This window comes from Equus quagga, chromosome 1 (genome assembly GCF_021613505.1).
Source record: "Equus quagga isolate Etosha38 chromosome 1, UCLA_HA_Equagga_1.0, whole genome shotgun sequence".
Taxonomy (NCBI): domain Eukaryota; kingdom Metazoa; phylum Chordata; class Mammalia; order Perissodactyla; family Equidae; genus Equus; species Equus quagga.
Window position 1 is genome coordinate 89,457,755 of NC_060267.1, and position 112,053 is coordinate 89,569,807.

General features: G+C 49.1%; 2 protein-coding genes across 10 annotated transcripts; one reads left to right on the forward strand and one right to left on the reverse strand.

Moving 5' to 3' along the window:
• The first annotated feature begins 7,672 nt into the window (after nt 1-7,672).
• On the forward strand, nt 7,673-72,474 carry SPTAN1 (spectrin alpha, non-erythrocytic 1). 9 transcript variants are annotated; one of them, XM_046653737.1, is made up of 59 exons: nt 7,705-7,814; nt 10,493-10,543; nt 18,922-19,161; nt 20,768-20,893; nt 24,709-24,849; nt 25,236-25,382; nt 26,691-26,824; nt 26,990-27,134; nt 27,213-27,367; nt 27,950-28,085; nt 29,336-29,437; nt 30,562-30,699; nt 31,263-31,373; nt 32,011-32,088; nt 32,228-32,383; nt 32,609-32,813; nt 33,353-33,534; nt 33,905-34,148; nt 34,341-34,463; nt 34,911-35,128; nt 36,154-36,246; nt 36,815-36,949; nt 38,057-38,205; nt 39,325-39,384; nt 40,783-40,981; nt 42,537-42,641; nt 43,081-43,104; nt 43,658-43,693; nt 45,604-45,651; nt 46,439-46,530; nt 46,850-46,994; nt 47,094-47,275; nt 49,798-49,897; nt 50,063-50,260; nt 50,358-50,504; nt 51,229-51,332; nt 51,439-51,601; nt 51,988-52,002; nt 54,211-54,342; nt 54,599-54,736; nt 55,955-56,059; nt 58,581-58,789; nt 59,920-60,040; nt 60,247-60,368; nt 60,951-61,083; nt 63,047-63,145; nt 64,525-64,684; nt 65,301-65,377; nt 65,995-66,204; nt 66,582-66,878; nt 67,323-67,435; nt 67,872-67,889; nt 69,000-69,062; nt 70,292-70,346; nt 70,803-70,999; nt 71,174-71,227; nt 71,314-71,460; nt 71,544-71,691; nt 71,997-72,474. In XM_046653737.1, the coding sequence occupies exons 2-59, from the start codon at nt 10,511-10,513 to the stop codon at nt 72,120-72,122; spliced, it is 7,533 nt and encodes a 2,510-aa protein (XP_046509693.1). In that variant the 5' UTR covers nt 7,705-7,814; nt 10,493-10,510; the 3' UTR covers nt 72,123-72,474. The 9 variants fall into 9 exon arrangements, with proteins under 9 accessions (XP_046509702.1, XP_046509755.1, XP_046509693.1 ...); XM_046653746.1 differs by lacking the exon at nt 10,493-10,543 and having other exon boundaries at nt 7,673-7,814; XM_046653763.1 differs by lacking the exon at nt 69,000-69,062 and having other exon boundaries at nt 7,706-7,814.
• DYNC2I2 (dynein 2 intermediate chain 2) lies at nt 72,472-89,118 on the reverse strand. The gene is made up of 9 exons (XM_046653819.1): nt 88,933-89,118; nt 80,688-80,933; nt 75,952-76,061; nt 75,261-75,418; nt 74,611-74,720; nt 73,987-74,154; nt 73,516-73,748; nt 73,090-73,247; nt 72,472-72,835 (listed from the first exon to the last, which is right to left on the reverse strand). The coding sequence occupies exons 1-9, from the start codon at nt 89,116-89,118 to the stop codon at nt 72,597-72,599; spliced, it is 1,608 nt and encodes a 535-aa protein (XP_046509775.1). The 3' UTR covers nt 72,472-72,596.
• Between the last annotated feature and the right edge of the window lie 22,935 nt (nt 89,119-112,053).

The following is a 112,053-nucleotide window of genomic DNA, read 5'->3' on the forward strand; positions in this document are numbered from 1 at the left end:
TCGCTAGATCAGTAGTGTCCAAATTGTGCTCTGTAGCAGTGTCTTAGGGCAGAGCTTCCCAGCTGGTGTGTCGGGGCACACTGATCCCTTAGCCTATGGGGCCTGCGGTGGGCCGATCCCCGGGCCAGTTGCCATGTGCACTTTCTCTCTACCTGTGCTTTACAGATGGCATCATTTTCTAAGTATCATGATGGGGAACAGGTTGGGAAGCACTGACCTCGGGCTGTCGAGTGGATGGGGCTCAGCCCTACCGTCAGTCAGCATATGGAGGCTTTGGGCAATTTCAAAAAGGCATTCCTTCCTTCAAGATCCACTGCCATCTCCTGGAAATTGTCCTATTAATAACTGAAAGTCTATGACAGTAGGAGGTGAATGGCACCTACTAGAGTTGCACAGCTCACGTCTTGCCTCCATTGGGGCCCCAATGGAACTCTGGGATCCTCTCTGCCACAGCCTTTTTGCTTTATGTGCTATGTATATTGGGGTTCCATGTAAGATTATATATGGAAAAGTTCCTCTGCCGAAAGTGAAATGTGAAAAATCACTGGACATGATGATCTCTAAGGTCTCTTCCACTTCGAATTTGTGCCACACCATAGAAAATTCCTCTTACAATATTTGAACATTCTTTCGCTAGACGTGTTTAACAGTCTTGCCCACGTCATTCGATGCTTGGTATTCCTAATGGGCTCTTGATGGTAAACAAAGAAAGGAGAGCACTGAGGAGGCCAGGTTTTTGATACTCACTGATAGTGTCACCTTCAGAGATCATGATTGCTCGCCGATAGATGCCACTCCTGGTGGGTGGTGGCATCATATTCCTTAGCTTAGAATGCTAATGACCGCATAGAGTTTTTTTTTTTTTTTTTTTTTTAAAGATTTATTATTTCCTTTTTCTCCCCAACACCCCCCGGTACATAGTTGTATATTCTTCGTTGTGGATTCTTCTAGTTGTGGCATGTGGGACGCTGCCTCAGCGTGGTTTGATGAGCAGTGCCATGTCCACGCCCAGGATTCGAACCAACGAAACACTGGGCCGCCTGCAGCGGAGCGTGCGAACTTAACCACTCGGCCACGGGGCCAGCCCCAACCGCATAGAGTTTTTAAATGCAAGTACTCACTTGCCTGCTTGCTTCCTTTCAAGCTTGACCTCATTTCTCAGGCTGAGTCCCATATTTTTGTCATATCATTGTCCTACATCATTTTAGAGCAAATTTGATGAGGAATTGAAAATTCCAATAGAAGAGAAACCTCACACATCCCTTGGATAGAAGAATGGAGTTGTTCTGGGCATTTCCCACCCAGGCACTGGGAGCTTCCCCTTCTCAAGCTTCCTATGATGTCAGCAGTGATGTAATTAGGTTTGGATGTCATCTATCTTCATGCCAGGACAACCAAAAGAGCCACAGAGCTTCCTACAGGGGCTCTATCAGACCTGGTCATTCACTTCCCTTTTCTCTGTCCTACCTAATGAATTCCTGATGCTAGATTTCCTGGGACCTGCAGAAAGCCGACAAGAGCTGGGGTCTTCCACTTACGTGATGAATTTACAAAAACACCCATTATAAAGGAATTTATCCTCCAAGTTTACAGCCAGGCTTCATTTGCTTTAAATAACAGTTCATATAGATGGCATTCAGAAATATTTTTCTTTTAGCTTCTTCAGGATGTTTACACTAAATATAGTACACGATCCTGGATTGGAACCTGGGCCAAGAAAAAAAAGATCTGTTTGTGTGTTTGTCTTATAAAGGACACTGGGACAACTGGCAAAACTTGAATAAAGTCTATATGCTAGATAATAGTGTTATGTCAACACTAATTTCCTGACTTTGATTATTATACTGTGGTTATAAAAATAATGTCCTTGTTTTTTTTTTTTTTTGAGGAAGATTAGCCCTGAGCTAACTACTGCCAGTCCTCCTCTTTTTTTGCTGAGGAAGACTGGCTCTGAGCTAACATCAGTGCCCATTGTCCTCTACTTTTTTATACGTGGGATGCCTACCACAGCATGGTGTGCCAAGCGGTGCCATGTCCACACCTGGGATCCAAACTGGCGAACCCCGGGCCACCGAGAAGCGGAACATGCGCACTTAACCGCTGAGCCACCAGGCCAGCCCCAATGTCCTTGTTCTTAAGAAATGCATGTGAAGTATTTGGGGGTTGGTAGGCATAATGCCTGCAACTTATTCTCAAATGGTTCAGGGGGGACATATATCTACACACATACGTGTTTGTGTGTGTGTACTTACGTAAGTATATACATAGAATAATAAAACAAATGTCAAATGTTAACAAATTGGAGAATCTGGGTATTGGGCATAGGGGATTTCATTCTATTAGACATACTTTTCTGTAAATTTGAAATTATTTCAAAATTAAAGATAATCCTCACCCCTCCCCAAATAAACAAAAAAACCTGTACTTGCAGTTCTGATAAGGTGACAAAATCAAGCTACAGAACCTACAACCCTGAAAACAAGACCACAGTGATGGTTACCAGGAAGCCATCAAGCTGTAGCAAGGATGGAAAGTTGACTCTAAGCAGGTTTTGCAAAATGCTTCCTACTTAAAGTGAAATAGGTGACTTGGAATAATTTTCATTCAATGGAGAATGTGATTTATGTACTTGCAGTACTTGATGGTTTGAGCTAAAAGTTATGGGAGCTCAGAAGATAGATCTGTTGCATTTCGGGCAGCTTTTCCCAGAGGATCCTACAAAAGAGTTTGGCAGTCAAAGAGGTTTGGGAAATACTCTGTCAAAAGTAAACTAGGTGAAGAAATAGGTGAAATTTGAATGGCAGAATGTTGGTAATTGTTGAAGATGGTGATGGGCATATGGAGGTTCATTGTGCTATTCTGTTTACTAGGTTTATCTTTGAAACCTTCCATTATAAATGTCTAGATTCTAAAGAAAAGAAAAAGGACTTTTATCTTGGACTTTTTAATGCCTTAACTGTGCTGCTTTGGATTGTTAACCTTCAAGAGTTTGCAGTGTTTCCCAAACTGACGATGGAACTCCTGTTTCCAGAGCTTCTCTTGGGCCTAATATTTCTGGGAATACACTTTCTTTTTTTCTTTTTTGGCTGAGGAAGATTCGCTTGAGCTAACATCCATTACCGATCCTTCTCTTCTTTTTGCTTGAGGAGGATGAGCCCTGAACTACCATCTGTGCCAATCCTTCTCTATTTTTTTGTATGTGGGACATTGCCACAGCATGGCTGGTGAGTGGAGTAGGTCCACACCCAGGATCCAAACCCACAAACCTGGGCCGCCAAAGTGGAGTGCATGGAACTTTAACCACTCAGCCACGGGACTAGGCCCAAGAAGACACTTTTGCTTTACTTGGAGGTTAGGTGGTCAAGAAAGTATCTTGGAACATAGTATTTGATCCAGATACTTAAAACTATTCAGATATTTTTAAAAAGTCCAAAAATCCTTTTATTCTAGGTACTCACTGTGAACATCTCTTCATCTCTGTCATCTCTGTATATATATATATACACAGATATGCAAATACAGTTCTTAAGTAAATAGACTCAGTACCCGTGTTCTTCTGTAACCTGCTATTATTTAGTAATAGTTCAGATATTTTTCAAGTCAATGAGTATGACCTATATCACCAATATAGTCTGCTGATCTTATGAATCATAATTAACCATCTTTCAGTTGGTGACTAGTTACTTCTAATTTTTTACAATTATTAACGTTCTTAAATATATATCTTGTCCTACCTTCCTAGGGTAAATACCTTGATGTATTGTTGTATCAAGTGGCATGCAAATTTTATATTCTGATCCACATTGCCAACTTGCCCTTTCAGAACTCAAAATGGGTAAGATTTGTCAGGCAGAAATGAGGGTGGATGTTGGGAAAGAAGGACATTCTACTTGGAGGGAAAAGGTGTGAGCAAAAGCATGAAGTTGGAAAAATAAATAACCTGTTTCACTGGTTGGCTAAGCTCAGGTCTGGAGGAAAGCAGTGGGAAACGATCCTGTGGAAAGGTAAGTTGGAACAAGTTTGGGAAGGCTCCGGAATCTATTTAAATAGCTTGGACACTTTGGTAGGCAAGGGGAAGCTACTAGATTTTTGAGAAGGTTTGACACGGTTTGTGAAACATTCTAACTGTGTGTTCAAGGTGAACAGGCGGTGTAGAGACTGACATGGCCTAACGGCAGTCCCACAAGAGTACAGATGGGAGCTAAGTGAGCTGCATTGGGAAGATGTTCGAGGCGGGGAGGAGCTCGCCTCTCTGCTGTCACCTGCAGTCCTTTTAAGAAGGCCAGCCTGGGGCCAGCCCCATGGCTGAGTGGCTGAGTTCGTGCGCTCCGCTTCAATGGCCCAGAGTTTGGATCCTGGGCTCGGACATGGCACTGCTCATTAGGCCATGTTGAGGCAGCATCCCACATGCCACAACTGGAAGGACCCACAACTGAGATATACAACTATGTACTGGGGGGATTTGGGGAGAAAAAAAAAAAAGGAGAAGAAGATTGGCAACAGTTGTTAGCTCAGGTGCCAATCTTTAAAAAAAAAAATTAAAAAAAGGCCAGCCTGTCACAGCCATGCTCCCAGCAACTGTCAGCCTCTTCTCTAATGTGGTCTCTGATTTCAGAAGCAGTCACTGTGTTTTGCTTTATTTTTTAATTGTGGCAAACTATACACAACACAAAACTTACTATGTTAGCCATTTTTAAGTGTACAGTTCTGTGGCATTAAGTACACTCACATTGTTATATAACCATCACTACCACCCACCTCCAGAACTTTTTCATCTTGCGCAACTGAGGTTCTGTACCCATTAAACACTAACTCCCCGCTCCTCCTCCCCCCAGCCCCTGGCAACCCCTGCTCCACTCTGTCTCTATGAATTTGATGATTCTGGGGACCTCATGGAAACGGAATCTTACAATATTTGTCCTTTTGTGTCTGGCTTATTTCACTTAGCATAATGTCTTCAAGGTTCTTCCGGTCACAGTTTTGAAGATCTGTGCTGTTCCTTGCCAGCTCTGACACTGCAAAATGTCATCTGGGAAGAAGTACACTCCACTTCCGGCACGACTTCCCAATCAGCAACCTTCTTGGGAGGAAAAATAGCGGAATGCTTGGTGCTTGCTTGCTAACTGCCGTGTGTGTGTGTGCGTGTGTGTGTGTGTGTGTGTGTGTGTGTGTGTGTAGACTCTCCCAGGGAGAGTAGGCAAGTGACTTTCCATGCCCGGAACATGTGAAAACATCATTACAATTGGTGCATTTCCCAATGTTGACGTGTTGAACAACTTGAAAACGTAGTGGCACGACCTAGATGCCTAAGCTTAGGGCGCATATCAAACCTTCAGAGAACTGCTGGAACTAGAAAAGGAGCTCCCCCTGCTTTTCAGGAGGCCAGGAGCGAGGGGACTGAGAACCTGGAGTTGATTGGTTCCAGAGCTGCTATACTGTCCTGCACTTCCTTGTTTTTTTCCTGAATGAGTTTCTCTCAGACAACAAAGAGGGCCATTATCTGCTTTGTCATCTTCCTCTCCCCACACCTACCCGAGTGTTAGGCGTGGTGAAACTGGTGCGAGGTGAGGTAGGCAAGGAGAATGCATGAAAAATGGCTTTTTAAATGCCTCCAGTGCCAAATGCAGAATGGGGTGCGTGAGTGAGGGGGAGGTGGAAGGGCTGGAGATACTGCTTTTTGGCCATGTCTCAGATCAGACAAAGGATCAGCGAACAAGATTTCGGCGTCTGTCTCAGTATAGAAGCTCTCTCTAAGGTCAAATCTGTTTTGCATCTGGTAAAAGCAGCAAAACCCCCATTTCCCTATGAGGCCAGAGTGATTTAAAAGAAAAACCCTCCCTTTTTATAGCTCCTGCCCACGGCCTTGAGAGCCGTTCTTTGTTGGAGCAAGTCTTAGAAATTCTGGAGAGCTGTGATTGTGTTAGCCATTTTGTACCCAGAGCTGAATATTTGATTAAACATTTTGCTGCTCCCCGCTGGAGAAGAGGCTGTCGCCACTATCAGCTGTTCCCAGAAATGTATACCCCAGGGAGGAATTACCGGGGCTGTTTTCTCTACAGAGAAGATTGAAGGAAATGCCTCTTGGCTCCTGCGTTTTTCCTCCAGATTCTCTAAAGCTGCTTCTGGGGTGTGGCCACTTGTTTTCTTTTCTCTCCGCTCTGATGGAGCGAGGGAACAGGGGAATTTTTCCTCACTATCATGGCTACAACCAAGGTCGTTTAGAAACCAGATTGTAGATGCCAGGCAGGGAGAAAGAAGCCAACCTGGAGAGGACCAGGAAGCTCAGGGCTGGGCCTGGGCCCAAGCTTTGGTGCAGCGCCCAGTGCCTTTATATTTATTTAAAGAGGAGGGCTGCCTGGTAACTGGGAGGCTGAGGCCTTCCTGAGCTGCAGAGCTGCTGGTCTGCCTGACTGCACAGGAATGATCTGGGTGTTACTCCCAGTGACTGCCGCCCAGCTGTCACTGGTGTGGGGGTGGGGAAAGGGCTTCCTAACCGAGAGCTTCTGGTTATAGAGTTGAGAGCCAGGCCCTTAAACTGCTAAGACGGTAAAGAACAGAAATTCCAGAAACCCCTTATTTTTCTTTTGTCCACACCCCAGCATCCACCATCACAATGTCTCCCTTTCCTGTGGGAAGGCGGTATGGCAAACTGTTACAGAGGTTCTGACTGCTCGGATTCGAATCCTAGCTTTTCCTCTTGTTTGGTGCCTGACCCAGGGCAAGAGACCTAGCTTCCAAGTTAGGGTGCTCATTTGCAAAACGGGGAAAATAATACCTACCTCATAAAATTATTGCAAAGATTAAAAAAAAAGTAACACATTAAATGCTTAGCATTGTGCTGGTACATAAGGAAAGTTCAGTAAACTGTGGCAGGAAGAACCTTAATATCCTGTTTATAAAATAGGACTGATGCATCCTATTCCACGAGCGACCTGTGAGAAAGCTTTTGCTGTAAGAATATAAGAAATTATTAACTCTCCAAACTCCAGAATGACAAACTCCAAATTAGTCGGCTTTATTTTTTAGAATCGGATTTGGCCTTTTCTTACCACCTCCTCAATCTTGGAGCCCAAAATCATCCTCGGTCTCTTGACCTCAGCCCCGACCAGGATTTGGGTCGGCGGCCTCAGCCTTCTCCTGGGGAAAGGGGGCACCAGAGAAGCACACGGGTGACCTCACCCTTTGGGACTGGGCGTTTTTCCGGCCGGGGTGCGCAGCATCCCAGGGCAGACTGCAGCGATGGCCCCCGCCCCGCCCTTCGCTGCAGTCCTGGAAAGGCTCCCAGGGACGGAGGGGCGGGGTGCAGAGGAGTCTCTGCAGGGCGGGGAGGGGCAGGATTGGAGGATCCAAGCTGCGGGGAGGGCGGGGCGGCTGGAGCATCTCGGCCCGCCTGGGCGGAGGCGACGACTCCTCTGCACCATCAACCCCCACCCCTGGCGCGCGCCCTCTTTCCCCATCCTCCCGCGGCACTCCCGGGGCTCGGCTCTTCCCCCGCATCGCCGCTTCGGCTCCTTCCGGTAGCGCTCGGCCCTTTCCGCTGGACGATCGGGAGGCGAGCCGGCGGGAGCTCCGCCCCCTGTGCTCCTCCGGCGCTCGCCCCCGCCCCTCGCGCCGCGCCGAGGCGCTCTCCCCGCGCTCGCGCCCGCCCGTCGCCGGAACGCGCGTGGCCGCCTATAAAAGAGGCGGGGCGCGCGCGTCGCCGCCACTACCCGCTGCGGAGCGAACGGCGAGGAGCGGAGGCCGCGGAGGCGCGTCGGTCCCTCAGCAGCGACCCCCGGCCCGACGCACCCACGGCTCTCACTCTCCAGGAGCCGGTGAGAGGGGGAGCGGGGGAGCTCGGTGCGGGAGCGGGGCACCGGGACTGCCGACCCCCGGGCGGGGAGCCGGGCGGCCCCCGGGGTGGGGCGGGGCCGGCGCGTGGACAGGTGAGCCGGGCGGGCCTCGCCGCTCCCTCGGACGGGCGGGAGCCGGGCGAGCCGGCCGCGACCGGCTTGTGGCGCGTGGGCTGCAGGGGACCTGGGCGCCGGCGGCTGGAATGTCATTGACGGGGCGGAGGGGGGGGCGAGGCCGCCGGGTTCCTCCCCGCCCCTTCCCCCAGCCCGGCCGCGGCCCCGCCCGGCCCCATCCGGCTGCGGCAGGTGGGGCGGGGGCTCCCTGGTGGGGATGGTCACCGTGCCCCTCCCTGCAGAGCGCTCCCCCCACCGCCCCCGTCCCTTCCCTTGTGGGGAGGACTTCTGCAGCTCCTTTTCCCAAATCCCAAATCCCCCAAGCAGTGCCGGCCCGACCCTTGGAGGAGGAAGAGCCAAGATCAGAGTAAAGGGCTCTGTGACCTTAATTTCATCCTGTATGGCGAGTCTCTGTCTTCTCTCTTAGACGCAGAAAGGTCCGAGACTGGCCATCACCTCCTTTTCTTTCCTTGTAATAAACGTCTCTTTCCTACCCAGTTGTGATTTGCTTGTAAATAATAGGTAGATGCGGTGCTTGCTTCGTATGAGACCCAAATCAAATAACTTCATAGCTTAGGATTCTTTTTTTTTTTTTTTAACCCTCCTGAGACCGGGTCTTCCGAGTCGAGGACAGTATATTTGTCAAAAATTCTACAGCCATTCCGGTGTTGAATGATAGAGCAGCCTTTTGTTTGAAAGCCGCCCCTGCGAATTTGATTAGATGCTTCCCAAAGAAAATTGCCGTTAAAAGTCTCTGATGTACTGGAATAAAATATCTTAAATAAGGGGCTTGTTAAGATTAATAGTTGAGTATATTTTAAATTAAAAGCCTGAATAGCTCAGGAAGCTGGGTTGAGATGCTGTTGGAATTGCTGCAGCCCCTTGTCAAATCTCTTTTATATAATAGATCCTAAAATATGTAGGCTCTTTGTTCTGTCTTCATCATGGTATCTTAGAAAAGCTTAACCATCATGGCTGTTCGGGAAGAATAGAAGAGAGACCATACGAAGTATTTTCGTAATGTGTGGAGAAATTGCGTCGTCATGGCAATTGGACTTGAGTAAATCAGAATGTATCAAAGATGGAAGGGTGGGGGTGTCTTGCAGCCAGGAAACAGAAAATCTTCAGAATAGCAGTGGGAACACACTGCTGTACGAAGCCGTTGAGCCAAGATTCCAGCTCCTTAAACTAGTCATTTATTTTCCCTTTGGTTGCAGCTGATGTCTTAGATTTTGAAAGGTCAAATTGAAGTCAAAGTTTAAAAAATATGCTGCAGGGAAAAAAATGTGCTGCAGAAGGGCCTCTCTCCAGGAAATGAACAATAAGCCTTTTTTAGTAACTGGGCCAATAATTACTCAAAGGGACCCTCAAAGTGTGTTAGCTGTTATCCGGGGACCTAGATGGAGAGCCGAGACTTGAAAGGAGGATTTGCTCTGTCCTGGACAGGTGTGAAGCCGTTCTTAATGTAAACCATCAGCCTGATGACATTCTCTGATACGCTTTTGGTCTCGGCAGTGTGGTTTGTAGTAATCTAATAATTGGAGAAATCCGATATGTCGCAGGCTCTAATAGGAGTCTGTCAAGCAATCTGATGAACAGGTTCAGCTGGGGAGAGTTGTTTTTTAAGTATATCTTTTGGTTCCTTGGGTTAGAATTTTCTCTGCTTTTCCTTACCTGCCTTCATTCCAAAGGGAGGGGCCCACTGCAGCTCCTGAGAAGTGGAAGTCGGAATAGTCCACAGTCCTGGCATTGCTGAACCTGCACTAAGGACAGTGTGGGCACCAGGCTGGCCTCGTAATCAATCCTCCGTGGGCTATGCGAGGACTCCACTAGTTATGCAGGCGGGTCTGCTACAGCTTCGGTCAGAGGAGGTAGAAGAATGCGACGCCCTGGTGGCAAATGCTGACTCAAGGCACTCAGAGGAGGGACGCAGGGCTGATCCCTGGGTGGGGGGGACTGGAGCAGCTGTGCTGGTTACCTCCCTTCCACCTTTTTTGCATACTCCTCTTGTACCGGTTTTGAACAGGAAATAGTATTTTGTAAAGGAAGTGTACCAGTAAACTAGGCCCAAGTCAGATCTTTGTAGCTTGAGTTGGTTCTTGTTTCTTATAATTTCACGAAATCATGCTGTTTTATTACTGAATGGAACGGAGTTTAGGAACCGTCTAGTCCTGGGAGTCTCAATTAATTTATCAGAATGAGGGGCAGTAGGGGACATGTTCAGTATTAAAAAGTATATTCAGTATTATTACTTTATTTGAAAAGTCAGGAAACTGAGACCCAAAAAGGAGCATGACTTGGCCAAAGCCACACACCTAGAGAGAGAAGCGCTGCTAAGACTGGAGAACCTTGGTTCTCTTTCCGCACGTTAAGCCCCTGCTGGGCCTTAGAAGCTCTGTAGAGTAAGCCAGGCACCAGGGAGACATCTGAAATTTGATTTGCACCTGTGTTCATGTGTTTTTAAAGGTCTGTTTCCTTCATTGTGAAATTGTTCTGTTCAGTTCGCCCTCAGAAGCTTGTTATCTTGCTCTCCCCTCCCTCTGTAGACTCCACATTCCTCCGTCATGCTGTCATCGTTTCGTAAGCGCAGAGTCCAGGTATCTGACCGGCATGCAGGAAATGTGTTGCCTTTTCGGGTTTGCCTGGCTTGCAGTGAAGACACATTTGGGTCAGAGAGTTTGAATGACCCAAAGAGAGGGGGAAGAAACCCTGCCTGCATGATCTTTCTGTTAAGCAAATTGCTTAGGGTTTGGGTTTTGTTGTTTTTTTGGTGTTATATGAATAGAAGTCTTAGTAAATTTATTCTAAAATTTCCAAAGCCGCCTCTTCTTTTACTTTCCTCTCTTTAAGGCATGACTATTAATTTTTTTATCACCCTACTGGCGTTTGCATGTAGTGTTTGCTGATTTTTTTTATTGATGGTTACTTGGTTCTTAAGAACCAAGGGACTAAACTGGTTGTCTTACATATTTGGGAAAAATAACCTGAAAACATGTAATAAAAGTAGTATTTTTAAATTTGACAAATATTTTAAACTTGGGTTTGTTTCCTGTTCCCATTGACTTATTTTTTTCTGCCACATTCCTTGTAATGAAGTGGCGCTTGCATTTTCTTGATGAAAAAAAAGCTCACTATATATCTGTTTTGTGTACAGTTTTTGCGTGTTTGCTAAATTCGACCTTTTTCAAAAAGAAAAATGCTTAAAATTTGTGTATGATAGCCCATAAGGAGAAATAGAAACTTTGCAAATTTCTAGTGATTATGGGTGATAAATCCAAGGCAAGCCCTTTTATAAATCAGACTGGTTAATTATTTAAATGAGGTTTATAAAAATGGGCCACATGATAACCTTTTCCTGTTTTGAATCTCAGACACAATATTCTGCTCTTAATACCTCTCATCTGAATTTTACAGGTTAAAAGGTAAGTAGCAGCAAGATAGTATTTGGGAAGCGTTCAGAAGTAAGTGTCCTCAGCGTCGCTCTGCGTGTCTGGATTTTGATGCAATGCAGTATGAGTCTGTTGCTTTCTTCAAGCCGAGGCCCCGCTCACCTCTGCAGAATCGTGCTGACGAGTTGAAATGAATTGATCAGTTTGAAGGCTGACATGCAGATCCACAATCCTGATTGGAATGTGGTTTAAGCAAAAATATTTGTTGTTTTTATTCATGGTTAAAACTCTTAACTTATGTATTATTTACCTCTCTGCTTACCATCAGACCTGCCACTAAAATCTGCAGCTAAGCTGGTTTTGAGTTAATTTGTTGGATCTAAGGATCAATTGGTATGGGTGCTAACCAATTTTTTGGTGGTTTGTCCTCAGGGGAAGCCCTTCCACATCCATGGAGGTAGTTCTCTTGCTTTGTACATGTAAAACTTGGTAATAGGTCAGCTTTCTAAGCCGTGGAGAAAACAGCATTGTTGGTTCACCTTTGGGCTCTGACTAAGCAACAAAAACAACATTGCTGAATGATTTCTCTGACCTTCTGCTTTGGGCAATGTTTGTGAATTTTTCCATAGAGCCTAATGATCTCTTCATCCTGTTAGTCCCTAAAACCCCTTTCCTTGAGAATCAATCTATGCTGTGAAATCAGAATTCATTTGGTAGTTCTCCAGGTGCCTCTTACATCCAGCAGAGTCAGCTTGCTGAAAGGACGGCAGTCCCACTGCTTCATTTTAAATAGCGACTCCTTTCATCTTCACTACCATTTTCTTCTCTCCTGGGGCTCCATAGAGAAACTGTGCTTGCTGAATGCTTCTGCTCTCCAGGATCTCTGCAAGGTCTCCTAAACTACTCACTGCAGGAGCCAAGTTTGCAGAGTCTAAAGCATTTGACCTTTGGTTTGAAAATGTTTGTATCTGCAGTCTTTTCTGTTGCTTGACACAGTGTTGTTCCCACCCACTGCCTGTCCTCACCCACCAAGGACAGATATATCCCCTTGCACAATGGGGCATATAGTGTCTGTAGATTAGGTTAAGGCATTTAAAAATTCCTTAAATACCAAGAACTGCCTCAAACAGCTGTCTCGGCATTCATCAAGAAGACAAAGATATGAATTAATGTCCAACCTCTTTGTAGGAGTCCATTTTCGTTTGATAATATATACAAGTTTGTGTTGAATACGAGCACTCGTTGGATATATTATATCTTTGGATTAAACTGGAACTTTCTAACCAAGATACATGTCTTTAGACCCCCTTTTTCTTCCCAGAGATCTGACAGCATTGTAAGAACGCTGACAAGTTCTTCTAATTTATTACAATAGAGGACATAGTTGTAATTCCTGTTTTATCCCCTGAGATCAGTTCACGTTACTTGCTGAATGATGCAGCTTATATTTTGACTGCTGCATTGCAGCATCTCTAAACAGCCTGCATCTTCAGTCTTCTCTCATAATATTTGAAAAAATACAGCCTTTTCCTTCAGTTACCTTAAACAGGAGTGTCCTTAAACTACAGTCGTGCAACACATAATGACGTTTTGGTCCATGATGGACTGCATATACAATGGGTGGTCCCATAAGATTGGTACCGTATACCCTAGGTGTGTAGTGGGGTATACCATCTAGGTTTGTATGATGTTCACACAATGACACAATCACCTGACAGTGCATTTCTCAGAATGTAACCCCGTCATTAAGCGAAGCATGACTACAGGGGATACGTTTAGCACTTACTTTCCCCTCCTTCATCCTCCAAATACATAGACTGGATTGGCAAAATCAGGGTTGATTGGCTGCCTTGAGATAAGCAGATTGCATGCCCAGGAAGTCAGCTTCTTTGCGGTTTTTAGGCAGTTAGTGGAATAGATAGATAGGCTGGTAAGGTCGGAGATTGTTTTTTTAATGGCACATGTCCCAGATTCTTCCTTTCTAGCTCTCAAAAGGCGTTAATCCCATTAAGGCTGGGAACAGCCCGGAACATTCTCTGTGGAGTCCGCTTTTTCAGTGAGCTGCATATTTCCGAGCAGGGGCGGGGTTCTTGCGGCCTGCAGTCTCAGTCGCAGTGGGAATGTGGCGCCTACACACAGGCAGAATCCAAGGAATTCCATTGACTCACATAGTTCTGGGTGAGAGGTTGTAGCACCTTTGGGTGGCAGTAGTTCTTGATGATATGAGACTTCTTCGTGTGTTTAATACAGTCTATGGAAATGAACGTTTAGAAGCAAAGAGTCACTGGGACTTACACAGATAAACTGGAGACGGCTCCCTATCAGGTTAAGGGGGTGGGGGGAACTCCTACTAACCTAGAACCTTAGGCTCCTGTAATCCCACAAATGAAAATTCTGAATGCAGACAGCAGTGGGAGAGCACTGATGACTTTCAGATGTCCAGCTCCCCAGAGACAGCCAGTTGTGGCTTGGCAGAGCTCCCACCTACTGACGTCAGCTGATCTACTGCAGGAAAGAAAAGTCCATTATTGCCTGACCAAAGCACTTGGTATAGAATTGACTCGTTCTACTTCACTGGGGTGACAAAGAGAGCCTTTTAGGTTGGTTAATTTCAGCAGGGCCTCGCTGAACTGTCTCCCTGGATTGGTAGGGGCAAATCAGCATGCTGGATCCGAGCAGGGGGACTTGCTCAGGTGGAACCTTTGCAGTATTAGATTGAGGATTCTTTTTCTCATCATAAAGGGCTGCTCCCCAATGTGATTGCTTAGAAATTTCCATAGCAGCTAGAGGATTTTAGAAATGCAGTGAATCCAGTGGTGTGAGGAGGCAGGACAAACGCCACACATGTTAATCTGAAGCATTGGACCTCTTTTTTTTTTTTTTTTTTAAGATTTTATTTTTCCTTTTTCTCCCAAAGGCCCCCCGGTACATAGTATTTTTTAGTTGTGGGTCCTTCTAGTTGTGGCATGTGGGATGCCACCTCAGCATGGCCTGCTGAGCAGTGCCATGTCCGTGCCCAGGATCCGAACCAGCAAAACCCTGTGCCACCAAAGCAGAGCACATGTACTTAACCACTCAGCCATGGGGCCGGCCCCTGCCTTAGACCTCTTTCAGGAGCTCCTGGGCAGTGAGGTTACTGTTTCATACATACCTATACTTTCCTTGGAAAATTTCTGTACAAGAAAATTTTGTAAGCAAGCAAATTAGACACATAATTCTCTGCTATTTTTCCATCTTAACTGTTTCCCAAGGGATGAGAACAAAGGAACTATATAGTTATTTTTTAAAGGATTTGTAATGTTATTTAGTTTTTCTACAACTTTTTTTTTTTTGAGGAAGAGTAGCCCTGAGCTAACATCCGTGCCCATCTTCCTCTATTTTATATGTGGGATGCCTACCCCAGCATGGCTTGCCAAGTAGTGCTATGTCCACACCCGGCATCCGAACCAGCAAACCCCGGGCCGCCGAAGTAGAGCATGCAAACTTAACCCCTGCGCCACCGGCCCAGCCACACATATAAATTATTCTTAACCCTAATTGTTTACTAACTTAAGACTCAATCTTAAAAAACCGAAATTTTAATTTTTTTAATGATTAATATATCCTCCTCTCCCTTTTTTCCCTTCTCCTCCAAAGTGGAGATGGAAAAGATAAGAGGTAGCGAAAGGAATTAAATAAGCAAACAGCCATTAGTACAGAGCAGGTCAGCTCCAGTCCTGTTCAGAATCACTGGTTCCAGCATGCTAGTCTGGGAACCAGGCATCCTGGGTCACTCTAGGCTCCACGACTTGCTTAGTAGATGACCTTGTCTCTTGCCTACTTAATTGTGAAGGGACAGCAGTTTCTCTATGTCCAGATTCAGAATGAAGTTGACTCTAATATGTGTCGAGTTCTGTGATCAGAGAATAAGAGTTAAAGGTCTTTTTTATAGTTCCTTAGGAACTCTAAATTCCCCAAAGAACTTATCAAAATGGCAGGGAGAAAACAAAAAATTATATGTGATGGTGCTCTAAGAGGTCCGTGGAGGGAGTGAGGACTCAGGACTGCAGAGAGGACGAGGGAGGTGCTTTAGCCTTTGAGGGGTTTGCGTGGCGTTAAATGGTAGAGGACTGGAGCAGAGAACTTTGCTGTCAAAGGGAACTTTGCTTAGCAGGGAAATGGACCTGCTCAGGGGCCGAGACTCGGGGCTGGTGCAGGAGTTTGCTGCGAGACACGCCTGGAGCAGACAGTGCCGGTGAAGGAGTGAAGTCACGCTTACGTTCTGGTAAATGTGGCTGGTGATGGCAGTGGTCCTCGTCCAGGCCCTCGTCAGGAGTCAGCCTTCTCCAGAAGAGGCTGGTAGACGCAGGGCGGCAGTGTAAACCAGAGCTGCGTTGTTGTGATTAAGTGCTGTTACAGGAGCTCTGCCCTGAACAGATGTGTAGTTTTTCAAGGTTACCCTCAGTTTTTGGTTTTAAGGACTCTTGAAGCCCGTTTTAAGAGTAGGAAATATTTTTTTCAGACACAGGTATCTACTAATGATACAAAACTGCCTTCTTGAGCTTTGTTTCCTCGAGGTCCCGCCCTACCAAAGTGAAAAGAGCAGCTCATTTCTCAGAATATGCTGCCGTGTGGTCAGTCCAGGATTAGTAATGCAGACTGGTTTGCTAGGTTGACACCTCGTCATGGCTTCAGTCAGCACGTTCTTTGTTTGCTATTCTTGTCTTGAATCTAGCTTTTACCTGGATCGAATTCCAGCTTGACAATGTGGAAAATGAAACTTGGGTCGATAGATTATCCCGCTCTCTCCCCACCCTTTACACATGGATGCAGGGCTGCGGCATCACAGCTGCAGCCCTCAGCACGGGCCTGCTCCTTCCTTCAGCCAGCACTTCCTAATGGCCTGAGTGCCGGAAATCGGGGCTGCAGAGCTCAGCTGGCTCACCTAGTATGTGCCAGTGCTCTGTGCTTCTGCAGGGGAGTGTGAGCGAACCTGAGCAGGAGGCGCGGAAACAGCTCTGGGACAGCTTAGTGAAGAGGCAAGGTCCTGCAGCGTGCTCACTTCAGCTGGGTGTTGAGATAGAAACAGGAGTTGTCTGGGCAGAGAGGAGATAGCACATTCTAGGCAAAGCAAGCATGTGCATATCGCTTGGAGTTTTTAAAGAGAATCTTGTGTATTGTGAAGAAAGAGTATTTCTATATGCTAAGAGGGTAGGGGGCACAGGCGAGAGATGATACCGGTCAGGTGAGCTGGGCCAGGTCAGGGAAGGTCTGGCTAAAGAGGTGGATTCTTGCCTCTCTCAGAGGGGAGCCATGAGAAATTTTAAAGCACAGGAGTGACATGGCAAAGAATAAGTTTCTCTTTATAATAAAATAGATAAATAAATCAGACTTTGTGGAAAACAATAATACAACAAAATAACTGGTTAATATGTGGAGAATAATTTAGAAAGGATGGTGATAGGGCTGAAATCGTCATGTTCTGTTCCCTAGGAAGATAGTCTCACAGAAGGGTAGGCCTCAGAGAGGATCAGGTGCAGACAATGCTCTCCCGCCTCCTCTTGGCGCTGCTTTAATCCCTGAAGAGCTGGGAACTTGGACCTGCCCAGGGCTCACCTCACAGCTGGATGGGGTGGGGGGCAGTCTCGCCGACTTCCATGCCCAGTCCTGTGAGCAGCTAACGGGAAGGGCTCACAAATGTTTGCTGGATAACACAATTTTTAAACCTTGTATAAATTATGGAAGAAGAGCTGGAAGAGACCACAAAGCTTATCTGGCCTGCTTCTTTACCAAATCTCAGAATCTTCTCTGTAGAATGTAATTTTAAAGTTGGAAGGGTCTTGAGACCATCTTATCTTCACCTGCCATTCTTAGTCACTCTGGGAAATTGAGGTACAGAGCAGGAAGGTGGCTCATGCAAGGTCACAGGTTACTGACATTTCGAAGCTCTCTGTCATTAATCTGCCTGTTTCCTTCTTTGGTCCTTCATTGGTTAGATCATAGAATGTGTTGTTCCTAAGAGCAGGTAGCATATTCTGAGTTTCTCCCATAAATAGGTCAAGGTTTCTTTTTTGACATTAAAATTTAGTGAAATTGCCTAGAAATCTGAGGGTTTAAAGTTGGGACAGATTGAGTGCTGTGGGGAAAGTACCACCTGCCCGGTCAGCCTGCATCTGTGGTTGACTTGAAATTGTTGCTGTGCTTACGCGGTCTCCTTGCTCTCCAGAATAACAGGTAGGAGTAAAGCAGGAGAAATCTTTCCCCACACCTCTTTTTTTTTTTTTTTTTTTTTTTAACGATACACTGTAATTTTGTTTTAGTTGTGTGCCTTCAGATGAAACTAAGCCTGTTCATTGCCCAGGCTCTCTGGTACCCTGAAGACTTGTAGGATTGACTTTTTGGAGTAACTGAGAAATCAGCTCTTTGACTAAGTAAATTCTCTTGGTTATATCAACCAAGACTCAGTTCCTTTACAATTTTTCCCTTTTCTTCATTGAATAACAGGCTGAGATCTGGGAAGAGAGAAAAGCTGAATTAAGTAAGAATGAATTCTTTTAAATCTCCACACAGTGGAATGCACAGACCAGATGAAAGGACTTATTTTTTTTTAAAGATTGGCACCGGAGCTAACAACTGTTGCCAATCTTTTTTTTTCCTACTTTTTTTCTTCCCAAATCCCCCCAGTACATAGTTGTATATTTTAGTTGTGGGTCCTTCTAGTTGTGGCATGTGGGATGCCGCCTCAGCGTGGCCTGACGAGCAGTGCCATGTCTGTGCCCAGGATCCGAACCGGTGAAACCCTGGGCCACTGAAGCAGAGCGCACGAACCTAACCACTAGGCCACGGGGCCGGCCCCTGAAAGGACTTTTTTTTTTTTTTTTTTTTATTAATGTTATGATAGATTACAACCTTGTGAGATTTCAGTTGTACATTATTGTTAGTCATGTTGTGGGTACACCACTTCCCCCTTTGTGCCCTCCCCCCCCGAAAGGACTTTTGAATAGATTTCTCAGTAACTCTTTGAGTACCAAAGTTGGCATTCCTTTGAATTCTCAAAGCTCTTGTAGAGTTGATAGTATAAACCATCCCATTTGAATTTTTTGCTTGGTGTCATTGCCGTGGTTAGACATCGTCTGAGGAACCCATGTAGGCGGTTGTTGCGGGGTAGTGGATAGCCTTTTTTTTTTTTTTGTGAGGAAGATTAGCCCTGAGCTAACATCTGCTGCCAATCCTCCTCTTTTTGCTGAGGAAGCCTGGCCCTGAGCTCACATCCGTGCCCATCTTCCTCCCGTTTATATGTGGGATGCCTGCCACAGCATGGCCTTCTGAGCAGTGCCATGTCCGCACCCGGGATCCAAACCGGCGAACCCCGGGCCACCGAAGCGGAACGTGAGCGCTTAACTGCACCACCGCCCGGCCCCTATAGCCATTTCTTACAAAGGAATAGGATCTAGGCTTCATTGTTGGATTCTGAGAAGGGGCTACCATCTCAGTTCATTTGTCCGCCAGGGCTATCTGCTAATTTTTGCTTTCCTTCAGAGATGCTAATTCCATTATATCTATTTTGATGTCTCGTGGTGCTTATCCCATACATTCTGTCTTTTCAGAAAATGGACCCCAGTGGGGTCAAGGTGCTGGAAACAGCAGAGGACATCCAGGAGAGGCGGCAGCAGGTCCTAGACAGATACCACCGCTTCAAGGAGCTCTCAACCCTCAGGCGCCAGAAGCTTGAAGATTCCTATCGATTCCAGTTTTTCCAAAGAGATGCTGAGGAGCTGGAGAAATGGATTCAGGAGAAACTTCAGATTGCGTCTGATGAGAATTATAAAGACCCAACCAACTTGCAGGTGCGTCTGATCACCCTGAGATTCCTGCCAAACTTCAAGAACTCAAATGTGTGGGTTTTTTTTTAAAGATCGGCCCTGAGCTAACATCTGTTGCCAATCTTTTTTTTTTTTCCTTCTTTTCCCCAAAGCTCCCCAGTATGTAGTTATAGGTCCTTCTGACTCTGCTATTTGGGACGCCGCCTCAGCATGGCTTGATGAGTGGTGCTAGGTCCGTGCCCAGGATCCAAACTGGCCGAAACCCTTGGCTGCCCAAGTGGAGTGTGCAAACTCAACCACTCGGCCACAGGGTCAGCCCCAAGAGCTCAGATATTTTTGCCCAAAAATTATACAAAGAAAGTCATTTAATTGTGACCTAGAGAGATTGGGCAGCAAGAAGAATGTAGATCAGACATAAGAAAGGACTCACTATTCTGAAAAGCCCTTAGTGTGTGTATTGTGTATGAGTGAGGGTGCATGGAATCTTGCCGGTTTTAATTTATTTTTTCTGAATGCTTTAAGGCTGATGGTTCTCAAACTACTGTCTTGTAACCATTGATGATCCTTCAACATTTTTCAGAAAAGTTCTGGGTTGATTTCTTTCTTTCTTTCTTTCTTGCTGAGGAAGATCGGCCCTGAGCTAACATCTGTTGCCAATCTTTCTCTTATTTTGTATGTGAGCTGCCACCACAGCATGGCCACTGACACACGAGTGGTGTAGGTCTGCACCTGGGAACTAAACCCTGGCCACCTAAGCAAACTGCCAAACTTAACCACTAGGCCACTGCGGCTGGCCCTGTGTTGATTTCTTGAAATACATATTTTTGAGAAAGGCATGCTAACAAGGTTGTTGCTGGTGAAAATTTATAGTCAGGGGTCTCTTTAAGCAACTCATTGATAAGTCTTATCAAAAGCAAAACCTTTAAAAATCATTGAATTGTACACGTAAGTTAATTTTATGGGTGTTTTTAATTTATTCCTCAATAAAGCTATTTTTAAAAAAGATAAAGCTTTTCATCTCATTGATTTTGGTGAAAGACTTTTTTAGCAAGTGGAGCAGTATTTGGGCCCCTGGTTCTTTGAGTACACCGAAGTTGTCCAAGAGAAAATGGTGAATGCTGGTTTAGGTACACTCCCTGCCTGGCAGGCCCCTTCCCAGCTCTGTACTTGATTAAAAAGAGGTGTTGAGAAATGGAATGTATCAAATCAATCAAAGAATGTGGCTTCTAAAGCAAGCTGGAAAAAATGTCATATCATGAGTGAATGTGGGTGGATTATTCAAGGGCAAACAGTACATGCTAAGAAAACTGTCAGTATGGTTATATATTTCTAGAAGGTATTAGATGTCCACATAAAGGCTAATTTCCTGATAGACAATAAAATTAGGATATTTTGTAACATCTTGCTATCTGCAAGATTGGCCCTCAATGGCTGAGTTTCAGAGGACCAGTACAGATGCTGTCAGAGTCATTGAGTAATTGAGCAGGTAGGGGGATGGGTGGGATGCTGAGTGATGTGTCCTTAATGAGAGGGAGTGGGGTTCAGGAGGGGAGGAATAATGGGGGTGAGGAGACAGAATGCTGAGTGCTGTGTGATTGCATCTGTGGCTCATTTCATGGTCCACCGACAGGGCAAGCTTCAGAAGCATCAGGCCTTTGAAGCTGAAGTGCAGGCCAACTCAGGAGCCATTGTGAAGCTGGATGAGACTGGAAACCTGATGATCTCCGAAGGGCATTTCGCATCTGAAACCATAAGGGTGAGTGAGTCGGGCCTGGTATGGATGGCCTTCATCTCTGTGGTTGGCAGAGGAATGTGGATTAATGCTTAGAGGTAAATTTGGGTTCCTAAAAAGATAGACTTTCCTGGCTTTGTAAAAGAATTTGTCAAGTCTCCTAAAGGAGTTAGGCAAGTGCTGCCTTTGTAATATGATGATTCAATATGAATACAAACAAGTGTTTGTATACTCAGGAAATTAATGTTTATGGAATAAATTAAAATGTGATTATACTTTATGGAAGCTTGCATAAATTAAACTCTTAACATTTGCAGATAATAATTAGATGGGAGAGCATATGCGTGAAATTGGTGAATTTGGGTACTAGGACACAAAGGTAAATAGGATTAATCACGGACACTATAAAAGTAAGTTCTCTGTTGGAAAGCTTGCTCTCTGGATCTTGATGCTTTGCCCCAGGAGGGCTTTACTGAGGTCTAGTCAGCAAGCCAGTTGAAGGACCAGCTGTAAGGAGTGACTTGTGGCACCACTGGTCAGTGAGCATGGTGACGTGACTGACTTGGGAGCAGGAGTCCTCCGTCTGGTCTGGCTTGTTGTGGTGCTGCTTCATTGGAGTTGGGGCAATAATTGTTTTTTCTCTGATTTGTTTCATGTTTCCGATACCAAGGTATTCTGGGAAACAAACCTCTTTAGGATGAAGTATATACGTCTAGTTTCTCATAACTGGATGCTCTTATCTATCTTTGTATTTTGTTTTTTGTCATCCAAAGTCACATTCCATTGAAGGACCAGATGAAAGCTACGTTTTTTTTTTTCCTCCTCTTCTTCTCCTCAAAGGGCCCCAGTTCATAGTTGTACATTCTAGTTGTAGGAAAAGCTACATTCTTAAGCTCCAGCTAGACATGTTTCATCCTCTCCTGTTCCCTGATACCCACTGTGGAGGTTTCATTCCCTTAGGATCTGGTCTAGTGGTTTTCAACGTAAATGCTTGTCTCTTGCTCCAATATATTCTGTGGTCTCATATTGAAGACTTGCAGTTAACCCTAAGCTTATTATTAATAATTAACTATCCCTAGTAATGATTGTAAATAGGAAATAAGAGTAAGTTCTAAATGCTGCATGACCATTTGGGTAAATATATGTCTGTGCAATTACGTACAAATATTTATCTGGCCGTTTCCTCCCTGTTTTGGATACAGTCTTACAGTAAATGAAATCAGCGTGCCTTATTACTCCTTGGTAGAAGTGGTTTCCCCTGAGTGACTGGGGCTGCTCGGCGGTAGTGTAACCAGGTTACAGATGGAGAACATGAGAGCTAGATCAAGTGTTGGGCTTTGGTGGTTAATCTGGGGGAGGGGAGACCCAAAGCTCAATTCATTCGAGTCTGTTGGTAAGTGGCCCTCTTCCCTGTTTAGAGATCTTATTACAGCAACATCTAAAAGTACTATTAGCTACTATTTGTTGAGTAGCTATTAGTAGTTATTTGTTTGTAAACACTTTGCTGAGAATTTTGCATATGTTATCTCTCATCTTCACAATAAGCTTATAAGGTAGCCATTATCCCCATCGTATAGAAGTATGGAAACTAAAGCTCAGAGAGGTTTGAGCAACTTGCCCAAATTCACACAGCTAATAGGTGACAGAACTGGAATTTTGATCCACTCCTTTCTTTCTCTAGTCACAATTCTTTACTTTAATTTTCCAACCTGCATTTCATTCCTATCGGCTTTCCTTCTTTCTTCCCCCAACTGCTTCTCTGTGAGCTCCTGCGGCTTGCTCCTGCGCCTGTTGAGAAATCCACCTGAGTCAGAACCAGGATTTCTTCTCCACCCGGTCAGCTTTGAGTGTATTTCTTAAGTGCACTTGCCTCCCTGCCCACTCACACTCTCAAACAATAGTGTGCTTGTGAAACTGGACTCTTCTCTAACCTGCAGTATTTACAAGATCAGAGACAGCAGGAGAGGAAAGGCTGTTCCGATACTGGAACAGGCCTGGCTCTCGTTCTTTACTTGAAGGTGTGCGGATGGGATTTGAGAGAGACTGACAGTTGACTTGAGGGTGAGGTTTTCCTTTAGCCTTCTGTAGGCCCATTTTTAATTTGAGCAAAGGGCTCTCACTTAATCTTTACTTTCCTGCTCAGGGGTCCCATGGTGATCCTGGCTTAGTAATTTCTCTGGCCCTGTAACTCGGTAACTCAGCTTGGCAGGCAGCATTAACATAGAGGATGGTGGGTGGAATGTGAAGACTATGTGTCCTGGATAACCTGTCTGTCACTGGTTTAGACTTTCACACCGTACCGGACTGCGTGGCGCCCGATAGTCACCGCCACCCACATTGGGTCCCACATCCGAGTAGGTGGAATATTGACTTGCTGTTGGTTGCCTTTCCCTCTTGCCTTGGAATGCCTTTCACTTCCTTCTCAGCGGTGATTCCAGTTTCAGCCGTCAGTGGTGGAAGTGATTGGAGTGGTGGAAGTGAATTGTGTGAGCCTTCTCCTTTCACATGAAACATCCATACTTGTTTCTAAGAGCATCCACCCCTGTTGACTGTCCCGTGGTTAGCTGGGAGTGGCATCTCAACCATGGGTGGATCTCGGACTTCTCTTTTGTCAGTGTTTAAATCTCTGTGTTTATTTTACTTCTGTCAGTGTTACACAGAAACTCCCAGTATCTTGGGTAGGCACAACCAACGCATTGAGACTGGATTAGAATACCAGAATGCATCAGCTAAGCTTGAATTGATGATCATTTTCCCCCAGTTGTTGACAAGTCCTTACTAGGACTGTGCTATGAGAACCCAAAGATCCTGGGAGGTGAATATGTTTGGGCCTGTGGCTGCCGCTTGGGTGAGATGTTTTGTACCACAAACTTTATCTTTTCACAGAAGCTCTGAAACTGTTTCTGCCAAGAATCCATTTTGATAGCCAATTGTTTTAGGACCTCATCATTTCTACTTTTATACTAAAGTTTTCCTATTTACTTGTGCCTCATAATTATTTCTTTACATTTATGATGTCTGTAGGACCTCTTGTTTTGTTTTTTCCCCTTTACACGAATTCCGAATACACCCTTCAGTAATTTTTCCTGAGGTTCCACGTTAATTATTCATCTTTCCTTCCTCAGTAGTCTTCTGACCTAGCAATCCCACTTTAATAATTTAATAAGTAATAATAAGCAATAATGTTATCTAAATACTTGCAAATAATATATCAATGATAATTGATAATAATAATTCTTACCGTGAAGTAAACTAGAACGAGTCTGTGAAAGGTCACTTCTTTTGTACCTTAAGATCTCCCAAACCACGATGAAGTGTATGCTTTTTCCTATTCTCAAATTTAGGATTTCCTCTCAGTTTAGGAATTATCTTTTAAAAAGACTTGTTCAGAGCTCCATGAGGTTTCTGACTTGTGGGAATTCTGTGGAAAAGCCAGATCCTATAGCAATGGTTGTAATCTGGAGGGTTGAGAGAGAGTTATATGTGTGTGTGTGTGTGTGTGTGTGTGTGTGTGTGTGTGTGTATAGGTGTATATTTTATATATATATATATATATATATATATATATATTTTTTTTTGGTGAGGAAGATTGGCCCTGAGCTAACATTTGTTGCCAATCTTCCTCTGGTTTTTTTATTTCCCAAAGACCCAGTACATAGTTAGTATATCCTAGTTGTAGGTCATTCTAGTTCTTTGTGGGACGCCCCTTCAGCATGGCTTGATAAGCGGTGCTAGGTCTGTGCCCAGGATCCAAACCAGCTGGGCTGCCGAAGCGGAGCACACGAACTTAACTACTACACCGCTGGGCCGGCCCCTATATATATTTTATTAATCTCCAGACTCGTTTGATGGAGCTGCACCGCCAATGGGAATTACTTCTGGAGAAGATGCGGGAGAAAGGAGTCAAACTGCTGCAGGCCCAGAAGCTGGTGCAGTATTTACGAGAATGTGAGGATGTGATGGACTGGATCAATGACAAGGTATGTTCTGAGAAGGAAGGTTTGCTAAGTAAGCCTTAAGAGAAAGCAAGAGCAGAGACCCCTCCTTGGTCTGCAGCCGAGAGCCAGGGTTGGCAGCCATGCAGCCAGTTTAAGAAAAAGGCGTGGTGGTGGGATTGCTGTATCTCCAGCTTCTCTCTGGATGTGTTCTCTGCTGTAGCTCTGAAACCTGCAGTCTCTGAGACCAAAATGCTGTGAGCGCAACCTCTCAAATAGCAGAGGAACTAAAATTGCGAACCCCCAGAAAACTGCATCCACTAAAGCTAACGTGGCCCCATCCCAGCATGCCCATTTCATGCTAAGTTTCTGGAAGCCGTTGTTACCCAGTGTTGGTTGGTGACTCTCGCTCTGCTGTGGTCCCTGAATAGGAAGCAATTGTGACTTCTGAGGAGCTGGGCCAGGACCTGGAGCATGTGGAGGTTTTACAGAAGAAATTTGAAGAGTTCCAAACAGATATGGCCGCCCATGAAGAAAGAGTTAATGAAGTGAACCAGTTTGCTGCCAAACTCATTCAGGTAAATAGCAGAGGGCCATGTGCTTCTCACAACATCATTCTATTAACTTTCTAGTGTTTTCAGAAGAAAATTTTGGTGTTCACTTCCCTAATTTCTGAGTGACCAAGTTTTGGTAAGCGTTTCTGAGGGTTTTGTTTAGATCTAAGTAGGATTTCAATACTGATTAGCCCTAAATTAGAAAATGCCTTCTAACTTGTGGCATGGGAGGAAGGGCAGAGTTCATTTGATCTGCTTCCTCCACCCACTTTCGGGTAGGGCTTGGTGAGCCTTTTATTGGGCTGTGAAAGCTGGGAGTCGAGGTTCTCAGAATAGGGTGTGGCGGTGGATACTTCCTGGGATTGGCAGACGTCTGCCAATGCCTACCTGCTCTTCCCCGGGCTCTCATGGGGAACCTTGTAATGAGTGGGCTCTCCACTGGTAACTCTGGAGCCGTAGGAGGGGAGTGGTGCAACCCTTCCCCATGGCCTTTATGTATGGTCGCATAAGCTGCTGCTGTATTCTCACCTTCCCCACAAGGGTCAAAGTGCTCCAAAGACGTCAAGTAGTAGGAACTAGAGAGTTTTGGCTTTTAGGGAAATTTGATTTGGGGGGGTACCAATTTTAAATTTATGGATCTGCTTTAGGGCTTGAACTTATTCCCTTTCTTACCAGTCATGAAGGGAAAGAAGAGCCACATTCCTTAGAAATACCTCACCCTTTCACAGTGACAGAAGTGCTCCTCATCAATCTGGGCCATCCCAAGGTTGTGCTGAGAAGAGCAGTCAGGCCAAGGCCAAGGTCTCACAAATGGACCTCAGAACCCTGAAGTGTTTCACCTTATTACTTTACGTGTTATTCTTATTAAAACAAAATAGTGAGGAAGGATACTTTTAAAGAAATATCTCCAGCCTGAAGTCAGGAACAAACCCTGAAAACTATGTGTTTGGGCAGCACTGCTTAACAACCTCATGAACGTTTGAAATGCCACACTTTTGATCGGTTGAGACAGAGATGGGTGCATTGATGAAGCTACCACAAAGTTGCAGCTGAAGTGTTTGTTAACATAAAGGTTTTTGGTACTGATGCACATAAGCGCTTTATAGATGGACCACACTACTCCAAGGGATAGATAATGGCTCTCTCGTCTTTACATGAGAAAACAGAAGCTCTTTTTGAATGAGCTTCACTTCGTTCCACACAGAAAACCAGTGTTTCTGTAGAATGATGAAGGTTTGCTAAAGCAGATACTTGAAGGAGCCAACCTCAGGTGACTAGTTGGAGGAGCCAGAGGTTATGGACCAAGTCCAGTGCCTTCTACTCTTTGTTTAGGAGCAGCACCCTGAGGAGGAACTGATCAAGACTAAGCAGGACGAAGTAAACGCAGCCTGGCAGCGGCTCAAGGGCCTGGCTCTTCAGAGACAGGGGAAGCTCTTTGGGGCAGCTGAAGTTCAGCGCTTTAACAGGTGCCAAGCCAGCTTCTGGGAGTGGGCATCTGCTTGGAGGGGCTTGGTAAAAGTGTATGGCATGTGCTAATAAAATGCTGGGGCTCACTGGGTCTTGGCCCAGCGTGGCGTTCCAAGTTCCAGACGGTTGTTGTATCTAGATTAATTGGTGCCTTTATCCTATAGGGATGTGGATGAGACTATCAGCTGGATTAAGGAAAAGGAGCAGTTAATGGCCTCTGATGATTTTGGCCGAGACCTGGCAAGTGTTCAGGCTCTGCTTCGGAAGCACGAGGGTTTGGAGAGAGACCTTGCTGCGTTAGAGGACAAGGTGGGGTTTGAAAACAGCTGATCCTATAAATAAATTACCAAGGGCCAGGAGAGCAGTTCTGACAGAGTGTGCTTCTAGGTCAAAGCCCTGTGTGCCGAGGCTGACCGCCTGCAGCAGTCCCACCCTCTGAGCGCCACTCAGATTCAAGTGAAGCGAGAGGAACTGATCACAAACTGGGAGCAGATCCGCACTCTGGCAGCGGAGAGACATGCGCGTCTCAATGACTCGTACAGGTAGAGAGAATCTTCCAGTACTCCTCGGACTTCTCTGGGAAAAGAGAGGAAGGCAGAGTTATGGGTCAGTTCTATAGACTGAGAAAGCTTCTGTATACCCTGCCAGGTTCTTCTGCTAAGAAAATGGAGGTGACTTTCTTGTACCTGTATTATATGTGTTTGGAGACTGGCAACTTGACAGTGCGTTGTGTGTTCACAAACATGGTACTTAAAACTGTGTAAATATCTTTCTTCTGTCCTATATCACTGTGTTGTGACCAATAGAAATGGAAATATCTCCTTAGCAGTCTGAGCATGAAAAGAAAGAATGCTTCTTACTAACCAGGGGTTAACCTTGGGAATGACAAGGAAATTGACAATAAGGGAGAAGACTGGGGAATTACAGTGATGGACAGAACCTAAGTTTAAAGGATTGATTTCAGCCTTCTCTTACTTTCCTTTACAGTCTGGGTTGAAAGAATCCCATATTCCCCAGGACTGGAGTTTGTATGATTTGTTAGACTTTGAGGACATAGAATTTGGAGCTTTAGGGAGGTATTTTCCATCCTGGAAAGATCTGCTGGCTTATCTTTGGTTTCCTAGACTTCAACGCTTCCTTGCTGACTTCCGTGACCTCACCAGCTGGGTGACTGAGATGAAAGCCCTCATCAATGCAGATGAACTTGCCAACGACGTGGCCGGGGCTGAAGCCCTGCTCGATAGGCATCAGGAGCACAAGGTAACGTCTCCAAGATCTTCCAGAAGTGAAGACATTCACTTAAAATGCATCCGTGTATCACTGTCCAGATAAGCGATAGCGTGTCACTACCGCTTATAGTTGGAGCAGGTGAAACTTTATTCACAGGCTGCTCTCACCATAAGGGTTGTTGTTGGCTGTGCCTTTGGGGACTCACTCTGCCTGCTTGTAATAGATGGAGAAGTGGGTTAAATGTCAGGAGATCAACTGTGGTCCATAATAGTGAAGAACCAAGCTGTGGCAAGGTGGAGGTGCTACTAGTTTGCACGTCAGTCCTGTGGCATCTTAAATAATGTCTTTGTTTAAATGCTGAATTTCAGAGTTGGTTTGGGTAAATCTAAATTTCTTATTCTCATAGTTCCCCAAAGTATATTCTATGGCTAACCAGTTACACAAGATCTTAATAAGCTGTACCTTAAAAAGAAAGAGGGTTTTCTATGGCTGACTAATTTTGGAAAACACTCTTAAATGGAATTTTTAAAATAATTATTACTATTAAGCCTTCTGATAGGTTTTAATGTGCTAGATATAAAATCATACAGAAGTCACATATGTCCCTCTATACTAGCAGTAGTTAAAAATACTAGTTATAAACACATCAGAAAATATGAGATGTTTGGGAATTAATCTAACAAAAGTGTAAGACACTTGTGGAGAAAGCTATAAAACTTTGTTGAAAGACTGAAAAATGAAAACTAAGTGAAATGTCTTGTCTTGTGCATGGATGGAATGATCTTTTGTAAAGGTATAAAAATTCTCGAGATATATACGTTCATTGCAGTTCCAATCAAAAGCGCAGCAGGTCTTTGTTTTTGGAATGAGATAGGCTAATTCTAAAATTGAAAAACAGCCGAGACAATTTTGAAGAACAAGGTGGGGCCAAGGGAGAACCTCACCCTACCAGGTGCTATAAAATCATAGTAAAACCATCTCATCCAAGAAAGACAAATAGACCAACGGAACAGAAAACAGCAAGCTCAGACCCTGTGAATGTGTGGAACTTGACAGAGTTTGGCGGAGGTGGCATGAAAAGCCAATTGGAAAAAGTCTTTTTAATAAGTGATGTTCTCGTTTGATGATCTTCACTGATACCAAGAAACCTGATCTTGTCTTTTGTTCGGATCTTCATATTAGATGTGATATTTTTGATGTGTAATGATTATTTGAAATTCAGCAACTTAGTTTTCTTTTACAAAATGCTGGGCATTGAGTGTGCCTTTTTTCCCCTGTAGGGTGAAATTGATGCTCATGAAGATAGCTTTAAATCTGCAGATGAATCTGGACAGGCCCTGCTTGCTGCTGGCCATTACGCCTCGGATGAAGTGAAGGAGAAGGTAAAAAGAGAAAAGGTTCTTTTACTAAAAGTCTCTGAAAGCTCGTATTCTTCCTCATCCTTAAATAGCCAGACGGCGCGTTCACCATGGGGTCTGAGAAAACTTAGAGATTCCACCTGGAAGTTACCGAGCAGCTTCTTCAGAGGTTTAAAAAGCAGATGTGTGTACAGTCTGGTGATTGAACAGGGAGAGAAGGTTCCACTTATTTGGGGCATATATGACACATTTCCTACTTAAAGGTGACTTTACAGGGAGTTGAGTCCTGCGTTAGTATTTGGAGCCAAGAGGAAAGAATCTTTGAGTGTAAATATGCCTGAAGAACATTAGATAATGATGTATATTTTAATATATAGGTCAAGGGAAGACATTTCAAAGACACATTTGTTATCATTAACTTTGGAGCCAAAAAATTATTTCTAAGGCATTCGTGAATTTATTTGACATATTTTCTGGAGTACCCACTCAGTTGACATTGCTCAACCGAGAGTCCCTACTCCATTTATACTGCCTCGCTTTTAGATAGAGGCCCTTTTTCTTCTTCCTAGGAGTTTACTTAGCATTTTGACTAAAATCATTTGTGATAATGTGGCAATAATATAATTCTAGGGGCTGGCCTGGTGGCGCGGTGGTTAAGTTCACGTTCCGTTTTCACTGTCCAGGGTTTGCCGGTTTGGATCCTGGCTGCAGAACTACACTGCTTCTCAAGCCATGCTGTAGCAGGTGTCCCACATATAAAGTAGAGGAAGACGGGCATGGATGTTAGCTCAGGGCCAGTCTTCAGTAAAAAGAGGAGGATTGGTGGCAGATGTTAGCTCAGGGCTGATCTTCCTCAAAAGAAAATAAATAAATAAATAATAATAGTATAATTCTAGACTAATTAGGACAGGGCCATCTCTCTTAGATGTAGCCTAAGCATAGAAGCTGCTCAGGATTTGAGTGATTTCTTGTGACTTGGCTTGTGTGCTGACACACACAAGTGAATGTTATTCTTTCCCTTTTGAAAATCGAAAAAAGGCCCAAAGATTAGTGTGAGGATTAGAAATTCCAGGGCAGCCTTTATGTCTGGCTGGAGGGCATTGCGACTGACATGTCTTCCCTGCCTTTCTGTTTCCTTCTCCTCCAAGCTGACCATTCTTTCTGAGGAGAGAGCTGCCCTGCTGGAGCTGTGGGAGCTGCGCAGGCAGCAGTACGAGCAGTGCATGGACCTGCAGCTTTTCTACCGTGACACCGAGCAGGTGGACAACTGGATGAGCAAGCAAGAGGTAATGTGTGAGCGGAAACCTTGCCAGCCCAGTGAGCAGAGTCTTTGTTTCTGTTTCGTCTGCTTCGCAGATAGTTTGCTTAGTATGTATAGGAAATCCTTACCATTTCAGTTCTGAATCAGTGAGGAGGGGTTGCTGAGCCAGCCTCCGTCGGCTCTGCCAGCATTTCTCCCCTCTCCTGAGATTGCCAGGCTCTCAGAAAAGGCCCCAGTTTTTCAGATGAGTGTAATGTTGTAAATTGTTTTTTATTAAAACAGAATTTTATTAAAAGAGAATTTTTTTCCTTAGAACCTAGCATTATGCATAATTTAAATCTAATAGAAGCAACATAAGCTATTTGAAAAAGTTTCAGTAGAATGTAGAATAAGAATTTCATGTTATTGCTGCATTAGTTTTAAGTGAATTTTAAAGGACTTTAGACTTTCCAGAAGAGATCTTAAAAGTTTAATAGCCAGAGTCTCTTTCCTTCTTTTTGTACTTTGGCCAAAATATCCCTTACTTTCCAGCCTAAAGAGGTGAAAGGAATAGGCCATTATTCTGAATGCTTTCTTTCCGTTTACAAGGCATTCCTGCTGAATGAAGACCTGGGGGACTCCTTGGATAGTGTGGAAGCACTTCTCAAGAAGCACGAGGACTTCGAGAAATCCCTCAGTGCCCAGGAAGAAAAGATTACAGTAAGATCTCTGCTTGTGCTCAGTGCCTTCCAGTGATCCTCAGAGACAGGCCAGAAGTCTCTTCTTTTTCTGAAAGGTTTCTGAACAGATTTGATGAAGGATCTGTGTGAAAGGCACTCCGGTGCATGCATAAAATCTCATGATACACCATCTTGCTGGAGACATAACACAACTCTTAGTGTGAAATCATTTTCTTGATGTAAACCTCCAAATTGAGATTTAGCTTTCTCTAAAAGTAGCTGAGAATTAATGTAAGAGGCATTTTTCCCATTGAAAATAGACCATAGAAGTAGGGAGGAGAAGGCTTTTAACCTGTATCTGACCCGACTCTCATATCAGATAATGTCTCCCGTCCTGAATGGAGCGAGCATTGTATTGTTATGTCTGACTAATAACATCAAGCAAAAACTCAAAAGTTGAGATAAGTGTTGTCATAGCAAACCTTAGTGGGAACACCTGGACTTGTGTCAAGGTTCAGTGAATACCTTGACCTGTGAATACCTTGACCTGTGTCAAGGTTTAGTGAATACCTTGACCTGTGTTAAGGTTTTGACCTGTTCAGCAGTTACTTTTCTCTGGAGGCCAGGCCATGGAACAGGATGCTTACCAGTGAAGAACTTTCCTTCTTCCTTCCTAGGCATTAGATGAATTTGCAACCAAGCTAATCCAGAACAACCACTATGCAATGGAAGATGTGGCTACTCGCCGAGATGCTGTAAGTCTCCAGGCTCTTTCTACACCTTCCTTTCTGTACGTGGATGTCCCTTCTAAGACAGATGTTGCAGTTCAGCCTCTTGAGCTGGAATCTCTTGAGGAGTAAGAACTGGAGATTCACATGGAGCCTTGTCTTTCAGCTTTTGAGCCGCCGCAATGCCCTTCATGAGAGAGCCATGTATCGCCGGGCCCAGCTGGCTGATTCCTTCCACTTGCAGCAGTTTTTCCGTGATTCCGATGAGCTCAAGAGTTGGGTCAACGAGAAGATGAAAACTGCCACAGATGAAGCTTACAAAGTAATGTACTGTTCGCGTTGCCATGTAGCACGTGGTTAGTAAGCTGAACACAGCTCTCAGAAATAAATTGTAGCTAAGGAAAGAAATAGGAGTTCCAGAAACCTCACTATTTAATGTAAACATACCGTTATTATACATCCCCATAAAGATAGGTGTGAAGGTAATGTGAGGTAACTTGACATCCTCAGGTTCAAGATAGAACCACCTTCTTTCTTTCATTGGCAGGACCCATCCAACCTGCAAGGAAAAGTACAGAAGCATCAGGCTTTTGAGGCTGAGCTCTCAGCCAACCAGAGCCGCATTGATGCCCTGGAGAAAGCTGGGCAGAAGCTGATTGACGTCAACCACTATGCCAAGGATGAAGTAGCAGCTCGTATGAACGAGGTCATCAGTTTGTGGAAGAAACTGCTAGAGGCCACTGAACTGAAAGGTAAGAGAGAATATTTCCCTGGATGGTGATAGGGATGTTTGGGGAATGAAATAGTCCTTCCGGTTAAGTGTTTTAGGGATATAGACCCCCCAAGCAAGGTGGGGTGCATGACCTTGCGTTTGGGCTCCTTTCCTGTGAAGGAGTTCCTTGCCTTGAGTTCTACATGCTTTGCTAATCTGGTAAATGTGGTTGCGCAGGCCGGTGGGTGGGGGAGCCTGAGTGAGAAGACAATGATTGGGACAGGTGGCCCTGACTGAGTTGGGCCTCATCTCTAGAAATCAAAGTTCAGCTGTAAGCCAAGGGCATTTAGTCATTCTCAAGTGCCCTTATCTCATGGGGGTTAGAATACTTACCTTCTACTTCAGCATCCAGAAGGGAGGGCAGAGGTGGTGGTTTGTGTTCTTTACCTTTGTGATAGAGGTGAAGCAGTAACTACAGTCCTGAGCGGTGGTCCTTCACTGAGATCCCATTGTTTATGAGCAGTATTGGCAGAAGGCTGATGTTAACACGTAGAAAATCAACCTTGCCTCTTTGGCTAGGAATCAAGCTTCGCGAGGCTAACCAGCAGCAGCAGTTTAATCGCAACGTTGAGGACATTGAACTGTGGCTGTATGAAGTGGAAGGTCACCTGGCTTCAGATGATTATGGCAAAGACCTTACCAACGTCCAGAACCTGCAGAAGAAGCATGCCCTGCTCGAGGCAGATGTGGCTGCTCACCAGGTGGAGTGTGAAGTGGGCGCTGTTGTGGGGCCAATGAATCCAGGAAGGGTACGAGGGAAGGATGGCGAGTAATTTCACCACCAAACTAGTTTTAGAAGGAATGGGATGTGTTGATTTTCTTAGGTAAGCTTATATGTTCCATATGCTTCTGCTCAAATTAAACTGTCTTCCCTCAGAGCTTTCTGGGAGCCCAAAAGGAGGGAAAGAAATGGCAGAAAGAGTACTCTCAGGAGTGGGAAAAGAAACGTGTCAGTTTTTCTTCATATATGATCAGAGCACACCTGAAGTAATAAAATCAGCCTATAAATGTCAAGAACGTAGTTGCCCAACACCAGTCCAAACTTTCAAGACTGTCCTTTCCCATTGCCAGGATCGAATTGATGGCATCACAATTCAGGCCCGCCAGTTCCAAGATGCTGGCCATTTTGATGCTGAAAACATCAAGAAGAAGCAGGAAGCCCTTGTGGCTCGCTATGAGGCTCTCAAGGAACCCATGATTGCCCGGAAGCAGAAGCTGGCTGATTCTCTGCGTTTGCAGCAGCTCTTCCGTGATGTTGAGGATGAGGAGACGTGGATTCGAGAGAAAGAACCCATTGCTGCGTCCACCAACAGAGGTCAGTCTGCCTCCATCAGATAGGAATCAAGTTGAGAAAGGACTCTGCCCTTATAACATAAAAGGGACACTTGTCAGAATGAGCAAGGTCAAATTTAAATAAACTGGATCCATGGTGGAAGCTAAGAGGGATGGTTAGTGCTGACTTTTCTCTTGAAGGCTTAGATGACTAAGGAGTGGTTTCTGCTTTCAGGCAAAGATTTGATTGGAGTTCAGAATCTGCTAAAGAAACACCAAGCCCTACAAGCAGAAATTGCTGGACATGAACCCCGCATCAAAGCAGTCACCCAGAAGGGGCATGCCATGGTGGAGGAGGGTGAGCAGTTGTCGTCCGTGAAAGTGACTTTGCTGTTGCTCATTGTATCTCCCTCCTATGATTGAGTGTATGGACTTGAGGCAGACTGGGCTGTGGGGTTGAATACCATCCCCATTCTCTCCTAACTGACCTTGGCTAGACCTGAGCCTGGCCCGTGTGAGTCTCAGTGACCGAGAACTATGGGATGCCATTAGTTTTATTATTTCCTTATGATAGCATCACTAATGCTGACTGGGGATATCTGCTTTTTAGAATCTAAATAGAGATCGTTGTTTGAGGAGGCAAAAATCGAACAGATCTTTTAAACAGTTGGAACCTGAGCCTCTCGTAAAACTTGGAATTATGAAGGGGTCTAGCTCACCAAAATGTAGTGACCAAAGGGTCCCCTTTTTTGTCCTTCTGCAACATGTCAACATACTTTTCACTATCCTCCCTTCCGCCTTCCAGGCCATTTTGCTGCAGAGGACGTGAAGGCCAAGCTCAATGAACTGAACCAGAAGTGGGAGTCGCTGAAGTCCAAGGCGTCGCAGCGGCGGCAGGACCTCGAGGACTCGCTGCAGGCCCAGCAGTACTTTGCCGACGCCAACGAAGCCGAGTCCTGGATGCGGGAGAAGGAGCCCATCGTGGGCAGCACCGACTACGGGAAGGACGAGGACTCCGCTGAGGTGACCCAAGCTTGGGGAGTGGTGCGCTTACTAGGGTTGCCAGTTAGGAAAATGACTGTGGAAGGTGCAGCATCATGACTTTCAAGGTGTTTTAGAATCTATTTTTTACTTTCTAATGCTTTTTTTCTCCCTTTTCTTAAAGATTGGCCATGAGGTAACATCTCTTGCCAATCTGTGTTTTTTGTCCCCAAAGCCCCCCGGTACGTAGTTGTATATTCTAGCTGTAGGTCCTTCTAGTTGTGGCGTGTGGGACGCCGCCTCAGCATGGCCTAATGAGCCGTACCATGTCCGTGCCCAGGTTCCAACCCAGTGAAACCCTGGGCCGGCGAAGCGGAGCGTGCAAACTTCACCGCTCGGCCCGGGGCGGCCCCTTGCTGTTCTTGTTTTGTCTTTCCATCATAGGCATGTGTACATACTTAAGAGAAACACATATTTTTGCTGGTTTTCTGTTTTTTCACTGAAACTCTGCAATTTTATTTGTAAAGGTCTAGGTGTAGTTCCTGTACCTACCTCTTTTCTTGCCAGTCTTGACAAAAACCAGAATGAGCTGAATTTTGTCATGGACTGAATATGATTCTCCCAAAGATGGGAGAACAGAAAGCTTTGAAAATGGTAGTACTTGAAAATGATGAAGTGCTAAATGTAGACAGAGAAGTGAATATCCTCAGGGACGGCAGTGTATATATATATATGGCCAGCTTTGATTTATTGGTGATATTTTTCTTAAGATAGGTGGTAGATTCACAGATGTGTGTGATACTGTTCCTTATGTCTCTCTTTATTTCAAATATTGCTTAGTTAAGTACGTAAAGTCAGGGTGAAAAGATAATACTATAAGTCACAATTAATATTTCCTCCAAATTCAACATTTATTAAAAAGAGTGTGTGGAAGTGTAGAGCAGGAGGTGACCAGATTGTCACGTAACTAGATGAGGCTTGAGAAAGGCATATGGCACGTTGGTGAGGCAGTGGGGCCGGGCAGCTCTGGCTTCTGGCACGGGGTCACTGTGTGATTTTGGTTTTAGGCTCTACTGAAGAAACACGAGGCTCTGATGTCGGATCTCAGCGCCTATGGCAGCAGCATTCAGGCCCTGCGAGAGCAAGCTCAGTCGTGTCGGGTAAGCGTGGCTCTAGTTTCAGCAGTTATGAGTGATTTAGGGGGAGGCAGGGAAAGTCGAAGGACCCAGACACTGCCAGCAGGTGTTGTGGTCACAGGAGACATTCTTGTGACTTTAGCAGGTCTTACTGCACAAAGGTTTAGAGACAGTTTAAAACAAGTTTTTGTGTCTTTTTTTTAAAGATTTTTTTAATTTTTCCTTTTTCTCCCTAAAGCCCCCCAGTATGTATATATATTTTAGTTGTGGGTCCTTCTAGTTGTGGTATGTGGGACACCGCCTCAGCGTGGCCTGATGAGCGGTGCCATGTCCGCGCCCAGGATTCGAACGAGTGAAACCCTGGGCCGCCAAAGCAGAGTGCGCGAACCCAACCCCTTCGGCTACGGGGCCAGCACCTAAAACAAGTTTTTTTAAAGATACGAAACAGCATTCTTGAATTAGATTTTATTGGTAGCCACAGAGAAGATTTGGTAAATTTGATATTTGCTACAACTGTTGAAGTCTGCAGTTTGCTTAGATGGAAACCCATGGACATCCTTTCACTGTGTTTGCCCTTCCCTTGGATTTTTAGCAACAAGTGGCCCCCATGGACGATGAGACTGGGAAGGAGCTGGTCTTGGCTCTCTATGACTATCAGGAGAAGAGTCCTCGAGAGGTCACCATGAAAAAAGGAGATATTCTCACCTTACTCAACAGCACCAACAAGGCAAGGCATAAAGTAGTTGCGTGTTTGTTTCCATCAGCACCACCGGTTTCACTCACTTGGGTGTCTTTGGGTAGTTGTGTCTCTCAGAAATGAGGCTGGTGTAGAATTTGAAGAGACATTAGTTTCCTAGTCAATCTCCCACTTAATATAGGTCTATCCTATATTGGATATGATCAAGAAGGTAATCAGTCTATCTTCTTGAATATCTGCAAGTAGTGTGGTGCCTCACATTCTCAAGGGTAGCTTTTTTCCACTAATGAACACCTCGAAGTGGAATTCTTTCTCTTTTGCACCAGAGTCTGCCTCTCTGTAACTTTGACTGGTTGGTTCTTAGTGTATACTCTACAGTCTGCATTGTAGCAGACAGTTGAAGACAGCTGTGACATTACCCCACGGGCTCTGTCTCCTGAAAGTTAAATGCTGCCCAGTTCACCAGTCTTTCTTCCTGAACTTTCTGGTTTGACAGTGGCCTTGAAGTGAGATGCATGATACCCTGCATATTATCTGACCAATGCCCAAGGATGTTATCTCCCGTCTTGGTTAAGGCTGGAGAAAGGTCCTCAGCTTTTAAGAACCTCCTTGTTTCCACACCCCCACTTTACCCTAGTCATGAGAGTTTGAGGAAACCTGGGATTTACGTCTTTCTGTTGACTCTAATTTAAACCTAAACAAACCCTCCGGTCTGACTCTGGTTCACTCAAAGCAGCATTGTCCAATGGAATTTTCTGTGATGCCGGCAAGTTTGTATGTGTGTGCTGGCCGTACAGTAGCTAGCAGCCACGTGTGATTCTTAGGCACTTGAAACGTGACGAGTGCAACTGAGTTTTAAATTTAATTCTAATTTGTTTGAGTTTAAGTAGGCACATGGACTAGCGGCTGCAGTACTGGACAGCATAGTTCTTGACTATCTAAGCAAAGAGGAAGTGTCCTTCATGGTGGGTGTCATTCCTACTTCACTTGTGACCCTCTCCATGCTTGGCTGGTCATGAACGGACTGAAATTTCAGTCCTTCTGCAAGGTGACTTTGACGCTGTTAGACGTACCTCCTTGGTTTCTCCCTATCTCAGGGAAAGAATATGCTTTCAATTCTCTCCCTTTTTTTCCTAGGACTGGTGGAAAGTGGAAGTGAATGACCGTCAGGGTTTTGTGCCAGCCGCATACGTGAAGAAATTGGACCCTGCCCAGTCAGCCTCCCGGGAGAACCTCCTGGAGGAACAAGGCAGCATCGCCCTGCGGCAGGAGCAGATTGACAACCAGTAAGCACGATGCGGCCGATCACAGAGGTCTGGGCACCATGCAGGACTCAGTCTGCTCACACGTGGGCCAAGGGTTGGGCAGTGTCCTGAGGTTTCTGGAGCACATGTTCTTCAAGCGCCGTCGTCAGGACTCAAGGCCATATTCTTGGCTGCTTTCCCCAAGTCACTTTTAACCCACAAAACTCTGTTTGAACCTAATATCCCTGACTGATACCTTATTTTGCTTCGTTTTTTCCCTCACATTTGTGAATTTCTTTTCCTAACCAGCGTTTTTCTAATTATTCCCACCTTAACCTTCGTCCTCTGTTCGGGAGATGTTTTCTGAAATTGCATTTTTGGAAGTTCACACCCTTACAGCTCTGCCCCTTTTGAAAGGCTGTTGAGACAGCTTCTCTCTCTGCCATGGCTTTGTGTTCTGAGAATGGGGGGGGTTGGTTGTTTTTTTTATTGGCTCCTTCTCTTTCCTATAGCTACGCCCCCACATTGACCTATGGCCCTCCTTTAGAGCATATCCTACTCTGCTAATGAAATTAGCAGCTTTGGACACTTGGGAAATGCAAACGGTGCCTTCTCACTGGAGAATTGTAGAACTTTTCTGACCTTGGTGATCCCTGAAAAGATCAGTTATTTACAAATAACTTATGGACAAATCTACTTTATGGTATTTACAAATACTTGCGACTTTTTCTGCTGCTGTTGAGACAAGAATGAGAGGTTTTGGCCAGGTCATAAATATGAGAGCAAAAGAGCGGACTGGCTGTCTGAGTAAAGCTGTGTCTTAGCTCTCAGTGAAGCTTTTTCTAAGAGCGCTCATTCTGTTCCCTGGCCTGGTTCTGTGAAGTTACCAGTGTTTTCAGCAAAGGAAAACTTACTGCCTTAAGCATCGCACTCTCATCAGGGAGACGAAAATGAACTAACCCTCCGTTTAATTTTCCTGCTCTCTCTCCACTGTGATTTCCTTCATGGCCTGGCCTCCTTCCAAGAGCTTTTGAATGACTCTTTAATTTTCCCCACTTTAAGCATCCACCGTCATGGCACCAGTCAAAGCTGCTGCTTTTCATTCCCGTGGATTAATCCCACTAATTTGTGCATGCTTTTGCTGTGCCCCCTTCTGTGCAGGACACGCATAACTAAGGAGGCCGGCAGTGTATCTCTGCGTATGAAACAGGTGGAAGAACTGTGAGTAGGCTGAGAGCCTTGCTGCGCACCCGTGTCCATGGCTGTGCCTGTCCATTCTCCCCCTGCCGCTTCTCTCGAAGGCACTTGTCCATCCTGAAAGAGGAGGTGGTGGCAGGGACTGCCTTCCATGCAGCAGCTTTTGCTCCCAGGGAAGAGGTTTTGGTGAAGCCATGTCAGTTGACAGCCACTCATCTTGTGGGTGCTTCCACGTGCAGCTGTGTGTTCAGAGTGGGGTTGCTTTCCCCGTTGGCTTTTGTGGCGGACCAGCCACTATTGGCAGCAAACCTGAAGGCTGACTCTGTAGTGTTCTTTAGAGGGAAGGAAATTAAATGCCCCTCTTTAAAGTGCTTTGGTTCTTGGGAACTTGTTCCTCTCTTATTTCACTTTGGGAAGCTTAGATTTGATGGTGATTCTAGGGTGTTTTTTTTTTTCCAACTTTTGACACTTTTTTTTGTTTGTCATTTTCATGTCTGAAGATAGTAGGAGTTTAGCCTTTTGTATATTAGTTACCAAGGGTTAGAATATTCTTTGATTCTTGTTAAGAAATCTTCAGGGGTCGGCCCAGTGGCGCAGCAGCTAAGTGCACACATTCTGCTTCAGCCGCCCGGGGTTCTCCGGTTTTGATCTCGGGTGTGAACATGGCACCACTTGGCACGCCCTGCTGTGGTGGCATCCCACATATAATGTAGAGGAAGATGGGCACAGATGTTAGCTCAGGGCCAGTCTTCCTCAGCAAAAAGAGGAGGATTGGCAGCAGATGTTAGCTCAGGGCTAATCTTCCTCAAAAAAAGAAATCTTCAGCTAACGAAATAGTACAGATACTCTGTACTCTACATGTTTTCCCTTCTGCAGTTGCCAAAACGTTCTGAGAAATAAATATGTTATTTTAGGAACAGTAGAAAATTCCTCCTGTTGTGGAAATGCGGACATCCTATATGAGGCTGTTTTAAAGCTCAGCATATCTTCACTCCCCACTTGGGGGCTGCTCGGAGAATTATAAGAGAGGAGAAAAAGCCCTCTGTATACATTATGCCAGCAACTTCATCTCATCTCCCAGCTGTAGTCGCATGAGCCCTGTGTTATTGTGCTGAACGCTTGGTTTCGGTCATTTGTGGTTGTGATGTTATAAAAGCAAAATTGGCCCAGGGATGAGGGTGCCTGGCTGTTCTGGCTCCCCAGTGGTCAACAGTGCAGTCCATGCTCATCCCTGAGGCTGGAGTGTGGGTATTTGGCGTCTTCATCCTTGCTCTGAGACTTTCTCACGAGGCATCGTCATTACAAACTCATGACCTTGGATCCACATGTTGGAGACACCTGGTGGTTTGCCTTTCCATTAGCCTCTGTGGGAAGCTAACTGCCCGCCTTGCTCCCTCTTGTCACCCCCTTGAATCACGTCAGATACCGTTCTCTGCTGGAGCTGGGTGAGAAGCGCAAAGGCATGCTGGAGAAGAGCTGTAAGAAGTTTATGCTGTTCCGTGAGGCGAACGAACTGCAGCAGTGGATCAATGAGAAGGAAGCTGCTCTGACGAGTGAGGAGGTTGGCGCAGACCTGGAGCAGGTTGAAGTGCTACAGAAGAAGTTCGATGACTTCCAGAAGGTAGGAGAAGTCTTGCTCCGAGCTGCAAAATTGTTCAAAGCCTTGGTTCTCTTGATGTTTTTCCAGATTACTAGAACGAAAATTACATGGATTATATTCCACCATCTGTGAGCATTTTTTTTTTTGAGGAAGATTAGGCCTGAGCTAACATCTGCCGCCAATCTTCCTCTTTTTGCTGAGGAAGACTGGCCCTGAGCTAACATCCTTGCCCATATTTTTTAATATATGTGGGACGCCTGCCACACATGGCTTAACAAGTGGTCCGTAGGTCCGCACCCGGGATCTGAACTGGCGAACCCTGGGCCACCAAAGCAGAACATGCGGACTTAACCATTGCACCACTGGGCTGGTCCCCTGTGAGCTATTTCTAAATGAGTTTAATCGAAATTTTTCTTGGACCGATTTAGTTTCAAGGAAATACACGCAGTTTTCTCTATCTGTTGTTTTAAGATAGTTTTTAACCTCAAATATAAAAATAGGTAAAAGTTTGTTCTTCATTGGGGTAAAATTCACATAACATACAGTTAACCATTTTAAAGTGCACAGTTGAGAAGCATCTAGTACATTCACGGTGTTGTTCAACCATCATCTTTATCTCATTATAAAACATCTTTAGGGGCCGCCCTGGTGGTGCAGTGGTTAAGTTCGCACATTCCGCTTCTCCGTGGCCTGGGGTTTGCCGATTTGGATCCTGGGTGCAGACGTGGCACTGCTTGGCAAAAGCCATGCTGTGGTAGGCGTCCCACGTATAAAGTAGAGGAAGATGGGCACGGATGTTACCTCAGGGCCAGTCTTCCTCAGCAAAAAGAGGAGGATTGGCAGTAGTTAGCTCAGGGCTAATCTTCCTCAAAAAAAAAACATAATAAAAAAACATTTTTATCACTTGAAAAGGAGACCACATATCCACTGAGCAGTCAGTCCCCACACTCTCCCTCCCCAGCCCCTGGCAACCACTAATCTGCTTTTTGTCTCTGGGTTTATGTATTCTGGACATTTCGTACAAATAGAACCATATCATGTGACCTTTTGTGATAACTGCTTTAAGTGAGCGTGTTTTCAAGGTTTGTCCTTGTTGTAGCATGTAACCATTACTTTCTATGGCTGAATGATACTCCATTGTATCCATATACCCCATTTTGTTTATCCATTTCTCAGTTTAAAAGTATTCTTACAACCACTTAAAATGGGTGAGGGGCTTTTTCTCTCACAGTGGCTGGCTTTGAAATTTAATCACATTTTAAAAACATTATGTCTTCTCTCCCAAAGAAAAGTTAAAAAAATAAATTTCCGTTCAAACAGAATAATGGTTCACTAAGTATAGTTAATTAAGTAAATTTGAGACGGAATGTTTCTAGTACCCGATCATTTTTTTACTTGATAGTGACAGTCAGGATTTCCTGATTCAGGTCACTGTCAAGGAATAGAAAAACCAATTCCTAGGCTCCCTGTTGAACAGAAATGTATAGATTCAAACCGTAGTTTATGAGTGTCTGTTGACTCCCTCCTCCTTTGAATTGCTCTTGTGGGTTTCAGTTGTTATCCTTTTGCTTTAAAGGATCTGAAGGCCAATGAGTCACGGCTGAAGGACATTAACAAGGTGGCTGAAGCCCTGGAGTCTGAAGGTCTGATGGCGGAGGAGGTGCAGGCGGTGCAGCAGCAGGTGAGCATCTGATCGCACGCTGAGGCTCTGTCGCCGCAAGGAAGCAACTTGGTTCCTTCCTGTGTCCTTCATAGTCCAGCGAGCAGTGTACCATAGCACCGAGTTGTGGCCAGAGTATAGACCAGGCCTTCTATGTGACCAAAGCCATCTGCTCACCTTGAGCAGCAGGGAGAACAGCTCCTGTCTCTGTGCCCTCCGAGTGTCAGGAAAGATGCCTGATGCTTGTGTAGCCCTTAACTAGTCATAAACCTGTGACTCCTTCAAAGGCCTTACGTGTGAATATTCGGTCTCTCTTGGAGACTTTAAGAAGTTCCTCTGGCCAACAGGACTGTTTGTCTTTTTGTAATTCTCTGCTGTGTCTCCAGGTTTGACGGTAATGAGTAGACTGAGAGGTGTGTGTTTCCTCTAATAATAAACCGGTTTCCCTCTCTCCTTGTAGGAGGTGTATGGCGCCATGCCCAGGGTAAGTCCCAGGTGCTCCGGTGGAACTTGAACTTGAGAAGGATTAGATCTTGGGAAGACTAGGAAGTCAAGAGCCCCTTAAGGATTTTTGTTCCTGAGCCTCAGAGATGCCTTTTCTGTGTAAAAATCTGTGGGAAAGAAACAGCAGAAATTGAATTGATTTCTATTCACCACTCTCCAAAAGACCAAAGAAGTTTTTCTCTCTCCAGTTTCTTAAACTTCTCCCTCAGCTATCCTTTTGGTTTGCTGATTATGCCTTTTCAAAGAATCCTCTGAGTATGACATGAAGAGAAGTTGGCAGTTGTGTTATTAGATTTCCTTATTCTGTTTTCTACTGCATAAAAAATTAGAGTTTTCCTCTCCTATTTGTTTGCTTCATTCCGTCCAGCAGCCTTGCGGTTTGCTGCCAGGCAGTGCTGAGCTCTCACTCACAGAGGGGAGTGCCGTTCTGGCTCGTTCTCTGTGGCCGTCCTGCCACGTAAAGGCAGGTCCGGTGCTGCCTTGTCTGTGCTCAGTAGCAGGGCTGCCTAAACTCCTTCTTCTTCTTGGGATAGGATGAAGGTGATTCCAAGACAGCCTCCCCGTGGAAGGTAAGAACTCTTTTGCACATTATTGTTTCCAAAGGTTTTTCAGGAACAAAAATATTTTATGTCCACTTCTGATGTGCCTCTTTGTGAGCGTTCAGGCTTGCCTTGAGCCTTTGCTCATTTCTGGACTTATGTGGGCTGCTGTCTTTTTAACTCTGGCATCATAGTCTTTAAGTTTGTCTTGAAATGTGAGGTTTAATTTACAGAAGCAAGTGTTCCCTGTGCGGATACTGAGCACGAGGTCAGTTAGGCCCCATTTATTACGCGCGTTGCTGCCAGAGTATACTTTGCAGCGGTGGCACTGCCTTGTCAGGCGTGGTCCCGCCAGGAGGGTTGCGGTCCAGAAGGATGTGACGTGAACAACGAAACGACTAAGAATGGAAGAGTAACCTTGCCGTTCGTCGTCTGCCTCCCCACTTTCTCCTCCGGCCTAAGAAAGGCTTCCTAGAGGGCTCCCACGTCCTTCCGAGAGATGTGAAGGGAGGAACAGGAGATGTTTACCAACTAACGCTGGACGTTATTTCACACAAATCCAGGGCTGGGGCTTGACCGGGGGCGCACAGCTCTGAGAGGAGTACAGGGGGAGCTCTTTTACGTGAAGTGTTTACAGCTGCGATTATGGAACTGGTCGCCCAAGTCCCAGTGTAGCATCCTTCTCCTGCCCCAGCTCTTCAGGACCAGGCCTTGAGTTTGAGGCAAGTTAGATAGAGCAGAGTTCTGCTATAGAAAAGTGCCTCTTCCGGAGACGTGAAGGAGGCATGAAACCTAAAAACCAGCGGCGCCCCGCCAGCCCTCCTGCTCTGGGACTTCTCCCGCTCTGTGTCTTGTCTGACCTGCTGTGAGGACTGCGGCCCAGAGGGATCTGTTCCTTTGGCCTCCTGTCCCTCCTGACTCTGACTTTTGCTCATTAAATAGACTCCACATTGGGGCAGGGTGCATTTTTCCTTTGATTCAGCTTTCTCCTCTTTTCTAATCTTAATTTTTCTTATATGGGAAAAGTTGATCATTGGTGACATGAGTGGGCAACAGCCTTACCTATCTGATCTCCTGACAGAGTTTTCTGGTGACATAAGAATTCTTTCAGAAACATATTTCATGTGACTTTATAAACACCAATACCTCCTATTTCTGAAAAGGCTTGGTGATAGTGGGTGTCTTCCCTGTGTGCCCTGTTCATCCCACAATGGTTGAAAATGTCACCTGGGCACATCATAGGAACATCCGATGAGCCTGACTTCCCTCATGCAAGCTTGGCCCCCGTTTTCTCTCATACTTAAGATTATGGGCCTCATAATGCGTGTTAAGTAGAGCTGCTTTTGGATAGAACTAGGTGGGCTCTGAGATCCAGGTGACATTTCATTTTTAGAAGTAACTACGTTGACAAGAAGAAAGCTAATTCACTGGTTTGTTTTCTCTTTCGTCTGGTAAGGCTGTTGCCCTTAGTTCAAAGGGACACTGGAAAAGAACAGCCCAGTAACCATCATTAGAAATGAAATGGTGTACTTTACTGTTTAAACAGCCTCGGGTGCCAGCGTTTGTTAAATTGAGTATGTTTTCTGGACTGTTCTCCTGTAGTACAGACAAGAAAAAGACACTAATTGTTAGTCTTTCAGCTGTCTTTTCCTCTTCAACCAGCTATTTTAATTGTGGTTTTCACCACACTCTTTTCACTCTTCAATGAGTAAAATTAATCATTGAGTTGAGCCTGATTGTGCACTTGGGTTTCTCCATGACTTTCTAGTGGTTGATACTTTTATTAATGCCTCTCTGTTCAGAATCCTGACAATATGCCTTTAAGATAATTTTGGTTGAGAATCGGGACCTAATTAATGGCTCTTGCATCTCAGATTTCTATCTCGTAATTGGCAGACACTTTGATTGGTTTTGCTTTTCTGCTTTCCTCCCCTACGTAGTCCGCTCGCCTGATGGTTCACACCGTGGCCACCTTTAATTCCATCAAGGTAAGAAACTGTGGCCAGCTCCCCTGTCTCCCCCTGGTTTCTCTCACTGTTGTCCTCCTCCTGTCTTCAGCAGAGCTCTTGTCCAAATGAGTTGTGTAGCTGTAGCACTTGTTGCTCTCCCGGGTCCGAGGATACCCTGGGCAGATACCAGCTCTCCTCAGGCGGCTTGGTGGGCTTTCCCAGTCAAGACCTCGCCAGGCCTCAGCAGAGTTAGTCTTCCTTTAGCTTCAGCATGGCCAGGAGCTGCAAGGAGCATATTGTCTAGAAGGCGGTGAATGCCGCTCTTGCCTCCTCAGGAGAAGGTTGCACTCTTTCTGGCATCTAAGGAGGTTTGTCTCCTCCAGGACAAGGCCTGGCGGCGCTCCTGCGCCTCTCGGGCCTGCTGCTCGCTCTGGGGCTGCAGCCGTGCTCCACGCTTGCGGGCAGCAGGCTCTGGGACTCAGCCCTCAGCAGGTGCCAGTGGCACCGGGCTAGGAGCCGAGAGTGAGGGCAAGGCAGCCGCGCCTCCTGCTGCTTCCAGGGTGACTGCAGGTCACTTGTTGGTCGGGTGTTCACACCATCAGATACGGCTCCCTTTGGCGAGGTTCTGACTTTCTGGACTTTTGATGTAGTTTCATACTAGTGTGCTCAAGTACAAAGGTTGGAAACGGGAAATTATCTATGCCCCAGCCCGTCCTTTGAAGTTAAGCCACCAGTCCTCTGGTTCGTGGCCCATTTCCCGGAGTCTGGTGTGGGTCTGACAGAAGAGGGGTTGCCTCAGAGCTGACACTTTGCTGTCCTCCTGCAGGAGCTGAATGAGCGTTGGCGGTCCCTGCAGCAGCTGGCGGAGGAGCGGAGCCAGCTCTTGGGCAGCGCCCATGAAGTGCAGAGATTCCACAGGTGAGGGACAGCATGGGGCTGGAAGAGGGAGAAGCAGGTGACTGTTGGGTTTACGTCAGCAGCCCCCAGATTTGCTAACTAAGCTCTCTGAGTAACAGCTGGGTCTTGTTAGTATTTTGTGCTCTGGTGCCTGGGACTGTATCTGACACAGTGCAGATGCTCAGTAAATACTGCTGAGTGACTGTGTGTTCTTTTGCTATTAGTGGCAGTCTCTGATAGATGTACAGATGCCAGCCAAGTAAACTTTTCCTGTGTGTGTCCTGTACTCAAGGCAGCCATACTGGGCATTTGTTAACTTGAACGTATGTCTCATATGTAGAGATGCTGACGAAACCAAAGAATGGATTGAAGAGAAGAACCAGGCTCTGAACACAGACAATTATGGCCACGATCTGGCCAGTGTCCAAGCCCTGCAGCGCAAGCATGAGGGCTTTGAGAGGGACCTTGCAGCTCTCGGCGACAAGGTGGGAGGACGCAGAGTCATCTTTCTACATTTCTGTCCAAGTGTCATGTTCTGCCTCTGCTCCCTTAGTTTGTGCTTTCTCACCACTTTCTTCCCATAGGTCAATTCCCTCGGGGAAACAGCCGAGCGTCTGATCCAGTCCCATCCTGAGTCTGCAGAGGATCTCCAAGAAAAATGCACCGAGTTAAACCAGGCGTGGAGCAGCCTGGGAAAGCGTGCGGACCAACGCAAGGCCAAGCTGGGTGACTCGCACGACCTGCAGCGCTTCCTCAGTGACTTCCGGTAAGGCACAGCATCCACTCACCTCTAGGGCATAGAGCCTTAGTAGTGATCGTTTTCATTAGGAAGATATTTCCCAAATGCTATATATTATATTCCTTCCTTAGACTTATTTTCCACTTTATATAGATATACCTTAGTCTCTTCCATGGACTTTTGTATTTTTTTTAAAGATTTTTTTTATTTTTTCCTTTTTCTTCCCAAAGTCCCCCGGTACCTAGTTGTATATTCTTTGTTGTGGGTCCTTCCAGTTGTGGTATGTGGGACACTGCCTCACCATGGTTTGATGAGCAGTGCCATGTCCGCGCCCAGGATTCGAACCAACGAAACACTGGGCCGCCTGCAGCGGAGCGTGCAAACTTAACCACTGGCCTGCGGGACCAGCCCCGGACTTTTGTATTTTGAAAAATTTCGAGGCTACAGAGAAATGGAAAGACTAAAAGTGAACATCCATGATGCCCTTCACCTGTAGCTGCCAGTTAACTTTTGTGACATTCATTTTATCTGTAAATATGTCCTTTGGTTTTTCTGAATCACATGAAAGTGGGTTGCAGATACGTGACACTTCACCTCAACTACTTGAGCACATATGTCCTAGGAGCAAGGACCTTCTCCCACATAACTGCATCTTCATTATCAAACTCAAGAAATCCAACACAAATGCAGTAATATTTAAGTCCGTATTCGTTTTTTCCAGTTGTCTCAAATATGTGTTTTCTAGTCAGGGCTTATTTATTGATCTAGGATTCAGTCGAGAATGAGCATTGCATTTGGCAGTCTGGTCTCCTTGATCTAGAACAGTACCTGACTGCCTTCTGTGTTTTGTCTTTCATGATGTTGACATTTTTGAAGGGTCCAGGCCAGTTGTCATGTGGAATGTCCCTTAATCTGGGACCTCCATCTTTTCAAGGCTGAATGGGTGATTTGTAGCTTTTTTACTAGGCCCATTTAGGACAACATTTCCTCTTTTCTTCTCCCCAAAGCCCCAGTCCATGGCTGTATACCCTAGTTGTGAGTCCCTCTAGTTCTATTTGGGCACTGCCACAACATAGCTTGATGTGCTCTGTGTAGGTCTGCGCCTGGGATCTCAGCTGGTGAACCCTGGGCCACGGAAACGGAGTGTGTGAACTTAACTCTACACCACTGGGCCGGCCCCAGGATGACGTTTCTTTTGTATGTTTTTGTGCTAACGGTGTTTGCTCACACACACTCCTGTGTATATGCGTATGTCCGTTTTAACTGGGCTTTCCCTCTACTGGGATGGGATAGGCAGGTGATGCTTTTCCCCTTCACAGGCCTCTGCTAGGAGGTCCCAGTTGTTGTTGCTTTTTGGGGTTTTGTTGAGGTGAAGGTCACATAACAATTAGCCATTTTAAAGTGTGTAGTTCTGTAGCATTTAGTGCATTCACATTGTTATACAACCAGCACCTCTCTCTAGTTCGGAAACATTGCCATCATCCTAGAACGCCTCATACCCGTAAGTAATCACTCCCCAGTCCCCTCGCATCGAATGTGCTCTGTCTCTCTGGATTTGCCTGTTCGGGGTGTTTTATATAAAAGGAAGCATACACCTGGCTTTACATATTGATTTTTGTGCCCTGGTGTGTGGACATGTGTAAGATGCTGGGTTATATGCATGCATAGACCCAGGAATTTTAAGGCTTAATCCCAAAGAAAGGTATTTTCATTTGAAGCTCTAAGAAACTAAACTATATGGGGCTGGCCCCGTGGCTGAGTGGTTAAGTTTGTGCACTCTGCTGCAGGCGGCCCAGTGTTTCGTTGGTTCAAATCCTGGGCGCAGACATGGCACTGCTCATCAAACCACGCTGAGGCAGCATCCCACATACCACAACTAGAAGGACCCACAACGGAGAATATACAACTATGCACCGGGGGACCTTGGGGAGAAAAAGGAAAAAATAAAAAAAAATAAAATCTTTAAAAAAAAAGAAACAAAAACTTAACTATAACTATTGCCTCTGTTAGAAGCTATTATTTCGTAAGGTTAAAAGATTTTAGTTATTGGGCTGGCCTGGTGGCACAGCGGTTAAGTTCGCAGGTTCCACTTCAGCAGCCCGTGGTTCGTCAGTTCGCATCCCGGGTGTGGACATGGCACCGCTTGGCAAGCCATGCTGTGGTAGGCGTGTCATATACAAAGTAGAGGAAGATGGGCACGGATGTTAGCTCAGGACCAGTCTTTCTCAGCAAAAAGAGGATTGGCTGCAGATGTTAGCTCAGGGCTGATCTTCCTTAAAAAAATAAAATAAAGCAAATTAAAAAAAAAGACCTTAGTTATAAACCTAATTTGCTTTTCCTCTGAGAAAGTCTTGATTTTTTTTTTAAATATCTCAACAAGACAGACAAGGCTTTGGAGTACTTGGCCCAGAGATCTAGCCCCATTCAGTAGATTGAGATTAACCCTAAATAACCGTCTGAGACAAGAATTATGTAGTTTTTCCTTTTCCTGGGTAGAAGGCATGCTCACCAGATATGTAATAGCTATTGCTCTGGGATCTGGTTTCCAGGGACCTCATGTCCTGGATCAATGGAATACGGGGGTTGGTGTCCTCAGATGAGCTAGCCAAGGATGTCACTGGAGCTGAAGCTTTGCTGGAACGACATCAGGTGGGTAGACGTGCCTGCCGAGTGGCAGAAACATGGTTGCTCTGCTGGGCCAGGAGGACCTCGCCGCTGTGCCCGCCCGGCCCGCCCCGTTGTTGAGTCTCTTGGTGGTTGGTATTAGAGTGGGCATCTGTGCCAGTTACCTAATCCTTTCTCTCCTTTTGGCAGGAGCACCGGACAGAAATTGATGCCAGGGCTGGCACTTTCCAGGCATTTGAGCAGTTTGGGCAGCAGCTGTTGGCGCATAGGCACTATGCCAGCCCGGAGATCAAGGAGAAACTAGATATTCTAGATCAGGAGCGTGCGGATCTGGAGAAGGCCTGGGTTCAGCGCAGGATGATGTTGGATCAGTGCCTCGAACTGCAGGTACGTGTGCTGGACAGCAGCTTCCTGTTTGCCATGGGGTCTGACCAGGTGTTTCATTGCCAAAAGCTCCGTCTTCTCACCTCCCTCTCCCCTTCAGCTGTTTCATCGAGACTGTGAGCAAGCTGAGAACTGGATGGCTGCCCGGGAGGCCTTCTTGAACACCGAAGACAAAGGAGACTCACTGGACAGTGTGGAGGCCCTGATCAAAAAGCACGAGGACTTTGACAAAGCAATTAATGTCCAGGTGAGACCTTTGTACCGTAGAATCCGCAGCTAGATTTTTCCAGATTGATGTCTTCTCCCTTTGTTGGCTTATTCTCCTTTCTTTCCTTAATGACTGGAGTGAAAAGAGTCATTGACTTGCTTAACTCAGCTGGAGAGCTTTGGCAGCTTCCTTAAATTAAAATACTTGATGCTGACTCCTCCAAAGAAGTGACACAGTCACTGTGATATCTCCAGTAATACTGGATAGTTGGGGAAGAATGATATGTACATAAGTGGTTTTTTTATATAAATTATGGTATTTCTGAGGTTTTAATAGTGGGGATGCCACAGGGGAAAAAACGTATTGTGAAGGGAAAGAAAAACAATTTTGTGGTTGGTAAGGGAATGCATGAACATGAACAGATCAGAAAGATGTAAAACTTCAATTTACAAACCGTTTTGTTGAAAATCTGACAACCTGATCCTGTTGAGGTAATTTTGTCTGACATCTGTTGGTGTTCTAGCCCCTGCCCCAGCCCAGCGTGACCTGGAATCTTCTTGAGTTAAACTCTACTCTAGTAATGATTGAAATCAAGCTTTCTTCTGGCTTTTTACACTCCTGCTTCTAAAGTGTCGCTGTATTCCGATCCTGTCACCGGCTAGTTCTCAGTCACCCAAAATAACCATTCTCCCTCAAGACCTGCAGTCGAGGCCAGGCAGGGGCATCCTGCCCAGCTTAACCTCACGCCTTTGTCTGCCAACAGGAGGAGAAGATCGCCGCTCTGCAGTCCTTCGCTGACCAGCTCATTGCTGCTGGCCACTATGCGAAAGGTGACATCTCTAGCCGGCGCAATGAGGTTTTGGACAGGTGGGTGTTTCCTGGTGCTGACAGATCTCACCTATCCTCGTGCGAGAGCCCTGCCCTGTCAAACTCCAAGGGATGTTCACATCTGGTCTCGGTTTCACTTTCTCAGGTGGCGACGTTTAAAAGCCCAGATGATTGAGAAAAGGTCAAAGCTGGGAGAATCGCAAACCCTGCAGCAGTTTAGCCGGGATGTGGACGAGATTGAGGCTTGGATCAGCGAAAAACTGCAGACCGCGAGTGATGAGTCGTATAAGGATCCCACCAACATCCAGGTGAGCTGAACGGACCGGCTGTTTATCTCAGAAGTAGCCTGTGACATGGAGCAGGTGTTGTTAAATTAGGCATCTTAAGGGGGACGTATCTGTAAGACGACTTCCTTGTACCCATGGTGCAGCCAGTGAAAATTATTTTAGTAAGCTAAGTGGAGAAAGTCCCACCAAATTGTCAGAGCCACTTAAAAGCTCCTGTCCTCATTTGTCTCTGTTGAAACCATGTCTGCTCTGAAAGAAGTCTGAGGACCGCCCCCCTTCTATTTGCTGTCCCCAAACGCTGAGCTTCCCAGGGGAAGTATGACAGCAAAATGAGTTTCTGTGTAAGAGCCGATACCTGTATTCACATCAGTGTACTGAACTTTTGTTATTTTAATCTATTTTTGTAGCTTTCCAAGCTGCTGGTAAGTTTTTTATTTTTTTAAAGAGTTTTGGTTAAATGAGCTCCAGTGTTTGTGTTCTTCTGTAGAGATTCTTGTTATTGTGGTCACACAGTCTGCTGGTGTCTCTTCATCCATCCTCTTCATTTCTAATCGTCCATCACACTCCATTCAAGTGCGCCTGTGGGATGTGGCTTTCTCTGTTGTAATTAGCCTGCAACCCTTCACTCCCCTCCCTGCTCCAGTTTATCACGTAGGCAAATTCTGCACAATGTTTGATTTGGGGGGCAGTAGTTGACTGTTTTCTTTCTAGAGGTCCTTTCAATAAATGAAATGACCAGCTTTTTTGGTGTGGACGTGGGCTCGTCTTGCTGTGGGCTCATGCTTCTCAGTGGCCTAGGGCAGGGAGACTGGCGGAGTGTGAGAGTTGTATTGCACACACAGTCTGGTGTCCTGAGGTGCTGCTCACTGGAGAGGGACAGCTAGAGACCCACAGAGAGGCAGATGATCTGCTTGCAGATATAAGAGGAACCAGGGCTGAGATGTCAAGAGAAAAGTGGACATTATCCAAGGGGTAGTGGAAGGGGCTTTTCAGTCAAAATGTAGCTCAGAAGTTGCTTAAATGGGGGTGGGCCCTGTGGCCAAGTGGTTAAGTTCATGCACTCTGCTTTGGCAGCCCAGAGTTTCACCAGTTAAGATCCTGGGAACAGACCTGGCACCGCTCATCAAGCCACGCTGAGGCGGCATCCCACATAGCACAACCAGAAGGACCTACAACTATGTACTGCAGGGCTTTGGGGAGAAGAAAAAAAAGAGGAAGATTGGGCCTGAGCTAACATCTATTGCCAATCTTTAAAAAAAGAAAAAAAAAAGCATATGAGAGAAGTGACTCAGTTAAAAAGAAAGAAATTGCTTAAATGGATGGAAGAAATGAAGAAATAGAATAGATGGTATTGGGGCCAGCCCCGTGGCCAAGTGGTGAAGTTCGCACGCTCAACTTTGGCGGCCCAGGGTTTCACCAGTCCGGATCCTGGGCACAGACATGGCACCACTCATCAGGCCGTGTTGAGGTTCTTCTGTAGAGATGGCGTCCCACATGCCACAACTAGAAGGCCCACAACTAAAATATACAACTGTGTACTGGGAGATTTGAGGAGAAAAAGCAGAAAAAAAAAAAAGAATAGATGGTATTTGAATCAAACAGTGATCAGAAAAAAGGGAGTTGAGCTTTTGTCAGGATTTGTGGGTATTTGAGACCCGTGTTCCTGTGATTGGGCTCAGGCGTCAGAGTGTGTTAGTAAGAAGGGCACTTTACGTTAGCGCTGTCTCCCAGCCATGCGGCTCCATCCTTTCCCGGTTGCTGCCCCTGAAATGAAACATGTGATGCAGAACCCCTCCCCAGCTGTACTGCTTTTTCCTTTCGGTTCTTTTCCCCCAAATAACACTCTCCCCTGAAACCCTGCATTTCTCACCCAGAATTGTGCTACAGCTATGTCCTCGCTTGTCTCTTGTGGTGTTCTCGCACCTTCTGTTTCTTTGTGGATTTCTAAAGACCCACTCAGGCCCCAGCATCGGGATCCCGTTATTCCCCCAGCCCTCTCTTTTCCTAGGAAAGAGAAATCCCCACCTGTAGTCAAACCTGGCTTTTGATGACACCCAGGAATTTTGATTAATAGCAGCTGCCCCATGAGAAGCCAGCAAAGCCAAGGTCTGCGGCAGCTATAGACTTCTCTGTCGACAGAGGGTCAGCCTGACCATCAGACACATTGCTTCAGAGTGACTGCTGCCTTAGAGGAGGAGAGATCCATGTGCGTGCTCTTTCTTAGAGCTTTTGTCCACTATGGAGAAAGCCGTGGGTGGAAATTATGTACAGGTGGATTCAAAACTACAGTTGGCCGTTGCCATCTTCTGCAAAACGTTAGAAAGTGTCTGTGTAGGACTTCACTCCCAGCCAGCTAGTCCAGCTGAGTTAAGAATTGGCTCAATTCACCTCCTCCCGGGCCGGTAAATTCCCTTTCTCCTGGCCCAGACCTTCTGCTGAACCCCTCCCTAACAGACTGACCCCTACAATATTCACGCAAATTCTGTGATTGTTCTCTATAAGAAAAGGTTGAAACTTGCCCCCAGTTCTTTAGGTTTGCTCCCACTCCCTCCCTGCTGAGAATCCCTTCTTCCTGAAAGGATGTCATCTAGTAGGACCTGGTTTTGACAGGTTGTTTTTGGTATTTTTAGAGCAAGCATCAGAAGCATCAGGCCTTTGAAGCAGAGCTGCACGCCAATGCTGACCGGATCCGCGGGGTCATTGACATGGGCAACTCCCTCATTGAGCGTGGGGCCTGTGCTGGCAGCGAAGATGCTGTCAAGGTATGGTCCACCAGCCCCTCCTCCCGGCCCGAGAAGCGGGGCTTGGATTTGAGTGTTAGCGTGTTACTGTCAACCTGCTGCTGACTTTGAGATAAAGAGATGAGAAGGCTGTTGGCGGCAATACAGGTGGGGAATGCAGTGAGAGTGGCTCCTGTGAGTGCTGTCCATTCTCCTCTCAGAGTGTGTCACATCAGCCTCAGGAGAGGGACTTCTGCTTGGATTTCCCCATCTCTAATGGCTCCCTTCTCTTCCCCAGGCCCGGCTGGCTGCCTTAGCTGACCAGTGGCAGTTTCTGGTACAGAAGTCAGCTGAAAAGAGCCAAAAACTGAAAGAAGCCAACAAGCAGCAGAACTTTAACACCGGAATCAAGGACTTTGACTTCTGGCTTTCTGAGGTAATGCCCAGTGGTTTCCCTTCCCACCATTGGAGGACTTCTAGTCACTGGGGCAACAGGCCCCAAACCATGAAAGAGCAGGGCTTTCCCAATGCCCCTTTCAACAGAAACCATTATCAAATGGGAGTTGTGTGCCGTTAGGGATTCATCAGCAGACAGAATGAACACTTAGAGAAGAGAGAGCTTATCTTTGATGAGACTTAGACCACAGATCGCTCATCTCCGTAGGGAATGCAAATAGGAAGAGGTTATGGGGGTCTCTGTGATAGGCAGCTCCAGCGAGTCTGTGCCTAGATAGAAATCAAATAGCAAAGAGTCAGGAAGCCAGAGTAGGTAACGCATTCTCTGTGGAAGATTTAGAGAGTACAGAAAGTATGAAGGGTCTGGCCCGGTGGTGTAGTGGTTAAGTTTGTGCGCTTTGCTTTGGCGGCCTGGGGTTCACCAGTTCGGATCCTGGGTGTGGATCCGCACTGCTCATCCAGCCTTGCTGGGGCAGTGTCCCACGTAGAAGAACTAGAAGGAGGTACAACTATGTACTTGGGGCTTAGGGGAGGAAAAAAGGAAAACAAGAGGAAGATGGGCAACAGATGTTAGCTCAGGGCCAATCTTCCTCACTAAGAAAGCATACCTTAAAAAGAAAAGTAGTATGAAGAAATAGAAGTTGTTAGAAACCACCACTGTCTGCATACCTACTCTATACGTGTTTTCACACGTCATTTTTCATTAGTGCATATTGGGAGTGTTATCCAAGTCGCTAAAAGTTCTTCCTGAATGTCTGAACACAGCGGAAGTCCGTCACCGAGTTACGCCGTCATTTGTAGCCCTTCCCCTGTTGTTGGTCATTCAGGTGTCCCGGCTTTTCGGTAGCGTACATTTTGCTGCCATGAACCTCTTTGTGTATTAATCTTTGCCCATGCTGCTGGTTCTTCCCCTGGGGAGACCCCTTGAAGGGGATTGCTGTGCATTTTGCCAGTGTACCACTGTGAAGGCTCAGTGACCCAGCCTTTAGCTGTAGTATTTAAATTCATAGGCTTTTGAGTCTGCATTTACACAAAGGAACGCATCTTAGGCCGTGCAGGCTGATACAAGCTGAGCAGGCATAGCACTAGTAACGTGTGATTGAGAAGAGACCTGGAATTACAAGCAGGCTTCTGGGATTTCCCTGAACACTAAATGTGCTCCATGCAGTAGCCTTTCCCTTCTGTCTTTCATTGCCAGGTGGAGGCCCTTCTGGCATCTGAGGATTACGGCAAAGACCTGGCTTCTGTGAATAACTTGCTAAAAAAACATCAGCTGCTGGAGGCAGATATATCTGCCCATGAGGTGAGCTGGGGGAGGCAGCCAGGCTGCATTGGGGCATGGCTGTGGACAACTCTTGAGGAGATCCAGCGCATTGGAGGAGAGCGACGTCTGTCACTTACTGCCAAGGTTCTCAAACATTGTGAGAAACTAACATTATGTAACTAAAAGAGTTTATTATGTGGGTTTTATCTATCAGTGTTCACCATTATTAAAAAATAAATCTTAGGGGACCGGCCCGGTGTCACAGTGATCAAGTTCACGCATTCCTCTTCGGCAGCCCGGGGTTCACCGGTTTGGATCGTGCGTATGGACATGGCGCCGCTTGGCAAAAGCCATGCTGTGGTAGGCATCCCACATGTAAAGTAGAGGAAGATGAGCATGGATGTGAACTCAGGGCCAGTCTTCCTCAGCAAAAAGAGGAGGATTGGCAGCAGACGTTAGCTCAGGGCTAATCTTCCTCAAAAAAATAAAAATAAATCTTAAAAGTTATATTTAAAAAAAATCTCAAGGGGTTACATACTGTCCCCATTTATGTAACATTCTCAAAATGACAAATTATAGAGATGGAGAGCAAATTAGTAGTTGCCCTGGGCCTCCAAATGGGGGTGGGCGAGCAACCCTAAAAGTAGAAGGAAGTTCCTTGTGCTGGCAGAACAATATCTGTGTCTTGATTTGGCAATAGTTACACAAATCTACACATGATAATTGCCCAGAACTACATACGTACACTCATAGAGGCACAGAAACGATGCGTATAAAATTGGTGAACTCTGAACAAGGTCTGTGGGTTGACTGTACCAGTGTCAGTTTCCCGGTTTTGATACTGTGCTGTGAAAAATGCGACAGTTGGGAGGAACTGGGTGAAGGGTACATGGAACCTATACTATTTTTGCAACTTCTCATGGATCTATAATTATTTCAAAGTAAGAAAGTTGAGAAAACTGACAAAAAGTTTATTAATTCATTTAAAATAATAAGCCCATTAGAAATTATTAACGTAAGTAACTTTTTAAATGAATAATAACTGTATTTTTCTAAAAACAAAAATGTAGCTGGAAGAGTGGCATTGGTTGTAATTTTGCACATTTCTTGAATGCCCAACTTAATAGAAGACAGTTGGATTCTCACAGACGCTCTGAATTCAGTTTGTTGTGGAGTGTTGCACACAATGAAAACACAGCCTCACACAGGTACTTAGAGAATGGAGTGGTATTTTAATTCAGGTAATTAATGTTGAACGCAGGATACTACACCAATCTCAGTAAATGCTCATTTCTTAAAAGTTAGTTGCACAGTGGACACTGAAACCCTGTCACTGAGTTTTTCGTACTGTTTTATATTAAAATCCACTGGTCCGTTTAGACTTTGAATGGATCTTTTTTACCTATGCATGATGTTACAGAATCATTTGGAGAGTACTGGTGTGCTGAGTTAAGTAGATCTTTTAAATACTGACTCATTTCATTATATCATCACATTCATTAACATCCCAACCAGTCTCAACACAGTGATCTTTACATACATATTGCAAAGCTGTCAACTTGTAGGGGTTAGTGCAAATTATCCAAAAGTGTAGTTTTCTCATGAAAGTTTGAATTTTATCATTAGCAACAAACTCCGTTTTCTTTAAAGTGACAGGTTCACTTTATTCTTGACAGAATATTTGCCAATATTGAAGTGTGAATGATCCTAGTTGTCTGTTGGTTCTTTCAAGTGACCACAGTGGTCCTTGAAGAGTGGCTGGCTCAGCTCACAGCGGGGGCTTTTCCTCAAGCCGGTCACTGCACTGGAGTGTGCAGCAGAAGTGCTGTGTGTGATGAAACGGGAACTACACATACGGTATTAAAATGACATGTTCTCTTTTTTTTTTTTTTTTTTATTTTTTTGAGGAAGATTAGCCCTGAGCTAACTGCTGCCAATCCTCCTCTTTTTGCTGAGGAAGACTGGCCCTGAGCTCACATCCGTGCCCATCTTCCTCTACTTTATATGTGGGATGCCTGCCGCAGCATGGCTTGCCAAGCGGTGCCATGTCCACCCCTGGCATCTGAACCGGCGAACCCTGGGCCGCCGAAGCGGAACGTGCGAACTTAACTGCTGTGCCACGAGGGCAGCCCCTAAAATGACATATTCTTAATGAAGAATATTTAATAAAATTATCAGCTTTTGCTGCTTTTTTAGGGATATTCTCAAGTGAAAAAGCATTTTTTACTGCAAGTGCATGGCAGGAAAGAATCGGATTTCTGCTAGTGCAGGTACCACTGCCTTGAGCCTAAGGCCTCAGCATTCCCCTCATTGTGTTTGCACTATCAGTGCAAATGTCCACACAGTGCAAAAGGCAGATGATGTTTTTGTGTTCTTGTAAAAACAGTTCTGACCTCATAGACCTCAGCGGTCTACATACCACACTTTGAGAATGTCAGCACTCCACACGAATAAATATTGAACCACCCTGTCAATGAGGAATTCCTACATTCTTATTTTCAAGCAGATATTCATGGGAGACCCAGATTTCTGACTCCTCTCGTTATGTCCTCTGCCCCAGGATCGCCTGAAGGACCTGAACAGCCAGGCAGACAGCCTGATGACCAGCAGTGCCTTTGACACCTCCCAAGTGAAGGACAAGCGGGACACCATCAATGGTCGTTTCCAGAAGATCAAGAGCATGGCAGCCTCCCGGCGAGCCAAGCTGAATGAATCCCATCGCCTGCACCAGTTCTTCAGGGACATGGATGATGAGGAGTCCTGGATCAAGTAGGTGCTCCTGGGATCTCACCTCATCCTCTGGGACGCGCCTTGAACCTTCAGGGGCAGGCGCTAGGAACGGTGCACTGAAAGAGAGTCAGGAGGTTCAGGGCGCCTGGCCAGGAGGTTTCAGTCTCTCCTGGATTGTGTGGGAGACAGGAAAGTGTGGCAGAAAGGGTGTGGGCTCAGCAGTGTGCTGGGCTGGGTCCCAACTCTGCACACACGCACCGTGGGATCCTCAGTCTCTTCTCCTGAGATCCAGCTGTGTGGTGATAATGATCAGCGATGGCCTCCAAAATGGTAGTGAAGCCTGGCAGTTATCCTAAGTCTTATCTAGATCTTGCCCTTAGATCGCAGGGGCAGCTAGTGAGTTCATATCCAGGAAAGACTGATCCTGTGGAACACTGCTGCTTGGAGCACAGAGAGCTGTTTTTTTAATCACCCCTCCCCCCAAAATTGCAGTCAGCCTTTTCCAGTTGATGTAGCATGTAAACAGACAGGGTGTGGTTTTTTTTTTTTAACGATTACTATTTTTTTTTAAGATTTTATTTTTCCTTTTTCTTCCAAAGCCCCTCAGTACATGGATGTATATTTTAGTTGTGGGTCTTTCTAGTTGTGCTGTGTGGGACACGGCCTCAGCATGGCCTCATGAGCAGTGCCATGTCCACGCCCAGGATTCGAACTGGTGAAATCCCGGGCCACCAAAGCAGAGCGCTCGAACTAAACCACTCGGCCACGGGGCCGGCCCCAAAACAGACCTTTTTTAGGGACAAAATCCTTTCTTCATTCCTCACTTCTTTAAAAAAATATTTAGCTCAATATTTTTATAGTACATGGAAGTACGTACTTGATCAAGTAGGATTGATAAGGGACACACCAGTGGCACCTCCTTGTTCTCCAGCGCACCCCAACCCTCTGCAGATCAGACACAGTAGGTGCTGAGAGAGACATGTGTGGACACTGTGCGTTTGGGGAATAGAAGCTTTTGTTTCCCAGAAGAGGCAGAGGTTTTCCTGGAGAGACTGGGAGACGCAGGTGAAGGACATCATAGGCTCTGTAAATGTCAGAGCTGTTTCGATCAAACATCCCCAGCTGAAAACACAAAGTGCAGAGCCTGACTCACTGCCTGTGTGGTCCAGGGAGAAGAAGCTGCTGGTGAGCTCTGAGGACTATGGCCGAGACCTGACCGGCGTCCAGAACCTGAGGAAGAAGCACAAACGGCTGGAGGCAGAACTGGCTGCGCACGAGCCTGCTATCCAGGTGAGGAGGGCCTCCTCCCGCTGAGGGCAGTGGGGAGGGATGGGGCCCAGGCGACATCAAAGAGATCCTTTGCTTGAGTCTCTCCAGTGTTTGTGACCCCTCGTCCCAGACTGGGAGGGAGAAGCTCTGAATCTGATGTTGAGGCTTTTCATGGAAGCGTCTAGAAGCAGGTGATAGTTGTTGATCAAATCATTCTTACTTGTCAGGGTGTCCTGGACACTGGAAAGAAGCTTTCTGATGACAACACCATTGGGAAGGAGGAGATTCAGCAGCGTCTGGCGCAGTTTGTGGAGCACTGGAAAGAGCTGAAGCAGCTGGCTGCAGCTCGGTGAGCGGGCAGAGCACGCGTCCCGCTTTGGGTACAATGGGGAAGGCCTGCCCCTGAGGCCAGGCTCAGAGCTTCCTGCCACCCCTTGAAAACTTTCCTTGGGTGTGCAAGTGTCACAGTCGGCTGGCTTCAGGGCCACCTCTGACCAAGCACCTGGTTGCAGAGTCTCATGTTTGAACAACACTATTCCTACTTTGTATTATGCAGGAGGCTTGATTGAACCATTCACATCTCACACTCGTCATGAATTTTTGTTTGTTTGTTTGAGGAAGATTAGCCCTGAGCTAACTACTGCCAATCCTCCTCTCTTTGCTGAGGAAGAGTGGCCCTGAGCTAACATCCATGCCCGTCTTCCTCCACTTTATACATGGGATGCCTGCCACAGCATGGCTTTTGCCAAGCGGTGCCATGTCCATAGCCGGGATCCAAACCAGCGAACCCCGGGCCGCTGAAGCAGAATATGCGCACTTAACTGCTGCGACACTGGGCCGGGCCCTCGTCATGAATTATTTTTAAGCGTATGTTAACTATCAGAATCAAAGTTGGAGATTGTGGCTGGTTTTTTCTGTCTCCTGTAATTAGGGGCCAGCGGCTAGAAGAGTCCTTGGAATATCAGCAGTTTGTAGCCAACGTGGAAGAGGAGGAAGCCTGGATCAATGAGAAGATGACCCTGGTGGCCAGCGAGGACTACGGAGACACTCTGGCTGCCATCCAGGTCAGAGACTGAGGGCGCCCCTGCTTTCCGTCTTTGCAGCTGCCTGCTGGTCCCCGTTGCCTGGTTTGTTGTTCTGTGACCTTGCCTTACCGGCGAGCACACAGGGCTCACTCAGGATCTGGCGGGTTGACTGTAGCCCTCAAGATCTCTTGCCAGAGACGGTACCCTCTGTAGACAAAGTTGGCGTGACTTCGTCCGCCCCGCTGGGGAGCCCATTGTCAGTCAGCCACGTCGTTCCCGCAGGGTACTAGCACTGTGTTCGTTTCCTGTGGCTGCTGTAACCACGTACTACCAACGGGGTGTCTTCAAACAGCAGAAATTTGCTTTCTTAGACTTGCGGAGGCTAGAAGCCTGAAATCAAGGTGTAGACATGGCCTTGCTCTCTGACACTTCTAGGGGAGGACCTTCCTGTGTCTTCAGCTTCCGGCGGCCCCAGGCGTTCCTAGGCTTGTGGCAGCATGAATCCAGGCTCGGCCTCTCTGCACGTGGCTGTCTCCCTCCGTGGCTGTGTCTTCCCATGTCTTCTCTCTGGTGTTTCTGTGTCCAAATTTCTCTCCTTTTTTTTTTTTTTTTTTTTTTTTTTTTAAAGATTGGCACCTGAGCTAACGACTGTTGCCAGTCTTTTTTTTTTGTCTGCTTTTTCTCCCCAAATTCCCCCAGTTACACAGTTGTCTATTTTTTTCAGTTGTGGGTTCTTCTAGTTGTGGTGTGTGAGACACCACCTCAGTGTGGGCCGACGAGTGGTGCCGTGTCCGCACCCAGGATTCAAACTGGTGAAATCCTGGGCTGCAAAGCGGAGCGTGTGAACTTAACTACTCGGCTGCAGGGCCGGCCCTAAATTTCTCTCCTCTTATAGGACTCAAATCATATTGGATTACGGCCCACCCTAATGACCTCATCTTGACTTGATTACTTCCACAGAAACCTTATTTCCACATTCCTAGGTGCTGGGTGTTAGGACTTCATCATATTCTTTGGGGGACAGAATTCAGTCCTTAAGGGGCTTCCTGAGTACATTGGGTAACTGCTGCTGTGTAAAAGCCCTGAAGCCAGCAGCAGTTTACTTCCCATGAGTCTGTGAGTGGACAGGCCTTCCCTCTGCTGCTTTCCCATGGGATCCTCACACAGCTGCACTGAGCTGGAGGGCGTCACTTGTGCGCTGGCACCTGGGACGTCTCAGGTCCCCTCCCCTCCTCCGGAGGCTAGACCAGCCCTCAGAGGTAAAGGCAGAGGCTGCAAGGGGTCATACGGCCTAGTGGCAGGTGTTACACAACATCGACCTTGCTGCCTTCCATTGTCAGAGCAGTCACAAGGCAGCCCCGGGTCCCAGGGTGGGTCAGTAGACTCCCCTCTTGATAGCAGGAGCTACACACTGTGGTCACACGTTCCTGAACCGTGCCACCAGCTGTGGAAGCAGAGTTGCATTCCAAGAGTCAGGGTAGCCCCTGAGCCACTTCCCCACAGTGAGCATCCGTTCAGCAGCTCTGGGTGGTTTAGTCGAATTTAGATGGGGTGAGTGAGTCCCCTGGAAGCGAGTGCAAAGGGCGTCGTCTCCAGAGCGTCAGCCATACCGAGGAAAAGACGAGACTTGCAAGTCCCGTAGGAGATGTGCTCGGATTGTTGTGTGGGTGTTTATCTTAAGCTTGCTTTGCGTTCACGCTGTGGTCTTCTAGAGGGGAAGAGGGACGCTACAGGTTGGCTAGCGGGTGCCAACCCCTCAGAAAGGGCTCCCATGACCGCACTTCTCACGCCCACCTACTGCCGGTTACCCTCGCTGCACGCTGCTTCTACTCCCTGACGATTACCTGTTTGTGTCCGTCCCTGTCTGTTGTCTTAGTCCCAGCTGGAATGTGATGCGTGTGAGGGCAGGGACTTTCTAGTTCTGTTCCCCACTGTCCCCTGGACCTGGCGCACAGGGCACATGCCGGGCTCTCAGTTGCTGGCCTTGCTGCTTCCACTCCAGGGCTTACTGAAGAAACACGAAGCTTTCGAGACAGACTTCACTGTCCACAAGGACCGGGTGAACGATGTCTGCGCCAACGGACAAGACCTTGTTAAGAAGGTGAGCCTGGCCCGCTGGTCAGACCCTCCTCTCCGGCTCCGGGACGCCGCAGGCGGTGCCACAGCTGCCGCACCCCACAGAGGCCACACGGGGTCCGGTAGCAGTCCATTCGTGGGTGTCGTAAGGAGGAGGACAGTCACGTGATTAGTTGGGTATTTCCCGCTTCTTGAAGCTGGTTAGTCAAGTTAATCTGCAGCGTTTATTTTTTCTGCCTTGATGAAGCAGAGAACCCCTGCTGGTCCTTCTGTGACACTCGCGCCCCCCATGGCTGCTCTCTTAGCTTATTTCCCAGGTAATACAGCTCTTTACAGAGGTAGTGGACAGTACGGACAGCAGTCATAGTAGACGCCGTAAAGCTGGCAGAGACGGCCACAGTAAGAGCTGCACGCCTGACCATCCAGGCGCAGTCTGTCCACGTGAGATGCCCATTAGATAAACAAGAGCCCTGTTTCATGGATCACACAAAACCTGGCTGCTCTACAGGATGTTAGAGAGGCACCTGTCAAAGTCACCAGGTCTGTTTTGTTCCAACAGCCTTTTCAGGAGAAAACGAAAAATAAGGCTCTTGGCGCTTTCTCACCAGCACTAAAGTCCAGTCACTAACGTAGGAAGTTCAGACTAAATGTATCTGTCCGCTCGTCACGGGCTGGTCACCACAAGACGCTTTCTGACACCTCTAGTTTCCTGTCACAAACATATAATGAGTAAATAAGACTTTCCATCACAGAATTTGCACCAATGATCCTGGCCTTGAGACTAGAGATTTGGGCCATAGGTGGTAACAATAGTTAAAATCCATGTTCAGGGGAGAGCTTTGTTTCATTGCTCTTATGGACAAATAAACTTAGATGAGCCCACTTGCTGGACACACAGTGTACAGGCGTCAGTGAGGCCTGTGTGTGACTCGCCCCACGCGCACATGCACGCCTGGGTAACGCCCTATTCTTAAAACCAGTGAGACGGCTAGTTTGTGAATATTCTTCAGCCTATGTATCCTAGCCATTCTTTGGATATATATAGTATTTTATTTAAGTGATAATTGTTTAGGCTTTTTCCAATTTTTGCTGTCAAAAATAATGCTAATGATTGCATCATTGTAACTTAACACTTAAGCACATTATTCATTATTTGTTTAGATTAATTCCTATCCGTGGAATTGCCATTATTCCTCTTTTTAAGACAAGGGTTTTCATTTTGTAAGGCTTGCTCTGTGTTGCTCTTAGAGAAGCTTACCCGTTGTTCCTTCCCCTGGCGGTGGCCAGGGGAGTCCACGGCCCATCTTGCAGAAATTGAGAGCCTTCCAGGCAGGGCAGCTGCAGGGCAGGTGACTGCAGCAGGAGGTGAGGCTGACCAGAGCGTGCCTTCTCTTCGTGGCCTAGAACAATCACCATGAGGAGAACATCTCTTCAAAGATGAAGTGCTTGAATGGGAAGGTGTCAGACCTGGAGAAGGCTGCCTCCCAGAGGAAGGCGAAGCTTGACGAGAACTCAGCCTTTCTCCAGTTCAACTGGAAGGCTGACGTGGTGGAGTCCTGGATCGGTAAGCGCTGTCTCGGCGAGTCCCAAGTTTCTTACCCTCCCGGGCTGGGAAGATTGTTCTGGAGCCACAGCTTGACAGCTTCCTGTGCAGTTGGTTTTCTTCTACAGAGAAGAAACCAATCAAATGCAGGCATATCAGAGAACCCGCCACCAGGGCAGGCCAGAGAGCCGGGGCCTCAGCGCTGCCGGCACTGGGCCAGCGCAGGGCTCAGCTAAACAAAGGCCCTTAGATGCTGAAAGAAGCAGTAGACGCCACACCACGAAGAAAATGGGTACACTAGTAGCCACTAGCCTGCGTCGGCACTGTCCCCTGGCCGCCCAGGTTGAGGCTGCAGTCCAGCTCCCGGGCGAGGAGGAACTGGATTTTGATTTCAGGACCCATGTGACTTTGGTAACTGCTGTCACATGAGTAGCAACTGAAGCACATCTCTCCATGGCACAGATGGAGACCGGGAGCCTGGGGTGCGGGGAGGAGCCAGCTCCTGTGGGTTCAGAGGCTGCTGTTAGGAATAGTGGAGTTCAAACGTAAACACGATAATACTGTACCTTGGTTTTCTTTTTAATTTGTCTCACTGCACGCACAAGGGGGGTTATATTTCCCATGCTTGGTTTTCTAGGTGAAAAGGAGAACAGCTTGAAGACGGATGATTATGGCCGAGATCTATCTTCTGTCCAAACTCTTCTCACCAAACAGGTCAGTTCTGGCCACTTTGTTGATTGATTGATTGAAATTTACTTAAATAGTATTTTCTGGTAGGTGAATGATGGTCAGAGTCTTTCATTGAGACATCTGACTGTTTTACATTAGACCATAAGGATTCAGCGGTGAACAAGATATAGTCCTGGTCCTCGGGGAGCTTCTAGACTAAGGCATCTGCTGCACCCTGATAGGTGCTCACAGGACTGAGGGCAGCAGGACGTGCTGTGGACTTACACCCAAGAGGTGTCTGACTCAGTTTCCAGCAGGCCAGGGCTGGTGGGGAAAGTCTTCCCAGAGGAAATCATGAAGGGTAGACCGACAGTGGGCAGGTGGAGAGGCAGGGCGCTCGTTCTAGAGAGGGGCTGGAGAGGTAGTGGGGCAAGTCTGGCGTGTTCGGGGTGCCCTGCTGCCTCAGTCTGCCTGGAGAGCTGGTGGAGACTAAGCGCTGCTGTAGTCTCTGGTCTGAAGGAGATGCAGACAAGTGGGCAGATGTGAGCGAGTGTCGGGACGGTGGGGACTCCAGGCTGACAGTCTGGCTGAGACGCCCAGAAAGAGTGCGTCGTCTCATTGCAGTCACCGCAGGTTGGCTTACCTGATGCTCCTTGTTCCAGGAAACCTTTGATGCTGGCCTGCAGGCCTTCCAGCAGGAGGGCATTGCCAACATCACCGCCCTCAAAGACCAGCTGCTGGCCGCCAAGCACATTCAGTCAAAGGCCATTGAGGCCCGGCACGCCTCCCTCATGAAAAGATGGAGCCAGCTTCTGGCTAACTCAGCCACCCGGAAGAAGAAGCTGCTGGAGGCTCAGAGTCACTTCCGCAAGGTAAGTGTGGGCCCGGCAGAGCTCAGCTGGCCCAGCCCACAGGAAGGGCAAATCCGGCTTCCATCTGCCATGCTCTGCCATCACCTCTGTACAGTGGCGTGGAGTCAACTGAAACCATGGCAGGCGGTTTCACGAGGCTGCCAGTCAGACGCCCAGGACACACTGAATTTGCAGATACCAAGAGAGAAGGGTAGCAAGGGAAGGGAGACCGAGGGCTCTCGGGAGTAGAAGTGGGAGAAAGGTGCCAAGCAAACTGCGTGCCGCCTCGCCCCTGAGCCCTGGGGACTAGCCCTGCTTTTCCTGCTCCAGACCCCCCAGCCGCCCTCCTGCCCAGGGCTGGCACATCCAGCCCTCACGACTGTCCCCTTTGCTTTCAGGTGGAGGACCTTTTCCTGACCTTTGCCAAAAAGGCCTCTGCGTTCAACAGCTGGTTTGAAAACGCGGAGGAGGACTTGACAGACCCCGTGCGCTGCAACTCCCTGGAGGAGATCAAAGCCTTGCGCGAGGCCCACGACGCCTTCCGCTCCTCCCTCAGCTCAGCCCAGGCCGATTTCAACCAGCTGGCGGAGCTGGACCGCCAGATCAAGAGCTTCCGTGTGGCCTCCAACCCCTACACCTGGTTCACCATGGAGGCCTTGGAGGAGACGTGGAGGAACCTGCAGAAGATCATCAAGGTGCCCGTGCCCGCAGCTCCCGCCCTCCTGCCGCGCCCGCAGCTGAAGAGTTGATGAGACCGGGGATGGGAGCGCAGTTTCGGTTGTCAGGAGTCACGCGTCTGTCAGGCTAGCAGCCCACCGCTTATTTATCTGTCACTGCTCCTCCCCGTCCTGCCAGAGCTCTGGAGGAGATGGCGAGCAGCCAGAGGACTCTGTGTTCTCAGCTTGCCGCATGGCTCCCACACCCGTCCCGTGTCATCGTTGGGTTGAGGTGAACATGCAGTCCTCCCTAATCCCCAGAGCGCTTGTTTCATGTCTTCTGCTTCAGAACATTCCTTCTGGCTCCTCTCAACTTTTACGTCCCCCGGCTTAGTTGCCCAGGGTAGAGCCGTCTCCGTCCTGAGCCTGTCCACAAAGGAAGGGCCCAGGATGACGGAGCGTCTCCCGCCCTTTGGTCCTTAGGAAAGGGAGCTGGAGCTGCAGAAGGAGCAGCGCCGGCAGGAGGAGAATGACAAACTGCGCCAGGAGTTCGCCCAGCACGCCAACGCCTTCCACCAGTGGATCCAGGAGACCAGGTGCCGGCCCTGCCCGCCGCGATCGCCTCGGGAGCTCTCTGGTCCCCGGGCCTGAATGCCAGGCCTCCAGCTCCAGGGTGCAGGGAGCTTTGCATGAAACCAGAAGGCGTGCTGGGGATAAGGAAAGAAGAGCTGGGAGCGTGCCTGGTCTGGCTGGAGCTGCGGGGGAGGGCAGAGTTAGAGCAGTATTCTTGAAGGTCCTTTTCCCAAAGATCAAGTTGGTAGATGTCCTGGATTGGGAGGGACCATGGCCCATGGTCAGCCCCGAGCAGCGCTTCAGTGGCAGACGGTCCAGGGTTGGGTGCAGTGTGGGTACTGATGTGTTCTTGGTTTTGTTTTTCTTTTCTTTCTTGTGTCTCTCTCTCTCCCCTGCCTCCTGGTTGCTGCTGTCTGGACACCACCCTGTCTTGTGGCTGCTTGGACCCCATCTCCGCAGAACGTATCTCCTCGATGGGTTAATATTGTCTTCTTATTTCTCCGGGCTTCTGACGTGGTGTTTTGTGTGCTTGTCCCTCTGCCCTCTGTCCCTCTGTAGCCTGGCTTGCAGAGGATCCCAGGATGGGCCTTCCTGCCCAGGGGGCTGCACTTCCCCTGCCCAACCCTTGCTGCGTCACCTTACAAGGAGTGTGTGCCTTGCCCTGCAGCCCACTGTCCCTGACAGCCTGCGGTCTAGGGAGGGGGGCCACCCACACCTTCCTGTTCAGACCCCCGAGGGTTCTTTGAGAATGTGACCAAGCCAGAAGGCCCAAGCCTCTGAGAATCCCCATGCTCATTCAGCCATTGGGATGGTACTGGACTTCTCTTCTGCCTCTTTTCCCCAGGTATCCAAAGGGACCATATTCAGACGCTAGGAGGTCACGGGCATGAAGTGGGATGACAGTGTTTAGGGGCTCGGGCTGGTGCAGTAAGTCCCCAGCTGTGCACTGACCTCTCCCCAAGTGCCACCATGAGGGCTTAGACTGTCCCCCAGGTTTCCCAGGGGAGGGGACAGTATCATTTACCCTCACAGAAAGCAGATATGCCCAGGGTCTCTGAGTGATGAAGAGACAGGGCTCAGGAGGAGCCCCAGAGGAGCAGGGCCGTCTTGCCCAGTCCCAGGAGGGTCCCCTCCTCCAGGCCTTGGCCTCTGCCTGGGTCAAGCACCTTTGCTTTCTCTCTCAGGCCCACCGTCAAGGCCAGGGTCGGTGGGACCACAGTGGCTTAGGGCAGCACACTGAGGCTCTGCAGATGGTGACTGGGGCATTGAGGCAGCAGCAGGAGAACTCTGCCCACACCAATCCCACCACGTGTGCTGAAGGCGAGCGGGCAGGATCTAGTGGTCCCAGTTTCCAGCTTGAGCTCAGAAACCCCATCCCTGGCCCCTGTGGCTGTGTCTGCTGGTCTCGGTCTTGTCTCCGTGAGGTGCTGTGCTCCCCTAACCATGTGGCTCCTCCCCAGCCCTGGCCTCCTCCCAGGCGGGCCATCAGCTCTGCGCGCCGCCAGCCCAGCCTGGGCCGTGTGTCTGTCTTGGTGTGCTCTTGCTCCGCTCCGTGGTGTATTCATTTGGTTTCTTTTCTTTGACTAGCATAGCCTACCGGCGGGTCATTCGTGTCTGTCAGTATGAAGTTGGGGATGATCTGTCTGGAAGGTTCTTCTCCTCTTTTTTCTTTTCTTCCCTCACTGTGGTTTTACCGATGCACTCTTGACTTCCCCAGGCAGCTCCGCTTTCTGACTAACCCACCACCCTCGGCCGCTTGGGAAGGAGGGGTCTGTCCTCCTCCCACTGCACCAGCACCCAGCCTCCCGCCCCCAGGTCCTGGGGGTGTGCTTTTCCCTGGGGGACGTGGCGTGACTGTGAGTCTGATCTGTGGGGTAGGAGCAGCCTGGTGCCTTGCCTTGCTAGAGCACTTTGAACTTGGGGGAATTTTGGAGCTAACCCTGGCTCGCTGGGTGTTAGAGGGTAGGCTGGGGCAAATGTGGGTCCAGGGGAGGCTGGGCTAAATCCCACCGAGGACACATGCACAGTGTGGCTCATCCCTGCACGTAACCCCGACTCGTTTGTCGTCTTCGTTCACCGGTAGCTGTCTGTGACTTCGCACTGTGTTATGTTGGGAACATGGAGGCTCCAGGGCCCGCCTGCTCTTCGGAACTTGGCCCTGGAAGGAGCCTCTGGTGCTGACTGTGTCTCTAGATCCTGGAGCCCGAATCCAGGCCTTAGTCACAGCCACCTCCCTCCTTTGGGCAGAGTTAGAACCACTTTCAAAACCCAAATCTGGTCACGCTCCCTTACCACTCCAGTTGTTTCTTTGACTGGGGGCTTATCTGACTGCATCTCCCCCCATTGCCATCACTCACTCCAGAATGTGGCTCCCCTCTTCAGGAACCTGTGGCAGACTCCAGGGATTTCTGGGGGGTGGCTGTCAGCTTGCCAGCCTCCCCTCCTCCCTAAGGTCTGCCGTCTGCTGGGTGGCCGTTGTACAGGGCGTCTTCCTCCCCCACGGCTCCAGAGGGAGGCTGTCTGTCAGGCCTGCAGCCCCTCTCTGTTCCCACAGGGGAACTTAAACTCGGGGCCTGAGGAGCCACATGAGAAAAGGTCCTAGCCTGGGAGTGGGGAGCGGGCTGGGTGGGGCTCGGCCCTGGCCCACAGTTGGCCTTGAGCAGGTGGCAGGCCACATGGGGCAGCCTTGCCGTCTCTGAAACAGAAGAAATAGTACATGCCCTCCCTGGCTCCCAGGGCTGCGTAGGAGAAGATGCCCAATGCAGACAGGTCTTGTTTCCTTAATAAAAGGGATGCGAGACTGCAGGCAGTTTATCTAAAGAGAGGTAAGTTTGCGCTGCGGTCAGGCCCCTCTTGCCTCACGGTGCTTCTGTGTTTAGGTCTTGCATGGTGGAAGAATCCGGAACCCTCGAATCCCAGCTTGAAGCTACCAAAGTAAGTGCCCCTAGGGCTTCTGGCCCAGCTAAGACCCTGCACCCGACCACCCCCAGCAGGCCTGCCTGGTTTAAAGTTGGGCATGAGGTGGGCTGACTGGATACCCCTTTTCCCTTGGCTTGAAGCAGCCCAGGACCTCATCCCCATCTTGGAAGAAGGCCTTTGTCCTTGACAGCTGTTCCCGGGAGCCCTGCTTGAAGAGGGCGAGGCTCCTTCCGTCCTCAGTACATACTGGTTCCCTCGAGGCTCTGCCCCCGGGTGTGACTCATGTGGAAGTCTTTCCCTCTGCTGACGCCGTTGGATTTCTTGCACTTCACTCCATCCCACCTTTCCCATTCCAGACAGCCCTGCAGGTGGCAATGCCAAGACTGAGGGGGACTGTTAAGGAGGCTCTTGGGCCTGGTGGCCAAGGCGAGAGCCCCTGTCCCATGCATCTTTGGTCCTCCACCCCTGCAGCGCAAGCACCAGGAGATTCGAGCCATGAGAAGCCAGCTGAAGAAGATCGAGGACCTGGGGGCCGCCATGGAGGAAGCCTTGATCCTGGACAACAAGTACACAGAGCACAGCACCGTGGGCCTGGCCCAGCAGTGGGACCAGCTCGACCAGCTGGGCATGCGCATGCAGCACAATCTCGAGCAGCAGATCCAGGCCAGGTACCTGCCCCCGGTGGGTGCTGGCGGCATGAGCGCTGTGGGAAGAAAGGTCTTGGCCCGCGACCGACCACAGGTCACCCCCAGGGTCCAGCAGTCAGTGTACTGGGATAGAACAGAACGTGTCACCTGCTGTGGGGTGGAGGGCCCCGTCCTCATTCTTGTACTTTCTTCCAGGAACACAACAGGGGTGACCGAGGAGGCCCTCAAAGAATTCAGCATGATGTTCAAGTGAGTATGCCCCGCACCCTCCCAGGCTGGGGGCAGGCTCAGCAGCGGGGCCTGTGTGCTGAGCAGCTCTCGGCTTTGTGCAACAGACACTTCGACAAGGACAAGTCTGGCCGGCTGAACCACCAGGAGTTCAAATCCTGCCTGCGCTCCCTGGGCTACGACCTGCCCATGGTGGAGGAAGGGGAGCCCGACCCCGAGTTCGAGGCGATCCTGGACACCGTGGATCCCAACAGGTGAGCTTCAGGGAAGGCCGTGGAAGCAGTGCTGCCCGCGGCTCCTGTGGCCCTCCCTGCTCACTGCACTTGCTCCTCCCCAGGGACGGCCACGTCTCCCTGCAAGAATACATGGCGTTCATGATCAGCCGTGAAACTGAGAACGTCAAGTCCAGCGAGGAGATCGAGAGCGCCTTCCGGGCCCTGAGCTCCGAAGGAAAACCTTACGTGACCAAGGAGGAGCTGTACCAGGTCCGGGGGCTCTGCTGCCCCTGCCCTGAGGAGGGGTTTGAGGTTTCCTTAGAAAAGCAAAGCCCTAGGCTGCCCCTGGGTTAGGGGCACAGCTGAGTCTAGAGTAACAGGACCCCCTCCCCCCGCCCCCGTTTGAGCCTTCCTGTGCTCGGTGCAGGCGTTCTGTCCCCACTTACAAATGAAGCTGTGCCTGGTCCAGACCACATTTTCCGGCCCGCTCGAAGCTGACGTCACCGACTCTGAGCTTGGGCATGTGTGCCCCCACCCCTGCCTCAGTGTCTGACGGGTGCCATCTTTCCCTCCAGAACCTGACTCGGGAACAAGCCGACTACTGCGTCTCCCACATGAAGCCCTACGTGGACAGCAAGGGCCGCGAGCTCCCAACCGCTTTCGACTACGTCGAGTTCACCCGCTCGCTCTTCGTGAACTGAGCTCCACTCCTAGGTTAGCTGGCCCACCACTGCTTGCCCTGCCGTCGCCTTGCTGCATGTCACCTCATCTCTGTGCTCTTAAGTATTCCACACAGTGTTACTTTCCAGTGTAACCTTAAACCTGCTTAGCTTGAGAAAAGAGAGTAGAAAATGGTGCTTCAAGAAACCGCTCTGGTCCAGTCGCAGTTGCCGTGTTGCTGTGGGGACCCAGATTCCTGTCTCGCAGCCAGCTGCCCCATTCCGACTTCAGAAAAGTTTAAGCAGCTGGCTAGCTCCCCTCTTGTTCTCCACTCCCCCACCCCCCAATTTTCTGTTTTCATGTAAAAGACAAATAAATGACTCTCCCCAAAAAGCTTGTCTTGTCTTCATTCAACTTCCAGAAGAAACACACAGCTCAGCACAGATGGGGCCTCGCCCCCCTGCCTCTGTATTTAGGGACATTCCTGCCAGGACCCTGCTGTTGCTTTGCTGTCCTCAGGTGGCCACCTCCTCCGCCAGCTGCTCCAAGTCCTCCGTCTCCCGGGGCCCCTGTTCAGTGAACTCGCTGCTCAGCTGCCAGACTTTCACTGTGCCCTGGGCATCGCCAGCGGCCAGCAGCTGAGTCTGCTGGCGATTAAATTCAAGACAGTAGACAGGGCTGCCATCCTGGGTTTGCTTGATGGAAACTGTGGGTTTCTGGGAGCTTTTCTGGAGATCAAACAGTTGCACATCACCTTCAGGAAGAGAGATGCGTGGGGTGAGAGGGACCTTGGGCAGCGGCCTCTGAGCCTCTTCAGAGTTCCCCAGGCCCCTGAGAAGAGAAACTCGAGAGTCGAGGCCTCAGCACAAGGTCAGGCTGTCGCCCAGCTCAGCTCTCCTTCCCACGTGGGGGAAGTCCTCACCCACGTGCAGTCTTCCCCCCAGAACTCCAGGCACATGCTGGGCCCGTGCCGCTTGACCCGACCCAAGCGTGGTGCCCGCTTCCTACCTTCCCCAGAAGCAGCCGCAAACACCAAGGGGCGCACTGGGGACCAGCGCACAGCAAACAGGTACTTGGGGGACAGGCGCAGGGAGGTCAGGGGCTGGGCCTGCAGCATGGAGTACAGGTGGACGTGGCCGTCGGTCCCTGCGCTCAGGAAGAGGTTCCTAGACAGGATGCAGGGTAGAGCCAGGCAAGGGATGAGTGCTGGGGCCGTCCTGCCGGCCTCCTCCCGGGCTGTCAGGCTCCTGAAAAGCCCCCACCTCCAAACCTGGGGTCCTTGGCAGAGAGGGGCCAATTCCCTGGGGCCAGCCACCAGCGTTCTGGATACTAGGGCTCACGTGGGAAGACCTGGGCTCAGGACAGACTGCAGCCCTATGGCGTGGCCTGGAGGGTCCCTCCTTGTGCCCGAGGCCCAGGTTGGGGCCTTCCTACCTGTGGAAAGGCGAACAGCTCACGGAGTACACAGGACCGCCATGGGGAGAGAAGGTGAACTGTGCCGGGGCCCGCAGGGGCACAGAGCTGGGCATCCGCGTGAGGGCGGCCTCTTCCGCTGCCAGGGAACACTTGAGTGGGAAGCCGCCTTCCGTGCCCAGAACAAAAAGGCTGGGGTCAAAGCTGGAGAAAGCCACCGCTGTGGTGCCCACCTCGGTCTCCCCACGGGGAGGCTGTGGAGAAACAGCAGGACAGAGCTTAGGGCACTGGTCACAGTGTCTCAAAGGAGCCCAGGCACGCAAGTGGACACTGTGACCCGAGGAGGTCACGCAGTAAGTCATGGCTGGGCTGGTAGCACTGGTGCCCGCCCCTGCCCGCCCCCGTGGCTCACTGGCCCAGGGAGGTCCCACAGGCGGTGGCTGCCTCGGGGCCTGTCTGCAGGGGCAGCAACCTCAGCGTGGCCCCACCTACCTTCTTCAGCTTGGTGTTCCGTGGGAGCTGCTGCACGACCAGGGCGAAGCCCTCGGTGAGCTGCAGCTGGCCCGCCCCGACCCCCTGCCAGAGCAGCACCTTCCCGTCGGTGGCCACACTCAGCACGCGGAAGTGGTGGCTGTGCCGGGGCTCGGGGAGCCAAACCACCTGGGAGGACAGGGTGCAGGGGCAAAGTGGAGAAAGCGATGCCTGCCCCCCAGCCCACTCCCCACCCCCACCCTGCCCTTCTCTTCCAGAAAAAAAATAGAATTCTGGGGGAGGCCTGGGAGCCGCATCACCCACCAGGTAGCAGACGCAAGGGTCCCTCCCCTAGTGCCAGCAGAAAGCCAGGACAGCTAGGAGCCCCGCACTGCAGCTCAAGGCCAGGAGGCTGGGATGGCCCTGGGGGTGGCTCCTGCTGAGGGCAGGGTGTGACTCATGCCCAGGGAGCTCCAAGAATGCTGAAGGCAGCTGTCCAACTGCAACTCCCTGGCGACCTTGCACAGCTGTGCCAAGCAGGCGCCCTCTCCCGCTCTGCCTCAAGGAGCAGGCCCATGACAGCAAGGCCCCGCTCCAAGTGGGGAGAGGTGGCCCCCCACCCACCGGGCAGCCCGCGGTGCTGACCTGGTACACGGGGTCTGTGTGTGTGTCGTCTGTCAGGCCCGTGCACCACAGCAGAGGGTCCTCAGGACGGCTGAGGTCCCACACCAGCACCTCGCCACTGTACAGCCCACCTGCGGAACCAGGCGGGCCTGAGCAGGAGCTGACCCCCACCCAGCAGCCCGGCTTCCTGGCCAGGCACCCGCCCCACACGCCCACAGAGCAGAACTCAGAGCCACTTCCGTGAAAACGGTCCCTGAGGAGGACAAGTCCTGGTCCCCCAGGCCTTACACTCCGTCCTGCTGTGCCTGCCCCAGGAAGCTTCTCCCACTGCCAGGCTGCTCTCCCCGCCCAGCACCCTGCCGCTCCCTCCAGCTCCACCTGCCCGCTCCTACACCCCGTGGGCTCCCAGAGGGCGCCTGCTTCACCCTGCCTCCTTCCTGGCCAGACCGCACCTCCGCGTGGCCGCGCCCTTCAAGACTCTGCTGAGGACCCGCCTCCACTTCCCCTGACCTCCACGCCTGGCACGGGCCCACTCAGCGTCCTCACCTGAGTCCAGGGGTCAAGGCGCCTGTGGTCTCTGCCTCCCAGGAGTCCTGCCCTGGCCACGCCCAGGGCTGAGGGCCCAGGGGACAGCTCCTCTTTGGCCGCCCTCTGCAGGGTGGAAAGCTCACCTGCAACGTGCGACGGCTGCGTGGGGTGGAAGGCGAGGCACATGACGGCGCTGGGCACCTCCACCACTGCCGACGGCTGCCGGGGGCTCAGGCCTCGCCGGTCCAGGTTCCAGGCACACACAAAGGACTTGAGGGTGCTCCAGTCTCCGTCATCCAGTCTGCAGACGGACATGTCTGAGCTGGCCCGGCCCCTGGGCTGGGCTTTATCCTGACTGCCCCCCATCCCCATCTCGCTCCTATCGCCTGACCCCTCTCCCCCAAAACCACCCTCAGACAGATTAGCCCGTGTCCCCATCTCACCCAGACACTGTACTGGGTATCAAAGTGGCACAGGCTCCTCCATGGCACCCCAAGGGCATGACTTTCTCTGGAAAAGGGTCCCGGGAACCAAAGATAGGTCCATGCAGTGGCAGAGTGGGGGAACCCGAACCCCAGCCCATCAGAGAAAGCTCACGGAGAAGGTGGGAAGGCTGATGGCTGGTGGGCACTATGAGTCCTGGGCTCGAAGCTCCTCCCACTCCTGCTCTTTTCCTCCCAACCCGCTACCAACCCCACGCAGGCAGCCTGGAGAAAGACTCCCAGAACCACCAAGCTCTGGGTCAACCCTTCACTGCACAGATGGGGAGACAGAGGCTCAGACGAGGGTCCAAGTGCCTCCCACTGCCCCACACCTACCCCTGCTGCCACTCACCGGCCATAGGCACAGGCCACCACAGAGCCAGTGGTGTTCCAGGAGACGCTGGTCACATGCAGACCCTGCCCTTGGGCTGGGGGGTAGCCCAGGGTGTGCAGGCAGGTCACCTGCAAGGGACAGACCGTCCTCAACCCTGAGCCCCAAAGCCACCCAGCAGGTAGCCTCATGGCCACCTAACCCACACCCAGGCTTGGGCCACCTGAAGCCCTGAAAGCTATTCAAGTCGACTCGTGGCCCTGGAGGAAGATGTGGAGCCGCATTCCGACACCCGCCAACAAGATGCTTCCAGAAACCCAGACGGAAGGGCCTTGAGAACCACGACAGATGCCAGCACCCAATCAGAGCTGGGCCTTGTTCCTACATCAGTTCTCACATCATTTCAAAAGCTTCAGCTTCTGGAACGGGATGGTAGTGATGGTTGCACAACTATGTGAATGTCCTCAATGCCATGAAACTGTACACTGAAAAATGGTTAAAATGGTAAATTTTATATGTATTTTACCCACTACAGAAAAATTTTCAAAGCTCTGGCATCTTGTTTCTCAGCCCATAGCAATGCCAGCCACAGTGAGGGGGTGGGCACGGACACGCCCGGAGGGGAGGTACACCACAGATCGAAACTCCTGTGAAAAGTTTCATGCTTCTTGACCTCAAAACCCCATTTAAGAAACTGTCCCATGGAAAGAATCCAAAATCTGTCAAAAGCTATACAGTGGGAACCCTTATGCACTGCCAGTGAGACTGCAGAATGATGTGGCCACTGTGGAAGCGAGCCTGCCAGCCCCTCAAAATGAGAAATGGTCACCATATGACCCAGCAGTTGCACCCCTAGGCACATATCCCAGAGAGCTGAAAACAGGTTCACACGAAAACGCGCACAAATGTTCACATCATTATTCATAACAGCCAAGACGTCCACCAGCTGACGGGCGAGTGCAGTGTGTCCCTACAATGGAGTATTACTCGGTCAGAAAAAGGAGTGAGGGAGCCATCCATGCCACGACGTGGATGAACTGCGACAACACTCCACTAAGCGGAAGAAGCCAGCAACATAAGACCACACCTCACAGGATTCCATTTATATGAAATGTCCAGAACAGACCAATCTAGAGAGACAGAAACTGGACTGGTGGCTTCCCGGGTTTGGGGACATGGGGAGTGACTGCTAATGGGCACGAGGTTTCTTTCTTGAGTGATGAAAATGTTCTAAAATTCACTGTGATGATGGCTGCACAACTTTGGGAATCCATTAAAACTCAGTGAACTGCACGCTTTAAATGGGTGAATTACACGGCATGTGAATTAGGTCTCAATAGAGCTGTTATTTTAAAACAGAGCTACACAGCGGGGTGGGAGGTGGAGGGGGCATGAGGACAACTTTGGGGTCTGGTAACATGTGTTCTCTTGATGTGGGTTCTGGTTCCACAAATGTTTTCACTTTGTGAAAAGTCATGGACCTGAACACTCATATCTGTGCACTGTTTTTTTCAGAGAGTGAGGAAGATTCACCATTAGCCAACATCTGTTGCCCCATCTTCCTCTTTTTTTTTTTTTTTTGCTTGAGGAAGATTAGCCCTGAGCTCACATCTGTGCCAATCTTCCTCCAATTTGTATGTGGGCTGCCTCCACAGCATGGCTGATGAGTGGAGTAGGTCTGTGCCTGGGATCCAAACCCACAAACCCTGGACTGCTGAAGTGGAGCACACGGAACTTTAACCACTCGACCCCGGGGCCAGCCCCTCTGTGCACATTTTTATGTTATATTCAATAAGGTTTACATTAAAAATAAACTATAAATAAACTATAGGGGCCGGCCCGGTGGCACAGCGGTTAAGTGAGCACATTCTGCTTTGGCAGCTCAGGGTTTGCCAGTTCGGATCCCGGGTGTGGACATGGCACCGCTTGGCAAGCCATGCTGTGGTAGGCGGCCCACGCATAAAGTATAGGAAGATGGGCACAGATGTTAGCTCAGGGCCAGTCTTCCTCAGCAAAAAAAGAGGAGGATTGGCAGCAGTTAGCTCAGGGCTAATCTTCCTCAAAAAAAAAATAATTAAAAAAAAATAAACTATATACTTTTTAAGTTACTTATCATAACACTATTTATAACGGCAATGATCAGTAGAATATAAAATCTAAAGATGAGACCATACAAGGAGGAAATTAGGGGATGGTGGGCTGGTCTACACCTTCCCTGTGGCGGCCACGTGTCCGCAGAGACTCAGCACAGCACGAAGGCGAATCTATCTGTATGGAAAGCAGACCTTGATAAACCTGACTCAAAAAAAGTTTATGGGGGCCGGCCCAGTGGCGCAGCGGTTAAGTGCACACGTTCCGCTTCTCGGCAGCCCCAGGGTTCGCCAGTTCGGATCCCGGGTACGGACACGGCACTGCTTGGCAAGCCATGCTGTGGTAGGCGTCCCACATATAAAGTAGAGGAAGATGGACACGGATGTTAGCTTAGGGCCAGTCTTCCTCAGCAAAAAGAGGAGGATTGGTGGCAGATGTTAGCTCAGGGCTAATCATCCTCAAAAAAAAAAGTTTACGGCTGCAACATTACGTGGCACTTTAGAAGGACAAGTGTGAAGTCTGTGTAGCAACCTGACAACACAGAACAGGCTTGGCTTCTGAGCAGAAAAGACCCTGACATGGACCGCAGCGACTCACAGCTGTCAGCAACCACGTGTGGGAAACAGCAGGGAGGAAGCGACCCAGCAGAGAGATGGAAGGTCCTGGTGGGAGGCCCCCAGCTGATTTCTTCCGTGTCTCTAACTTCTAAGTGTTCGACAATGCTGTCACACTGTTTTAGAATTCTGAAATTACGGTTCTGCATTTCGAGCAGCTTCTCAGCCTTGCTGGGGTGACAACAGCAGAGCCAGGACAGCAGCGGACGCCAAGGCCAACAGGCAGACGGCAGGAGCACAGACAGAGAACAGCCAAAATAATTCCGCTACAGGGAAATAAACAAGAAATTGGTGCAAAAGAAGACAAAGTGAGAGAGACTTGCGGCGGTCCAGTTGCGGAACGGGAAGACCTGAAGGCCCTCCTCCGGCCGGCGCTCGCGAGCAGCTCAGAGACTCGGGGCCAGCGGGGACTGCGCACGTGGCCACTCAGGCCGTGGTTCTCACCCTCCCCTGGTCACATGCTTCTGGAGGACACATTTCTAGAAGCGACATTGCCGCCTGGGCTGTCCACCGACAGGGGACTCGGATAAAGGACGCTGCGTCTGCGCGGTGGGACAGGAGGCGGCTGCTGGAAAGACAGGGGCACCTCCATACGGACTGACACGGGAGCTCTGGCAAGCGAGAAGGGTCACAAACAAAACGTCCCGTGCTTTCCATTTTTGTTTAAAATGTTCTTAATGACAACTGTAGCAACAGTAATGCTACACGTCAGTCAGCGCAGGGGCGATTCCAAAGGCCTGCGGACCAACGTCCCCTCTCACGGGCCACACGTGACAGGTCCTGTATGTCTATAAAGGCTGAATTTATTCTAATGGACACGTATTGCTTTGGTAATCAGGAAAGAATTGATACTTCTTAAGGGGGGGAAAGCATTACATACATGGACCAAATTAAGCCACAGAAATGTGGACAAGCCCTAAGAAGAAAGAACAAAAGCTCAAGCTCTCTGACCGCAACTGTAAAATGGGGCATCAGCAAGGCCCAGGAGGGTGGGAGGGAGAGAAGGCGTTGAGATCTGCGTTCACTGGGGTCTCCCCGCGCCCTGCTTAAAAGGAGACAAGGACTCCACTTTGGTGCGGCCTCGGCTACCGGTTTTCAGAGCGATTCTGAGGACTTCTCTCCAATAAATCGACTCTCCTCTATCCACCAATGCTTCGGGGGAAGAGGGCCGCTGTCCATGTGGAAACAGACAGAAGGAAGGCGCAAGAGAGGAAGGGGCCGAGAAGTCTTAGGACCTCTGAACACAAAGTTACTCATCTCCGTTTCTAAAGGAAGAAAACATTGTATTAAAAAAGTGTTAACACGCTGCTGAGGGAGCAGCCTGTCCACAGGCACCGCACGCTGGGAGGAGGAAGCCCAGCGAGAAGCAAAAGCCAAGAGCCCCTCGTTCACTCAGAGGCCTCTGATCTCGAAGGCTCAGATGTGCGTCCTGCTGGACATCTGTTTACGGGGTGACGGCTCTGAGCTGTCCCTCAAGAGCAGAAAAACGTGGAGACGCTGAAGTCACGAGAGCTCGGCAGTGAAACCACACAGACCAGGGCTCAAATTCCAGCTCCACCAGTTACAGCTTTGTGACGTGACCTTGAACGAGTCACTTAGCCTCTCTGGGCCTCATCTATGAAATGCAGATGAGACCAGCACTACCTCACAGTTGTCCTGAGGACCGACTGAGATGGCACAGAGAAGGCCGGCAGGCGTGATGCCTGGGGAGCCCCGGCCGAGCAGTCGGGAGAATAAGATCCCGAGTCAGACTGGCAGGTTCACACCCTGCCCGAGGCCTGATGGAACAGCTGCGTCAGCTCTGGGCCTGCACTTCCCCAGCGTAAAATGGAGGTAACACCTGCCCCTACTCCAAGGGTGGCAACACGGCCCAACAACTCATCAGTCCTGTGACACTGAGCCCCACACCTGGCAAAAAGTCAGAGCCCAGGGGCTGCTGTTACTATTGTTGGTAATATTGTTTGCGTGGCACAAAAGACGGCCTCCCGACGGGGCGGAGGCTGAGCCGAGCCCCAGGAGGAGGGAGGCCCCCCCACCCGGCCCACTCCCTACCGTGCGCTGCGGCTCGGTCCAGTTCACAGAGAAGCCGTCGAAGGCGTGGCTGCGCCAGTTCCTGTTCAGCTCGCGGACCACCGTGGCCTCCACTCTCCGGAGGAAGGCCGCCAGCCGGGCGCTGTCGTGCCGGGGCGCAGGCAGCACGCCGGGCCCAGGGGCCTCGGTCTGCACCTCGGCGTCTGCGCGCTTCCGGGCCTGGGAGGCTGCATCGGCGGTGACAATGCTGGCCGTCTGGCAACTCTTCTGGAGAAGGAGATGGAAACCAGTCACCGGCCAGCTGCCCTCCCGTGCCCCTGCCCAGGGCGCTCCCCTCCTCTGCTCAGCGCTCACCTGCTGGCTGCCGTGTCTCTGCTCACTCCGCCTGCCCAAATCTGTCCCCTCCTCCTCTGACTGGCCCACCTTTCTCAGGAAGAACCCAATCTGTGTGGTGTGGTGGCGCTGACCCTCAGCCCTCCCCTGCTCCACAGAGATGGACGCACGACCTCCAGCTGGCCAGTCAGAGCACTCAGCCTCTCCTGCAGCCACGCGATGGCCAACAAGACCCAACGAGAGCCTGACCCAGGACTTTGGGTGACATCATCTGGAGGGGACGCAGGAGTGGCCTTTTCGAAGATGCTGACAGCAATAAGAATCCTGCGATCTTAGAGCCAGCAGTGGCCGTCCCCACCAGCACACAGAGAACCTCAGACGCCGCCGGAGCAGGACTCCTCGCTACCTGCCGTGTTCCAGGCAGCCCTGCGGTGGGCACCTTCCATGCACCCGGCTCAAAGGAGGCATGTGCGTCCGAGAGCTAGTCGGCAAAAGGTCAGCTGCTCCCCATCTGCCCCTTCTCTCCACCCTTCCCTGTCCCCAGTCCTTTGTCCCCTGTTCAGCTGGGCACAGGGACGGACATCAGACCAGGGAAGTCGACATAGCCTCCCTTTCTTATGGACACGACCAAGCTTCGCCAACTGAGGCCTGTATCACTGAGACCGTTGTCTACGAGAGGCCCTCTCCCGTGGCCACTAGCCAGACAGCCGCACATGACAAGGCCCAGAGCCCATGCTCCCTGCTCCGGCATGGGGGTCGGGGCCGACCACCAGGTCAGTGCTGGCGAGCCCACAGGAAGGGGGCCGGCCCCACAGGGCAGCACTTGTTGGAACCTGGAGGCCTCAGCACTGTGCACACCTCCCCTTTCCACTCCATTAGCTGTCTCCGTGCCCGGCCACCTCCCACCAACCTGCAAGCTCCTCCCGCACAAGAACCTGGTCTCATCTGTCTTCACACGCGAGGGAACGTGCACACTGAGGAATTAATGGATGGGCACGGGGATCGGAAAGCGCACACGAGGAGCCAAAATTTCAAGAGACTGTGGGTGAATCTCAAACTTCCTGGAAGCCACAAAGATGGTAATAATGTTGGCTATTAAGTGCCAATTCAAGCAGTGTCCCTAAAGATTTACCCGTATCTTATTCATCCTCACAACCACCCTATGAAGCAAATCCTATTTGTGCATTACTCATGTTGGTACTGAGGCACAGAAAAGTTAAGTAATTCACCCAAGATCACACAGCAAAGAGGTGATCGCAATGGAGCTTGAACCCGGGCAGTCTGACCTGGGACACTGAATTGTCTCTCAGTCATAAACAGTCTAAAATCCTGGCCACTAATCACATCAGATGAACTCAAAACAATGTTCCTAAGAGAAGATGACATGAATGTCTCCATGCAGAAACTGACGTAAAATCACGGCCGCGAGCACTGTCCAGAGACAGGAGCACCCACTCTCCGGGTGTGTCTGTTCACATTCCTGATTCAGGCCAATGAGACACGCCGAAGCTCTAAGGACAATCTGTGGGGAAGAAAGCTCAAAACCAACGCCACTGCACCAACTCTTCTGTCAACCGGTAAGAAACCTCTGCTCTCCTCCCGGCTCCAGGACACCTGAGCGGGCGCCCACAGTGCAAGACACACGCATCTGGCTGACCCTGACCTGTCTGGGGCTGAGGCCCCAATGCCCCCAGAAGGGGAGGGCTTGCCCTCGGCTCCCACCTAGGGCGGCGCCTTCCATGCCAGGTGGCGTGTGCCCAGAGCAGGGGTGAGGCTCCCGTCACGAGCCCCCGAGAAGTCAGAGGAGACTGGGGGTGGGCAGGGCCCTGGCTTCCCGGGCCTCGGCAGCCTGGGCCGGCCACTGAGCCCGTGCTGGGAGGGGCCGGGGGAGGCAGGACAACTCCCAAACCATGGGCCTCAGGCCTGCAGCAGCACGGGAGGCGGCGGGCCTCAGGGTGGAGCCCAGGGTGGCACCCAGCGCTCCTGCCCGTGAGGTCCCGCAGACACCCAGAATGTCAGGACTCCTGCGTCTTGCTGATGAAGGAAACTGAGGCCCAGAACAGTGAAGAGACACCTTCTAGAGAATCTGCCCACCACGCAAGGCCGTTTCTCAGAAAACCTCCTACCCACGCTACAGACTAGGCCCCAACACCAGGACTGCAGCCACGGACCCGGCGAGAGGGGACATTAACCCCGGCCAGGCCAACCAGGTTCTCGGGGAAGTTCAGAACAGAGATGAAGACTCAACGAGATAAATGGCACGTGCCTGGAACGGAAACATGGAACCTGGGTGCCAACAATCAGCCGGCGCCACCATGGGGACAGGAGTCGTGCAGAAACAGGTCTCGGGGGCTGCGAGGCAAGAGCAGAGCTGGGAGAGGGGGGAGGGCCCCCAAAGCCGTCTAGATTCTGGTTCCTGCCCCTTCCTCAGGACCAGCTGCACCTCCATGCTGAGCCAGGAAACTCCTCTGCATCTTGAGGAAAAGTGTCTGGGGCCAGCCCAGTGGCGTAGTGATTAAGTTTGTGTGCTCCACTTTGGTGGCCTGAGGTTTGTGGTTTGGATCCTGGACACAGACCTACACACCACTCATCAAGCCATGCTGTGGCAGTGTACCACATAAAATAGAGGAAGGCTGGCACAGACATTAGCTCAGGGCCAATCTTCCTCACCAAAGTAAAAAGGAAAAGAAGTGTGTGACAGGAGCTGATTTGGGCTGGTTTCCATTGCATGCTATCAGAGTCCTAAACCAATACCCAGGAGGGCTCTGGGAGGGCTCCCTGACCCCTAGACCACCACCGTACAATGTCTCACCCCTGAAAAAAGGTGGCTGGCCTACAGGACCAATTCCAGGAACACTTGTCATGACAGAGGAAATAGCCCCGTTGGGTCTCTTGTCCAGCCACCTGCCCACAGGCAGCAAGCAACAGTGGCCCGGAGGGGCGCCCTGTGAGAGAACGGGGGCTCTTCCCTGCCTTCAGCCTCAGAGGGGAAATGATGCCACGGTCAGGGGGGCTGACGTGCGATTCAGTCGGTCAGAACCCATCCAGCCAGAGACACCCGCTCACGGGGTGTCAGTAAGGGGTTGTGAGCAGAATACGGTTACTTTCTCACTAACAATATACATTCTAGAGCACCTTAACCATCGATTGTAAAACACACAGATTATTTAGCAATGGCTCTTCAGGGGAAACTATGCTGGGCACAAGTACGGGCGTGAGACACCTCTTCTTAAGACCTGTTAAGGTGGGGGGACGCGTCCTATGGATGAGGACACATGGCGCCATACAGAGAATGTGTGACAGTCGGGATGACGTGCGGCTGAAGGCCAAGCCCCATTTCCCCCTGGGTGGCAGCACCGCCAGCAAACGCTGGTGCACAGCTTCTCGCTCTACCTGCCAACCGGCACCCCAGACTCCAGAGCAGAAAGGGACCCCAGAGGCCACTCCAGACCAGCGTTCTCAACAGAAGCACCTGGAGGCTGCTAAGGACAAACTGCTGCCTCCCCACCCCCTCCCCCCACAATGAGTTTCAGTCCCGTAGGTCGGGGGGGGGGGGGGGGGGGGGGCCTGAGAATTTGCTTAGCCACCAAACCCCCAGGTTACGCTGATGCTGCAGGCGGGGAGGGGCCCAGACTCCAGATGCGGCCTTGCCCCTCACTTGTATGCTTCCTCTGGCCACCCCCAGGGCCCAGCATCTCTCAGCTCCCCTAGCGGAGCAGGTGGTGCTCACTCGGCCCCTTTCCTCCACTCCAGGCCGGGTGCCACCTGGGAAGGGGTGGGGTAGGACAGGGCTCCTCCGCAGAGGCTGAGGCATACTGCCAACGGAGAGCCCACAAAGGGACACTGCCTGGCCCGTTGGAGCAGCTTGTCTGCAACCTCAGCAAACCTGCACTCAGGTCCACCTCTGCGCCCCTTCCCAGAATTCCCCTTTTCCTCTGGTCCCCAGAGCCCTCCCTCCCATCGCCTTCCCCAGCAGAGTCCGGCACACACCCAGATGGCAGCTGGGCCAACTCCCGGCTAACTCAGGGCTCTTTCTGGAACACGGCAAACTCCTCCGGAGTAGACCCGAAATTTGATCCAGGGCTGAAGGACATTCTGATGCTAATGAGCAGAAGCAGGAGGTGTAGCAGGAATATCCTGGGCATAAAGTGGAGCTGAGCGGGTTTTGTGATGCAATACAGACAACTGCCTGGCGAGACCTCCGAGTGTGGAGTAAGCGAGCCCCAACCCGACGTCAGGAGCCCTCTTCTGCTGACTTGAACTCACCTCTCAGTCCATCAGGGCAGCAAAGAGCCCTCAAAGGAGGCCCTGGAGCTGCCAGTCAGCTGCGTGAAGAGGGCGATGACCATGTCCTCCCAGAGCTGGAGACGCTGTCCTGCCACACTGGCCTCGAGTCGCAGTCACTGCAGGCCATTCTGGGTTGTCTGCCTCCTTTAATCCCTTCACGTGTACTTGGGGGGAAAATCTAGTATCAAAATTGTCCGGCAGGGGCTGGCCCCGTGGCCGAGTGGTTCAGTTCTCGTGCTCCGCTGCAGGCGGCCCAGTGTTTCGTTGGTTCGAATCCTGGGCGCGGACATGGCACTGCTCATCAAACCACGCTGAGGCAGCGTCCCACATGCCACAACTAGAAGGACCCACAGCGAAGAATATACAACTATGTACCGGGGGGCTTTGGGGAGAAAAAAAAATAAAATCTTTAAAAAAAAAAAACTGTCCAGCAATCTCCAAAAGGCTGAGAACCACAGATTTAAATCTTGAAAATCTGTAGGAGGCTAGACCCCAGGTTAAAAGGAAACGCCCTCCAGCATGGGGTGCCATGAGTGTGGAGACCGCCAAGGCGAGGGCGGGCCGGCAGGGAGGCTGCAGAGCCTAACTCCAGGCAGGAGGGGAGAAGGCAGCAAGCCTGCCGAGGACCACAGGACGTGAGAAAATCATTTGCCTCCGGGAGATGCAAAAGGACACGAGACCCTCTCCCTGCCCTCTGGGAGCGCACAGCCCAAAGGAGACAGACCTGAACGCCCAAGATGCAGCCACTGATGAGAAAGCTCTAGAACTAGACAGTGGTGATGACTGCACACTGTGAATGGAGTGGATAGCCCTGAATCGTACACTTCAATGTGGTAACTTTTATATCACACATCTTTTACCACAAACAAGGGAAAAAACACCGGATGTTCTGATGGGATCAGAAGGGGCTTCAGAAAGGCAACCGCCACAAAGGAGGACGGATCAACCAGCAGCTCTCAAGTTTTGCTATGCGTTGCAATGACCTGGGAGCTTGTACAATACCAGATTCCCCAGTCACGCCACATCCCAAGTTAGCCAGAATCGCTGGAGGTGGGACGCAGACATCCATCTTTTTCAAGGCTCTCCAGGCATTCCAGGGTCAGGCAAGGTTGAGCGACAGTGGACGAGCCGGGTCAGCACGCTCAGGAGGCGCCTATCTCAGAGCTGGACCGGCCGCTGGACTCAGAACCCCCTCCACCCCAAGGCACTGCGCTTTCAACCTGCTGCCCCGTCAGCATCTCATTTAACCCCACAGGAAGTATTCTAACAAGACCCACTTGGCAGAAGAGACCACGGAACTGGTCCAAAGCCGAGCACCGAAAGAGTCCGTGCACTCAAACCAAAGGCCAGGGCCCTGTCCCTCTGAACAGATCAGAAGACGACAAGAAAAGTCAAGTCAGGCAAAGACCGCTAGTACTAAAAACAAATCCAGTACTGGAACATGCAAGTACACTCCGGTATTGCACGGCAACATGGCCAATGTTCGCCGTCTCCAAAGGAACTTACAAAAAATTAGGAAACTGTATAAAAATTTAGCTGAAACACAGCGTTTATTGATAAGAGAAAAATGGGAAATAGCCTAACAGCCCATCAAAAGGGACTGGTTAGGGGCCAGCCCAGTGGCGCGGCAGTTAAGTGCGCACATTCCGCTTCGGCGGCCTGGGGTTCACTGGTTCGGATCCCAGGTGCAGACGTGGCACGACTTGGCACGCCATGCTGTGGTAGGCGTCCCCCATATACAGTAGAGTTAGATGGGCATGGATGTTACCTTAGGGCCAGTCTTCCTCAGCAAAAAGAGGAGGATTGGCGGCAGATGCTAGCTCAGGGCTAATCTTCCCAAAAAAAGAGGGACTGGTTAAATAAAACGAAGTTATAAACAAATTTTTTAAACACAGAAAGATGTTCAGAGTGTATTAAGTGAAAAAAATGGGTCGACAAAATGTTAGGTACAGTGTGATTCCATTTTTGTAAAAAAGAAAAACGTGGGGGAAAACAGACAAAGCAGAGATGGGTCAGGTACAAACCAAATGGCCGGGGAATGAGATTGTGGGGTGATTTTTGTTTCCACTCTTTTTGCTTATCCAGATTTTTTCTAAATTTTGGACACAGAACTTTTATAAAGAGAAGAAAGTTAACTTGGAAAAAGCAACTTACCACTTTCTTCCGCCTCTTGCAACATTCTTACAACTTAATAAAGAATCTCGTGGCAAGACAGGAGAGGCTGAGGCAAATGAACCAACCTCAGAGAGGAAGGCGTGCACACCTGGGCTATCAGAGTCAGTTCTCAGAACCCGACAGGTTAAAACCTTAGCTACAAGAAAATCAACAGGCTTCAATCTCCTTCTCCGGGGGGAGAAAGAGAGTTCGATTGAATCAGAGGTTCCCAGCCTGGTCTTCTAAAATCTGAATCTCCAGCCAGCAAGAGCTATTTCAAGTACTTTTCTAAAGGCCAGTGAATGTGAATTATACATTAACCTGTGCTAAGGATGGACAGACATAACTAAAATATCCACTGTCTGCTTTTAACTAGAACATTCCTGGGCAGCACAATTTAGTGGGAAGTGCTTTGAAGCCAGAGCAAATGCTGGCTTGAGACCTGCAGACAGTTGACCGAGGCAGGAAAACTGTCCCCAGGGTGAGACTTCAGGGAAACCTCACTGGTGTTGGTGACGACCTGGGGTCTGCAGGTGGCAGGCTAAGCCTCAGTTTTCTCTTCTGGGAAATGCGGGGCGCCCCTGCAATGTTCCTCATTTTCACAGAGGAAAAACCAATATCCTTACAACAGGCCCTACTTGACCTGTCTCTGCTTACCCTCTCCAACCTCACCAAGGACCACTCTCCCTTCCCTCATTCCTCTCCAGCCCCACCTGCCTCCTCAAACACACCCGATTTACTTCAACCCCAGGGCCTTTGCATTTGCCATTTGCTCTGCCTGGACGGTTCCGCCTCAAGTATCCACTTGGCTAACTCTCCCACTCCTCCAAGGGTTTGCTCAAATGTCACCCTTTCAATGAAGCCCACCCTGCAACCCACCCGCTTACTCCCCACCCTAGTCCTTCTAAGCGCTCACCCTGCGTTTTCGTTTGTCCATGGCACGATTCACTTCCTAACACGCCACAGACCCTACTTATTGCATCCGTTGTGCACCTTCGGTCCCTGCAAACACCGGCCCGCGGAAGCTCCAGGAGGAAGCTCCTTCCCGAGGAATCCCCAGCGCCAGCAGCTCCCTGCGCACAGCAGGCGCTGAGTCTGCACGCAGACCCCCAGGAGACCTGACACCCGCCAGCCCTGCCTCCCCCCGACCCAAGAACCTCGTTCTGCGTGCTTTTGATTAAACTACTCGAAAGCCGGCGTTTCACGACCTTAAGATGCAGTTTGGTCATTTTTAAAACGCAAGTTAGTTTAAAATGCCCAAAAACTGCAGAAAATCCTTCAAGACGTGAGATCTTTAGAGGTTTTAAAGAAAAACCCCTTTTGTTGCTGTTCAAAGACTGGGGAATCTGGGACGAGATACCCCACGGGTCGGTTTCTGGGGACTAAAATATAAAAATACAACGGCGGGACGGCGGCACCTGGCCCGGCGGCCGCGCGGGGCCCCTGCCCGCGCCCGCCCGCGCCCGCGCCCGCGCCGGGCCCGCACCCTCACCGTCTCCCCGCGGAAGCCCTGGGCGTCCCTCCACCGCGACGGCACGGACGCCACGCCCAGGGTCTCGTCCTGCAGCGGCCCCGGCCGCCCGGGGCCCTCTGCGCTCGCAGCACCGCCTGTCGCCAGCTTCTCAGCACCCGCGCTTCCCGCCGGGCCGAGACGCCAGGGCCGCGCGCGGGTTGCCATGGGGACGGCTCCGCGCCCCGCCCCCCGCGCTGGCGCACTCCAACGCGACCTTTGCCCCTGCGCCTCCCTCAGCATGCTGGGGAGGTGAGGCTATGGGCGCCATTTTTGAATTGGTCAGAGAGCCGACCTCAAGATCCGAGAAAAAGAGAGAAACTCTTCTTTTCGGCCAGTGCGACAAAGCATGACGGGTTTGGGATACCCCATCCCCAGAAAGGCCACGCCTGGGGCATGCGCGGCTGTTCCTGCGGGGGGAGGGAAGTACGGAAGTGAGGCCTCGTGCCAGCATCAAAGATGGCGCTGAGCGGCCAGGTGCAGAGGCTAGTGCGCGAGGCTGCGGCAGCGGCGGCCGGGCGAGTCGTGGGGCCTGGGGGCGCCGAGCCGGCCGGGCAGCCTGGTGCTCCTGGCAGGGCCGAGTGCCGCGCGGGTCCGGTTGGCGGCCACCTCGAGGCCAAGCGCTCGCCCTCTGATCCTCGGGTTCTGCCTCAATAGAATGGTGACCTAAAATCTCCATATGCGGATCCAGAGCATGGTTGAATAGTTGGAAGGCCCAAATGAGGTCGAATTGAAATCGAAATTAAAGAACCGAGTAACTACCAGTTCTTGAGTGTCTACCGTGTGTCAGGCGGAGCCCAGAGCTTTACGTATGTTGATCTTATTAAGTCCTCCAAACAGCTCTATACAGAAGCAACTGTTATATATCGCACTAGGGTGCTGATGGTCCCAGGTCACCCAGCAAAGCCCTCAGCACGTTTGTCCCAGACCCGGCAGGCGGCTGTTTGGACCCAAAGCCCGGTTCTGAGTCTCATGGCAGGAATCCTCGGCAATGTCTTCTGGGCCGCTTTCCTCCTATCCCCCAACTCTCAGGGGTGGAAACCCACCCAATTAGGGGCTCCGCCACACGACTGAGTCCTCCTTAGGACCCTGTTCCAGGCAAGGCCGTGAGGACCGATTACATTAGCAATGCTGAAAAAAAAGAAATGCAATAGAAATTTCTTCCAAGAAAGAGTAAAACCAGCCAAATTTCCCATGTGAGGCCCTCTTAACACTACAAGAAGGGCAGGCCCCATGGCGCAGTGGTTAAGTTCCGAGTGTTCCCGTTTGCCCTGGTTGGTGGCTTCGGTTCCCAGGCACAGACCTACACTTATCAGCCACGCTGTGGCAGCGACCCACATATAAAAGTACAGAAACATTGGCACAGATGTTAGCTCAGGGCTAATCTTCCTCAGCAAAAAAACACAAAGCAAAACACTAGAAGATTCTGCAGACATCACCAAGGATTCCAAAACTCACACTCAAAATGAAGCTCAAGGTTGTGGGAGTAGGGATGCCTGGATCTGAAGCCTCAACAGTGTGCCATCCTCTTTAATAGACTTGGTACCTGTCTGGACCTCGTTTTCCTGGCTGTAAAATGAGGCTAGGAAGACTAGACTGGCTTTACCTGACCAAGAAAAGAGAATATTTCAGGAAGAGAAGGGTGGTCCAAGGTATTAAATGCCCCAAACAGGACAATGAAGATAAGGCCAGAAAACGGATCAGGGGCCGGCCCGGTGGCGCAGCGGTTAAGTTCACATGTACCGCTTCTCGGCGGCCCGGGATTCGTCCGTTCAGATCCCAGGTGCAGACATGGCACTGCTTGGCACACCATGCTGTGGTAGGCGTCCCACATACAAAGTAGAGGAAGATGGGCACGATGTTAGCTCAGGGTCAGGCTTCCTCAGCAAAAAGAGGAGGACTGGCAATCTTCCTCAAAAAAAATAAAAATAAAAATAAATTAAAAAAAAATAAGAAAACGGATCAATCACTGAAATTGGCATTCTGGATGATATCTGATGGCCTTAGTGAGAATAATTTCAGTGGAGTACTAGGGACAAAAGCCAGCCTGCAGAAGGTTTAGGAACCAAAGGAGGAAGTCGAGAAAGTAATGGGCTTTATTAGGAGGCTAACCACAGGAAGTGGGTTTGAGTGCAAATTGGTAAAACCTAATGGGAGGGTAATTTGACCTTAAAGTATGCCTCCTCTTTAATGTAGATGTGTTCCTCAGAATTTTTTCTGAGTCAATAATTACAGATTCGCACAGACGTTCAGCCCCAAGGATACTGAGTGGTACATCATTTACAATCGTATTACTATGATAGTAAGTCCTGCCATCAGCCTCAATTTCAATCAAAGTCGTGGCACACAACAGGTGTTCACTAAATATTTGAGAAAGAATGGACAGTAGGCCTTTGGTTGACTATTTCTGACACATGGTATAGAATCTCAGGTGGCCATTTACAGTGCTGTTATGTAGCTGTTTAAATGTGGCAAAATGTTTGCAGCATATTAAAGTTTTTATTACATGCAATTTTCTTTTTTCTTATTTATTTTTTTTCCCTTTTCCTCCCCAAGCCCCCCAGTACATAGTTGTATATTTCTTCGTTGTGGGTCCTTCTAGTTGTGGCATGTGGGACGCCGCCTCAGCGTGGTTTGATGAGCAGTGCCATGTCCACACCCAGGATTCGAACCAACGAAACACCGGGCCGCCTGCAGCGGAGCGTGCGAACCTAACCACTCGGCCATGGGGCCAGTCCCATAAATGCAATTTTCATACAGTGTGTCCTGTTTTTATAACAGTACGCATTTCTAACAAAACCTAGGAGTATAGATCCAAATATTGATAGCAGTTGCCTCTGGGTAATTGAAGTTTTATTTTTCTCTCTTTGTAGCATTCAAGGTTTTTTTTTTTTTCCCAAGGAAGATTAGCCCTGAGCTAACATCTGCCGCCAATCCTCCTCTTTTTGCTGAGGAAGACTGGCCCTGAGCTAACATCTGTGCCCATCTTCCTCTACTCTATACGTGGGATGCCTGCCACAGCATGCCTTGACCAGCAGTGCCATGTTCGCACCCGGGATCCAAACAGGCCAACCCTGGGCTGCCAAAGCGGAACATGTGCACTTAACTGCTGTGCCACTGGCCGGCCCCATGTAGCATTCAAGTTTTATGTGGCTTATTTGTGAAAAGAAAGGAGTCAATGAATGAAGAGATGAATGCTTAGCTGTGCTGGAGAAATACCGTGGGCAGGCAGGACAGTTGGGGAAACATTTCCAGGGGGAGAGTCTTCAGCAGGCGCATATCCCAGAAAGAAGGAGACTGAAAAAGAGAGCAGGGCTCCTTGGAGGAGAAAGAGGAGGGAGAGGAGGAACAGTGGGGCAGCAAGGGGCCCTGTGGTGTCTCTCCAGGTCTCATTCTCCCATCCTGAAGCAGCAGGCACTCGCCCATTCCCCTGATACCCTGACAGCAACCCAAACTCTTCCACCCGGCCTCCGGCCTCCACGCACCCTCCCTCCCCTGGGATGCTCCTCCTTGTCTCCTAACCTTCAGGCCTCCTTGGACGCCTTACTCACTAAGGGGAACAGATCCCAAGCCCCTGTTACTGGCTCTCATGGGACTGAGTTTCTTCCTCTGGACCACTCCTCAAAACTGTACTTAAGTAACAAGGGACTGCTGCCTAGTTTCCAGCCTTACGGGCAGGGCAGAGCCCCTCCTAAATCTCAACTGGGCCTCACCCTGCCTATCAGACCACTTCCAGGAAGCTTCCTACTTCCTCCCTCGACTTCGTGCTGCACGAAAGTTTAATAAACGAGTGTTCAGAGAACGTTCAAATGCATTCCAGGAGCCTCTTGCAAACAGTCAAAAAAAGAGAGCATTCCCCCCCGCCCCAAGAAAAGAGAGAGCATCCCCATCCTTAAACCCTGGTGGCAGTTCTTCTAGGAACAGTAACTTCTATTTTTTTTTTTTTTTTGGAGGAAGATTAGTCCTGAGCTAACTGCTGACAATCCTCCTCTTTTTGGTGAGAAAGACTGGCCCTGAGCTAACATCCACGCCCATCTTCCTCTACTTTACATGTGGAACGCCTACCACAGCATGGCTTGCCAAGCGGTGCCATGTCTGCACCTGGGATCCGAACCGGCAAATCCCGGGCCGCCAAGAAGCAGAACGTGCAAACTTAACCGCTGCGCCACCAGGCCAGCCCCTAGCTGGATTAGTGACTTGTATTTAATAAACAACTCAATTTCTTGATGTCTATACCATGTGCCAAGGATGAAACAACTCATTAACATATTATAAATATACCTCTGAGTGTATGGAGTTCTCACCATGTGCTAAGCACCTTGCGTGAATTCTCACGTCCTGCTAGGTCAGGTATTATTATGACCCACGTTTCACAGAGGTGGGAAAGACCAAAGGCTCAGAGACCTTTTCGACTTGCCCAACGTCATGCATAGCTGGGGAGGTGGACGCTGGATTAAAACCCAGAAGTGCCTGATTGAAAAGCCCGTGCTCCTTTCTTTAAATCATTCTGTGTCTCAGTTTTCTTGTTTGTCAGATTGGGATACCAGGGCCTCTCTCACCGGGTTGAACTGGGACTGAATGGATTAACACTTGGAGAGCAAGCACACAAAGCAGCGCCTAGTAGGTTATCAGTACTTGGTACTTCTTAATTAGGAACGGTGTGATTACCATCAAGCTGTAGGCATCAGGGGGACCACACAAAGGGAGCTTCGCCTTAAAAGATGGGAAAGATTAGTCCTGAGTAACACCAGGCACGGGGTAGGTTCTCGGCACACACGTGTAAGCATGCGTGCACACACACACACCCCCCCACACACACACACGATTGGCCATCCAAAGTGCTGTCTTCCCCCAAGTTGCCACCAATTATGTGCCAGGGACGGTGCTAGGTTCTGGGGTCTGAGATGGTTTCTGCCCTCAACAAGCTTACAGCTGCCTAAGAGAGGCAGTTACAATACACACCCTGTGAGCACGCTCTGGGTGGTGGCCAGGGCTGTGTGGCCAGCAGAGGGCCCTTGTGCAGCTGGGGAGCAGGAAGGGCCTCTGGGAGGACATGGCTTCCAGGCTGAAGTCTGAAGTATAGTACATCAGCCAGGTGAGGACAACTTGAAGGGGAAAATGGGAGTGGGAGGGGAGAGTCTCCCAGGAAGAAGGAAGAGCCCGGCGAAGGAGTCTCCAAGGTGTACTGATATGGCAGGTGGACAGGGGCGGGGTCGTGAAGATACTAAAGGGACAAGGAGTTTGGACTTCATCACTGGGGCGCCAGGAAGCCACCGGTGGTCTTCCAGCATGGGAGTGACAATAGATATGTGTACTTTAAGGTGCCTGGCTGCCAGGAGGAGACTGGATTGTGAACAACTAGATTCCCTTAGCCCAGCTCAGCCCCCTAAGTCCTTACCTCTAAGGTGGGCTCTGGGATCTCCCCGGTCATTCTTTCATGCTCTGAAGTTTAAGACCCACTTATTCAAGAGGAATTCCAGAACTATTTGGAGAGTAAAGGCGGTCTCAGTGAAGTCAAAGCTGCTGGGAAGAGGAAAGTCCCGTGGAGTTGTGAGCAGCAGCCACTACCTCAGAATCACATAGATGGGCTTCCTAGCCCAACCCCGGGACCCCTTCCCAGTCATTCGTTCATTCACTCACTTGCTCAGCAAATGATTACCCTGTACCTCCTGTGTGTCAGACACTGTGCTTGGAGCAGGCGACACCACCAAGCATCCTGCTCTCTTGGAATTGACACTGGGCATATAGGTAATTACAAGGTGAAAAGGGCTTGGAGGAAGCATAGGGTCATTAGGGTGGGTGGGAAGGTGCTCACTGGGGGGATGGAGAGTGTGGTGGGAAGGAAGTGGTGATAAGAGGCCCAACCCCATGCCTCTCCCATAGAAGAGCACAAATAACTGTTTTATTCAACAAATATTAATTGAATGACTACTATGAGTCAGATGGAAAATAAAGCAGAGGAAGGGAACAGAGAGAGACAGGGGTGCATCTGAAACAACTATTTTATCCAGGGCAGACAAGGGAGGCCTCTTGGAGGAGGTAACATTTGAGAGGTGAATTCAGTCCCTCCAGGCCCCAAGAGTTCCTGCCTGCCCCGCCCTCTCTTGACCCTCAGCCTTCCCTCTGCCCTGTCCAGCCCAGGCCCCATCCCACCCCCACCCGGAAAGGCTCCAGCTCAAAGGTAGACCGAAGACAAAGGAGCCTTCATAAATTCATTAAAACAGCTTTGTCAGAGGGGAGTAGGAAGGGGAAGGACGATGGGGTAAAACCTCTGCCCCCTTTCCCAGCTGGGGCCCGGGATGGTGAATCCTTCTGCCCACACTCACAAGCATGGCTGTACATTGAGCCCCAGCCTTGAGCAGCCATCCGTCCAGCCAGGATCAAGCAAGGGTGATTTTCCTTAGGACCTGCTGAGTGTGAGCCCCCAGGCCAGATTATGACTGGTTGTTAAGAATGTCATGGATGTGGGCTGGCCTCGTGGCCGAGTGGTTGGGTTCGCCCACCACTGTGGCGGCCCAGGGTTTCACCGGTTCGGATCCTGGGCATGTACATGGCACCGCTCATCAGGCCATGCTGAGTTGGTGTCCCACATGCCACAACCAGAAGGACCCACAACTAAAAATATACAACTATGTACTGGGGGGCTTGGGGGAGAAAAAGGAAAAAAAAATAAAAATTAAAAAAAAAGAGAATGTCATGGATGGAGCCCAGGCCAGTGATGTAGTGATTAGGTTCAGAGTGCTCCACTTCAGCAGCCCAGGTTTGTGGGTTCGGATCCCCAGCACGGACCTACACCACTGGTCAGCCAGGCTGTGGTAGTGTCCCACACATAAAGTGGAGGAAGACTGGCACAGATGTTAGCTCAGGACTAATCATCCTCAGCAAAAAAAAAAAAAAAGAGAGAGAGAGAATGTCACGGAGGGGAGTTTGGCATCTGGCATTAGAGTTTCAAATCCTGGCCCTTCTGGGAAGTTGCTGTGTGACCTTGTGCCCTTCCTGTCCCTCTCTGTGCCTCAGTTTCCTTTGCCTGGACCACTTGTCTCCCAGCTCTGAGAGGCGTTGATTTTTTTTTTTTTTTTAAGTCTGAGATCAAAGATTTTCTTCTTAGACTGACCCTCCCTGAAGACTTGATAGAAAGAGACCTTCCTTGTTATTCTCCACTGCAAGCCCTGTGGGCTGCCTTCCTGGCCCCTTCTCGACGTGCCTTACACCTTCACTGTTTGTTTCCTGCTTTGCCACGTGTGTCTTCCCACTCCACCATGTGCTGAGACTGTTGTCACCTCGGCCTCAAGTTTGCCCCTGCCAGGCCAGTGCTCACCCACCGTAGGTCGTGAATAAACGTGTGTCCACCTGGAATGAATACACATAAAGTGGGAGGGTAACAATAATTGCCACACCTGGTCATGGTGAAGATAAGCGCGTCTGGCACCTGAAAGAGCTTAATTAACAGCAGCCATAATTAAGGTGACCGTTCTGCACATGCTCTTTGTTTGGGGGCTGGTGTGACCCTACAGATGGAGCGGAGGTAAAGCGAGTGGACATTCATGATTCCAAGGCCTAGCTGTTACAGTGCCCATTATACAGATTACAAACGAGCAACTGAGGTTCCGAAAGGAAGGATGATTTGCCATCCAGCTGAGCACATCCATTTGTTTTGTTTTTAGGAAGCAAACTAGAACTCACACATGGAGTGTCCTTCAATCAGTTACTTTGTCAGGTTACAATGTGTTTATTCTGGGCCTACAACTCAGTGTGATACCAACTTCCGGAACTACCTTTGTAGTGTGATAGCTCTTAAAAAGAAAAATATCCTCTGTTCCCTGAAGATGGATTTGATTTTTTCTTTTATTTTTGTGAGGACGATTAGCCCTGAGCCAACATCACCGCCAGCCCTCCTCTTTTTGCTGAGGAAGACTGGCCCTGAGCTAACATCCGTGCCCATCTTCCTCTACTTTATATGTGGGACGCCTGCCGCAGCATGGCTTGATATGTGGTGCATAGGTCTGCACTGGGATCTGAACTGGCAAACCCCGGGCCACTGAAGCAGAATTTGCAAACCTAACCACTGTGCAACTGGGCTGGCCCCTGGATTTGATTTTATTTTTTAAGATTTTTTTTTTCCTTTTTCTCCCCAAAACCCCCCGGTACATTGTTGCGTATTTTCAGTTGTGGGTCCTTCTAGTTGTGGCATGTGGGACGCTGCCTCAGCATGGCCTGATGAGCGGTGCCGTGTCTGCCCCCAGGATCTGACCTGGCAAAAGCCTGTGCCGCTGAAGTGGAGTGCGAACTTAACCACTCGGCCATGGGGCCGGCCCTTGGATTTGATATTTGTAGTCAAGATTTATTCAGAGACAAAATAAATTATTAAGTTGGGACCTGGTGGAATGATACCTTTTGATCTATATAATGGTCTATAAATTGGGTTGTTGAACATGACTTGTTCCAGTTCATTTGGAAGAAGAAACCCATTTAGGAAATACAATTTCCTAAAAATTGAACAATACTGAAGGAAGCCAGGCACCACCACATATTAAGAAACAGATAAAGTAGGGGCCGGCCCGGTGGTGCAGCAGTTAAATGCACACATTCCCCTTCGGTGGCTCGGGGTTCGCCAAGTCGGATCCCAGATGCGGACATGGAACCGCTTGGCAAGCCATGCTGTGGTGGCATCCCACACATAAAGTAGAGGAAGATGGGCACGGATGTGAGCTCAGGGCCAGTCTTCCTCAGCAAAAAGAGGAAGATTGGCAGCAGATATCAGCTCAGGGCTAATCTTCCTCAAAAAGAAAAAGAAAAAGAAATAGATAAAGTAAAGCCAGACATAAAAAATGACATGTATGATTCCATTTATATGAAATGTCCAGAAGGGGCAAATTCATGGAAAGAGAAAGTAGATTCATGGTTGCCTGGGGCCGGGAGGAGGGATGGGATGAAAATGTTCTAAAATCAGATTGTGGTGATGGTTGTACAGCTTTGTAAGTGTACTAACAATCACTGAATTGTACACTTAAAATGGGTGAAATATATGGCATGTAAGTTATATCTAAATGAAGCTGTTAAAAAAAAAAAGAGGAAGGGGCTGGCCCCATGGCCAAGTGGTCAAGTTCACACGCTCCGCTTTGGCGGCCCAGGGTTTCGCCGGTTCGAATCCTGGGCACAGACATGGCACTGCTCATCAAGCCATGCTGAGGCAGCATCCCACATGCCACAACTAGAAGGACCCACAACTAAAAATACACAACTATTAACCGGGGAGATTTGAAGAGAAAAAGGAAAAAATTTTTTTAATTTTTTAAAAAAGTGGAAGAAATAGTTCAAGTAAAATAATATAAAGAATGCGGAGTTGACTGAAATAATCATAGATATCAATTCAACTGAATAGCAAGTCCAGAAACAGGCATAAGTATATTTTTTAATGCGCATCCAAGGTGACCTTTCAGAGTAGAACGGAATACTTCAATTGTTCAATAACTGGAATTGGACCCATATCCCTGTGAGCACATGCACTCCACTGGTCTATGAGATTTGAAGGATGGGGTTACATCATTTTCATTTTTGCAACATGAAGGCCCAGCCCAGCACCTGGCAACATATATCCATCCCACAAAAGGCTGAGCTGTCAATTCCTTGCAATTTTCAAAGTCTCAGAACAAGGGAATTCTCATGATTTAAAGAGAAAGTTCCTTGCAAATACGCCTCTCAAACAAAACTCCCCTCTATCTAAAACGGACATCCAGGGGCTGGCTGGGTGGTGCAGTGGTTAAGTTCACACATTCTACTTTGGGGGCACAGGGTTCACCGGTTTGGATCCCAGGTGCAGATTTATGCACCGCATGGGAAATCATGCTGTGGCAGGTGTCCCATGTATAAAATAGAGGAAGATGGGCATGGATATCAGCTCAGGGCCAGTCTTCCTCAGCAAAAAAGAGGAGGATTGGTGGCAGATGTTAGGTCAGGGCTAATCTTCCTCAAAAGAAAGAAACAAAATCTACATCCATTCTACTTGGAACTCCAACTCATTCTTTTTTTTTTTTTAAAGATTTTTATCTTTCTTTTTTTCTCCTCAAAGCCTCCTGGTACATAGTTGTGTATTTTTAGCTGTGGGTCTTTCTAGTTGTGGTATGTGGGATGCCACCTCAGCATGGCTTGATGACCGGTGCCATGTCTGCACCCAGGATCCGAACTGGCAAAACCCTGGGCCGCTGAAGCAGAGTGGGTGAACTTACCCACTCAGTCATGGGGCCAGCCCCCCTTTGTTCTTTTTCTTTTTTTTTTTTTTTAACTCTAACAACCTTATTGAGATATACTTCATATACTATGCAATTCAGCCACTTAAAGTGTGCAATTCAATAATTTTTAGTATATTCACAGAATTGTGCAACCACCGTCATAATCAATTACAGAACATTTTCATTACCCCTAAAAGAAATCCCACACCAATCATTTATTCTTACAGACCCAGCTTAAACTTCACCTTCTTTGATTTCTGCCAGTAGATTTATTTGTTGCATTTTCCCTAGGCCTATAGAGTTTTATTCATATTTATTAGTTTTTGATCTGAACTATGATCTCATTCAAGACACACGCATGTCTTAATCAGCTTTGAATTTTTTTTGTGTGTGTGTGTGATTTTTTTGGTGAGGAAGTTTGGCCCCGAGCTAACATCTGTGCCAATCTCCCTCTATTTTGTACGTGGGACGCTGCCACAGCATGGCTTGATGAGTGGTGTGTAGGTCTGCACCCAGGATTTGAACCCATGAACCCCAGGCCGCCAAAGCGGAGCATGTGAACTTCACCACTACATCACCAGCTGGCTGAATTTTGTATGCCCAGTGTAGAAAAATCTAGACCCTATCATAGCCCACAGGTCCTACAAGACTGGAGCCTGACATTCTCTGAGTTCATCTCCCATCATTTAACCCATTCTGATGACCCGACCTTCTTGCTTCTCCTGGAAAATACTCCTGACTTAGGGCTTAGCCCTTCTCATATCTGTTTCTAGAATGTTCTTCCTCTGATAGTCACAATGCCTGCTCCTCAATTCCTTGAGGTCTCTGCCCAAATGCCGGCTCATTAGGAAGGCCTTACCATATTATCTGTATTTTGTTCAAAGATTTCTCATAATCTTGCTGCCTAGCATGTCTTAGAAACTCAATAAATATTAACTGATTAAATGAATGAATATGGTTCTATATAAGCAGATTTTCTTCCAGTCAATTCCAATACTTCTGTCAACGTTAGAAATTGCCACACCAGTTCTATTTAAAAATGTGATATGTAAACAGTTATCTGGGTAAAGTTAAACCTGATGAATCTCAAAGTTATTCAGTGAGAGATGGCTCGTGTTCCATCTATCCTTAGATTCACCATCCCTTTTAACTGGAACTTCCTCACAAAAAGACTTAATCAATATGTATTGAATAAAAAAATAATATGCTGGATCAACTGACCAATCATTTGGAAAAAGGTCTAATTATATTCCTGCCTCATATCATACTCCAGAATGAATTCAGATGGGTCATAACTTGTAATGTTAAGAAGGAAGATATAACAGGGCTGGCCCGGTGGCGCAGCGGTTAAGTACATACGTCCCACTTCAGCGGCCCGGGGTCCACCAGTTTAGATCCCAACCGACATGGCACCACTTGGCAAGCCATGCTGTGGCAGGCATCCCGCATATAAAGTAGAGGAAGATGGGCACCGATATTAGCTCAGGGCTAGCTTTCCTCAGCAAAAAAAGACGAGGATTGGCGGCAGATGTTAGCTCAGGGCTAATCTTCCTCAAATAAATAAATAAAAATTAACAAAAAAAAGGGAAGATATAACAATACAAGAATGAAAAACAGGTGATTATTTACATCATCTTGGGATGGAGGATTTCTATCTAAGCATCACCAATGGCAGAAACCATTGAACAAAAAAGAAAAGACTGAGACATAGATACAGAGAATAGATTGGTGGTTACCAGGGGGGAAAGGGGTGGAGGGAAAGCAAAAAGGGTAAAGGGGATCCTTTGAATAGTGACAGATAGCAACTAGACTTTGGGTGGTGAGCATGAGGCAGGCCACACAGAAGTCAAAATATAATGACGTATACCTGAAATGTATATAATGTTATAAACCAATGTTGCCTCAATTAAAAAAAATCAGGAGGCTTGATTACATAAAAATATACTTTAGTGACTTTCCCCAAAAATCACTAAAAATATAATGAGAAGCAAATAACAACCTAGGGAAAAATATTTTGCAATATATAAGAGAGGCAACTTATATGCTTAATATGTAAGATACAATTATAAATTAACAAGGAAAAGAGAAACATGCCAATAGGAAATTGGGCAAATTGACATGAATGAGCAATTTACAATAGAAGAAATCCCATCAGTCAAGAAACATGAAAAATTGTTCTGTCTCACTAGTAATACCAACTCTGAGATAAAATTTTCCACCTAACACATAGGAACTTTAAAGAGTGAGGCAAGGCTTTGTGAAATATACACAAACCCTACAGGAAAGCAACTGGACAAGTGGGCAACACATTAAAAACCCTTTTGATTTTACTTACTTTCTCACTCAACAATTCTAGTTCTAGGAATGTATTCTAAGGAAATAGTCATGTCTGTGTGCCACAGTTAGTTGCTAGGATATTCATCACAACATTGCTTATAATGATGAAATAGTAGGAACACCTTAAATTTCCATTGTTGAGGTTTAGTTAAATAAATTATAGCACATTTACCTAACAGAAAACAATGCAACAATGAAAAATGTTGTCACGGGCCAATATAAAACAGCATGAAAAGATGTTTTAAAAAATTGTTAATGGGAAAAAGTAGACTAAACGCCATTTTTATACTATAATCTCCATGTTTTAAGTGCACACAAATACATGTTATATGACATACAGGTTACATTATGTAGGTAGGTTATATTAGTAGTTGCTATCTCTTGATGGTAGGATACTTGTATAATCTCTTTTTTTGCCTTATTTTAATTTTCTAAATTTTAATAAAAATGCTATTATAACTTTTTAATAAGTCCTAAGGAGCTAGCGCACAGGTGGGGACAATGAAAGAGGAATCGAGTGACCTTCAGGTTCTGGCACTCAATTAAGACAGAAGGTTGGGGCCGGCCCCATGGTTGAAGTTGTGCACACTCCACTTCAGCAGCTGGGGGTTCACAGTTTTGGATCCCGGGTGCGGACCTACTCCCCTCATCAGCCATGCTGTGGAGGCATCCCACATGCAAAGTAGAGGAAGATTGGTACAGATGTTAGCTCAGCAACAATCTTCCTCAAGCAAAAAAAGGAAGGAAGATTGGCAAGGGATGTTAGCTTAGGGTGAACCTTCCTCAGAAAAACTAAAAACAAACAAAAAGACAGAAGGTTGTCTTAATCCTAGTGCCTCCTCTGTGCTGAGAAGTGTGAAGGGAAATCCACGAGGAGATGGCCAGAGATGGTCTCTTGGGGTTCTGCCTGTCTCAGAGACAAGCTTTGGTGTGTTCTGGGCTCACCTGACAATCAGGCTCTGGGTAGCCACCCATTTGCATCACATCAGGGCCAAAAGTGGTGCAGAGGAGTCAGAAAGACACAGGTTCAAATTCTCACTCTTCTACTTCTATCACTTTGATTTTGGAGCAAGACTCTTTGAACATCGATTCTTCATTTGGTTTGATTCTCCCATCTGTAAAATAAGGACATATTACTATCCTGGAAAGGTTGATAGGAAGGATCGAAAAGATAAGGTGTAATGAACGCCTTTCATACAGCTAATGCTCAATAAATGGTAGCTATTTATAGCTACCCTGCTGTGCACACAGATAACTAAACAATACGGTGTTTTGGATGTTTTGGAAACTTCTGGTTCCCAGAGGGAGCCTGGCCTCAGGGTTAGGGAACATCGTGAACCTGTCAACCTTTGGGTGGGGTGGAGGGAGGCAATTTGCCTTGCCCCATTTTGCTTGCAGCCCGTTCTGGAACACAGCAGAGTTGCATAGTTGCCTGGTAACACCTCTGGGAATCCAGGAAGTTAAAATTTCGGAAGCTGGAGAGGAAAGGAAAGGTGGGGTCTTGCATGTTTGGATTTAAGGTGACACGTACCAAGTGGGTGCTCTGCTTAGGTGATCTAAGGGATTCTGTGTACTGGAGCTCAGGTCACCTTTGGTGGTGATGGTTGTTTTTGAATGTAGTATATTCATAAGTTTCAAAATTCAAAATGTACAACAGGGTTAAGAGTGAAACATCTCGCTTGTATCTCTGTCCTCTCCTTTCTCACCACCCAGTGCCCTCTCTGGGAATGGCCATGTTGTCATCTTCACCGGAGGCTTTCAAGAGCTCCGGCAGAGGTATCAGGCAAATAAGTGAACATGTATTTGTTTTCTATCCCCCTTTTTATACAAATGGTAACATACTAACTACTTGGTTGAGGACTTTGCTTATTTCACTTCACCATTGCTCTGGTTCCCTATTTGCTTTGATGGTTGGAGAACAAGCCTAAAGAAGCAGTTAGGTTGTTTCCAATCTTCTGCTTTTACAAAGTTGCAATGAATTGCCTCTTACAGGGGGCCATCTCACAGCTGTGCAATGAATCTGTAAGATAAATTCCTAGAAGGAGAATTTCTGGGTCAAGGGTATGTGCTTTTGCACTTTTGATAGATACTCTGACAGCTAAATTGCCCTCCAAAGGGATTGTAGCCATTTAAGCTGCCACTAGGAAGGAGAGTACCTCGCCTTATACCCCCTCGCAGGCAGGGTGTTTCTAAACTTCTGGATCTCAGGTTGGGTAAGAAAAAAAAAAGGAATCTCAAGATAGTTCTAATTTGTATTTGTCTTACGAAGCTCCTCTGGGCTACTTCTCATTAAGCCCCTTCTCCTTTGTTTCTAGGAACCAGCGCAGCGCAGCATCCTGTCAGTACACCCCGTTCTGTCTGCTCTAAGCAAGGGATTGGGGCTTGCCCCTCAGCTTCCGGAGATGATCTTTCCAGAAATCTGTAGCCAGGGTGTTTGTCCTCTCTTCCTGTACACATCCTGTTCCTTCTCCACTGCCTTGTCTGTCCAGCCACCTACTCTGTGATTTGGGGTTTAGCCGACTTCCAGTTTCATCAAAAGGGAGTTTTCGTTTTTGTTTCCCATACTGCTTTTGGACAATTTCTGCAGTAAAACCAGAGAAAAGATGACCCTTTGTCCTCAAGTTGAAAATCCTAGACAAAGAAGCAGGTAGTATTGTCAGCCATTTCACAGGTATAAGCATTGAGACTTGGGCTGGGAGGAAAGTGCATCCCTGTGATAAAGTGACGCCAGAACCCTGCTTCCAGCTACAACGCAGTTCTTCTCCTCACAACCTTAGGAAAATCACTTCTCTCAGGTCCAAGCTTGCCCTTCTGTAAAACCAAGACACTTGGGGCTTTCACAATGTCTTAGAAGGAGTTCAAGGTTCCTCAGAAGCTGAGCAAGAACGGAGGGATGGAAGGGAGCTGGGGCGGGGGGGGGGGGGGGGGGGGGGGGGGGGTGGGCGGGGGGGGGGGAGGGGGGGGGGGGGGGGGGGGGGGGGTGGGGGGGGGGGGGGGGGGGGGGGGGCGTGGATCTTTCACCAGCAGGAACTCAGCTTTTCATCGGTATTGACATCATTGACTTATGCCTAAGATTTATTTTGTTAAGAGGGTAATCAATGGGGGAAAAAAACAGAAAAAAAATTGAAAATCATTTCCCTATCTGAGAAGCCGCAAACTCCCAGTCCATAGGCTGAAAGTGGCCTGCCGAGATGTTTTACCTGGCTCACAAAGCGTGTTTTAAAATGTTCAATTAGTTGCTAACTTTTTAAAGATTTTATTTTTTTTTCCTTTTTCTCCCCAAAGCCCCTTGGCACACAGTTGTATATTTTTAGTTGTGGGTCCTTCTAGTTGTGGCATGTGGGATGCCGCCTCGGCATGGCTTGATGAGCGGTGCCAAGTGTGTGCCCAGGAACCGAACTGGTGAAACCCTGGGCCACCGAAGCGGAGTGCGCAAACTTAACCACTCGGCCACGGGGCCGGCCCCTGTTGCTAACTTTTTAAAATCCAGAGAGTTTACATAAAAATGTGTATCTCTGGTTTCTCTTCAGAAAAATCAAAGATCTGGCAACACAGGGTTCACAAATCAAACACAATGGTGTAGTAAGCCCCAGAAGCAGAAACGGACCATCATCAGGACTCCAGAGGCTCCTACATGTCCCCTTCCAACGATGTCTCTCCCCACGGCAAGAGGAACCACTTCTAACGGCATAGATCAGATTTGCCTGTTTTTGTACTTTATACCAATGAAATCCGCAGCCTATCCTATTTTGTCTTGTCTTTCACTCTGCATTGTTTGCAGACTGCATCCACGCCATGGCATATAGCTGTGGCTCATTCGTTTTCAATGTTTTATCATGTCCCCTTGTATCAACATCTCATAATGTATTCTTTCAACTGTTGATAAGCATTATATTGTTTCCAGAGTTTGGCTATTATGAATCTCGCTGCTATAAACATTCGTGTACACATTTATCACACACACTGGTGCACACGGGTACGCATTTCCGCTGAGGATACAGCTGGGAGTAGAGTCGCCGGGTAACAGTAATTTGGCACACATTCAGCTTCGGCAGAGCTGGCACCCAGTTTTCCTGAGTTGTTGTACCAAGTTACCTCCCACTAGCCGTTGTGAATTCCAGTTGCTTGCCTTACTCATAGTTATTACTTGACAGGCCCCAAAAGGCATTGGGGTTCGTGACCCCCAGACAAGATGTCTTCTCCAGGTTCTTGGAACTCCTTCCCTTCTATCCTTTTCTGGAATGAGTGAAGAATGAATGGCTACTCCAAGTCCTCTCCAGTACCTACGTTTCCCTCTTCCTTTGTAATTCTTGATCGGGAATCCTTTATCTCAACATTCATTTATCCCTTGGAGGTTGGGCAGGAGTTAGCTAGACATGGTGGTGGGGGCGGAGGGACTGAAGAACATTCCAGGCTGAGGTGAGGCAAGGGCATGTTTAAGTCTTCTGGAAGCCCAAGGAAAGAAAGAAGAGGACAAGTTTTCAGTGGGGGCAGCACTGCCTACCTAGGGGATTTGGGAAAGGACTGGGGGATGGGCTGCCAGTGTTTGAAGTCAAGACCAGGAGGGTTCTGGAGAGCAGGAACTGCTCCCCACAAGGAAATACCTCCCCCGCCCACCGAATGGCAAGAATGCCCCTGTAGAGAAACGCAGAGCACAACCAAAAGGAGTTGATCTCGACTGGAGGGTGGGTGGGAAGGTCCGAGGCTGGGGGAGGGGAAATGGAGCGGGTGTCCCACTGTCATGTAAATATCTCCTCCCTGCTGGGCGGCTCCAGAGCAGATTTAAACCTCCGGCACATGGGGCAGCCTCTGTTCTCACCGCTTCTTCCAGACACTGGCATCTTCCTTTGGGTCTGACTCTTGGATTTTCTTCACAGCATGGCCCCCAAACGCCAGAATTCGCTCCCGCCTCAAACTAAGAAACCGAGACTGCCTCCCACCCCGAGGCCAGAAGAGACGTCGAAGACCTCTGTGAACTTGCCGCAAGGAGGTATGTCCCTACACGACATTTTGGTGGAGGCTTAAGGGATTTGCAAGGATCGACTCGTAAGTGATTTTTTTTGCCCGGTCCCTTTTGAGATGTGATCCCAAACTCCCCTGAAGGGTTTTAAGCATGAGGTGAGTGGATTAAGTTTATGTGAAGAAGGAAGCAGAAGGGGTGAAAATGGGAGACCTGGAGCACATGGGAGCTCATCCTTGTCCCCAACCCAATGCCGACACGGAACTTGTCTGCCAGCCTCCAAACTCCTCTTGGGTTTCCTGTCGTAAGTGGCACCACTAGCCAGGCTGAGGCTGGAGAGACACACGCGACCCCTTTCCTTCCCTTCACCCCTCCACGTCCCATCAGATCCCGGAGTCCTGCTGCTTCTACCTCCTCACTGCCTCTCGTGTCCATCCACCTCCGTTTCCTGCTGCTGCCGCCTGCTCACAACTCTGGCCCAGATTACTGCCACCTCCTCCCCTCCAGCCTGAGCAAAGCTGCTCACGTGACTCCCTGGCTGCAAACCCTTCCTGGCCTTCCCATTGCCCTCGAGGTATAGACTAAGAGACTTCCGGGGCACTCCTCACCTGGCCCCTGCCGACCTCTGAAGTCTCCTGTTCCTCCTGCACCTTTAACCTCACTTCATCTCCGGAGGCTCTATTCTCTCACCTGGGGGCCTGAATGCGCACTTGCCCTCTGCCTGGATCACTCCCCTCTTCCTACCTGTGCACGTCTCCTGGTTTTCCAGATCTGCTGAAAAGTCACTTCTTGCAGGCATTCTCCTTTGAGCCACAGCTGCTGGGCATTAGGAGCCCCCTTTTGCCATCCCAGCACCCAGTCACCCCAGCCCCACCCTCACATGGTTAACTGTCGGTTTCATGTCTGCCCCTCCCCCCATTAACCCTTACCTTGGAAGGAAGGGCTGCGTTTGGAGCCAGGCACAAAGTGCATTGTTCTGGTGGTCAGGCTTCCCCAATAGAGTGGGGATGTGGTGGGGCCTTCTCAGGGCTGGGTTTGGATAGGTGGAAGGCAGGAAATCATTGCCCTAGGAAAATGTGACAGCGGGCTGGCTCAGTGCAGAGAGGAGGGGCTTGGAGCCCATGTATCTTCCTAATTTGCTGACTTGGCTAAGGTCCAGTCATGCTTATGGAAGGAGCACTGGATGAGGAGTCTTCATTGCAGTGCTCCTGTACATCTGCTGAGTGACACGGCAAGATTGATTTTACCAGGTCTTGGTCCAGCCCCTTCCAAGTGGGATGCAAAGGCCTCCCGCCCAGCTGATGCTCCAGTGTGGCAAAGCTGGACAGCAGGGTTTGAAACCTGGCTCTGTCTGGCTGTGTGACATAACCTGTTGAGCAAGTGACATAACCTGTACTTCTTTCCTATTCTGTAAAATGGGCTCAACAGTACCTATCTTTTAGGCTTGCTGTGAGGGTTAAATAGAAGTGAAACATTTAAGACAGCGATTGGCTCACAATTAGTGCTTTTTGTGTTTTTTTTGAGGAAAATTAGCCCTGAGCTAACTACTGCCAATCCTCTTTTTGCTGAGGAAGACTGGCCCTAAGCTAACATCCAGGCCCATCTTCCTCTACTTTATATGTGGGACGCCTACCACAGCATGGCTTTTGCCAAGCGGTGCCATGTCTGCACCCGGGATCTGAACCGGCAAACCCTGGGCCGCTGAGGAGCAGACTGTGCGAAGATAACTGCTGTGCCACCGGGCTGGCCCCACAATTAGTGCTCTTAAGATGGATAGTAAATTCCTTCCCACTTGGGAGCGGCAAAATTTGGATGAGTCCTCCTGGTGGACTTGCAGTTAGCTTCCTGGGAGAATTAACAGGACCAGAAGGGACTGGAAGGTGCAGCCACAGTCCTTCTGAGGCAGTTCATTAAAGTCCAAATAACAGCTCATGCCACTCCCTGGGCACTGATCGGCCAGGCGCTGTGCTAAGCACTTATCTATCCATCAACCCTCACAGCAGCAGCAATGCTGTGGATAAGCCCATTTTACGGATCAGAAAAAGGAGGCTCAGAGAGGTGGGGGGCTATTGAAGGCCATCCCAGCTAAGATTTCCTGGTCACCTTGGGACACTACTGCAGTGTAGGGGACACCAGCATCTCTCTGTTCAGTCTTTAAGCTGTGGGGTTGTCCTCTGTCAAAGGAAGCTGGGAAGGAAGAAGAGGAGAGAGGAATTCTGAGAGTGAGGTGAGAGGCCAAGGAGATAATGCAGAGCTCCTAATGTCGAAGAGAGGAGAGACCACAGTGGATAATTCACAGTGGGTGAATTATCTCTTGGTGTGTCCATGCCACTCCCTTGTTTACTGAAACAACTGCCCTTTTGCTTTCTCTTTCTCTTCCACTTCCTAGTGTGTGCTTCTTGCATTCATCTTAAGAAGTGCTATGGGAAAGGTCAGGAAGAGGAGCAGATGATTCTAAAGGATGGGATGGTGAGAAGGGAGCCTTGAAGCCCACTGCCCAATCAGAAGGCATTACAAGGCTCCCTGAAGTCCCTGCAGCTCCACTGGAAACACGGGCAGATTAGGCACGTAGGAGATGATCTGGGTCCCTGGTACCAACCTGTGAGCAGGCTTTGCGTATAAAAGAAGCAGCCCTCAGCACAGTGTTTTTCAGACTGTTTCATCCCATTTGTGGGTCATGAAATCATTTTAGTGGAGTGAAACCTGCTTTAAAAAAAAATAAAATAGATTGAGTCACACCACACTTGGTATGGGTAAGCATTGTTTTGTGTGTAGGTGTATACTGGGTCCTAATTTCAAATGTGCCTCTTACTGTGGGCCATGTAAAAACTGGAAACACTCCTTGGACAGCAGCTTTGTTAGCCACTAGCCTGGTTTAGAATCTTGGTTCTGCTACTTGCATCAAAAAAACAGTTGAGTTTATGAAATGAGGATATTAATACCTACTTTGTATTTCATGAAGATTAAATGAGAAAATGCATGTACTTGTCATAGCCTGTGGCCCATGGTACATGCTTCAGCAGTGTGCTAGAGCTGGTATTTCTTTCCAACTCTAAGTAACATCACAGTGGTAGCAGGGAATTATCCATGGTGAGCATATTTATATACCACTGAAATCAGCAAATGCTACAAATCAGGGGTTTTGGTGTGTTTTTCTCTTTTGGGAGCTGGTTGTCAAACATTTACCAGCTTATCACTGGTATTAACAATCCTTCCATTAAAGATTCCATCTAGGGCCGGCTGGTGGCACAGCGGTTAAGTTCGCACATTCTGCTTCAGCGGCCCAGGTTCACCGGTTCAGATCCCTGGTATGAACATGGCACTGCTTGGCAAGCCATGCTGTGGTGGGCGTCCCACATATAAAGTAGAGGAAGATGGGCACGGATGTTAGCTCAGGGCCAATCTTCCTCAGCAAAAAGAGGAGGATTGGCAGCAGATGTTAGCTCAGGGCTAATTTTCCTCAAAAAAAAAAAAAAAAAAGTCCATCTAACTGGGACAGGTGTAAATCGAGCTGGACTCAGTTGAGAATAAGGTTTGGAGGGGAAGAATTAGATGAATTTGTGGAGTTGGGGGAAAGTCCCAAGAAGACATTTGTTTTCTGTACCTGTTGCCTAGATGCCAATTATTTAACATTTATCCATCACTCACCATGGACTGTCTTGAACATTAAAGACACCACTTGAGCTTTACGAGCCAATAGTAAAATGTGAGTGCTGGAAGGCTAATAATCTAACCCCCAATTCTGGTTACAAACTCCCAGGAGAGATTTCAGGCTTTTTGTGGTCCGTGTGTTGGGGCCCTGGAGGAGGAAGTAGACTGTGGTGCATTTGCACTACCTGGAAAGTGTTATTTAAACTGAAGCGCCTTGGCCCTACACAGTAATTCAAGACTTGGCCTCTAAAGCAGGCCTTCTGGTCCCATCATCTCTGACATGGTGAAATGAACTTAACCCCGCCTACCCCGCCCACTAGTTGTGCAGCTTCTGTGAGATGCATGCTGCACATTGCTGGGACTGGTGCTTAGCACTTGGTACACTTTCTTGCAAGTTCTAGGCACTGAGTTGGGCTAAATGGAACCGCTGATGAATGGGGCACTGTCCTGCCTTCAAAGGACTTCCACTTCAGTGAGGCCCTGCTTAGATGTCACCACTGCCAAAACGGTCCCATTTGTCAGCCTTTTGTGTCTTTTTTTTTTTTTTGCTTCTTCTCCCCAAATCCCCCCCAGTATATAGTTGTATATTTTCGTTGTGGGTTCTTCTAGTCGTGGCATGTGGGACGCCGCCTCAACGTGGCCTGATGAGCGGTGGCACGTCCACCGCCAGGATTCGAACCAGCGAAACCCTGGGCCGCAAAGCGGAGCGCGTGAACTTAACCACTCGGCCACGGGGCCGGCCTCTGTCAGCCTTTTTTAAATTTTATAATCTCATAACAGAAATAGGTACAGCGAAGGAAAGTGACTTGCTCAAGGGCACACAGCCTGTTGGGCAGAGCTTGGACTAAAAGGCAGGAAAAGGCCCCGTGAGCGGTCTAGACAGCTTCGGGCTTTGCGAACAAGCCGGAATGGGTCGGACGGGCAGCTTCCCTTTCTGGAAAATAGGATGGAGGTGCCGCCTTCCTTCTCCCACGAAGAGGGATGCGCCAGCAGCATCCCAGGGCGCAGACCCCGGGGTGGGCGTGTTTCTGGGCCCCGACGTGAAGCCAGGCTACTACGAGGCCTGCACTTCGGAGGGGCTGCGAACACCCCTCGCCCGGCGCCCCGCGCCACCCCGCGGAGAAGGGAAGCCGCTCCGCCACCACGTGACGCACCCGCGGGGGGCCTGCGCGCAGCCCGGCGAGGCCCCGCCCCTCGGGCCGCCGCGCGCCAGTAGCGCGCAAATGTCCCGGGTCGGGCTGGAGAAGGGGAAAGCGGGGGAGGGGCGCGCGGCGCGGGGGGCCGGCCCGTACGTCGCGGCGTTCCTTCCTCCCGCCTCTTCGCCAGGCCTTGTGTCTCCGCGCCGCGGCTCCGCCCCCTCGGCCCGGCGCCCCGGCCAATGGCGAGGCGGCGCGAGCCTCTCCGGCCGGGGGCGGGGCGTGCGCGCGGGCCTGGCGCGCCTGCGCCCTGCCGCCCGCCCCTCGCCGAAAGGAGGAGGTGGAGGAGGAGGCGGCTCGGGGAGAGCGAGCAGCGAGCTGGAGCGCGGAGCGTGAGTGAGGGAGCCAGCCGCCGCCGCCGCCGCCGCCGCCGCCGCCTCCTCCTCTCCGTAAGCAGGAGCCCGGGCCGGGGCCCGGCACGCCGCCCCAGCCCCGCCCTCGTCGCCAGGCCGCGAGGGCAGCGCGCGCGAGCCAGGGGAGGGCGAGCGACGAGCGAGCGAGCGCCGGGAGGAGGCGGCCGGACCGAGCGGGCGCCGCGCGTGTGGCGTGAGGGGAAGCCGCTGCCCGCCCCCTTCGCCTTCCCTTCTCTCCCCCTCCCCGCTCCCCCCCCGACGCGGAGCAGCACCATGTCGGCGCCGGCGGCCAAAGTCAGTAAAAAGGAGCTCAACTCCAACCACGACGGGGCCGACGAGACCTCAGGTGAGGAGCGGGCGAGGCGGGGGCCGGCCGC

What these genes read in the sequence shown, in the direction of transcription:
- SPTAN1 (XM_046653737.1), top strand. Translation starts at nt 10,511, where the DNA reads ATGCTGTCATCGTTTCGTAAGCGCAGAGTCCAG. An exon ending in CAGATATATCTGCCCATGAG is followed by an intron (nt 56,060 to 58,580) that starts GTGAGCTGGGGG and finishes CCTCTGCCCCAG; the next exon opens with GATCGCCTGAAGGACCTGAA. An exon ending in GGGGATGATCTGTCTGGAAG is followed by an intron (nt 69,063 to 70,291) that starts GTTCTTCTCCTC and finishes TTCTGTGTTTAG; the next exon opens with GTCTTGCATGGTGGAAGAAT.
- DYNC2I2 (XM_046653819.1), bottom strand. Translation starts at nt 89,118, where the DNA reads ATGGCAACCCGCGCGCGGCCCTGGCGTCTCGGCCCGGCGGGAAGCGCG. An exon ending in ACACAGACCCCGTGTACCAG is followed by an intron (nt 74,155 to 74,610) that starts GTCAGCACCGCG and finishes CTGTCCTCCCAG; the next exon opens with GTGGTTTGGCTCCCCGAGCC. An exon ending in GGAACACCAAGCTGAAGAAG is followed by an intron (nt 73,749 to 73,986) that starts GTAGGTGGGGCC and finishes GTTTCTCCACAG; the next exon opens with CCTCCCCGTGGGGAGACCGA.